Source organism: Macaca fascicularis, chromosome 11 (genome assembly GCF_037993035.2).
Source record: "Macaca fascicularis isolate 582-1 chromosome 11, T2T-MFA8v1.1".
Lineage (NCBI taxonomy): Eukaryota > Metazoa > Chordata > Mammalia > Primates > Cercopithecidae > Macaca > Macaca fascicularis.
In genome coordinates, this window is record NC_088385.1 from 58,766,336 (window position 1) to 58,905,712 (window position 139,377).

At 50.3% G+C, this 139,377-nt stretch overlaps 3 protein-coding genes, 5 long non-coding RNA genes and 1 other non-coding gene across 21 annotated transcripts; 4 read left to right on the forward strand and 5 right to left on the reverse strand.

Moving 5' to 3' along the window:
• Positions 1 to 13,214: 13,214 nt before the first annotated feature.
• On the reverse strand, positions 13,215 to 20,964 carry LOC102144270 (uncharacterized). The gene is made up of 3 exons (XR_281929.5): positions 20,734 to 20,964; positions 18,410 to 18,521; positions 13,215 to 13,329 (listed from the first exon to the last, which is right to left on the reverse strand). It is a non-coding gene; the product is annotated as an uncharacterized lncRNA (long non-coding RNA).
• Positions 20,965 to 21,314: 350 nt separating this feature from the next.
• Positions 21,315 to 67,174, forward strand: ACVR1B (activin A receptor type 1B). The gene is made up of 9 exons (XM_005570902.4): positions 21,315 to 21,462; positions 45,804 to 46,043; positions 46,841 to 47,089; positions 51,514 to 51,744; positions 54,349 to 54,516; positions 55,539 to 55,695; positions 57,159 to 57,283; positions 62,154 to 62,284; positions 64,084 to 67,174. Exons 1-9 carry the CDS (start codon positions 21,372 to 21,374, stop codon positions 64,207 to 64,209), a joined length of 1,518 nt encoding a protein of 505 aa, XP_005570959.1. The 5' UTR covers positions 21,315 to 21,371; the 3' UTR covers positions 64,210 to 67,174.
• Positions 58,003 to 58,109, forward strand: LOC123567849 (U6 spliceosomal RNA). Its single transcript, XR_006690940.2, has one exon. It is a non-coding gene; the product is annotated as a U6 spliceosomal RNA (small nuclear RNA).
• A 7,603-nt stretch (positions 67,175 to 74,777) lies between the features above and the next one.
• On the reverse strand, positions 74,778 to 77,951 carry LOC123567517 (uncharacterized). The gene is made up of 3 exons (XR_010579401.2): positions 77,812 to 77,951; positions 75,640 to 76,204; positions 74,778 to 75,003 (listed from the first exon to the last, which is right to left on the reverse strand). It is a non-coding gene; the product is annotated as an uncharacterized lncRNA (long non-coding RNA).
• On the forward strand, positions 77,057 to 85,610 carry TAMALIN (trafficking regulator and scaffold protein tamalin). Of its 3 annotated transcripts, none has more exons than XR_012420264.1 (8): positions 77,057 to 77,356; positions 79,282 to 79,331; positions 80,965 to 81,019; positions 81,122 to 81,224; positions 83,414 to 83,502; positions 83,601 to 83,672; positions 83,819 to 83,930; positions 84,416 to 85,610. XR_012420264.1 is itself a non-coding variant. In XM_065524229.1 (8 exons), exons 1-8 carry the CDS (start codon positions 77,111 to 77,113, stop codon positions 84,919 to 84,921), a joined length of 1,188 nt encoding a protein of 395 aa, XP_065380301.1. In that variant the 5' UTR covers positions 77,057 to 77,110; the 3' UTR covers positions 84,922 to 85,610. The 3 variants fall into 3 exon arrangements, 2 of the variants coding, with proteins under 2 accessions (XP_065380301.1, XP_065380302.1); XM_065524229.1 differs by having other exon boundaries at positions 83,864 to 83,930; XM_065524230.1 differs by lacking the exons at positions 77,057 to 77,356; positions 79,282 to 79,331 and adding an exon at positions 80,576 to 80,646 and having other exon boundaries at positions 83,864 to 83,930.
• Positions 85,611 to 90,791: 5,181 nt separating this feature from the next.
• On the reverse strand, positions 90,792 to 91,861 carry LOC141408061 (uncharacterized). Its single transcript, XR_012420266.1, has 2 exons — positions 91,733 to 91,861; positions 90,792 to 90,975 (listed from the first exon to the last, which is right to left on the reverse strand). It is a non-coding gene; the product is annotated as an uncharacterized lncRNA (long non-coding RNA).
• A 481-nt stretch (positions 91,862 to 92,342) lies between these two features.
• Positions 92,343 to 93,545, reverse strand: LOC107126823 (uncharacterized). Of its 2 annotated transcripts, none has more exons than XR_012420265.1 (2): positions 93,492 to 93,545; positions 92,343 to 93,129 (listed from the first exon to the last, which is right to left on the reverse strand). It is a non-coding gene; the product is annotated as an uncharacterized lncRNA (long non-coding RNA). The 2 variants fall into 2 exon arrangements; XR_010579399.1 differs by having other exon boundaries at positions 93,358 to 93,545.
• Positions 93,546 to 107,130: 13,585 nt separating this feature from the next.
• On the forward strand, positions 107,131 to 131,771 carry NR4A1 (nuclear receptor subfamily 4 group A member 1). Of its 10 annotated transcripts, none has more exons than XR_012420262.1 (9): positions 107,131 to 107,431; positions 112,066 to 112,185; positions 113,915 to 114,163; positions 126,284 to 127,161; positions 127,982 to 128,111; positions 128,446 to 128,597; positions 128,918 to 129,211; positions 129,304 to 129,482; positions 130,958 to 131,771. XR_012420262.1 is itself a non-coding variant. In XM_074006923.1 (9 exons), the coding sequence occupies exons 4-9, from the start codon at positions 126,286 to 126,288 to the stop codon at positions 131,212 to 131,214; spliced, it is 1,797 nt and encodes a 598-aa protein (XP_073863024.1). In that variant the 5' UTR covers positions 107,131 to 107,431; positions 112,066 to 112,185; positions 113,915 to 114,163; positions 126,284 to 126,285; the 3' UTR covers positions 131,215 to 131,771. The 10 variants fall into 10 exon arrangements, 5 of the variants coding, with proteins under 5 accessions (XP_073863024.1, XP_073863023.1, XP_073863025.1 ...); XR_012420261.1 differs by having other exon boundaries at positions 113,946 to 114,163; XR_012420263.1 differs by having other exon boundaries at positions 114,054 to 114,163.
• Positions 114,910 to 123,228, reverse strand: LOC102115350 (uncharacterized). The gene is made up of 3 exons (XR_281930.5): positions 122,257 to 123,228; positions 116,524 to 116,595; positions 114,910 to 115,221 (listed from the first exon to the last, which is right to left on the reverse strand). It is a non-coding gene; the product is annotated as an uncharacterized lncRNA (long non-coding RNA).
• Positions 131,772 to 139,377: the final 7,606 nt, after the last annotated feature.

Consider the following 139,377-nt stretch of genomic DNA (forward strand, 5'->3'; position numbering starts at 1 on the left):
GGTTGCAGTGAGCCGAGATGGCGCCACTGCACTCCAGCCTGGGAGACACAGCGGGACTCTGTCTCAAAAAAAAAAAAGACCCTTGAAGTGCAAACTGTAAAACAAAATATGAATATTACTATATCAGTTCACTCTTCAATTATACACTATACATATATTTAACATTGAAAAATTAATAAAACTCATAGATAGATGGTAGACTGGAAGGAGATATTTACAGTCCTTAAAACTGTTGAGGCATTAATATCTACAATATATAAAAAAACTCCTGCAAATCAGTAAGACCCAAGAGAAAAACGGGCGAAAGACATGCAGGGTTAATTTACAAAAGAGGAAGCCCAAATGGCTAACTAGTATAGAAAGGAATGTTCAAACTCGCTAGTAATCAGAGAAATGTACATATAAATGACATACCAACTAACATCCATCAAAATGGCAAAATGAGAAAAGTGGATAACGCTAAGAGTTGTCAAGGGTGTGGGGGAATAAGAACTCTTGTGCAGTTCTTGTAGAAGTATAAACTGGCATAGACTTTTTAGCATTACTTAGTAAAAATGGTATTCCTATGCCATTTGACCTCATGATACCATTCCTGGGTATACAGTAGACCCTTGAACAACACAAGTTTGAACTACATGCATCCACTTACATGCAGATTTCCATCCTCCTTTGCCACTACTGAGACAGCAAGACTAACCCCTTCTCCTCTTCTTTCTTCTCAGCTTACTCAACATGAAGACAAGGATGAAGATTATTATAATCCACTTCCACTTACTGGATAGTAAATATATTTTCTCTTCTGGCCAGGCGTGGTGGCTCATGACTGTAATCCCAGTGCTTTGGGAGGCCGAGGCGGGTGGATTGCTTGAGGTCAGGAGTTCGAGACCAGTCTGGCCAACATGGTGAAAACCCGTCTCTACTAAAAATACAAAAAAAATTAGCCAGGCGTGGTGGCATGTGCCTGTAATCCTGGCTACTCGGGAAGCTGAGGCAGGGGAATTGCTTGAACCAGGGAAGTGGAGGTTGCAATTAGCCGAGATTGTGCCACTGCACTCCAGCCTGGGTGACAGAGCAAGACTCCATCTCAAAAAAAAAAAAAAAAATATATATATATATATATATATATTCTCTTCCTTATGATTTTCTTAACATTTTGTTTTCTCCAGTTTAAGAATACAGTACATAATGCATATAACATACATATGTGTTAATTGACTGTTCGTTATCAGTAAGACTTCCAGCCAACAATAGACTATTATTAGTTAAATTGTGGGGGAGTCAAAAGTCATACACAGATTTTTGATCACATGGGAGATCAGCACCCCAAACCTCACCTTGTTCAAGGGTCAACCATATATCTCCTAGAAATTCTCATACAAGTCCACAAGTAGAGACACATGAGGAAGTTCAACACACTGTTGCTTGTGGTAGCAGGGAACTGGAACCAACCTTGGTGTCCATCCCCAGGGGAACAGAGAAGCAAAATGTTTAGAATACGATGTCATCCACTGGAAACAATTAACCAGACATATATGCAGCAACATAGATAGACCTTAAAAACATGGAATTGATTGGCAAATAAAGAGAATGAGGGTTATAACACAATGCCTTTTATATAAGTTTAGGATGCATACATATTCAAAACAACATTATATCCTTAGCAAGGATATGCATACATTTTAGGACATGGAGCAAGCTCACTAGAGTGCCTGGGGATGAGGGAAGCAAGATAGATGGAGATGGAAAGGGGGATTGGAGAAGGAGCTGGAAAATAAAATCTAAGAGAGGCCTTGCTACCTTGCACAGGATAAGGATGATAACATGTTACCCCACGATTAACCTGAAGACCATAGAGGGAGAAGGAAAAAAAAAAAAGAATTAACAACTGCAGAGCCCGAGATCCTGGGCATGAAACATAACAGAACCTCCAGGGACTCAGTTTCCTCCTATTCAGAATGGGGATAATATGTAAGGTGGTTGTGAGGACTGTGATCATGTTGGGCAAGAGGCCTGGCCAGAATTGTTGTTCAATAATAAAAATAATGCTGATGATAGTACTCTATCCTTGCCGATAGTGTTCGCAGGTTCAGTTCTGCAGAGCTGCAGACCAGCTTGGTGTCAACACCTCTTGGTTTGCTCCCCAGCTCCTGGCTCTCTTATCTCCCTGGCCTCCTCATCTGGGCTGCAGCTAAATAGGAGAGATTTGCAAGGCAAGGTGAAAAGGTGAAAACCTGTGATTACATATATGTATATTTCTATGTTTATATTTATTTATTTCAATTAGAAAAAGGCTCTTCATCCTGTATTCACTGGCTGCTCCCTTTGGATCAATACTTTAGTTAGGTCTTTAGAGAAATGAAATTTATATTCATGCCCCGCTGTTCCCTTAGTAACAATCTCCGGCAATCAGATCTGCTCTCTGGTGGAAATGGCCTTTGGAAAGCGCTTATGCAGTGTGCAGTTGCACAATCTTACCTTTGCCAGAAACTGTTTTCTGATGTAGCCAGTATCTTTTCCAGAAAAAAAAATTAACTACATTTAAGCAGACTTAACAAGGTCTTAAAATAGATATAAAGTGGTTTCACCCCACAAGGGGAATTCTTAAAATACTAAAGTACTGTTTTTAAGCATAGTCAAGTACTTCAGAAACACTCATTTACATTGCAAACAATTTCTATGCTAATTACAAATGATTCTTTCCCAACCACTAGGTAATATTTTGTGTTACTGTATGTACCTGAAACGAATAATATTACTTCTCTTTCTTCTTCTTTTATTTTTTTGATCAATATTCATTATTCAAACTGGTATTTCCACAATTCTTCCAGATTTGCACTTTTATTGTATTTCAGGTGTGAATTTGAGAATCTAATCCCCATAGTATTGAGGTAAAACCACAAAAACAGATTTATCACAATCACTCCTCTAAAAAGAGACTTATTGGAGAATCAGAGAGTCTCAACCCTCTTTGTGGCTCTCAGATCCTCCAATAAGTCTCTTTCAAACATTCTATACTTCTCCAACAACTGAAACTCCCCATGCTGACTTTGCTTCTTTATGAAGAAAATGGAAGCCCTAGGCTGGGCGCGGTAGCTCACACCTGTAATCCCAGCACTTTGGGAGGCTGAGGCAGGCGGGTCACCTGAGGCCAGGAGTTCAAGACCAGCCTGGACAACATTGTGAAACCCTGTCTCTACTAAAAATAGAAAAATTAGCCAGGTGTGGTGGCGGGTGCCTATAATCCTAGCTACTTGGGAGGCTGAGGCATGAGAATCGCTTGAACCCGGGAGGTGGAGGCTGCAGTGAGCCGAGATCGTGCCATTGCACTCCAGCCTGGGTGACAGAGCAAGACTCCACCAGAAAAGAAAAAAAGAAAAGAGAAGAGAAGCCCTAAGATGCCCTCAATGGCAGACACCAAACTTATGAACTCATCTGCGTCTCTATTGCTTCCTCCTTCTACCTTTCCAGCCCCTTACCTTTCCAGCCCCCCACCTTTCCAGCCCCCCTTTCAAGTTCCTCACCCTTTTTTTTTTTTTTTTTTTTTTTTTTTTTTGAGATGGAGTTTCGCTCTTATTGCCCAGGCTAGAGTGCAATGGTGCAATCTCAGCTCACTGCAACCTCTGCCCCCCAGGTTCAAGCAATTCTCCTACCTCAGCCTCCCGAGTAGCTGGGATTACAGGCATGTGCCACCACACCTGGCTAATTTTGTATTTTTTTAGTAGAGCTGGCGTTTCTCCATGTTGGTCAGGCTGGTCTTGAACTCCTGACCTCAGGTGATCCACCCATGTTGGCCTCCCAAAGTGCTGGGATTACAGGCGTGAGCCACCATGCCCAGCCTCAGTTTCTTCACTCTTAATGACCTTTCACTCTTCTGAATGAATTCTCAACTTACTCTTCTCCATCAGGTCCTTCCCACAAGGCATCAATTGGCTGCCAAGAGAAACCCTCAAGTCCACACCCCTCCAGCCACTCTAGACTCCCTCCTCCTCCCCTTCTTGCTCACATTTATTGGAAAAGCCAGCTTCTCATCTCCCACTCACTCCTTAGCCCACGCCCCCTGACTTTGCCATGGAAACGGATCATTTGGAGGTCACCACTGGTCTTGTTGCTAAATCCAGTGGACCCTCCCAGTCATTCCTTATTCCAGTGACCACTCTGCCTCTTGGTTTTCCTACCCTACTCAGCTCATCTCCCTCCTACCTCTCTGCAGGATTCCTCAGATTTCTTTGTAGGTTTCTCTTTGCTTCTCCTTTAAATGCTGGTGTTCCTAGGGCCCAGGTCCTCTGCTCCCTCTGCTTACATCTCCTGGGTGAGCACATCATGCCTTACCTTTAGTGCTCATTGATCACTTTGAGATCTGTGTCTGCAGCTCATGCCTCCCTCCTGAGCTCCAGACCTCAAGGCCCAGCTCCTTCTGGATGGCTCCTTGGATGGCTCCCAGGCCTCTCAAACTCATCATGTCTGAAACAGAACTCCCCAAACCTGCTCTGTCCTCAATATTCCGAGACTCGTATAACTAGCCAATAAACACATGAGATTTGTTAGGGCTTCCTTCTCTCTTATCACCAAAGGCCCCATCCCCAGTCAATCAATGAACACAAAGTCTTGTCCATCCTACCTTCTGTTATATCTTAACTCTGTCCACCTCTCTTCATCCTTACCCTGGTCCTAGCTACCATCATTCTCACCTAGGGTGGGGGGACCTCCTTCTGGTTTCCTGCATCCATCCTGACCCCTCCAGTCCGTCTTTCACACTGTAGCTGGAGAAGTTCCTCTAAAATACACATTGTTGGCCAGGCGTGGTGGCTCACGCCTGCAATCCCAGAATTTTGGGAGCCTGAGGCAGGTGGATTGCCTGAGCTCAGGAGTTCGAGACCAGCCTGAGCAACATGGTGAAACCCCATCTCTACTAAAATACAAAAAATTAGATGGGCATGGTGGTGCATGCCTGAGGTCCCAGCTACTCAGGAGGCCGAGGCATGAGAATTGCTTGAACCAGGGAGGCAGAGGTTGAAGTGAGACAAGATCGTGCCACTGCACTCCAGCCTGGACAACAGAGTGAGACTCTGTCTCCAAAATAAATAAAATAAAATAAAATAAAATAAAATGCAAAATGTTATTCCATAATGCTCTCTGCTGAGTGTCACTGCCTTCGGGTTAAAGTGCAAACTCCTTATTAATAGGCCCTTATTGCTCGATCTGACCTGGCCTACAGCTCTGGCCACATCTCCCTGCATAGTCCTCCTCTCTCTTCATGTCCCTTTCAGTTCCTTAGACCTACAGTTCCTTTTTGCTATCAGGCCTCTACACATACTATCCCCTGTTGGACATTCTTAGCCTGGCCAACTTGCATTTATCAGCACGTGTGGGTGGTGTGATGGAGTGGACTGTGGAGAGAGGCAGGCATGGGTTTGAATTCTAGCTCTGTTCTTTTCAAGCTGTAAAAACTTAAGGATGTCAACCAACCTCTCGGAGCCTCAGAGTCCTCATCTGCAGATAGAGGCATCATAATATTCACCACGTCTCCATATGTTGATTTCTCTTTTCAATTATCTGACCCATCTCCACCCACCCACTCTCACCTGCTTTTTCTGGGAACTGACCCTTCTTCCCTATGCACACAGAGACCATGGTGGTTCCTGGCTGCCATGTTAGTCCAAAAGGACGCAGCCCACTCCCCACAGATGATTGGGCCAGAGGTTGGCACCATTAGCTGCTACATTCCCAATTAGGAATTGGAACCCAGAGAGAGTCACACTGGACTCTTTTCTCATACGGCTAGACTGTCTGTAGACCCAATGGCTCTATATCAGTAGCCATATGTTCCCGTGTGGCTGGGAAGCAGAAAAAGCTGGTCTGCATAAGAGTCTATGGAAGCCAATGCACAAAGGAAGCAAAGGCCCAGAGAGGAAGAGAGGGTGGAAACAGAGAAAGGGTCTTGTACATTTAATGTCCTGGTTTCATTGACCGATTGAGGCCAGCTGCCCTGAGCCTGTAAGAAATTCGCACCCGGCCGGGCGCGGTGGCTCAAGCCTGTAATCCCAGCACTTTGGGAGGCCGAGACGGGCGGATCACGAGGTCAGGAGATCGAGACCATCCTGGCTAACACGGTGAAACCCCGTCTCTACTAAAAAATACAAAAAACTAGCCGCGCGAGGTGGCGGGCGCCTGTAGTCCCAGCTACTCGGGAGGCTGAGGCAGGAGAATGGTCTAAACCCGGGAGGCGGAGCTTGCAGTGAGCTGAGATCCGGCCACTGCACCCCAGCCTGGGCGACAGAGCAAGACTCTGTCTCAAAAAAAAAAAAAAAAAAAGAAATTCGCACCCTTAAACCAAAAAAAAAAAATCTCCTTAAGGCCAGGTGTGGTGGCTCACTCCTGTAATCCCAGCACTTTGGGAGTTCAGAGACTGGCTAATCACTTGAGCCCAGCAGTTCAAGACCAGCCTGGGCAACATGGGAAACCCTGTCTCTACAAAAAATACAAAAAAGTAGCCAGGCGCAGTGGCTGATGCCTATAATCCCAGCACTTTGGGAGGTTCAGGTGGATGGATCACGAGGTCAGGAGTTCGAGACCAGCCTGACCAACATGGTGAAACCCCATCTCTACTAAAAATACAAAAATTAGCCAGGTGTGGTGGTGGGCGCCTGTAATCCCAGCTACTCAGGAGGCTGAGACAGGAGAATCTCTTGAACCCAGGAGACAGAGGTTGCAGTGAGCCCAGATGGTGCCACTGCACTCCAGCCTGGGCGACAGAGTGAGACTCCATCTCAAATAATAATAATACTAAAATAAAAATAAAAATAATTAGGAGGGTGTGGTGGAGCGTGGCTATAGTTCCAGATATCTGGAACTGAAGTGGGAGCCCAGGAGGCAGAGGTTGCAGCGAGCCAAGATCGCACCACTGCACTCTGCATCCAGCATGGGTAACAGAGTAAGACCCTGTATCAAAAAAAAAAAAAAAAAAAAAAAAAAACCCTTAAAATAGCTAGCATGGATTTTTATTACATGAAACCAACAAAGTCCTAATTTACCTATTTTGTGAAACAATTATTGTGAAAATTAGAAATGAGATATGTACACATATAGTAGATTTCAATAAAAATATTAGTCTTAATATGTACTCAATGCATGAATGAGGCAAGGACTGAGGGAGGGATGTTGGAACTCTCTGCACCCATTTCTTTACAATAGTTTCAGAAACAGGGGCAGGGGCCAGTGCTTATCATCCCATATCACCCCATGAGATTTTTGTTTTGTTTTGTTTTACTTTATTATATTTTGGTAACTTTGAAAAGAGGAAAAAATTACACATAATCTCACCCCATCAAATTGAAGCAGATATTTTTATTGCATACATACTTTGCATACTTATAATCATGGTGCACATTCCATTTTGTGTCTAGTATTTTTTACTTAATGTATAAACATTTTAATATCTCTACACAGACTTTGCAATCATTTTAATGACTGTATAATATTTAATAGTGTATTATCTAATTTATTAAGCCATCCCCTGTATAGATGTGATTTCTGGTTTTTTCTATTATAAATCATGCTGCAATGTACATCTCTGTGGATAGGTCATTTTTTTTTTTTTTTTTGAGGTGGAGATCCCAGGCATTTGGGGGTAATGATAAAGATCCAAACACTTGGGTTCCAGGTCTTGGTTCCACATTTCACCAGCTAAATGACTCAGGTGGTTACTTGGGTACCTGAGACCTCAGTGTCCCCATCTGTTAATGAAGCGAATTGTCTCTGCTCTGGAGATGCACATTTGTCTTGAAGGTGAAGAGGAGCAGTAAATCAATTCTAAAGCTCTATTCTAAGCCATGATTCTGTTTAGCCCTATAAGGAAACAATAGTGCTCAGTACCGGCTCCATTTTTGCAAAGGAGCTAGAGGAATGGTGGCGGAGAGTGTTGAATCATAGGGTCTTACCCACTCAGCCGGTGCTAAGTGATTAGGGACCCACTCAACAGCAGATGAGGCCAAGGCAGGAGTGAGCCTCCAGATAAAATCCCCTTCTGGCCCCCCACCATCTGGCTCTATTCTGGAGGGCTAGCATGGTGGCTATCCCGCTATTGCAGTGGCTGCAACAGCAGTGGCAGGATTCTTTGGCTTTAATCCACAACCCCTTTCTCCCCTAAACCCAGGCGGCCTCTGTAGGTTCCCATGACAACAGCATGCCTGGGAAGGACCAGCTTGAGGAAAAACCAGATTTTACTGTAAGAAAAAACTGGCCAGAAGCCACAGGCCGGGCAGGCTGGGACACGGGCTCTGCAGTGGGGCTGGGTCCTGGGACACGAACCAGAGAGAGGAGTGAGCACCAGCTCTGTGCTAGGAGCTGACACTTTTTGAGCACTTACAATAGCCAGATACTATTAAATGTGCTGTGTATGTATTGACTTATTTGATCCTCATGACAATGAAGTAGGCACCATAGGTGTTATCCCTGTTTTACAGGTGAGGTGACAGAGGTATGGTGAGGTTCAAACCTGGCAGTCTGACATCAGTGCCTGCATATGGACCCCTTGGAAATCAACTCTCATCTCTGCAGCCTCCAGCAATTGATAAATGACAGTTTCATTCTATCCTCACAACATTTTTCCAAGATTAAAGATTATTATTCCCATGAGGAACCCATCTGTCAGAGAGGTTAAGCAATGTGTCCCAAATCACACAGCTAGCAAGTAATAGAGCTGGGATTTGAACTCAGATGTGTCTGAACCCAAAGCCCATGGTTGCTACTAAGATGCCAGGAAATAGATCTGAGCCTTCCTATCCTCCCATAAGCCTGGGAAAAGGGTCACGTAGCGTAGGCTAGCTTTAGAGATATGAGTGGGGTACATTTCTGTGTCCTCAGTGCCGTGCCAACCCTCTCCCAACACATACACACTCACACATGCACACACACATGCACGCACGCATGGGCGTGAACACAGGCCCTGGCAGGCAGACGCTGCCCTCCTCTCAGCCAGGAATGGGCCCGCCTACTCACAACAGGCTTCCCAGGCTGGTGAGCCTGCCCACACCTGATTGCCTCACCTGGGAGAGGCTGCTAGAAGGCATGGAAGGCGTATCTCCCCACCCCAACTCATTCTGTGTAACCAGGCTGGGGCTTCCCAAGGAAGTGAGAGAATTCCTGAAGTCTGTGAGACCCCTGGGATGTTTTGGGTTTTTTATTTCTAAACCAAGTGGGAGCCTAAACTTCAGAGCCTGGAGGACTCTTCCTATTGTTCTTCCAGTGTTGTTTTTTTTTTTTTTTTTTTTTTTTTTTTTTTGAGAGAATCCCGCTCTGTCACCCAGGCTGGAGTGCAGTGACGTGATCACAGCTCACTGCAGCCTCAAATTCCTTGGCTCAAGTGATCCTCCTGCCTCAGCCTCCCGAGTAGCTGGGACTACAGGCACACAGCACCATGCCCGGCTAAGTTTTCAATGCTTTTTGGTAGGGTCAGGGTCTCACTATGTTGCTCAGGCTCCAGTGTTAATTTTTTACTTAATGTATTGCATTACCTTTCTACTGACTTGATTATTTTCTAGACGGTGGCCTTTGATTTTTTTTTTTTTTTTTTTTTTTTGAGATGGAGTCTTGCTCTGTCGCCTAGGCTGGAGTGCAGTGGAGCGATCTCGGCTCACTGCCACCTCTGCCTCCTGAGGTTCAAGTGATTCTCCTGCCTCAGCCTCCCAAGTAGCTGGGATTACAGGTGCCCGCCACCACGCCCGGCTAATTTTTGTATTTTTAGTACAGATGGGGTTTCACCATGTTGGCCAGGCTGGTCTCAAACCCCTGACCTCAAGTGATCTGCCCACCTCGGCCTCCCAAAGTGTTAGGATTACAGATGTGAGCCACTGCGCCCAGCCACCTTTGATTTTTAAAAGTTCCCCATTTCCTGTGGTAAGTGCAGTGGCCCTCTGTCTATGTCTTTCTATCTTATCTCTGATAGACTAGTCCATATTTTCCACTGGGAGCTTACCTCTAAAATCACATTTGCATAAGATCAGTCATTCCACAGATATTGATCATATGGCTTCCCCTCAAAGGCAGGATGTACATGGGAAACTAAAGACACATTCAGACCCACCCCTTCCCACCCCTACTGAATTAAAGAGAGGCAACAGAAGCCTCAGGTTCTGCCAGGTTCTCCTGGAGATGGTGGGTTAGATAAGGGGAAGAGACCTGTTGACCTGTCTTGCTGCAGAAAGCTCTACACATTTGATTCCTGGAAGCAGAGCAAAGGTTCTATCCCCAACATCATCAGTCTGACCAGACTGGGGACCATCTAGTTTCCAGTGAAGCATCCACCTAAAGTCCTTGGGGGAGGAAATGGAAATTATCTTAAGAGGCTTGGACACCCCAGCTTTCTCCAGCCTCTGCAGACCCTGCCACGCCTGCACATAAACCCCATTTCTTCTCCATGCCAGACTGCAAAGAATTGGAGTAGCATACTGAGCACACTACAGTTTCTCCCTGGTGTAGATGTTACCCTTGAAACCCTTCTTTGGAAGACCCACACATCCATCCACAGGACAGCATGGACTCCAACGTGGGGTGGGTAAGAGAGAGAGAGGCTGCAGACTCAGAGAGAAGGAGAGCAAGGAAGTGAGGAGATGGGGCTGCTGGGAGAGAGAGCAGGGAGGTCAGAGTTGGGGACCATGCCCAAAATATGTCAATACCGTGTCTGGTTTTTTCACTCTGGGGAGAGGAGACATCCCTGCTGCCTGCAGTACTGAGCACCTGTGCTCCCCACAAGCCCCCTCCACCTGGCCCGGGCACGCAGTGGGCATTTAGTAAGTGCACACTAGAGCTGGTGGTTATGTTGATAAGATGACGGCACACCACTCAGTCTGCAAAGTCCAGACTTCTGTCTCTCTCACCCCCTGGGAATTTCATAAATAAATCCCTGGAGCTGTTCCAAGAAGAATTTCAAGGCTTCTCTGTGTGTGTATGTGTTTCCAGAAACACAACAATTTTACATGATGCCTGGTGTGCAAACTCCTAAGCAAACCATGGAGAGGAATGAGGACTTGGGCATGGCAAAGAGGAGGTGGACAGACCGGGTCAGGCTGGGCTGGCGCAGGCCAGGAAACCAGCAGTCGACGGCGGCGGTTTGAGCCCAGGCTTTGCAGCTGGCAGCTGCTAACCTGGCTCCCCAGACGCCCAGTCTGCCCCAGGCTCAGATTGCCCAGCCTCCCCTCCCCCACCCTTGGGCTTTGGCAGGATTCTCCATCAGGTTTTTGCAAAGTGCTGGGGTCTTAAAATAGCATAAAGGCCCGCACAAGCACACACACACACATGCATGCACACGCACACACACATTTAGACTATAGTGTCAATTCCCATACCACAGAATGAGGATCAAAAAGGAGGGAGAGTAGAGGGTGGAGCGAGGACTTCAGGGCATCTTCCAGAGCTGAGAGCAGTGAGAGACCAGGCAGGAAACAGGGGTGGCACTCAGTGTGAAGAAGGGGAATGGGGAGGAGAAAACAAGATAGAGCCTGTTTTTGGGTGTGTGTGACAACGTGACAGGGCTAATAGTCATGTCTGGAGTGTGTGTTTATGTGTAGCTGGGATCATGAAAGCAAAGGCTATGTTGGTGTGACCAGTTTGGCAAGGGGAAGCTGGATTTCCCTCCTGGACTGTGAACTCCTATGGGCCAAGAACTAAGAACTTTATCCTCATCATTCCCAGGGCCTAGCCCACTGCCTGACACAGACACTAAATACGTGTTCCAAGAATAAATAGATGATGGATGGATACATGGATTTGCTAGAACATTAAGTGGTAACCATAAGGACAGTACAATTTCAAAGGGCAAAATTGGAAACGGGCACTGCAAAGTTAGAAGATGTGGCCAATCCACAAGTACGTACTGGATGTTGAGAAGGAAAGGGAAGTGACCGCCACTGTGGTAGGGTTTGGGATCTCTCTGGGGAAGATGAGACGAACACAGAGAGGTAGGCAGAAGGCTTCCCAGAGGAGTCAGGCCCTGAGCTGGTCGAATTACTTGAGCTGATGTTGTAGCCAGGGCTCACAGGCTATGAGGACAAACATGCTCAAACCAGTGGAAGCGAAAAGAGAATTTCCTGGGAAGATAGATGGGAATCTCAGAGAACTCAGCAGTGGAAAATACAGTCAGATCTCATGGGATCTGAGAAGACGCTGGGCTGGTTGTATGTTGGGGACTCTGTTAGAGTGGGTGAAGCCAGAGGGTGTGTGTGCATGGACACATTCCCAGCACACCTGGGGTAAACAATGGGGGTCTCTGGTCTCTCCTTTCCCTGGGCCTCTGCTCCACTCTCCTCTCCTGGCTCACCCTGGCCCAGGGTAGCTTCCAGCTAGTCTCCATTGCCCGCCCCCACCTAAGTAACTCGGTTTTCATAACTCCTTAATTCAAATGCTCATGAGAAAGGACTTGCATGGCTCAGCCAGTTTATTTCTTGCTTTCCCTTGGTTCAATGCCCAGCCCTGGTGCAATCACCTATGGCCAGAGGGCAGACCATGCAAACTCCCCTAGGAGAAGTGGGTGTAGCAGGTGACAGCGACAGACTCTGGTGATCCAGATAGGAGGAAAACTACATGAGGCACTTGGTTGTGTAGTGTGTGTGTGTGAAGGGGTGGATGGAGGAAGCCAGGGCAAAAGAGGAGCTGTCAGGACAGGGGTGAGCCAGGTGACCTCTATGCCTCAGTTCCTTGTTTCTACTATGGGGTGAATACTACTACTCTCATGTGGTTGCTGTGAATATTGAGTAAATAATCTGCGTCAAGTTCTCAGGAGTCAATGTTCTCTACAGCCTTTAGCAATTGATAAACAACAGTTTCATTCTATCCTCACAACATTTTCCCCAAATTAAAGATTATTATTCCCATGTTACAAAGGTCAGAGAAGTTAAGCATGTATATGCAGTCTCTGCATGTATTGTGATGTGCAAGAGAGTTAGGATGGATAGTAAGTTCTCATCACGTAGAGGCCTCACTACAGTTTTGGCTCCACCCTGGGCAAGTCACGCATCTTTTCTGAGCGTCAGATTCTTCATCTGTGAAACAAGGGAGTCCAGCTGAATCATTTCTCAAATCCCCTCTTAGTTTAGAAAGCCATGCTTTTGGCATGGCCATAGGGAGCCTGTGGATTCTGAAGAAGGCAGATGACAGACAAAATGAAGGAGGCTTTCTTAGAATACAGTTATGTCGCAGGGTGCCTTGTAGACTGGAAGGAGGGTGACCAGGAGGCAGGGAGGTTACAGCACCAGTAGTCCCAGAGATGTGTTGTGTAAGGTTCTGGACTGTAGCATCGCAGGAGGGGACTGGCCAGATAGGCAAAAGCTGTGAGGTCTACAACAAAAGGAAAATGATCAGGAGAGCAATCCTGTTTGGCCACTGGGCATCCCAGATAGATAGAAACTGATGTATTAATCATCAAGGCTGAGGGCACAGGGCCTATTTCCAAGGAGGCACTGGGGGATGGATGGGGTAGGGGGAGGATGAGGTCAGTGTGAGGGTTAAAAGAACGAAAGAAGGCTTGCTTCTAAAAATCATGCAGTTGCCTCTGGAGTAGAAAGTGAGCAATAAAAGCCTGAGAGGGTTTTCTCCAAGTACATCACAGCTCCGCATCATCCCATGGGACTGCTAAGCACAGACTACAGGCTGCTGACCACAGCAAGACCCTAACACTGACTCTGGCCTCTGGGCTTCTCGGGCCCAGAGCAATCCCTCTAATTAGCCCCCATTCTCAGCCACCAGGCATATCCCATCCAAGTTCTTTCCATTGCCTAACCTGCCCTCCCTCTGCTTCCCTCACCACCCTGGCTCATTTGTCCCTTCACCAGCTGCTATGGCCCCACCCCTACACCTTCAACCTCCAAATGGTCCCTCTTCTGCTCCCAGCCTGGACTGCTAAGCATTTCCCAAAGAAATGGTAGAGGCTTGTTATGACCTCAACTTTATGTTCTGTAATCCTGCCTGGGCCCCAGTACCACTCTGACAATCCCTTTCTGCTTTTCTATGTTCCTGGACACCACACCCATTCTCCACAGTGGCTTTTTACAAATCCTTACCACCTTCCTCAAGCACACCTACCATCATATACCACCATGCGCCCTGAGCATACTGTACCAAAACAGAGGGCCTGACTGAGAACATCAGGATGACCCTTCATGCCTATAAACTTTCTCTTGGTTTACCTCATTCCTTCAGCTCTAGCAATCTCCTCCAGGCCAAGGCTAATCATTGTACCTCTGGATCTTTATCCTGTGCTTCTCATTTACCCTGGGTACTGGCTCAATTACTTACTACTTCTTCCTGTATCTTTGAACTCTTCTTGGCTCTTTTACTGCAGTCTAAGCTACAGTCTTTCTGTTCTTATTAAAGCAACAAAAGGGAGTAAACACTCCCTTCACCTTGTGTATCCTTCTGAAATCCCCTTTTCTTTTTCTCTTGTCCAGTCTGGAAATCTTTATTTTTAAATTGGATTATTTAGTTCATTTACATTTATTGTAATCACATATATATTTGGATTTATTTTTACCATCTTATTTTCTTCTTTCTATTTATCCCACTTTACCATAGATTCAGTATCACTTGTCTTGAGACCAGAGTGTTTTGGATTTCAGAGTTTTTAAGATTTTGAAATATTTGCATGGTACTCACCTGTTAAGCATTCATAATCCAAAAATAAAAAATCTGAAATGCTGCAATGAGCATTTCCTTTGAGCATCATGTCAGTGCTCAGAAGGTTTCAGATTTTGGAGCATTTTGGATTGTGGATTTTTGGATTAGGAATGCTCAACCTATATTGTCCTTTTCATTTCCTTTATCAGTTCCTTTTGGATTATTTTGTATAATTCTATTTCTTCATTCTCTTAACCTATAAGTTATACACTCTGTTTCTCTTCTATTAGTGAATACCTGTTAGTAAAGTATGCATGAATTCATACATAACATATATTTTTTATTTAGCCCTTGATCTTTAAAGCCATTTCTTTGAGTATACAATTTTAAGTTGACTGTTATTTTTCTCTTGGGCCTATTTTGGATTTTTGTCTATGTAGATTATTTTTCTTAAAATTTGGTCTGTGAGAATTCCCTGTAGCCTGAATTGAATTTGGGTTCCTCTACAGATGATTTGCTCTTATTTCTTCCACGTACTACCAGGAAGTACAACGGGCCTCAGACCACTTGAATCTAAATAGTGTGTAGTTTTTCAGACCGCCTAGATTGGGTGAATTTTGAATAAAATCACATCATGGAGGCCAGCTTGCCGTTATGAATTCTCAGGGGATATTTTCTCCCATTCTCACTCGGAGCCAAGGTTTTGTTTTTTGTTTTCTTTTGAGACAGAGTCTCACTCTGTCGCCCAGGCTGGAGTGCAGTGGTGCGATCTCAAGAGCCAAGGTTTGAGTCAGACAGTTTTCCTTGCAGTCTCCTGGAAGAGTGAATTATTTATTTTTCTTTTTTCTTTTTCTTTTCTTTTTGAGACAGAGTTGTGCTCTTGTTGCCCAGGCTGGAGTGCAATGGTGTGATTCCGGCTCACTGAAACTTCCACCTCCCAGGTTCAAGTGATTCTCCTGCCTCAGCTTCCCCAGCAGCTGGGACTACAGGCACACGCCACCACGCCTGGTCAATTTTTGTATTTTTTCTTTTTAGTAGAGACGGGGTTTCGTCATGTTGGCCAGGCTGGTGTCGAACTCCTGACCTCAGGTGATCCACCTGCCTTGGCCTCCCACAGTGCTGAGATTGCAGGTGTGAGCCACCGTGCCCAGTCTGAGGAGTGAATTATTTCTAGTACTTCCTTAGATGAAGTGTATTACCCTTTGTGGGTCACAGCTTGTGCAGAGGATCTGTTATTAGATACCCCACTTTGGATGAGCTTGAGCTCTGTTTCCTATCCCCTATATCCTGCTTGCCTGTGAAAATCAAAGTTCAAGCTCGCCGGTATGCAAAGGCTCTGAACAGAAAAGCCAGCTTTGGTGATCAGCTTTCCTCTTTGATTTTTAGTTTTTTACTTGAGTATTCACTTTCTTGCTAGTTTACTGAGCATTTTGAGTTGTTTTCAGCAGATTTGCTCAAGGAACCTGGTTTACCATTCCAAAGGAAATCCAAATTTCCCCCTCCCATCATAGCCAAGTTATTTGAAATAATAGGTGATACTCAGTGTTTCTAAGCCTTCACTCCCATTTGTAGCCTCCTGAAGTTAGGCCTTCACCCCATCCTCCACTGAGCCTGCTCAGGCAAACGTCACCAATCAGAAGTTACCAAAATCCTAAAAGACTTGTTCCTCATCTTACTTGACCTCTTCTCAACATTACAAACTACGGACCTCTTGAAAGCCTCTCTTGCCTTGGTTTCTATTATTCTATTTTTCCCAGGTTCTCTTCCTACTTCCATCACTGTTCCTTCTCTCTTCCTTTTTCCTGGTATTGCTGTATTTCCAGATTCTCTTTGCTCCCTTGAGCTGTTTGAATAACTATGATATGCTGCTAACTTCCAAATCCACATCTCTGTGGCTCCAGGTACCTTCAAACTCAGTATGCCTGACAAGGAACTCATTTTTTAATTTTTTGGAGATGGAGTCTTTGTTGCCTAGGCTGGAGTGCAGTGGTACAATCTCGGCTCACTGCAATCTCTGCCTCCTGAGTTCAAGTGATTCTCCCGCCTCAGCCTCCCGAGTAGCTGGGATTATAGGTGCCCACGACCATGCCCAGCTAATTTTTGTATTTTTAGGGGTTTCGCCATGTTGGCCAGGCTGGTCTTGGACTCCTGACCTCAGATGATCCACCTGCCTTGGCCTCCCAAAGTGCTGGGATTACAGGTGCAAGTCACCGTGCCCAGCCAAGGAACTCATTTTCTTTTTCCCAAACCTGCCCATTCTAGTCTGCTGAATGAAACTGCCAGGCAGCTAGTCACCTAAGATTATCCTGGAGTCATATGGGGCCATCCCCTTTCCTCATGTCCTGTATCTAATCAATCTTGTCATTTCTACCTCTTTGAACTCTTGAATCTGTTTCTCTTTTCCACCTTCACATTGCGGCTGCCTGGGGTCGGGTCCACCTCCTATCTTGCCCGGGCTACGGGCTTTGCCTCCTCTTTGGTTTCCTTACAACCATTCTTGTCCTCCTCCAGCCAGCCTCTGTAAAAAGTTCAAATTCACTTGGTTCAGCAAAGTGATCTTCCTAAAACACAATATGATCAGATTACAAATATGATCAGTTTAGCCTTTCCTAAAACACAAACATTATCAATTTACACTTAGAGGTCCAAGTGTACTGAAGAGGGTCTCTTATTAGACTCCCGATCCAGTGTGCTCCATTTCCACGTAGACTTCCACGTCTGCCTAGCTCACCAACATTACCTTTCCACTCTCCACCATCTTCAACCTGTATCTTCCTGGGTGTGCCGCTAGGCTGCTCACGGTTCTAAACGCCAGGCAAAACAGTCTCCTGCCATCTCCTGCCCTCCCGACACAGGCCTATCTGGGGAGGACTCTTTGATCTTCCAAGAATCAGCGTAGCCTATCTCTTTGTGAAACCTTTCCCAGCTCCTCAGCCTGTCCCCTCACAGCTGAATCACTCATGTCCCCTGAGTGGCCTCCATTGGCTCTTTACAGGCTTGTGTCCTCGCAGAGATAACCTGTTGCTGCTCTTTTTCTCATGCTTTTCTCTATTAGATTTTAAGTTCCATGAAGGCAAGGACTATGACTTATTCACATCTATATGTCGTGACTGGTATACTGTAGGTACTCAGTAAGTGCTTGTGGCATGGATGAGTGAAGATGAGCTATTGCCTTCTTGGAATGAATGACCCTGCTGCTCAGCAAGGCAAATGATCCCCTAGGTAGTGGTGCTTCTGTGCGTTGTGACCAACATGGCAGCTGTCACACTGACTTGTCACTCTAGTCAGTGGGACTAAGGTGTAAGACTTTCTCCTAGAGAAGTGGCTCCTGCTAGCTCTAGGGACTCTCATGACAAAGAGAGCAGAGGGGAAAAGCAGTTCATAGACTATGATGTGGGTCCAGCCCTAAGATTAAGAAGGTTTACAAGGCCGGGCACGGTGACTTATGCCTGTAATCCCAACACTTTGGGAGGCCAAGGCAGGCGGATCACAAGATCAGGAGTTCGAGAGCAGCCTGGCCAATGTGGTGAAACCCTGTCTCTACTAAAAATACAAAAATTAGCCAGGCACGGTGGCATGTGCCTGTAGTCCCAGCTACTTGGGAGGCTGAGGCAGAAGAATTGCTTGAGCCCAGGAGGCGGAGGTTGCGGTGAGCCAAGATCATGCCGCTATACTCCAGCCTGGGTGACACAGCAAGACTCCATCTCAAAAAAAAAAAAAAAAAGAAAAGAAAAGAAAAGAAATTTAAAAAAAGAAAAAGAAAAAGAAAAAAAAAGAAAGAAGGCTTATGAAAATGGACACTTACTGAGGCCTTCAGGGAGGGTGAGGAGAGCTAGGAGGAAGCATCCTTGGGCCAGGCTGTGGGAAGGAGCGAAGGGCACAGGTAGGAATTAGGCAGTCCCTATGTAGTGCAGGACCTAAAAGGAAGGTAGACACATCACCTAGGAAAGCTCTAGTTTGGAGATGCCCCAAACTCTCACAAATGGGGTGTGAGGCATATGATTCACCCCTCCCCCGCTCCACCTCATGTCCCACCTTCAGCTGGGTCCTGAAGACTAGTCCCCAGAAAAGCAGGAGATGCTATGGTGTTGAAGAAAGCACAGGACCAGTAGGCCGTGGCTTTAATGATGGATTGTATGTGAGCCTGGGTAAATCGCTTACCTTCTCTAAGTCTCAGTTGCTTCATCAGGGCACACTCTGACATGCCTCAACCACTTCCTAGGATTGTAGTGAAGGTCAACTCATAATGATGATGATAGCTATTCTTTTTAGATCACTTCCTATGTGTCAGAGATTATGCTAAACACTTTACCATATTTTATCAATACTAACAACATCTCTATGACATAGAACTATTATTAGCTGCATTTTACAAGATGAGTAAATTGAGGTTTAGCGAGGTAAAGTATCTGCCCAAAGTCCAATGCTATCAAGTGAGCTGATGGAGCTGACAGAGGCGGCATTTCGTCTGTGGAGCCAGCATTCTGGTTCCCTGATCTGTATATTTAGCTGTGTGGCTGACTTTACTGTCTAGGAGTGAAGCAACCACAGGTCCCCTCTGGGACCCCTGGCCTCACAGCCACAGTGGCAGCACTTAGCGAAGAATAAGGAAAGACACCTCTTTCCCCCTTGGCTTCAGAGATGTGCTCCTGAGGAGTTGGCTTTCCCTTCCTAACTGCAGGGGTTGGTGACTGTACTGGGTTGAATAGTGTCCACCCAAAATTCGTATCTACCAGGAACCTGTGAATGTAATCTTACTTGGAAGGAGGATCTTAGCAGATGTAACCAATTAAGATCATTTGCACTCATACTGGATTAGGGCGGGCCCTAATCCAACGACTGGTATCCTTATAAGAAGAGAGAAACGTGGACTGAGATGTAGACGTAGAGGGAAGATAACCATGTGAAGACATGGGGTTATGCTTCCGCAAACCAAACAACACCAAGGATCCTGGGAACCACCAGAAGCTAGAAGAGGCAAGGAAGGATTCTTCCTAGAGCATTCAGAGAGCACATGGCCCTGCCAACACCATGGTTTCAGATTTCTAGCCTCCAGAACAGTGAGAGAATACATTTGTTATTTTAAGCTACCCAGTTTGGTAGTAGGAAACTAACACAGTAACCTAGCACTGTGTGCACCACAGCTGGGTGGACAGAGCATGGATTGGAAATCACCTAGATGGACTAGGTGGGGTGAGCCTATTTGTGGCAGATGAGGGAGAGGAGAATAAGTTATTTACTCATTCAGCTACACTGACCAACTTGTAGACAATGCCTCCCCATGACTTTATGTGATTGTGTGTACACTGTGTCTGGCGAGTGTGTTTTCAGCTTTATCTTTTCCGGATATGATAATGGGAGTTCTTCACGTTGGTGAAACTTAGAAGGTGAGAATTCCATATAATAAATTGTTCCCCCTACCTCTAGCTGTCCTTATCACCCCTAGATCTCAGATGGTGAAACTGTGCTTAAAGAGGTTCAAACCTTGCCCAAGTTTTCAGTTAGTAAGAAGCAGAATTCAGATCCAGAATTATCTGACTGCAAAAATTCTGCCCTTTCCATTATATCAAGTTCTTTCTCAAGCTAAAGAAACTGACCTCTTTTCGGAAAGATATGGAGTGATTTGTTTACTTTCTTAAGCATTTTTTCTAGATTTGAAAGTAACATTTATTTGAAAAATATTTAAAAATTATTGAAATGGTAAAATAAAAAGTTAAAAAAAAATGGCAATAACTACTGTTACTATTGGGTAAATATCCTTCCAGTCTTTTTTTCCTATAAATACATATTATCAATACAATTTGAATAATGCTGTGAACAGTTTTGCATTTTGTTTTAATTTAACATTATCTTGTAAGCATTTTCTCATGTCATAAGTTTTTGTAGACAGGATTTTAAATTACTAAATAATGTTTCATCATATGGATGGGCCATAATTTAACATTTTCTATTATTGTCTACTTAGTTTCCACCTTTTTACAATAATAAATATACAAGTTAACATTTTTAATAAACATCTGTCCTCTTATTATTTCTTGAAGACAGGGGATCATACTGGGTAAATGGATATGAATATTCTAAGGCATTTGATGCATAATGACAATTGTTTACCAAAAGGGTTCTACCTACCCGCCCAGTCAGAGTGCCTGACACGGCACCCTTACCCATACTGTCATCAGTAAAGATCTTTGCTGTGTTCTGAAAAGGAGCATGCTGCAATTCCATCACACAGGCTACCGCGTCCAGAGGATAGCAGGGGGCAAAACCAAGCAGGGAAACCAGTTAGGAGACCGTGGCGATTATCCCAGGGGACGCGCTGGGTGCTTGCGGCTAGGCGCAGGGATGGAGGAACTGGAACACGCACGGGATTCGTAGAATATTCGACAGGGGCGGGGGATCGACTCTGATAAGATAATTCTGCGTTGCGTGGGGTGCAGGAGAGGGAGGAGACTGCACGTTCGGCTCCGGCCTCCTCCGCGCCGGGCTCGGCACCGATCCGCGAGGTTGGCCGAGGCGTGAGCCCCGCCCACCCCTTTAACAGGGACACTCCCCTTTAAGGCGGGCGCCCGCGCGCGCCCCGGCCCCGCCCTTCGGGGGCGCGCGCGGCGGCCGCGGCGCCGGCTCCGCCGGGAGTGCACGTGCCGGCGCCGGGCGGAGGAGAGGGAGGCGGGAGCCGGGCAGCGGGAGGAGGGGAGGCGCCGGGGGCGCGCGCGCGCGCTGGGCGCTGCTGGGCTGCGGCGGCGGCGGCGGCGGCGGCGGCGGTTACTATGGCGGAGTCGGCCAGAGCCTCCTCCTTCTTCCCCCTTGTTGTCCTCCTGCTCGCCGGCAGCGGCGGGTCCGGGCCCCGGGGGATCCAGGGTGAGTCCTGGGGCGGGGGGCGGGGGCCGGGATGGAGAGGGCTGGGCGAGGGCGAGGCCTCGAGCCGCGGCCGCTGGGCTACAGCGCGCCCCCTCCCCACGCGCACAATATGGCCGGGTGGGGGGCGCGGAGGAGTCGGGGTGACCCCCAGTCAGCTTCCCAGACCTCGGAGGCGCGGCTGCCCTTCGGCGGCGGAGCTCACGCCGGGCCCCTTGGGACCCGAGCCCTGTTCCAGGCGGAACTGGATTCGGGCAGCTCTCGGGGGTCGCGCTCCCAGCGCCCTCATGTTCCATAGAGGGGAGCCCGAGCTTCCAGCCTCAAGATTTGGAGGTCCATGGTTTCTGTCCTTCACCGTGTCCAGGGGCGGGGGGCTTTCTTCCCTCCCTCCAGATGCTCCTGGGGGGCATCTTTCTCCCGCCAAGATTGTGGGGTTCGGGCGGTGGGGTCTTAGCCTCTCCGAGGGATCCTGATGTTGAGAGCCCGCGCACCTCGAGACTGTAGGGGAAGGGGTCTCTAACCTTTCCTTCAGGTCCTGCACTTGGCGTGTTTCTTCCCCTCCCTCCCCTGCCTCCCTAATGTTCTGGGAAAGGGAGTCACATTTCCCCTTCACTCAATCCCTTGAGTTCAGTGGGGCAATCCCCCCCTCCGCCCTCCGGCACACATGCCCCGTGGAGGCTATTTGGAGGAAGTGGGACGAACAGGCCCCTAAACCTTTTTGGAGCCTAGCTTTGGAATCCCTAACCCTATGGAACCGAGTTCCCCAAGGGTTGATCTGAATCTAGGTGTATTTGCTTTCCTCCTCGCTTCCCCTACCCTACCCCGGGGGGCCCATTCAGTTAATCACTTTGTGGATGCCTTTCAGGTGAAATCTTAGAACGTGTCTCCAACCCCCCAAGATTATTTAAAGATCCCACCACCGGACTGTATCCCCGGCCCTTGGTCAGTACTTATTTACCTTCCTACACGATGCCTCTTCCCAGCCCGCCCACCCTCACACACCCCTTACCTTCCAATCCCCACAGTCTGCGGCTCGCCTTATACCACCCCCACTCTCCCCTCTGTAGAAGCGGGTACCTTTTTGCGGGACACTCCGCTGGCTGTGTTGTTTTTGAGGCTTTGGGGGCTGAGAAGAGCAGATGAAACCCTAAAATATTTCATTTAAGAGAGTCCTGGCGAATGTGTTTTGGTCTTGAGGTAGTAGATGAAGGTTATATTTGGCAGTTATATTGAAGCGATTATTGACCCACAGATGGATCTGGGAGAGATGATCAGGATTGTATTCGCTCCCAATGTACAAAGCCTGCTGCTTTGACTTCTCAGCAGCCCCTAACCTTCCAGCAATGGGAGATCAAGTGTGTTCTGTGGCTCTCTTCTCCCCTAAAAATAATGATTCTCAGGTGGGTTCAGTCGTCTTTAATAAACCAGACAGTCAAGAAAAGACACCATGCCACTTTGGAGTCTCAAAAACAAGTTCATTATCTCCGGCTTTGATATTTGTTCCCAGTGGTGGAGCCTGTGCAGCGGGGTCTTTGTTCACGGGCTAATGCTTCTGCTAAGCACCTCGTGTGTGTTCTTCGGCCTCACTGCTCTGTGGCTGAGGGGTTTGAGAAACATGGTGAAGGTGTATGAACCGAGCTTGACATTTGTGGTGAGATAATGATTTGCATGAATAAGGATGTTCATCGGGCCTTATTAAGGACCGTTTTTTGGAATGTGTAACATAATGTTCTCTACTGGGGTAGAAAAAAAAAGGGGGAGATTGAACCTCTAGGTTTGCCATGTTATTTGTGTATGTATAAATCTTTAAATTCCTCGTATAGGAATTTTTATCCTGCCCCTTATCCAGGATTTTTAACAGTCATTTCCCTGCTGATTTGATGTAGTGTTTGTGGGGTTTTTCTGGTTGTGAGCCTAGTTAAGAATGTTTGATAATCCAATTGGTTCTGATTGGGGCAGAGTTCATTTTTTTGTAATCTTCCTAAAATGGATGTTTGTGGGGGTTAAGGTGGGTGGGTAAAATAGGGAGTTCGTTTCTTTTTTTGGTAAATTGGAAATTAGGTTGTGTGTCCAGCAAACATTCTCCAGGGCCTTTAAACTTCTTGGCCAGACACTACAGTTTTTTCCGGGACACGTCTAGTTGCCAGTAGTGCATGCTATGGAGACCACTGCTGCAAAAGGCTTAAAGTAAAACGTCAGTTCTGGGAAAATAGAGGCTGTGGGATAACAAGAAGTTGATTTTTTTCCCCTCCCCTGCATTTCCTATATAGTGCTCCCCTATGTGGGCTGGAGGAGTGACAGAGCCAGGCAGCTCTGATGCCTGAAGATGCCTGGTACTTGGACATGATGTGAGGGCAGTAAGGGATAGGCATTTCTATTAATGAATTAACTAGGACTTAGTAAAAGGCCAGTGATAAGGAGAATGAGTTTCAGTTAGAAATAGCATCCGTTTGATAGGTGTACATGTTTTAAGGCCTGGCTTTGGAATTTTCACATTTAAAAATGTAAAATTGAGTTAGTAGCAGGAGAACATGACATTCATTTCTTAAGACAAAAGCAACAAGAGAGATATTTGACATTCTCATAGGAACATTTTGAAATTTTGTGAGCGGACTGAAAATCTAATTTCAAGCCAACCCTTGTAATTTTGTTGAGTGGACATGGATTTTAAGTACAGTGGAAGTGCAGTCTTGTAGAGGACCTCTGATTAGTTTTGTTTAAACAGCTCCTGGAACAGATGTGATAAAACATATTAAAATGGCTACTCTGGTTAAAGGTTAAAGCCAGATGGAGGGAGGAGGCTGGTTTTCAGCCCTAGAACTTAGCTCTCTTACAAGTTGTCCTTGAACAAGTAACTTAACCTTTCTGTGACTGGCTCAGTTTTCCCTCTGTAAAATAAGGAAATATTTTGTGTCACTCTTATTGGGACATTTGTGAGTCTGACTTACTGATAGCCAGTTGGCGGGGAGGTATTTTTAGACACGTTTCTGACTTCAGTGAATAAGCAATGCTGGGTTACTTTTTTATCTTATGGAGCAGAAAAACATACTCTGTGATTGATAGACGTACAGCATGTCACAGTGTGGTTAATTTCTTTTTGTGCTTTTTTGTAGACCCCTTTCAGATTTCCTCAAGTTAATTTCTGTCTCTGGCAGGCTCTTACATCGTTGACTAGGCAGCATACCTGTGCTAATCAAAGACAGTCTGGAGGGAGTGACCTGCTTTAGGCTTTATTGGTTTGGCAATGTTTTAATTCTTACGCAACTCTGGGTATGTTTATGGCACTATGTAAATGTTACATAAGAACATGGAGGCTGAGAAGTGGCCAGAATGGTGACTGTGAACACAGGAAGGTTAGACTGAGGACTTTATCCAAAAGGACCTTGGGAATCTGCAATCAGTACAGGAAGAACCTGCACTTTATTTTCCTCTAAGAACCTTTTTAGATGATTATGTCTTTCAGGTGGACTGCTGTGTTATAAATAGGTTTATTCTCCACCGGTGAGCTAATTGTAACCTTGCTACCAAAATATGAATCAGTAAACGATGAGACGTGCTGCTTCTTCCAGCATGTCCTGTTGAAGCTGCTTGTTGCATTTTGGAACATGAGTTGAATTGGGTTGCAGTCTGTTCTCATAATAACTGAGGAGCACAGGGTGTTGAGGTGGAATGGAATTCTCAGTTCGTGGTGCTTTAGGTCATCTTAATTTTTGAAGGTTAAATACAGAATACTGAAGTGGCTCTTTATAATTTTGAAATCTTTATTGTTTACTGTTCAATTTTTGCTCAGAGTAGCAGTGAACATTAATTCTGGGATTTCGCCTCTTTGTCTTCAGTTCTTGTAAGAGGGTCTTAATCTCGTTTTCCTCTCTGTATTCATAAAAAGGGAATTCTAGAGTCCTTTCTCACCAGTGCTTCTGATGCTGGACATACTGCAGGCAGCCACAGCCCATCAGTTCCACCTGGACTGGGAATGCGGGAACCTTTTAAGTCCAACTTGCATTTCTTTCACTCTGCAGGCACTGCCTCATGGCCAGGTTCAGATACCTGCTCTGAGTTTCTGTTCTTCTCAGTTTTTCACTCTCGTGCATGGTTTAACTTGAGCTTTGGCTTCAGAGGCATCATTTTTGTCCATGTCTGTTCTCTCTCCTCTGTTATGGAGAAATGGTATGCTAAGCAAAAATACCATTTCAGAGAGTATCTTTCTTTCCTTTACTCTGTAGAGTTGCCAGAGTTTGGTTTAGCTGTGACGTTTCCATCCCCGGCAATCTTTATCTGCTCTCTAGGGTTCAGAGACAGTGCCACTTTACGCAACTCTGGGCTTTTTGGTTTTCTTTAGTCTCCACCCAATCTTAAGCCTGCATTTGTCTCCCTAAATATTTTGAATTTAGCATAATGAAAGTAACTGCCTTTCCCTTTAAACCATCACATCACCCCTAATATTTACACAGTTAACATATAGGAGATTTCTTTATTCATTGGGTTGGGTATGTGCCTGGAACAGTTTTTAGCATGGGGATTTAAATAACAACAAGATGAACAAAAGTCCCTAAATCTCTGCTACTATGGAACTTGCAATGGCTTAGACTGAAAATAAATAAGTAAACTCAATTAATCAGTCCATGAGTACTGTGAAGAAAATAAAACAGGATGCTTTGCCATAGTGTGCCTGGAGCTGCCATTTCACCTGTCTCTCAGCTTCATTGTTTTATCTGTAAAATGGGGCTAATACAGTCTTGTTACTCGTGGTAGTTCTATAAAGTTGAATTGTAGAACTGAATTACCAAATCTTCAACCATTGCTCCTAGGGGAAATACAGGGTTAGGTTCCTGCAAGCCTCTGGTCACTTTTTCAACTTGTCAATACATAACCTTATTTTATGTGTTTCTTTTTTTTTTTTTTTTTTCTTTTTTTGAGACAGGGTCTCGCTCTGTTGCCCAGGTTAGAGTGCAGTGATATGATCTCACTCACTGCAGTTTCTGCCTCCTGGGCTCAAGCAATCCTTCCACCTCAGCCTCCTGAGTAGCTGGGACCTCAAGTGTACACCACCTCACCTGGCTAATTTGTGTATTTATTTACTTTTTGGTAGAGACAGGGTTTCAACATGTTGCCCAGGCTGGTCTTGAACTCCTGGGCTCAAGCAGTCCACTCACCTGGGCCTCGCCTGCTGAGAATGCAGGTATGAGCCACTGAACCTGGCCTGTTTTATGTGTTTCTGTTTAATTTTAATTTTTATTTTTTTGAGACAGTGTCCTGCTCTGTCACCCAGGCTGTATAGTACAACAGTGCATCACAGGTTGGGCACAGTGGCTCATGCCTGTAATGCCAACACTTTGGGAGGCCGAGGCAGGTGGATCATGAGGTCAGGAGTTTGAGACCAGCCTAACATGGTGAAACCCCGTCTCTATTAAAAATACAAAAATTAGCCAGGCATGGTAGTGTGTATATGTAATCCCAGCTACTCAGGAGGCTGAGGCAGGAAAATCGCTTGAACCCGGTAGGCAGAGGTTGCAGTGAGCCGAGACTGCGCCACTACACTCCAGCCTGGGCGACAGAGTGAGACTCCATCTCAAAAAAAAAAAAAAAATGCATCATAGTTCACTGCAGCCTGGAACTCCTGGGCTCAAGCAGCCCTCCTATGTCAGCCTCCCAAGTGGCTAGGATCACACGCACATGCCACCATACCTGGCCAATTTTTAAATTTTTTGTAGAGATAGGGTCTCACTCATTGCCCAGGCTGGTCTCTTTAATTCCTGGGCTCAAATGATCCTCCTGCCTTGGCCTCCCAAAGGGCTGGGATTACCGACGTGAGATACCATGCCTGGCTTTGTTTCTGTTTAAAGACATCTTATTTAATACATATTGTTGGTTCATTAACATTGAACTTTACTGACAATAGCACTATTAACTCATGCCTGAACCAAGCTTCTCTAACATGTATTTTCTCCACGAGGCATATCACTATCTTCTTGCGCCTAGGAACACTAGACAGCACTTCAGCACTTCTTGTGGGGGACCATTTTATACAGCAAAATCATCAATGAAAAGCATGACACTAAATATGCTCTAGAAAGGATAACTTGTTTACAGTATGCCAGCTGAAACAAGAAGGCAGGGTTGCCTTGTTTGACCTCAGTTGGGAATGCATGTGGTGGGTGTTTCAAATGTTTCACTATTCTGTGTGTGGCTGTCAGTGAGCAGGAAGGTACCATAAATGTTGATATTAGGGTTACACATAAATTTGCGTTAACTGTATTTTGTTAGAACTGTATACAAAAGTGGTAGAAATAAAATTGTAGAATTTCACTGAACCAGAATTTTAATTTTAATACATATAGTTAGAAGTCCCATTTCCAGACTGCAAACTAAACATATGCATGTTGAGTACCTACCATGGTGATCTAGCACGGTGGTCCCCAACCTTTTTGACATCAGGGACTGGTTTCGTGGAAAATAATTTTTCCGCATGGGAAGTGGGGGAGATACGGTTTCAGAATGAAACTATTCCACCTTAGATCATCAGGCACATCAAGCCGAGGTGGGTGGATCACCTGATCAGGAGTTCAAGACCAGCCTGGCCAACATGGTGAAACCCCATCTCTACTGGAAATACAAAACTAGCCAGGCATAGTGGTGGCAGCATATGCCTGTAATCCCAGCTACTCGGGAGGCTGAGGCAGGAGAATCGCTTGAATCCGGAAGGTGGAGGTTGCAGTCAGCTGAGATCACGCCACTGCACTCCAGCCTGGGGAACAGAGTGAGACTCCTCAAAAAAAAGAAAAAAAAAAAAGGATCATCAGGCATGTCAAGCGTGTTAGATTCTCATAAGGTGCATGCGAGCTAGATGGCTCGCATGTGTGGTTCACAGTAGGTTTCCCACTTCTATGAGAATCTAATGCTGCCGCTGATGTGACAGCAGGCAGAGCTCAAATACGTGCCTGCCACTTACCTCTTGCTCTGTGGCCTGGTTCCTAACAGGCTGTGGACCAGTACCAGTCTGTGGTCCCAGGGGTTGCGGACCCCTGATCCAAAGGGTCCCTTGACACGTATTAGCACTTGTCATATACTAGGCATTATCACAGGTGTTAGGAATACAGCAGTAAACCAAAGGAGACAAAATTGCCTTCTCTCAGCTTACCTTCGGCCAGGTGAGGTGAACAATAAACAAAAGCATGAAATGTAAGGCAATTGTGCCTACCACAGTGCACCTTCTGCTCCTCCCTCCCCCAAGATTCCCCATCTTTGGTGTCCACACACCTGCTTCAGGTATTCAGTCAAATGCTAGTCTTTGTCGATAGAATTAAGGTCTTAGTCGGTTGACCTTTAGCCGTCTAAAGGAGGTTATCATGGTGGGTCTGTCCTGATTGAACTAGCCCTTTCAAAGCAGAGAGATTTCTCAGCTGATTGCACAAGAGGAAATCAGATGTTCCAGCTGGCTTGGAAGCAAGCAGACATCCATGTTGTGAACTGCCGATCCCAATAGCCACATGGCAAGGAACTGCAGGCAAACTCTAGCAGCTGAGAGTGGTTCCCAGCTGACAGCTAGGAGGAACATGGGGACCTCAGTCCTTCATCTGCAAGGCTATGGATCTTGCCAACAACCAGTAGGCTTGGGAGAGGACCCAATCATAGATGAGAAGGCAGCCCTAACTGGCACTGTCCATGCTGTGCCTGGACTTCTGACCTGTAGGAACTGTGAAATAGTAACTAGGTGGTGGTTTAAAAAATGTATGCATTGGGTGGGGGTGAGTCACATGGTGATGGTGAAAATAGGTAAAGCAAGAGAGGGGAATGATGAGAAATACCCCAAAACAGTCATGGGAGTACTTGAGACCTGGTGCCCAGCCATCCCATCGCTCACATATAAAAACAAATCCTTTGACCACAGGTGGCTTTCATCTGCCTATAACTTTTTTCTAGATATTTGTGAGTGGAGGGGAGAGGAATTGTGGATGCTTTGGAAATGTTTTTTAGGTGCTTGGGATGTTTGAAGTGAGGAATCTGGGAATTGAAGTATTTTCTGGGTTTGGTTTTTTTTTTTTTTTTGGGTAGTAGAGGACTCACCTTGCCCCACATCCTCATATATTGTCTTGGTATATGTTTGCATGTTAACTTTTATACCTGTAGAAGATAAGATTGAGTTGTAATCAGTCAGTGTTCATTTCTGATATCCAGGATGTGCCTAGCATCAAGCTGAATGCTGAGAGGGGTCCTGAGGAAAGAGTCTGTCCTTGCCCTTTACAAGTTTAGACACACAGACTGACCGCAGTGGCTCACGCCTATAATCCCAACACTTTGGAGACTGAGGTGTGGGGGATCACTTCAGTCCAGAAGTTTGAGACTAGCCTGGGCAACATAGCGAGACCTCGTCTCTACAAAACATTTTTAAAAATTACACGGGCGGGGTGGCACGTGCCTGTGGTCCCAGCTACTTGGGAGGCTGAGGTGGGAGGATAGCTTGAGCCCAGGAAATTGAGGCTACAGCAAACCATGATTGCACTACTGCACTTCAGCCTGGGTGACAGAGTGAGATCCTGTCTCAAAAAAAAGTTTACACACAAATGGACTTTTTTCCTGCTTGTTGGAACTACCACAAACTATGAGGAGTTCAGGTGACAATTGTAATAAAAGCATCTGATTTGCTGAATGTTTACTATATACTAAAGTATTATGCTAAGCACTTGTGTTGTATCATTTACTCTATGTAGTTATTCTTTGAGGGGCTGGGGCTCTTATTCCCAATTTACAGATGAGAAAACTAGGGCATAGAGAAGTTAAGCAGTGGGTCCAAAGTCTATCCAAGTCCAAAACATGTGGTCTAAATATTGTACTGTACTATAAACTGTGAGTACTGTAAAAGTAACCTTCTAACCAGGCTCTCTGCCTTCAATCTCCTATTGGTTTTCCATCCTACTGCTGGATTTAACTTTGGAAATGCACCCTATCTGTCTGACCTATAGGTTTTATGGCTTCTAGGATCAACTCTAGACCTCTTAGCTTAGCATTGCAATCAGTTTCATCTGGTCTTAGTCTTCCTGACTGTTCTTGTCTTTGGCTGGAACCTTGGCATTGTTGTAACTGTCAATTTACTGTGAACCCAATATAGCTAATATTTTTTCACAGCCCTTTGACTTCCCCTTTCTTTTTCTCTGGAATGCTTCTCCTCACTTCTCCTCCTGGCCAAACCCAGTGTCCTCCAGTGTGGACCTTCATCCTCTTGTGTTCTCCGGGTCAGTGATTCCATCCTCTCTGCTTTTCCCCTTGGCCTGTATTGGTAGTTGGAGTTGCACTGTTTATAGTTGTCTTCTCCTCCCACTCTCTATGCCCAAAGAGTTGGTGCGAGGAGCTGGCTTATTCATTATATGGCTTTGGCCTACACAGAGCCTTGCATGTTTTAAGTACTTAATAAGTTTGTTTAATTTAATTCATTCATTTCTTTTCCATCCTCTCAGTAAAATCCTAGGCAAATAATTCCAATTCTGTTTTGCTCTAATTTTATTATCATCTTGTGTATATAGAATTTTAATCCTACTCAAAAAATGCCATGAACATTTGTGAGTTACTTGGAACATCATAATCTCTCTATCTCACCTCTTTCATCTCTATTTATCCTACGCCTACCCATTTTATTCCAGCCAAATGAACTTGATCTCTCAACCTCATTAGTTTTATTCTCAGTTTGTCTGATTTCTTTTTTCCTTTTTCGTTGTCCCAGTTGCCTGAAACAATCATTCCTATCCCTCTTCTCACTCAAAACTGTGACATACACTGTCTCCTCTCCATTCGTCCATATTATAATAAATAGGTCAGGAAGAAAATACCAGAGATAAATATCCTTCCCTGCTCTATTGAGCCAGAAGTATGTTTATTCAGACTCAACAAAGAAAACAGTGGTTTTACATGTTCATCATAAACTGAAATCAAAGGAGAAATGCAATTTCCTGATTGTCTAAATATGACAACTGAGTCTGTACACATAGGTCCCAGGAACATTGGACATACTCCCTCATAATGATGCTCGCTCATTTCAGTTTTACCTTGACATTCTCCTGAGCAGCAGGTGGGCCCTTGCTAGATGTTCAGGTATTTACAGTCAGCCATAAATTAAGTTGCAATGACAGGTCTCCTTAGGATAAACATCAAACGTCTCTTTTGAGTGAGAACAAAGCTTTCATTCTCTAACAGAGACTTAAGGTTGAACTTGTTTAAACAGCTCTCTAGGGCTGGGTTTGTCTCCAAGTAGAATGTCAGAAAGGCAGCTTGTAGAATGGATATAGTGTGGAGCTGGCTTTCCAAACACCTTTCTCTTATGCAAACCCATTCCAAGACTTTTTCCCAGATTGGAATTAAATACCAAGCTTATCAAGTGTCTTATTGTTAAATCTGTGGTTCTCCCCACACCCCACCATACAAATAGCTTCCTTTATTAAGTCAGTTATATTTTTTTTGTAAGTGCTTTTTACCAGTACATTTTGTTTTTGTGTTTTTCTATATACCACCATTGGCACCTGTAAAATTTGACTTTATTATGGCTCTTGGGTACTTGAAAGCTTTTTGTTTTAATGTATTTTTAAAATCTAATTCTGATAATTGTAAAAGGTGAAAATGTAACTTGGGTCTTGTTTTCTTTTAACCAAATAGCATGTGATTGCTTTACTGCTGCAAGATTTTTCTATTTAGGCTAGTTAGAACCTTGCTAGTACACTATCAGTTCCTAGTTATTGCCTTCCCGCCCCCCAAGAAAGCCAAACATTGCCTCTATTTTGTGAACAGTTTAGTGCCAGACATTTTTTAACCTGATTCAGATTTTCATAAACATTTTGGCAGTTGTCTAGATCAGTAGCTATCAACAGTTGTCTTTCTTTTTAAGACAGTGGAACTCTTAAAAATGAAAACGTAGAAATGTATATAAAGTTATAAAGTGAGTAAAAGCTGAGCAACTCTGGCAGAGGCCCCCTCTGCCCCTGAAATTATTAGGCTGAGATCTGTTGAGTGACATTTATTGGGCACAGTGCTATTTGCCAGGTGCTGTACTAGACACTGGTGAGAAACTGGTGAAAAGGACACTGGTTTCCTCTTTGTGAGTTCAGAGATTCCTGGACATGGTGGAGAGTCTAGAGATTCAGGAAGAAGACAGTTTGAAAAACACTGTAAGGTTTTTGTTTTTGTTATTGAGATTATATTGTGTATGTTGTTTGGCAAATAGGGATATATGATAGTAGTTTTAAATTGTGGCAAAATACGTAACAGAAAATGTACTATTTTAATTGTACAATTCAGTAGTGTTAAGTACCTTCATAATGTCGTGCAAACCATCACCCCTAATTTTAAAGTTTAATATTTATTTAATTTTTATTTATTTATTTATTTTTGAGATGAAGTCTTGCTCTGTCACCCAGGCTGGAGTGCCATAGCATGATCTCGGCTCACTGCAACCTCTGCCTCCCAGGTTCAAGCAATTCTCCTGTCTCAGCCTTCTGAGTAGCTGGGATTACAGACATGCACCACCACGCCCAGTTAATTTTTTGTATTTTTAGTAGAGATGGGGTTTCACCATATTGGCCAGACTGGTCTCAAACTCCCGACTATAAGTAATCCACCCACCTCAGCCTCCCTATGTGCTGGGATTATAGGCATGAGCCACCACGCCCGGCCAACATTTCATATATATAGAGAATCTTAATATGTGGCTTCTTTCATGTAATATAATGCTTTCAAGTTTCATCTATATTATAGCATGTATCAATAGTTTCTTTTTATGGCTGAATAATATTCCATAATAAATATACCACATTTTGTTCATTCATCGTTTGATGGACATGTGGATGGTTTCCACCTTTTGGCTATTGTGAATAGTACTGTTGAGAATAATTCATGTACAAGTTTGTGTTTAAACATTTGTTTCAGTTATTTTGTGCGTATGCCTTAGAGTAGAATTGCTGGGTTATAGGGTAGTTCTAGGTTTAACTTAATAAGGAAACATCAAACTGTTTTCCACAGCAGTTGTACCCTTTTATGTCCCAGCAATGCACGAAGGGTTCCAGTTTCTCTAAATCTTCACCAACACTTATTAAATTTCTTTTTCATATTCTTATGGCCTTCCTAGTGGGTATGAAGTGGTGTCTCATTATGGTTTTGGTTTTCATTTGAATTTGCAATACATTAGAGTCGATGTTGAACATCTTTTCATGTGTTTGCAGGCCATTTGTATATCTTCGGAGAAATGTCTGGTTCAGGTCTTTTGTCCAGTTTTGTTGGTTTTTTAAAAATTATTATGTTTTTTAGAGAACGGGTCTTTCTCTGTCACCCAGGCTGGAGTGCAATGGTGTATTCATAGCTCATCGCAGCCTTGAACTCCTGGGCTTAAATGATCTTCTTGCCTCAGACTCCTAAATAGTTGGGACCTCAGGCATGCACCACCATGCATGGCTCCTGTTCAGTTTTTAATCTGGTTGTTGTTGAGTTTGAAAAGTTCTTTATATATTCTGGATTCTAGGCCATTTTCAGATATAAGATTTGCATATATTTTCTCCTGTCCATTTTCTTTTTACTCTTTTGATATTGCCCTTTATACACAAAGGTTTTTAATTTTGATGAAGTCCAGTTTATCCATTTTACTTTTGTTGCTTGTGCTTTGATGTCATATCTGACAGACCATTGCCAAATCCAAGGTCATGATGTTTTACCCCTCTTCCGAGTTTTAGATATTTTAAGTTTTAGCTGATACATTTAGGTCTTTGATCTATTTTGAGTTAATTTTTGCACGTGGTGTTAGGTAAGGGTCTGACTTCATTCTTTTGCATGTGGTTATCCATTTGTTCATCACCATTTTTTGAAGAGACTTTTCCTTTCCCCTGTATGTTCTAAGCACTCTTGTTGAAAATCAGTTAACCATAGATGTATGGGTTTATTTCTGGATTCTCAATTCTGTTCTGTTGATTTGTGTGTCTATACTTAGCACCATTCTGTTTGATAACTGTAGCTTTGTTGTAAGCTTGAAATCAAGAAGTATGAGTTCTCCAACTTTGTTATTTTTTTTCTCCCAAGATTGAACTATTCAGGGTCACTTGCAATTCCATATGAATTTTGGGATCGGCTGTTTCATTTCCGGAAAAAAAAAAAAAAAAAAAAGGCCACTGAGATTCTGAAAGGGATTGCATTGAGTCTCATCTGATGTATATAATTTACATATAGGCCACTGAGATTCTGATAGGGATTGTATTGACTCTCATCTGATGTATATAATTTACATATAATATGTGATCATATATTCACATTTTTAGTGTAATTTAATTTATGTTGGTGGACAAGTTCAGTTCTCAGTTTTTCAGTATCAATTTGCAAAAAAAAATTCCTCTTGAAAAATAGTATGCCTAAGAAACCCTGAAGGAATATACATCAAACATGTAGTAGTAATTGTCTCTGGGGCAGGAATTAAAGGGGCGCTCAACCTCTACATTATATATTTCTGTGGTGGTTGAAATTCTTGTTAAACAAGGAAACACGGGTTAGTTACTTTGGCAAGCAGGGAAAAAAAGGTAGTAAAAATAAAATATATTTTTTAAAAACCTGATATATGATATTCATAATAGCACAACTAACATTTATAGTTTTGGACCCCCCTACCAAGTAGAATTCCTCAAAATGAAATATTGGAATTGAAATGCTTAGTAGCAAGTAAGAGCTTTTGATGTATTTGATTCAGTGTCAGCACCTGGGTGGGAGGACAACCAGTAGGTTGGAGATACTAGAGTACAGACCTGTGGGGAGGATGCGGCCACATTAAAGCACAATGGGAGGTAGAAGCTTTACTAGATAAAAACAGTACCATGTGACATCACTCAGGGTCCTTTCCTTATGTGGATGGTATAGCTGGGCTAGGAGAGATATGATGCAGACCACCTGACTGGGATAATGAGCTTGGAGAAACCACAGAATTAGGCGACGTCAGTGATTACAGACTGGTTATCCAAACACGAACAAGAGAGGGATATAGCAGTTTTGGTTAAGAACCCATCCTTAGGATAGGCAGTCTTAGAACTACTTAAGGAAATACACTGAATTTAATCTTGAGTATTGGATGAAATCGATTACAGAGTAAATTTCAAGTAGTCTGGAACGTAGTCTTTTCTAGACTAAAAATGTGTGTATGCCAAAATCTGTGTAGCTGATATTGTTGGGGTTGGAGGAGGGGAGTGTGGAGGTAGGGGAATGCCTACACAGGACCTGGAAAAGTAGAAGAGGAAAACACTACTAAAAAAAAAAAAAGAAATCATTAACATCACAAAAAGACAACTGGAAGTTCTGTGCCTTGCGAGGTATGGTAGGGATGGTATTCATCACTTGTTAGTATTCTAGCCAGAAATTTGCACCTGAATCAGATCAAACCTCTACATCTAGCTAATAGCTTATAGAAAATACAGAGGAGAGAGGAACATGTTAAATGACACCTTGGAGAGTCAACCCAAAAAATCCAGAATGTGGGAAACTACAGGACAAATGGCCTAGATTCTTCAGCAGATAACTTGCAAGGAAAAATAACAGCACCTATAATCTAAGGGGGAACCTATAGATTAAAAAAGGTTTTAGGAGATCTCTCAGCCAAGTGCAGTGAAAGAACCTCATTTAGATCTGGATTTTCATTTTATTTTATTTTATTTTTGAGGCAGAGTCTAGCTCTGTCACCCAGGCTGGAGTGCAGTGATGCAGTCACAGCTCACTTCAGCTTCAATCTCCTGGGCTCAAGCAATCCTTCCACCTCAGCCTCCTGAATAGCTGGGATGACAGGCACGTGCCATCACACCTAGCTGATTTTTTTACTTTTTGTAGAGATGGTCTCACTATGTTGCCCAGGCTGATCTTGAACTCCTGAGTTTAAGAGATCCTCCCACTTCAGCCTCCCAAAGTGCTGGGATTACAGGTGTGAGCCAGCGTTCCCTTCCTGGATCTGGATTTGAGCCAGCTGTTAATTTTTTCAAGATAATAAAGGATTTTTGAACACTGGATATTTGATTACATTAAGGCTATTGTCAGTTATTTTAGGTATGATAATGATATTGTGGGAAACTGCAATTTAAAATGTAACTTGCAGAAGATTCCAATATCAATGACAAAAAATTAAAGGCACTTAAAAACATTAAAGGTGGCCAGGCATGGTGGCTCATGCCTGTAATCCCCGCACTTTTGGGAGGCTGAGGCCAGTGGATCACCTGAGGTCAGGAGTTTGAGACTAGCCTGGCCGATGTGGTGAAACCCTGTCTCTACTAAAAATACAAAAATTAGCTGGGTGTGGTGGTGGGCACCTGTAATCCCAGCTACTCGGGAGGCTGAGACAGGAGAATATCTTGAACCTAGGAGGCAACGGTTGCAGTGAGCCGAAGTCGTGCCATTGCACTCCAGCCTGGGTGACAAGAGCAAGACTCCATCCTAAAAACTAAAACCCAGCACTTTGAGGGGCCGAGGCGGGCCGATCACGAGGTCAGGAGATCGAGACCATCCTGGCTAACACAGTGAAACCCCATCTCTACTGAAAATACAAAAAATTAGCCGGGTGTGGTGGCGGGCGCCTGTAGTCCCAGCTACTTGGGAGGCTGAGGCAGGAGAATGGTGTGAACCTGGGAGGTGGAGCTTGCAGTGAGCCGAGATCTCGCCACTGTACTCCAGCCTGGGCGACAGAGCAAGACGCTGTCTCAAAAACAAACAAACGCCGGGCGCGGTGGCTCAAGCCTGTAATCCCAGCACTTTGGGAAGCCGAGGCGGGTGGATCATGAGGTCAGGAGATCGAGACCATCCTAGCTAACATGGTGAAACCCCGTCTCTAGTAAAAATACAAAAAACTAGCCGGGCGTGGTGGCGGGCGCCTGTAGTCCCAACTACTCAGGAGGCTGAGGCGGGAGAATGGCGTGAACCCGGGAGGCGGAGCTTGCAGTGAGCCGAGATCGCCCCACTGCACTCCAGCCTGGGCGACACAGCAAGACTCCGTCTCAAACAAACAAACAAACAAACAAAAAAAATTAAAGGTTGGGGGAAACCTGCTAGAGAATCGGTGGCTGGTGCTAGTGGGAATGTCTAGCATTTGCTTGTACTCTTAACTGTATAGGCACTTGGCTAAGAGCTTTATATACTGATTATCTTATTCTGCAGAGCTATCCTATGAAGTTGATTCTCTTAGTTTTCTTCATTTTCTAATTGGGCAGCCCGAGTCCTGTGAGCCTAAGAAACTTGCCTCATGTTGCTCAGCTAACAAGTGAACCAGGATTTAAGCTTAGGCTGTCGGACCTCAGAGCCCAGGCTGTTAATCCCTATGTAATTATATCTCCCTGAAGGTGCTCTCAGTGATAGAGGAGGTAGCAGAGAAACTAAAAGAATTATTTCTGGCTGGGCATGGTGGCTTACGTCTGTAATCCCAGCACTTTGGGAGGCCAAGTTGGGTGGATCACCTGAGGTCAGGAGTTCGAGACCAGCCTGGCCAACGTGGCGAAACCCCGTCTCTACTACAAATACAAAAAATTAGCCAGACGCCGTGGCAGGCGCCTGTAATCCCAGCAACTTGGGAGGTTGAGGCAGGAGAATTGCTTGAACCCAGGAAGCAAAGGTTGCAGTGAGCCGAGATTGCACCATTGCTTTCCAGCCTGGGCAACAAGAGCAAAACTCCATCTCAAAAAAAGAGAATGATTTCTTCCATTTGTACTGAGAAGCATGCTATGGAAACACACAAGCCCAAATTATTTCGAAGTGGACAAGTTGTAGGTGTTAGATACCTCTCAAGGTAAAGGTATAAAACCAATCTTACATTCATAGTTGGTTTGTAATAAATGTTATTTTATTCTGAATTTAAGTAGTGATAAATATATGGGATGTTTTAGACCTAAAGAAGTGGGTCTAGGCCGGGCGCGGTGGCTCAAGCCTGTAATCCCAGCACTTTGGGAGGCCGAGACGGGCGGATCACGAGGTCAGGAGATCGAGACCATCCTGGCTAACACGGTGAAACCCCGTCTCTACTAAAAAAATACAAAAAACTAGCCGGGCGCAGTGGCGGGCGCCTGTAGTCCCAGGTACTCGGGAGGCTGAGGCAGGAGAATGGCGTGAACCCGGGAGGCGGAGCTTGCAGTGAGCTGAGATCCGGCCACTGCACTCCAGCCTGCGCGGCAGAGCGAGACTCCGTCTCAAAAAAAAAAAAAAGAAAAAAAAAGAAAAAGAAGTGGGTCTTTGTGGCAAATTGTATTTCCTAAATGACTGCAACTATATTTCCCATCCCACATATTTTTCTTACAATGTGACTTTGATACTCCTTCCAACAGGCAGGGTCTACCCATGTCCCTTCCTTGAATTTGGGCGGAGGTTTGACTGCTTTGATCTATGGTCTATGGTGGATGTGATGCTCTGTGGTATCTAAGGCTAGGCTGCTAGAATAATATAGTTTCTGCCAGGTTCATTTCCTTTTGGTGTCTTGCTCTGGGGAAGGGCAGCTGTCATGCTTTGAGGAGCCTAAGCTAACCCACACAAAGGGACTACAGGTTGAACATCCCTAATCTAAAATGCTCCAAAATCCAAAAATTTTTGAGCACCAACGTGCTCAAAGGAAATGCTCGTTGGAGCATGTTGGATTTCAGATTTTCAGATTAGGGATGCCCAGTCAGATGTATATGAAAATATTCTAAAATCCCCCAAAATCAGAAATCTGCAATACTTTCCGGTCCGAACATTTTGGATAAAGGATGCTCATCCTGTAGTTGAAGAGGACCACATCAAGAAGAATAAAGGCCCCTACCCAACAGCCAGCATCATGCGCCAGATGTAAGCGTGAATAAACCTTCGGATGGTTCTAGCCCCCGGCCTTGGAGTCTTCCACCTGAAGCCCCAGATACTGTGGAGTAGAGATAAGCTGTTCCTGCTGCCCTGCCCACGTTGCTGGCTTATAGAATCCATGCATAGATTAAATGGTTGTTTGATGCCACAAGTTTTTGGGGTAATTTGTTATATGGCCATAGTAACTGGGACAATATTATTTTTCCTCCCATCTCAAAGGACTTTAATGTTGTCTTCATAAATGGCCATTTTTGAGCAGATGTTTAGTGTGGACCTACTAGAATTCAGCCCTGGAGATGCAAAGGTGAATGGAACATAATCTGTTTCTTTAAATGGCACCACAGCCAGAAGACTGTTAAATTGACCTGTTACTCTTATATGTGTAAAGATATTTCCAGAGAGACCCTCGTTGCTATGCTGGTGAGACCTAATAAAAGTTAGGGCCACTGAATCTAAGAAAACATTATATTACGCACTCGAGAGAAGGTGGCAGTATGGTTTCTCTAAAGCCCAGGCAGGCTAATAATTTGAAATTTTTTTATAGAGGTAAGCATGCATGTGAATAAAGAGAAAGACTTTATCTGGACTTTCAACGACCCTAATAAAGTCTGTACAGGTAGTTATTTTAAAGTCACAAAGGAATTAAAGGAATTTACACTGTGTATAAAGAACTATCTTAGCCAGTGTGGTGGAGTACACTTGTAGTCCTAACTACTAAGGAGGCTGAGGCGGAAGGGATCGTGTGTGGCCATGAATTTGAGGCTACAGTGAGCTATGACTACACCTGTAAATAGCCACTGCACTTCCAGCCTGGACGACATAGCGAGACCCTGTCTCTAAGAAAATTAAAAAAAAAAAAAAAAAAAAAAAACTGTCTTAAAAAATAAAGTAGGGATAAAGCACCACTTCTATAATATTGGTAGAGTCACCAATAAGAAGTAAGGAATTCATGGTGAAACCTTGAGGTTTCCAGTGGCATTGTTACCCCAGGCTGTAACACACTAAATCCCTGGAGATGAACTGCAGGAAGACATGGTGTGGCTCTTTGGTCAGAAAACCAACAGTGCATTTGATACGGGGAGGGTAAGAATGTGTTCAGAGTGATGTGAATGATATTTGCAGGGTGCTGAATCTGATCACATGAAGGTGTTCCTAGTGTGGCCATGGCCCTGCCGACTCTGTGTGCCGAGTGTTGTCAGAAAGAGTGTGGTAGAATGCTGTGTGGTGTTGTGGGGAAAAGATGGGACTTAGACCCTAGAGACCTGAGTTGGAGATGTGCCCCATCGTTTTACTGGTTTACCACTTGTGAGCCCCTTAACTTCTCCGAGGCTTTACTATCCATAAAGTGAGGCAGCTATACCTGCCTCAGCTCCTGAGTTCCTGTGGGGATCACAGGAGAGGATGAAAGTGAAAACTCTTGATACAATAACACAGCGTAGCTCTACACAGTGTTTTCTTACGGGAAACAAACTGAAAACACCCTACCTGAATGTAAAACTGGTGTCTCTGATCCTGCAATCATAGTTCGGTAGAGTTGTGGTCTTTGTTCTATCCCAAAGAAACTGAAGGGGATTGGGATAAGGGCCAGGGAAGAATAATTAAAGTAATCATGGTTGTATTAGGCTATTCTTATCGCTTTGGCCTATCTGGTGAATTTCTCATCCGGAAAGAGTGCTGAGAATCAGTTTATGATCAAGTCATAAAATCACGAAGTGAAAGGGCAGAACTAGAAGGTTGCCTGGTGAAATTTGGAAGAGTCAAGTCTAGGGTACCTAAACAGGACAGTGCTCCACAACCAGTACTAAATGTATGAAATTAATTATCCACAAGTAGTAATTAAGTTAAAATTCATAATTACTGTAGCTTCAAAAGAGTTTTAGGTGCACTCCTGGACCTTCATCTGTTAGGACAAACTTAGATGTTGTGTGCCGTGCCTCTTCCTTTCACAGGGGGCGCCATCGCACTGCACTCTCCCACACTGCTCCTGGTGAGGGTCTGAGGCGGGATGTTGGGCTGAATGGCTGTGAGTCTGACCCTGTGTGGCAGTTTTTGAGAATTCTTAGCTGGGCTATGGTGTCACTGAGTGGCCTGTATTTTCTGAGGCCCAGCTGTGTTAGGCGCCTCTGTAACACGGAGCTAGACAGTCTGCCCAGGTTGGAACTTGTCAGCCTTACTCGAAACACAGCCTGTCTCATGAATCAAATTTGCATTTACATCCTACCACAAACCACCTTCCAATCATACTTTGGAACCATGTTCAAACCCTGCCAAGGTGGTTTTGTCTTTAGTTTAAATTTGACTAACTTGTTAATGACAAAAGTCTATGCTAGTCGGGCTTTTGTTCTGACCACTTCCTAACTGGTTTATGTGTAGAGTGATTTTGTTACTCCTGTGATTTGGTTTTCTGATTTGTGTTATTTCTACTACGTAATTCTTCCGTCTTGGAATAAGGAGAGTTTTAGGTATGTATTGTTTACATACACGGTGTGTAAAATTTTTAACCTGATGAGTCACTATGAAACAGATTCTAAGGGGCTGTTATCATTAGTCCAGATTTAGCTTTTCAGAGAGAATTTAATTTAGTGTGTGTGATTTAATGAACTGAGATTTACAGTAAATTTAGATGCTTTTATAATTGTCACTTTTGTTTCAGTGGAAAATGAATGTTAACAGAAGGCTAGCCAAAATGTCTGTATTTAAAAGATGTTTAGGAAAAGGCATATAAAACAAAACAATTGTCCAGTGTTGGGTCAGTGATCAAACAATGTAAACTTAAAAACAAAACTAGATTCAAACATAGCTGGAAAGGATTTTAAAGGTCATATAGTTCAGTCCCTTCTTTCTGGTTAATCATGAGAAAAATGAGGTTCAAAGAGGTTAAATTACTTGCCCAAAGCCAGGCAGCTAGTTCCTGACAGAGCTGAAACTTGAACAGCAGTTTCTTACTGAAACTTGCCACTTCCTAATTAGTGGTTAAGGAGACACATTTTCACTTGGGTGGTGGTTTTTTGTTTTGTTTTTAGGTTTTACATTGAGGGGGGGATTAATATTTATTGAATCTCTACTAGTTGTTAAGTACTTTAAAAAATACATTAGCTGGGCGTGGTGGCACATGCTTGTAGTTCCATCTCCTTAGGAAACTGAGGCTGGAGGTTCCCTTGAGCCCAGGAGTTCAAGTCCAACTTGGGCAACATAGCAAAACCTTGTCTCTAAAAAACAGATATATATTTCTTCATGTAATTCTTACGTAGCCCTATGAAATACAGTCATGTGCCGCATAACAGCATTTTGGTCAGTGATGGACCACACTGTTGTTATATGATGGTAGTCCCATAAGATAATACTGTATTTTTACTTCACCTTTTCTATGATAGCTACAAATACTTATTGTGTTACAATTGCCTACAGTATCCAGTAAAGTTACATACTGTATAGTTTTCTAGCCTAGGAGCAAGAGGCTACACCACTTAGACTATGCCTTCTAGGTTTGTGTAAGTACATGCTGTGAGGTTCACACAGCAACAAAATTGCCTAACACTGCATATTAACAGCCCCACTTTACAGATTAGGAAACAGAGTGCAAGAAGGTTAATACCTTGCTCAAGGTCATGTGGTTAATATTAAAGCTGGCATTTGAGCCTTTCTGACCTGTTCCCGCTATGATTCCCACTGTGACTCCTAGTGATGGTAATTCTGATCTTTTCAGGGGTATGGGCAGTGGTGGTAGTTATCTTTGAAATGTATCTTTTTCAGACTTCTCACTCTGTAAAATATGTAATTAGACACAGATATGTGTAGAGTGGCCTTTCTCAGAAGACCCATAGCTCTTAGCAGTTGCTTGGCTAATCTTCATACCATCTCTGTGAGATAAACAGTGTTTTCTGGTTGGGTAGTTGAGGCCCAGATAGGCTCAGGGACTCACTCAGCGCCTTATCACAAACCCACATGGCCCAGCCCCCAGTTCCGTTCTTCGTCCTGTCTAGCATAGATTTCACCACTTTTGTTCTTTCCTGTCTTACACCAAGATTGTTTAAGTACTTCCCAAAAATAATGAGCCACGTGTGGGTGTGTTCGTTCTCCAGAATGAATCACTGTGAAAGAGGTTGTGAACTAAGGAAAGGAGCATAAGTATCTGGAAGCAGAGGCTCCTGACTCTTCAGTCCCTCTAATTGGTGGGCTCTGGAGTGAGTGCTTTTCTAAAAGGCAACTGTGGGTTTGGGCTTGTGTCTCACTGTGCTCAGAATAGTCCTCTCTTGAAGTTGTTACTTTTCCCTTCTTGCTTCCCAAAATAGAACCAATGTTGTTCTCTTTGTTGGACACCACAACACAAATATTGAGAGGTGTGCTTTCCATAGGGAACCCCTTTTAAAGTGCCTGAATGTCCCCACTGCCACAAAGGGGAATGGGAGTTAGCTTTCTTGAGTTAACAAGATTCCAGCGTGAGTAAAAGAGGTTTGGATCAAGTATTCTGAGACTTTCAGAAGTAAATGTAAAAGCAGAAAGAATAAGAGAGGGAGCAAACAAAGGTATTTGGAAGAGAAAATGAAGAGATTCCTTAGTCTTTTTTGTGTCTAAACGGGTTAGAATAAAAATTCAGGAGAAATTTACTTTTTAAAATCCCTTTTATGATTTTTTTTTTTTTTTTTTGAGACGGAGTCTCGCTCTGTCACCCAGGCTGGAGTGCAGTGGCCGGATCTCAGCTCACTGCAAGCTCCGCCTCCCGGGTTCACGCCATTCTCCTGCCTCAGCCTCCCGAGTAGCTGGGACTACAGGCGCCTGCCACCTCGCCCGGCTAAGTTTTTGTATTTTTAGTAGAGACGGGGTTTCACTGTGTTAGCCAGGATGGTCTCCATCTCCTGACCTCGTGATCCGCCCGTCTCGTCCTCCCAAAGTGCTGGGATTACAGGCTTGAGCCACCGCGCCCGGCCAAAAATCCCTTATATGATTTAGATCCTAGTCTAATGGGCACCTACTTTAAATGTTCTGACTTTAAGAAATACCACTACCCAAACTCTTAAGCAAGAGGCTGCATGTTTTGGAATTTCTCCCAGAAGAAAGGGATCTGATGAAACGTGAAAAAATACAACAGGCCATAAGTGAAGATCTGCACTGTCTACACTGTCTGTCCACCTGCCAGGACTGCCTCCTTGGTTTCCTTGGGTGGGACTAGCAAGGAATCGGCTCATTTATAGAAAGCCTGAGGAAGGAGGGGTTGGGCACTGAGATATTTAGAATCTGTCTTTGGATTTGAAAAGCCAAGAGATGACTTTCAGAATATTGGAGGAAGAGACAAAGATAGACTATGTATAGCCTAAATCAGTGAGTTATGACAGGGTAGCTTTTCATGGGACTGCCCATAAGTGTCTCATCTCCAGAGGCCACAGTGTGAATGCATTGCCACTTGTTATCCAGATAGTATTGACTGAGTGTGTGATCTGGGACTCGCTTGGGCCCCCACCACCTTCACCCCTCAATGTGTGAGTGCCTCCTTCAGCACTTCCGAGCCCCGACCTCAGTGTTCTAGTGGGCAAAGCAACACTCCTGCCCATGCCAAGAGGTCAGAGCTAGGTTAGTCTCTTGGAAGACAGTGTTGGGGAGAACCAACTGCTGCTGTCTGTGCTATTCTTGTTAGTTGAATAAATAAAGGACTTCAGATTCCAGGGCTGCTGAAGAGGCTTTCAGAGGCGCCAAATTCATTTGCAGTAATTTCCTGTCAAATGGGACACACTTATGTATGATACTTACCCAGCAAAACTCATTAATCCCAGAGGTGATTGTGTACACTGCCTGTTTGAAAAAAATTGTGTGTGCACACACTGGCATACATGAACGCATGTGCATGCTATCCAGGGGCCTTTCAGGATGGGTTAAATGTATTGAGCACTTTTAATGCATTATCTCACTTAGTTGTCACAATAACTTCACAAGGGAGGCACTCAAGTTCTCCTCTTTGGAGGATATCCTTTGTGCCCTCGTGAATGAGGGACACCTGACTTGGACTACTAAAGGCAGGAGGACGATAATGGAGTGGTCAGGGAAAGCTTTTCAAAAGAAGTGACATTTGAGTTGAATTTTGAAGGATATGTAAGAATTAGGCAGGAAAAAAGCATTGCAGCAAAAGAATGTGTGAGAGCATGCATGCTGCAGGAAGCCGTGGGCGTGCTTGGTTCCTGCTGGGGGAGATAGGGCTGGTGATAGCTCCAGGAACCCTAGGTGGCTCTGCATGAAGTGGGGGGCAGCCCCACATTCTCCAAAAGGAAGATGCTTTCCTCTTGTCAGGCATCTCAATTTGAAGAAAAGGTAGTTCCTCTGTCTCTCACAGGCATAAAGTAGAGCACTTAGAGGATAATAGCGGAGCCTCAAAAGCTCAATAAACAGGTGAAGTTGTGCTCAGTTAAGGGTATCTGTTTGGCCCCATCTCTATAAAAACTGTTTTGGAACATCAAGTATGCTAACGGATTATATTCTAAGTTTGGAAAAGGACCTGCAAAGGATCTCACCATTGATGTCAATGTCTGCTCCCCAATTTCCTGCAGCTCTGCTGTGTGCGTGCACCAGCTGCCTCCAGGCCAACTACACGTGTGAGACAGATGGGGCCTGCATGGTTTCCATTTTCAATCTGGATGGGATGGAGCACCATGTGCGCACCTGCATCCCCAAAGTGGAGCTGGTCCCTGCCGGGAAGCCCTTCTACTGCCTGAGCTCAGAGGACCTGCGCAACACCCACTGCTGCTACACTGACTACTGCAACAGGATCGACTTGAGGGTGCCCAGTGGTGAGTGCATGCCCTTGTTGGACTAGTGGCTCAGCTTGGAGGTAGGGCACCCCGTCGCTTCATTTTTTTCTACCATTGCCCACTTGCTTGGTTTGACGATAAAGATGCCTTTCGGATGCTCCTGAAGGTGACAAAGGCTGGGGTTTCTCAGGAGTTGCTTTTGTAGATTAGAGGGGGAGGAAGCAGATTTTCAAGTTAGTCCCAGAGGTGCCAGCAGTGTTTTGAGTAGTGGCTGAGCAGCCATAGGCAGTGGTGAGGAGTGGAAGAACCAGGCAGGGATCCCTGCGGGAGGATGTGGGACTGATCCAGAAAGAGATGGCCCTAGAGCTGAGCAAAGGTGACTCCTCAAGAGAGGATGGTGGTCAGATGTGAGAAGGGACCAGAATAGAAAAAGGCCAGTAACCAAAGCTGAGAAGCACCACATACCACCCTTTTGCAAGTCTTCCATTCAGGAGGAGGAGAGAAACTAGAGTGGAGCTTAGGGGAGCTGTGGAAAGTTAAAGAGCAGAAACAGGCATCTGTGTAGGGGCCTGAGGCGGGGATAGTATCATGAAATGCGTGAGATTACAAAGTGGGTTGTGGCTTTGACTGGAAAGAGGTGCCTTAACTAAAGAAGTTGGGCATTTGAGAGCATCTAGGCAGACAGACTAGCCCAGGAAGATCAGAGAGATCAAGGGAGCCTGAACATGTCAACAGGGAAAGGGTTCTTTTTCACTCTTCACTTTGAGGGAGGTGTTTTTACTCTTTCCCTTGTTTTTACTTCTCATTCTTTCCCTCTCCTCTCTCACTTGACCCAGGTCACCTCAAGGAGCCTGAGCACCCGTCCATGTGGGGCCCAGTGGAGCTGGTAGGCATCATCGCCGGCCCGGTGTTCCTCCTGTTCCTCATCATCATCATTGTTTTCCTTGTCATTAACTATCATCAGCGTGTCTATCACAACCGCCAGAGACTGGACATGGAAGATCCCTCATGTGAGATGTGTCTCTCCAAAGACAAGACGCTCCAGGATCTTGTCTACGATCTCTCCACCTCAGGGTCTGGCTCAGGTACTGAGTTCTCCAGGGCATAGTGTCTGTGGTTGACTTTAATCAGTTTCCCAGAAGGATAGAGTGCTTATAGAGAAGGCTGGGGGCACTGCATTTGTTTCTGCCAGCATTGAGTCATTTGGTTTCCTAGTTCCCCTTCTTTTGGAGTCTGACGTGTAATAAGATAAGATAATGGGTTCACAGAAAATCTCTCATTCCCTGGGATTCCCAAGTTCTAGTACACAATTATCCACTACAGAAGTTCTGCCTCTCTAAGCTTTGCAACTGTACGTACATCTATTAAAATTTAGCTGGTTCCACCTGAGCAGTGGAGTGCTCAATTTCAGGGCCCCTTTTGAGAAACAGGAGTGTGCCAGATTCCTGTGAGGTGGTGACAGCTAATCATTGATCTCTGAGCAACCACAAGGGGAGTTTAAGGACATCCAGTAAAGCTTAGAGTTGGGATTTGGTGAATCATTGACTTGTACCAGTTGCCCAAGGGTTTTTGGTGGGGGTGAAAATAAAGGCAGTGTGGGCCTCCAGCATAGCATCAGCACTATTTCCTGTACTGCCTTTTGTTGACCAAGTCTTTCTCAGATGTGGAAAATGAACCAAACACTAGACCTTGGCATAAGACGAGAATTTAGGATAAAAGGGCTTGGGGTTGTTTAGGTCTCAGGGTATATAGCTCAGCTAGTTGTTAAATGTGAACATGAATGCAGAAGAATTTTTTTACTTATTTATTTATTTAGAAACAGAGTCTTGCTCTGTTTCTCAGGCAGCAGTGCAGTGGCACAGTCCCTGCTAACTGAAACCTCCGCCTGCCAGGTTCAAGTGATTCTCCTGCCTCAGCCTCCTGAGTAGCTGGGATTACAGCCATGCGCCACTACAGCAGCTAATTTTTGTATTTTTAGTAGAGACAAGGTTTCGCCACGTTGGCCAGGCTGGTCATATGTTCTTGACCTCAAGTGATCCACCCACCTCGCAAATAATTTTTTTAATGAAGATAAACCATTATTTTTGTGACAGTGGTATTGCGTTCCTTTTTTTTATTTTTTATTTTTTAGATATGGTCTCACTCTGTTGTTGCCCAGGCTGCAGTGCCATGGTGCAATCACAGCTCACTGCAGCCTCAACCTCCTGGGCTCAAGAGATCCTCCACCTTAGTCTCCTAAGTAGCTGAGATGTCAGGCATGTGCCACCAAGCCTGGCAATTTTTTTTTTTTTAATTTTTGTGGAAGGTCTCACTTTGTTGCCCAGGCTAGTCTCAAATTCTTGACTTCAAGTCCGTTCTTATCAAAGAAAAAACATCCACAAACATCACTGTTGCCATTCTAGCTACAACACAGAGGATCTTATTTGTGAGAACTTTTGCATGTTTTTATATGTTTCCTTGACGTGGGACAAGACTGTTGTTCTGTGGGGAAATTATGCCGTCAGTCATGCCCAGACATTCTGCTTGACACGGGAGTACTTTGAGCTGTGACATCTCCTGAATTTCAGTGGCTTTGCTTTTATTAAGCTCTGCAGTAGAGAGCACCAAAATGATGGATGTATTTAAAAGCTGCATATTTTTAGAAACAGTAGAAATCTAGGGCTCGTTCCTTGTTGAAAGAGGTAGGGCAGTGGTTAGAACCTCCTGGCTGACTGTGGGAATTGATTTGCTGCTAGAGGAGGGTAAATTGGGTTTTCCAAAGTATTTTTAAGACCCAGACCAGCTGAAACAAGGGAAGGGCCATGGTAGTTGTTTAGTCATCTGTAGCAAAATGTTTAATAACTATTTCTCTCTGAGTGGTTTAGTATATTCTTCATTCAGAATATGCAGAGCTTCCAAGGTGTTAGGTTTCTAATGATGTGGTTTTTAAAGTAGTAAGTCCATGCTGCTCATATGACTTTCAATTCATTTAAATAAGTATATACTGAATACCTTCTGGGTGATATAGTTTTAGACAGATTAGAAAGAGGCTGACCTGGCTGGGCGCAGTGGCTCACATCTGTAATCCCAACACTTTGGGAGGCCGAGGCAGGCGGATCATGAGGTCTGGAGATCCAGACCATCCTGGCTAACACGGTGAAACCCCGTCTCTACTAAAAATACAAAAAATTAGCCGGGCGTGGTGACGGGCGCCTGTAGTCCCAGCTACTCGGGAGGCTGAGGAGAATGGTGTGAACCTCGGAGGCGGAGCTTGCAGTGAGCCGAAATCACGCCACTACACTCCAGCCTGGGTGACAGAGGCGAGACTCTGTCTCAAAAAAAAAAAAAAAAAGTCTGACTCCGGGATTGGATCAGAGAGACAGGAATTGTTGGGAAGAGTCTCACAGAGGAGGGCACATTTAAAGGTGTCTTGAGGCTGGGCAGCCACACCTATAATCCCAGCACTTTGGGAGGCCGGGGTGGGCAAATCACATGAGGTCAAAAGTTCGAGACCAGCCTGACTAACATGGTGAAACCTCGTCTCTACTAAATACAAAATATTAACCGGGTGTAGTGGCGCATGCCTGTAATTCCAGCTACTCGGGAAACTGAGGCAGGAGAATTGCTTGAACCTGGGAGGCAGAGGCTTCAGTGAGCCCAGATCATGCCATTGCACTCCAGCCTGGGCAACAAGAGCAAAGCTCCGTCTCAAAAAACAAAACAAAACAAAACAAAAGGCCGGTCACGGTGACTCACACCTGTAATCCCAGCACTTTGGGAGGCCGAGGTGGGTAGATCACCTCAGGTCAGGAGTTCGAGACCAGCCTGAGCAACATGATGAAACCCCCATCTCTACTAAAAATACAAAAATTAGCTGGGTGTGGCGGCGGGCACCTGTAATCCCAGCTACTTGGAAGGCTGAGGCAGGAGAATTGCATGAACCTAGGAGGTGGAGGTTGCAGTGAGCCGAAATCATACCATTGCATTCCAGCCTGAGTGACAGAGCGAGATTCCATCTCAAAAAAAATAAAATAAAAAAGGAGTCTTAAAGAATGAGTTGGAATTTTAAATTTAAGAGAGGCAAGAGGGCAAAGAACATTCCAGGCCAATGAAAATATCTTCAGTAAAAAGACAAAGACATGAAAGTCCACTGTATGTTTAAAGAACCTTTATGATAAGGAGACCAGCATGATGTGCTTGTGCTAGGGAAGCAGGGGGAAGTCAGGCTGGCCCGGGTGTAGAGGACCTTGAGGGCTGACCTTTATCTTATAGGTAAGGGGCTTCTACTGAAAGTTTCCATGTGGGAAACGAATGTTCATTTTTTCCTTTGGAAGGAATTCTGGCAGTGGTGTGGAGGATGAATTCATTCACTACCAGCCTTCTTTTGGGAAGGGTGCGGTGAGGCGGGTTGTGTGTGGGTGCGCAGGGCAAGAGCAGGCTGAGATGGGAGGCAAAAGACCTGTTGGAAGTCTTTTAGAGAAGGTCCAAAAGTAGGACAGGCGGACAGAGATGGAGAGGCGGGGGCTAATTTGAGAAACGTTTTGGTGGTTCTATACTGTTGTCATTAAAAGCATAGATTATAGAGTCAGACAGTCCTAGATTTTAAGCCCTGCTTTGCCACTTAACTGTTTGTATGAATTTGAATATTACGTAACCTCCTCTTTGAGCCTTAGTTTTCTTGTTTATAAAATGGGGATGATAACAGTGCCTTACCTTCCAGGTGGTTTGGGGAAGTGAGATAATTTATGTAAAGCCCTTAGCATGGAGCCTAATGCATAGTAAGCATGCAGTAAATGGTAGTTCCCATCTACCAGACCTAGGAATTAATAATATATTTATTAATTTGGGGGTGGGAGTAAGAGAGTTAAAGAGTCAGTTGTGATGGTAAGGGTGATTAGATACATAGAGACACATTGAATGAGTCACATGAAGTAATGTTGAGTTTTATAAAGACAGTAAAATTAATCTTAGACTAAACATAGATAGTCCTCCATTCTACCTCTGGAGTTGTGCTTGGGAGCAGAGCTTTGCTCTCTTTGGAGGTGGGAACCCGTGGGCCTCACAGCACTGCCCTCTAGTGGCTAATAAGCAGAACAGCCAGAAGGTGGCCCCCAGCACATGAGCCTCCAGTTTCATGTTCTCTGCCCTCTTTCCTTCCTGCACCAAAATAAAGCAGATGTGGGTAGATCGGCCCACAGGTGGCTGGCTGAAGAGTCGGTAAATCTGGTCAAACATTTACGTTCAAATCTATCATCTATGCTTACTGAGAGGAGAAATTGCGTAGATAAGGAGTAGCTAATCATACACGTTTCCCATTTGTGTTCACTCTTTGCCCATCTCTCCGCCTGGCTCAGCCCTCTGGTAGATTACCTGGAAACGTGCAGGAGCAGCAGCAGCTCTCCCTGGTTAATGCACCAGTGTAGGATGAAGACACCATGTTAAGGGTCTTTCCATTGTGCCAATTAGTGTGGGAGTTGGAAAATTTGTCAAATTTGCAGTGTCAGGTTTCTTCCCATTCTTTGGTCCACAGGGTTACCTCTCTTTGTCCAGCGCACCGTGGCCCGAACCATCGTTTTACAAGAGATTATTGGCAAGGGTCGGTTTGGGGAAGTATGGCGCGGCCGCTGGAGGGGTGGTGATGTGGCTGTGAAAATATTCTCTTCTCGTGAAGAACGGTCTTGGTTCCGGGAAGCGGAGATATACCAGACGGTCATGCTGCGCCATGAAAACATCCTTGGATTTATTGCCGCTGACAATAAAGGTAAGGGCTGGGCTTGGATACAGCATTCCCAGATGGAGGATGCCAGAGAAAGTGCATAGCTATGGGATGCACAGCTCTGTTTGCCTTCATCATTGTAACCCGTAGAAAGAGAACTTGAATAAGGTCAAGGTTTCCACGCTTTTCTTAAGGCGTGGAGCCTTTTATTCCATGAAAAGCTTATACAGAAATCCAGGTTATCAAGCAAATAAACAAGGAGTTCTTACTCAGATAAACAAGATACATCCCCTCACCCTACCTGCTTAATTTCTCTTTCTCCACTCTCCCAAACCCACCTCCAGTGTAGTTCCTGCAGGGGGGTTCCGTAAGCTTATTTTGAAAATCACTGTGATGGGCTGGGCACGGTGGTTCACGCATGTAATCCCAGCACTGTGGGAGGCCGAGGCAGGCAGATCTCTTGAGGTCAGGAGTTCGTGACCAGCCTGGCCAACGTGTTGAAACCCCATCTCTACTAAAAATACAAAAATGAGCTGGGCATGGTGACACGCACCTGTAATCCCAGCTACTCAGGAGGCTGAGGCAGGCCAATTGCTTGAACCCAGGAGGCGGAGGTTGCAGTGAGCTGGAGGTTGCAGTGAGCTGAGGTCGCGCCACTGCACTCCAGCCTGCGTGACAGAGTGAGACTCTGTCTCAAAAAAAAAGAAAAAAGAAAAAAAATCACTAGGATGAGGAATTGTGGCCTCAACCCTGGCAGGGAAGGATAACGACAGAAAAGCCTGTAGTCCACAAAGTGTCGCCTAGTGGCCTTCAGACTCCGCTCTTGGTCAGTCCTGTCCCTGAGGATTCTTCTTTCCTTCTTCCTATCCCTTTTATTGCTTTAGTTTTTGAGTCTTTTATGTGCCAGGCACCTCCCTATGTTTGAGGACATCATCGACTAGCAAAGCACGACAAGTAAGGGTGATTAGAGGAGGTAAACATGAGTTGTTCTGTTGAGCACAAATTGGGGCTGACTCACACCTGAGCCCGATGGAGACAAAGGTGGCAAGAGTTCAGGAAGAAAAACCTTCCTTGCAGGGAAGGGCACTGCAGACCTGTGCGAAGTTGAGGTGTTTGGGGCCCTGCAAGTAACTTGGATGGCTGTGGGTGGAGAGACAGGCAGAGGCCAGATTGTGAGGGGCCTTTCTGAGAGGATTGTATTCCGTTCTGAAGATAGTGGGTAGTAATTATAATTTCTTTCATTAATTCTATAACATTTATTGATTGCTGTGGGCCAGACCTCTGCTGGCTGCTTGGACCATCACGCATAAGAGCAAGACACAGTCCCTCCCCTCACAGAGCTCCCAGGAAGAAGGGGAAGTGGCACCCAGAGTGCAGAGAGGATGCCGTGAATGGCTGGTTCACATTGTGGAAGGGTCTCTCTAGCAGTTGTGACATGGCTTGCTCCTGTGGCACAGTGCAATTTAGAAGTTAGTGTCTAAAACACTATCACCTTTTGGTAAAGTTTAAATCTTACATGTTTTAAAAGGATCAAATCATGTCTTCAAACGTATCGGGAGGGCGCTCAGGATTTTGGGACTGGTTAGAGTGCGAGAAGCAGTGTGTTGGGCGGGCCCCTTGTTTGTGATAAGAGAAGCGAAGATGTGTGTGTTTCCAGGATCCATTCCCTTTATTGATTCTGGCAGCTTGTGTGGGTAGGGATCTGGCTTTCAAAACCCACATTAAGGCCAGGGAAGGGGAACAATCGGACTCCCTCGTTCTTGCCTTTTTAACATGGTGTATATATAGTATGGTGCCCTGGAATCAGCGCCAGCCTGGAATTTTGGAGATTTCAACTCAATTTCCAATCTTCCTATTGACAATGGTGTGGCTTAATTCGATTCCTGGCTTTGGTGTTTCTTTTTCTCCCTCCTCCTGCTCTCCTCCTCCTTGCTGTCCCTAGTGTAAAAGAGAAAATAAAGTGTATGCACTCTACCTTCCATTGCTCCTCTGAAGGATGAGATGCCTCTCTGGGAATACTTGGAAGTGGGCTGTTCATGCACTGAAAAGCATTTTTTGGCCTGGAATCCAGTAATGCATAAAGGAGATCTTTCCTTCTCACAGAAATACCATAGCCTGGTAAGAACAACAGACTGAAAAGAAACATTACAGATGAGACAGGTGCTGTGTTTGGGCTGTGTTCAGAGGATCGCTGGGACACAGGAGGCCCTCCAAGGCTTTCCTGCTTGGTGGTGGTAGATCCAGCTCATTGTGGTTCTCCTGTGCCCATGAGCAAGTCTTGGTCAGGATCAAAGCAGTGCTGCAGACAAAGCTGGTGATAGCTGTTACTTTCCCTAGGCATATGCCTCCTCTTTCCTGAGTATTTCATACTTCTAATTTGACATAATGTTCAGAATCCTACAGCTCACCTAAAAGAAATCAGGAGCCGTCCTAAGAAAGAAATGGTGTCCCCTGTCCTTACTGAGGTCCCAAACTGGTAGACCACTATAAATGAAAGGACGCTAGATGGGGCGTTAGGGGGCGTGGAGGTGGGAAATGTGAATTTGGGAGTCTAACTGGATTTTGTATTGTACACACTCATCCTTACCAACTTTCACCGTTTCGCTGATAGTTACGCATTTTCTGGAACTCATGTGTGGTTCTCTGCAGATAATGGCACCTGGACACAGCTGTGGCTCGTTTCTGACTATCATGAGCACGGGTCCCTGTTTGATTATCTGAACCGGTACACAGTGACAATTGAGGGGATGATTAAGCTGGCCTTGTCTGCTGCTAGTGGGCTGGCACACCTGCACATGGAGATTGTGGGCACCCAAGGTGAGTGGACTAGCGCAGGAGCGGCAAAGTGACATAGGCATGAAAGGTCCGCATCATCCTGATTTAGTTCCTAGAATTTCTTTTCACTGAGGAAGTTGGGGCTGGACCTCAGGAACTCTAGTTTAATTTAAAGGAAAGGAGGTTTGAGCTTCACTTAAGTGAGGTATCTACAGGGTGTTCCCTTCACCTCTGTCTTTAGAACTCCCTCAGGAATCCTATGATATCAATATTCAGCTACTTGTCAATCAATGGCTTGACGTAGTCATTTGTTATGAAGGAGTAATCATCTTAGAATCCCACAGTAGACATGAGAAAAAATGGAAGTAAAAAGATAAACCAGTGTACTGGGAACATCAGTTTAGTGATTTCCATGTTCATAGATGGGGACAGCTGGCTTAAAGGCCACTTGGTGGATTAGATGCTGGGCCTTACTAATCTGGGAAGGTTTTCCTGGAGGAAGAAGACCTGAAGCTCTGCTGCCTGTTGACTGTCATGTCAGCTCTTTGAGACATCCTGGATCTTGTCCAAAGGCAGGTGTGATCCCTGATGCCTGGTTGACCAGTGCCACAATGGAAAATCACCCATGAAAGTTGGGTCCTATTCCTATAGCCTGTGCAATGCCAGTTCTCATCATCGGACCTGTTTCCTTCTGAGAACTAGGAGGCATTGTAGCAACTTGCCTTCAGTCCCTCAGCACTTCTATACCTGAGCATATTTGCTCAGGGAAGACGAGTAGTAGTAGTAAATATTAATACAAATATTAGCTAAATACACATGTCCTTCTGTGGTCTCAGCTACATGAATGCATTTAATCCTCACAACAGTCCCATGAAATAAGTTCTGTCATTCTGATTTTATGGATGAGAAGACTGAGGTACAGAGGGGTAAAGTCACTTTTCCAGGGTCACTGGATTAGCAGGAGGCAAAGCCAGGACTCAAAACTATACAGTCTGGCTGGAGAGTCTATGCTTTTAACATTTATATCATCTCTCTGTAAAGATCCCTGTTTTTTTCTCTGCCAGGGAAGCCTGGAATTGCTCATCGAGACTTAAAGTCAAAGAACATTCTGGTGAAGAAAAATGGCATGTGTGCCATAGCAGACCTGGGCCTGGCTGTCCGTCACGATGCAGTCACTGACACCATCGACATTGCCCCAAATCAGAGGGTGGGGACCAAACGGTAGGAGAGCCTGGGCCTCTGGCCTTGCTAAGCAGCTTCTACTGAGTATCCCATGTGTGCCGTTTCCCCATATGCACAGGAGAAGGAGGTGTCGAAAAAGGAGGCGAGGACCTTGTTCTCAGCCCACTGAAAGTTGAATTGAACATGCACTCCCCACATTGGAAAGTTACACCACTGCATCTAACAGATACAAGTGCTGAGAGCTCAGCTCCATGAACTGTATGCACATTGGTGTTGGTGGTATTAAGGTCAGAGAGAAGGACAATCGAGCAGGATTTAGAAGGATAGCAGGCAACAGGTGTGGCTAGGGAAAGAGGGAAAACACTGCCATCTCCTGTGCAGAGAGCCGTGAAGGAGGCAGGGAGCATGTTGTGCTTAGGGACTGGAGAGCAGATTTGCCAAACTATAGCAGAGGTAACCTAGGGTGGAGATTTGGGACACCCTTCAAGATTATGGGCTTGCTTCCCACTTCATGCAGAAGTGAGGTAAGGAGTAAGGAGCTGTGATTGCAAATTGACTTCATGAGTTGGAAATGGGACCGCCTTTTAATAGAGTGGAAGAGGTGGAAATCTGTTTGCTGAATCTAAATGAATTTCATTAAGATGATCCCCTGATTTATTGTGGGGGCTGGGGTGGCTGGAATCCTAGTAATTACTCATAATTACTACTGAGAGTCATTAAGGGTGCCGCTGACCACCTCTAGAATTAATTTTGACGTATCTATAGTCAGGTAAGATAACAAAAGAAGTTCAGAATGAAACTTAAGCTCAACCCATCACTGTGACTGCATTCAATAAAGTGAAAGACTCTGGTATTAACCAAATATTATGTACTGTTACTGCCTCTCTGACCCACATTACAAGTTCTGCCAAGAAGTCAGAACATGCTTCAAATAAACAAATCTTTTCTCTCTGTTTTTTTGAAACGGAGTTTCACTCTTGTTGCCCAAGCTGGAGTGCAGTGGCACAATTGCAGCTCACTGCAGCCTGCACCTCCTGGGTCCAAGTGATTCTCCTGCCTCAGCCTCCCGAGTAGCTGGGATTACAGGTGCCCGCCACCATGCCTGGCTAATTTTTTGTATTTTTAATAGAGATGGGATTTCGCGATGTTGGCCAGGCTGGTCTCCAACTCCTGCCCTCAGGTGATCCACCCACCTCAGCCTCCCAAAGTGCTGGAATTACAGGCGTGAGCCACTGCACCTGGCCAAATAAACAAACCTTAATAGTTAAAAATAGAGATACACATCAGAGTAGCCTGGTATTGCCAAATCTGTGCTGAAGTGTTTAGAATCAAATCTAAAACCTGGGAGTTTGCAATGAAGATATGTGTATACTTCTTCTGCCCCAAGGGACTTTATCAGGATGATATTCTTCCACATTCAGAGGGCCCCTGAATCAATACTTTGATTTAAAGAGAGCAGTCGTCATTTTCTGTGCGTGACCATGTTTGTTTTGCTATTGCAGATATATGGCCCCTGAAGTACTTGATGAAACCATTAATATGAAACACTTTGACTCCTTTAAATGTGCTGATATTTATGCCCTCGGGCTTGTATATTGGGAGATTGCTCGAAGATGCAATTCTGGAGGTACCTTTCTTTTTTGCCTTTGCTCCTACCTCCCATTCCAGGACACTAGATCACCCAAAGCTGTTTTACTGCCCCCTTTCTTTTTACAACCTGTTGGATGCCTGTTGCCAGAGCCTGAATCATCGTTTAAAGTTGCCATCAAAGGTGTGGAACCTTGGAGGCAGCTGTGCTTAGGGTGTGTTTATTCTTCGGGGATCAGCTTGTTGAATAGTGTTGTGTGTTAGGGTAACCATTTCTGAAGTCTCGTTTGGCTTTATAAACAAACAAACATTGTTTTATTAGTCTGTGGCAGGGAGTGCCCCAGGTGCAAATAGCACAGGATTCATGCAGGGGTCTCTCACGTCAGAAGCAGTATGTTCTAATGCATTGGCTCCCAAGCCACATTCATGGGAAACCTTGCTGTTTCGTTGTTAAAATAATAGTGCTAGTTTCTAAATTTGTAAAAGTGCATAGATTTTTCTTAAAGTGAGTGTTTTCTCCCATGGTTAAAAATCGTTGGCATTTACAACTTCTTATTCATGACAGAATCCAGTAAGAAATAGTATCAGATTTAGCAGAAACACTTATTATTGTCAACTTAGTATATCAGTATTGTATGATAATTTCCACATACTCTGCCACATGATCAAGTTCCAGGACCTCTAGAGCCCTACCTTCAGCCATTTATCTGTGATATAAGAGATTCCAGGGCAGTGAAAGTGGTTGGAAAAAAACTGGTAGTGCTCATGTCGCCAGCACAGATACTAAAATTGGAACGATACAGAGAAGGTTAGCATGGCCCCTGCGCAAGGATGACATGCAAATTCCTGAAGTGTTCCATATTTTTTAAAGACCTACTATTTGATAGCACCACAGGGTGACTATAGTCAATAATGTAATTGTACATTTTAAATAACTGAAAGAATATAATTGGATTGTTTGTAACACAAAGTGTGAATGCTTGAAGGGATGGATATCCCATTTTCCATTATGTGATTATTATGCATTGCATGCCTGTATCAAAACATCTCATGTTGTACCCCATAAGTATATACATCTACTGTGTACCCACAAAAATTAAAAAAATCTAATCTAGAAAACATCTGGCAAGTCTTCCAGCAGAACTGTTTTGTATATTAATACCCTTTTCCAGCTTCCGTTTATGACATGTTTGGTAAAATCCAAATTATGGAAATAGTGCTCAGGTAGTATTAATGGAATTGGATCTCTTAAATTTTGATCAGTATATGCAGATAAAACAGACTAAGAGACCAGGCACAGTGGCTCACGCTTGTAATCCCCAGCACTTTGGGAGGCCAAGGTGGTCAGATCATGAGGTCAAGAGATCGAGACCATCCTGGCCAACATGGTGAAACCCTGTCTGTACTAAAAATACAAAAATTAGCAGGGCGTGGTGGCACACGCCTGTAGTCCCAGCTACTCAGGAGGCTGAGGCAGGAGAACTCTTAAACCCTGGAGGTGGAGGTTGCAGTGAGCCGAGATCGAGCCACTGCACTCCACCTTTGCAACAGAGCGAGACTCCATCTCAAAATAAAAAAAAAAAACAACAAATAAAACAGACTAAGAAAAATCTGGTCACACAGGTCTTAAACTGTTAATAAGTTTATTTCTTCTTATGACATCCAGAGATTGAGGCTAAATATATAATACTAACATTTATTCACCACTTGCTATGTATAAGCTCATTTAATCTTTACTACTACAAGTAAGTAATAAGTAGGTGCTATTATCATCACCATTTTACAAATGAAGAAAATGAGTCACAGAGAAATTAGGAAATTTGTCCAAGGTCACATAACTATTTTAGTATCTCGGACTTAAGCCTGTAACTACCCCTTAGATAATTACCAAGTCCAATTCTCTATTTAAAAATATTTCCCAGGCTGGGCACTGTGTCACACCTGTAATCCCAGCACTTTGGGAGACCAAGGTGGGCAGATTGTCTGAGGCCAGGAGTTCGAGACCTGCTTGGGCTACGTGGCGAAACTCTATCTCTACAAAAATAAAAAAATTAGCCAGACATAAAAGCCAGGCATGGTGGCTCACGCCTGTAATCCCAGCACTTTGGGAGGCCAAGGTGGGTGGATCACCTGAGGTCAGGAGTTCGAGGCCAGGCTGGCCAATGTGGTGAAACCCTGTCTCTACTAAAAATACAAAAATTAGCTGGGTGTAATGGCAGGCACCTGTAATCTCAGCTACTCAGGAGGCTGAGGCAAGAGAGACTCCCATCTCTACTTAAAAAAAAAAAATCTTATTAGCTCAAGCAGGTTTTGTTTGTTTGCTTGCTTGCTTTTCTTTTTCTGGAAAAGGGCTTGAGAAAAATTAATTGGCTTTTTATTTTTATTTTTTTGACACAGGGTCTCTCTTTGTCACCCAGGCTGTAGTGCTATGGCACAATCTTAGATCACTGCAACCTCCACCTCCTGGGTTCAAGCCAGTTTCCTGCCTCAGTCTCCCGAGTTGCTGGGATTACAGGCGCCCACCACCACTCCCAGCTGATTTTTATATTTTTAGTAGAGATGGGGTTTCACTGTGTTGGCCAGGCTGGTCTCGAACTCCTGACCTCAGGTGGTCCACCTGCCTTAGCCTCCCAAAGTGCTAGGTTTGTAGGCGTGAGCCACTGTGCCTGGCCTAAATTGGCTTTTTAAAATTATCTTTTTATTATGGAAAATCTTTTAAGTTTGTAGCTTTAAAAGATGAGGACTTTAAAAAATGCAATGCTATTACCACACTTTTAAAAAATGAACATTAGGCCAGGCACAGTGGCTCATGCCTGTAATCCCAGCACTTTGGGAGGCCAAGGTGGGCGGATCACGAGGTCAGGAGTTTGCCACCAGTCTAGCCAACATAATGAAACCCCGTCTCTACTAAAAATACAAAAAAATTGCCAGGTGTGGTAGTGTGTACCTGTAGTCCCAGCTACGTGGGAGGCTGAGGAAGGAGAATCGCGTGAACCCAGGAAGTGGAGGCTGCAGCAAGCCGAGATCACGCCACTGCACTCCAGCCTGTGCAATAGTGGAGACTCTGTCTTAAAAAAAAAAAAAAAGAACATTAGGGGCCAGGTGCCATGGCTCACGCCTGTAATCCCAGCACTTTGGGAGGCTGAGGTGGGCAGATCACCTGAGGTCAGAAGTTCAAGACCAGCCTGGCTGACATGGTGAAACCCCGTCTCTACTAAAAATACAAAAATTAACCGGGCGTGATGGTGAGCACCTGTAATCCCAGCTACTCAGAGGCTGAGGCAGAAGAATCACTTGAACCTGGGAGGTGGAAGTTGCATTGAGCTGAGATCGTGCCACTGCACTCCAGCCTGGGTGATGAGTGAAACCCTCAAATTCTTTTTTTTTTTGAGACAAGAGTCTTACTCTGTCATCCAGACTGGAGTGCAGTGGCACAATCTCAGCTCACTGTAGCCTCCACCTCTCCAGGCTCAGGTGAACCTGCCACTCCAGCCTCCCGAGTAGCCTGGGACTACAGGTGCACCACCCTGCCCTGCTAATTTTTGTATTTTTTGTGGAGACAGGGTTTTGCCATGTTGCTCAGGCTGGTCTTGAACTCCTGTGTTCAAGCAGTCCTTCCACCTCGGCCTCCCAGAGTGCTAGGATTACAGGCGTGAGCCGTCGTGCCTGGCAAACATTAATATCACTTAACATCTAGTCAGTGTTGAGATTTCCCCCGTCTCCTAATTTTTTAAAGCAGTTTGTTCAAATCAGGGTTCCAGTAAGTTTTTCCCCTGCAGTTGATGAATACAGCTCTTACATCCCTTCTTGTCTACATGTTCCCCCTCATTTTTTCTTCCCACTCTGTTTTTTTTGGAGAATCCAGGTCATTTGTCCTGTAGAGTTTCCCAGGCTAGATTTTGCAGATTGCCTAGGTAGAATTCACATATTCTACTCTTCCTGGTATTTCTTATGAATTGGTAGTTAGTTCTGGCAGCTAGAATCATTTCTGGGGGTTTGGGGACACAGGGTTCCCTCTGTCCTTCCGTCCGTGACAAGTTGCGTAGTATTGGTTCTCTATTTTTGTGTTGTTAACGTGCCATGGTGATATTGTCCAAAACTAAGAGAATGATTACTTCCCCTGCATATCTATTTGGTTCCCATGATATATAGTTGGAATAGGAGACACAGAAAAAATACTTGATTCTTTCCACTTATTTACCATTTTTCAAAATGAGGTGGTTCTTAGCCTCCCACAGAGGTGACTGAGGTTTCCTTTTTTAGACTTTAAACATGTTTGTTTCCATTGAAGTTATTCATCTTATTGTCACTTAAAGGTCCCCATCTTTGGCCAGTTGGGAGCTTATCAAGTTGGTGCCTTTTGTTGTGACCCCAGTAGTCTTTGATAGATTCCTTGCTTTGGCTATGAAAGAAATGTTCCTGGCTACTCTTGTGTATTTCTTTTTGTTAGTTGTTTTGTTTTGTTTGTGACAGAGTCTTGCACTGTTGCCCAGGCTAGAGTGCAATGGCACGATCTCTGCTTACTGCAACCTCTGCCTCCAGGGTTCAAGTGATTCTCCTGCCTCAGCCTCCTTAGTAGCTGGGACTACAGGTGTTCGCCACCATGCTTGGTTAATTTTTGTGTTTTTAGTAGAGACGGGATTTTACCGTGTTGGCGAGGCTGGTCTCAAACTCCTGACCTCAGGTGATCCGCTTGCCTCAGCCTCCCAAAGTGCTGGGATTATAGGCATGAGCCACCACGCCCGGCCCCTCTTGTATGTTTATTTTTCCATACTTAGAATTAACTAACTTTTCTAAGGAACCTTAGGGGGTAGTGGTATTTACAGAGCACAATGTAGGTTTTGTCACTGGCTTCTGAGTAATCTCTTCCTGCTGTTGATAACTCAGGTAGATATTTTCTTTTCTCCCAGGAGTCCATGAAGAATATCAGCTGCCATATTACGACTTAGTGCCCTCTGACCCTTCCATTGAGGAAATGCGAAAGGTCGTATGTGATCAGAAGCTGCGTCCCAACATCCCCAACTGGTGGCAGAGTTATGAGGTAAGCAGCTGGCCTCCTGTGGCTTTCCCATCAGCCTGATTTCTCCACCTTAGAAAAGGGTTTCTTGACAATGGGGTCAGGCTCCAGAGGGGCCCCCTGAGAGTGTCAGTTATTATTTACTATTAGGTGCTGTTATATATATACCAAGCCCTTTGGAGCTACAGTCTCTTTCCCTGGACCCTGTAGGATGCCATTTGGAGTTCACAGCCTAGTAGAAGAAAAGGCTTTGGGCCTGGTGTGGTGGCATAGGCCTGTAATCCTAGCACTTTGAGAGGCTGAGGCAGGAAGGTAGCTTGAGCTCAGGAGTTCGAGACAAACCTGGGCAATGTGGGGAGACCCCGCCCCTACAAGAAATAAAAAATTAGGCTTGGCACACCACCTGTAGTCCCAGGTACTTGGGAAGCTGCGGTGGGAAGATTGCTTGAGCCCAGGAGGTCAAGGCTGCAGTGAGCCATGATTGGGCCACGGCATTTCAGCCTGGGCAACAGAGCAAGACCCTGTCTCATAAAAGAAAAAGGAAAAGGCTTTGTCCCCAAGACACAGATGAGGGAGGTGGTCAACAAGTGACAGCTGAACCCAGAGCTGTTAGACACCAGGCTAGGAAAGCAGTGCTGGAGCCCAGGCTGAGCTGAGCTGCGTGGAAGAGTGAGGAGGAGGTGTCCATAAGAGAAGCCCTGAGACCAGACGGAGGAGGGCATGCCTGTGAGGAAAGTGGTCTTTCCAGAAACTCAGAAGGGAGGAGGTGATGTGTTTGACAGGGTTGGGATTGGGATGGAGAATGTGAATTTGGAAGAGCTGGCAGATGAAATCCGGGGTGTGGGGGAAACAACATTTGGTGGGAATAATTGGTATAAGGACATGTTTGTGACATACGTCCTAATAAACATGGAATTCTAGGGTCTTAGGAGTGTTCAGGGGAACAGGCTTTGCCTAGCTGAGTGCTCATGGACCTCCTTTTCATTTGTGGCTCTGCATTTCCTTTTATTTTTTCCCCAACTTTATTGAGGTGTGATTGACAAATGAAATTGTAATGAAGGTGCTGAATTGATACATGTAGAGCCCCAGAACTTACCTAGTGAAGTAGAGGTTGGCCCTGCCTTTAAAGGGTCTAACCACTAGAGGGCATTTCTGCATTTCAGAACAGAATTGCATCTTAGCTGATGCATTCGTGTTGCATCATAGAGCAGCATTTCTCACCGCACTCCTTGGAACCTTCAGGGCAGGGTTTGCTTCAGAGGACAGGTGAGACCAGAAGAGCTGGCCTTTAGCTGCAGCGTTTGCCTTTCACTTGTGCAAGCTGTCCCTTAAAAAGGAAGAGCTGCCGGGCGCGGTGGCTCATGCCTGTAATCCTAGCACTTTGGGAGGCCGAGGCGGGTGGATCACAAGGTCAAGAGAGCGAGACCATCCTGGTCAGCCAACATGGTGAAACCCCGTCTCTACTAAAAATACAAAAATTCGCTGGGTGTGGTGGCCCGTGCCTGTAGTCCCAGCTACTGGGGAGACTCAGGCAGGAGAATCACTTGAACCTGGGAGGCGGAGGTTGCAATGAACCAAAATCGCACCACTGCACTCCAGCCCAGGCGACAGAGCGAGACTCCTCCAAAAAAAAAAAAAAGGAAGAGCCAAGGAGACAAGGGAGCCTTGCAGAGCATTTCCCTAAGGTCAGCCAGCGGGTGGAGGTGGATCTGCCAGACTCTGCACTGAGCGGGAGGTGGCAGGGAAATGAATGAGAGCCTAGGGACCAGAAAGGCTTCTCCAGGGCATGGCCGAGCTGATGGCTCCTGGGTCTTTCTGCACAGGCGCTGCGGGTGATGGGGAAGATGATGCGAGAGTGTTGGTATGCCAACGGCGCGGCCCGCCTGACGGCCCTGCGCATCAAGAAGACACTCTCCCAGCTCAGCGTGCAGGAAGACGTGAAGATCTAACTGCTCCCTCTCTCCACACGGAGCTCCTGGCAGCGAGAACTACGTACAGCTGCCGCGTCGAGCGTACGATGGAGGCCTACCTCTCGTTTCTGCCCAGCCCTCTGTGGCCAGGAGCCCTGGCCCGCAAGAGGGACAGAGCCCGGGAGACTCGCTCACTCCCATGTTGGGTTTGAGACAGACACCTTTTCTATTTACCTCCTAATGGCATGGAGACTCTTGAGAGCGAATTGTGTGGAGAACTCAATGCCACAACTCGAACTGGTTGTAGTGGGAAGTCCCGCAAAACCCGGTGCATCTGGCACATGGCCAGGAGCAGTGACAGGGGCCTGAGAGGGGCCGGAGGAGCCGAGGTGTTGCCAGTGCTAAACTACGCTGAGGGTTTCCTTCGGGGATTAGCCCACAGCACACCAACGTGGCCCGGAAGAACCAGAAGTGCAGCCCCTCTCACAGGCAGCTCTGAGCCGCGCGTTCCTCTCCTCCCTGGGATGGACGCTGGGGGGGACTGCCAGTGGAGACGGAATCTGCCGCTTGTCTGTCCAGCCGTGTGTGCATGTGCCGAGGTGCGTCCCCCGTTGTGCCTGGTTCGTGCCATGCCCTTACACGTGCGCGTGAGTGTGTGTGTGTGTCTGTAGGTGCGCACTTACCTGCTTGAGCTTTCTGTGCATGTGCAGGTCGGGGGTGTGGTCGTCATGCTGTCCGTGCGTGCTGGTGCCTCTTTTCAGTAGTGAGCAGCATCTAGTTTCCCTGGTGCCCTTCCCTGGAGGTCTCTCCCTCCCCCAGAGCCCCTCATGCCACAGTGGTACTGTGTTCAGCAGGCTGCTCTGCCCACCCCAGCGTCAGCACAGCTCTCCTCCTCCATCTCAGACTGTGGAACCAAAGCTGGTCCAGTTGTCCATGACAAAAGAGGCTTTTGGGCCAAAATATGAGGGAGGTGGGTGGGATGGGCAGGGAAGGAATCCTGGCAGAAGTCTTGGGTGTTAGTGTCAGCCGTGGGAAATGAGCCAGCCCAAGGGCATCATCCTCAGCAGCATCGAGGAAGGGCCGAGGAATGTGAAGCCAGATCTCGGGACTCAGATTGGAATGTCACATCTGTCTTTCATCTCCCAGATCCTGGAAACAGCAGTGTATATTTTTGGTGGTGCTGGGTTTGGGGAGGGGAAGGGAAGGGTGGGCAAGGAGTGGGGAGGGAGTCCGGGGTGGGAGGGAGGCATCTGCATGGGTCTTCTTTTACTGGACTGTCTGATCAGGGTGGAGGGAAGGTGAGAGGTTTGCATCCACTTCAGGAGCCCTACTGAAGGGAACAGCCTGAGCCAAACATGTTATTTAATCTGAGTATAGTATTTAACGAAGCCTGGAAGCACGGCTGTGGGTGGTGATTTGGTCAGCATATCTTAGGTATATAATAACTTTGAAGCCATAACTTTTAACTGGAGTGGTTTGATTTCTTTTTTTAATTTTATTGGGAGGGTTTGGATTTTAACTTTTTTTAATGTTGTTAAATATTAAGTTTTTGTAAAAGGAAAACCATCTCTGTGATTACCTCTCAATCTATTTGTTTTTAAAGAAATCCCTAAAAAAAAAAAAAAAAAAAAAAAATTCTCCAATTGAACGCACATAGCTCAATCACACTGGAAATGTTTGTCCTTGCACCTGAGCCTGTTCCACTCAGCAGTGAGAGTTCCTCTGCCCTGGGGCTCAGTCTCTCTCACATTTTGTCCCCATCCTCAATTCCATGAGTGGTTTTTGCTCTAAGGCCCTTTCGTGCACTGTCCAGCTGGTTGCACCCTCTCCAGGCATTTATTCGACAAATGTGTATGAAGTGCCTGCTGGGTGCCAGGTGCTGGGAATACATCTGTGAGCAAGACATGCTTGGGTCCTACTCCTGGAGCACTGTAAAAAGAACTGATTCAAGTAAGTAGATGCCTGTTGTGAGACCAGAGGGTTTCATAATTGGTTCTACGACCCTTTTGAGCCTAGAATTACTGTTCTTAACAGAAGATCACTGAAGAAAGAGGAACCCCCACAACCCCCTCCACAAAGAGACCAGAGGGTGATGAGACCTGGGGTTTAGAATCCCAGGTGAGACCCCAAATCACTGCATTCATTCTGAGCCCCCTTCCTGTCCCCAGGGGAGGTGTATTGTGTATGCAGCCTTGGAGCATCTCTGCCTCCAACCCAGCAGTTCTCTGCCAAAGCCTGTGGAGGAAGGAGAGCCCTATCCCTGCCCTCAGGCTCCCCAGTGCTCCTGGCCCTTCTATTTATTTGCCTGATTATTGCTTCTGTCCTTGCATTAAAGGAGATCTTCCCCTAACATTTGGGCCAATTTACTGGCCACTAATTTCGTTTAAATACCATGGTGTCATTGGGGGGACCGTCTTTACCCCTGCTGACCTCCCACCTACCCCGCCTGCAGCAGAACCTTGGCGGTTTGTAGGTGATGATGGAACTTAGACTCCTCTGCCCAGAGTCACAGGTAGCCTCTGGGATCTGCCAACACATGTCCACTCCCAAGCCACTAGCCCACTCCCCAGGTGGCCCTTCTGCCCTGACCCCACACACAGTCCAACTCTTCACCTCTGGGGAAGACGGAGCAGGTCTTTGTGAAGCTCCCACACCCACTCCTGCCACTTTTAACACTAAGCGAGAATTGGGGAGAAACCGAAGCTGTGTTTTTGGCCCCCGAGACTGACCCTGATCCATAGTGCTACCTGCACCTCTGGATTCCAGATTCACAGACCAAGTCCAAGCCCGTTCTCACGTCGCCGTAAAGGCCCCCGAACGGCATTCTCGGTACTTCTGTTTGTTTTTGTACATTTTATTAGAAAGGACTGTAAAATAGCCACTTAGACACTTTACCTCTTCAGTATGCAAATGTAAATAAATTGTAATATAGGAAATCTTTTGTTTTAATATAAGAATGAGCCTGTCCAATTTCTGCTGTACATTATTAAAAGTTTTATTCACAGAGCTTCTCTGGTGCCATCTGTCCCACATACGTAGTGCGGCCACCCAGCTTTAGTCAGGGGAGTTGGGAATGGGGTGGATGTTCTAAGGTCGGGGTCTGGTGCTCACACCAGCTGTAGCAGACCCCAGCAAGAGGAATGCTGATCCCAACATCCTGGGTCTTCCTGAGATTGTTGCTTTGGGTTCCTAGAGGGTGGGTCTGGCATGTAAGGGACAGAAGACACCAAGCACCCTTTTATTGGGCTTTGTGTGAATTTGTCTTCTCACGTTTTTTCCTGTTTACAAAAGAGGGTCATGCTCCTGGTTAGTCACACTCTCTCATGTCTCAGAGGCATGAGTCCTCCTCCTAAGCTGAAGTGAAATTCTGGGATACTTAGGTGACTTTGAAGAGGAAGTCTTCAGTGGTTACTCCTCTGGTATTCTCAGCGTGTGGTGGGTGTGAATGTCCTCTCTCTCTAGGCTGAGGGGATCTAAAATAACAAATCCTAGAATCATAGTCTCCAGTTTAGATGAGACCCACAAGATCCCCTGGTTCACCATCAGGCACTCAGCTTCCCTGCTATGTCCCTGTCAGGTGCCTGTGTGGCCTCCTGCTAATGCTGGACCACAGCTCCCTCTGTAGGCTCCATGGCTCAGTGGAAAACCCTTCCTTCTGTAGAGCTGGGCAACTTCCATGAGACTTCTACAGGGTTTTCAAAGCAGTTACTCTCTCTTCCCTTATAAGGTCCCTTAAAATATGTAAAGGCAGCTGTCATGAATCTTCTGGCAAAGCTTCGAGTTTCTTCAGTTAATATTAGCGAATACTTACTGAAAACTCACCACGTGCTAAGCAATGTGCCAAAATTTGCTTTATATATATTAACTGTTTTAATCCTCAGAGCAACCATATGAGATGGGCACTATTATCTTCTCTTTATGGATTAGGAAACAGGATAGGAGAAGTCAAATAAGTGGCCCAAGATCACGTAGCTCACGGGTGGAAAGACCTTGGGTCCAGGATGTTGACCACAGAGCACAGCCCTTCCCCCACTGCACTGTCCTGCTCTGGTTCCATGTTCCTCACCCAGGCTGGCCGCTCTCTTCTGAACCTAGCTAGAGTCTGGGGCCACAAAGGATCTGTACATGTTGCATCCAGGTATTAACAGATATCACAGACTAGAATAAGAACCCCACAGACTGTGTGCTTGATGCCGCAGATCACATCCCAGGACTGCATCTCATCTCTTGATTGAGTAAAATCCAGCTACCCTCTCCTTCCTGTATAAGGGAAGTTGGTGTTCTGAACTCAAGTGCAGGACCTTATAGTTTTATTAAGTTTCACTATAGACCATGCCCATTGCTCCAGCCTGTCACTACTTTTAAATCCTGATTATTACCCAGAGTTTTCCATTGTCCTGAGTTTTCCCAGTCTGAGACTCTGCTGGGCTGAGAAAATCAAGTAACTTACTCCTAAAAGTTTGCTTTAAGTTTGGCATCTATGCCAATAACCTAATCAGCTGCTAATTAAATTGTCCTTGTGTCCTGGCCATAATTTTTTATTTTTTGTTCATTTATTTATTGGGACAGAGTCTCTGTCGCCCTGGCTGGAGTACAGTGGCGCGATCTTGGCTCACTGCAACCTCCAGGGTTAAAGTGATTCTCCTGCCTCAGCCTCCCAAAAAGCTGAGATTATAGGCACCCGCCACCACGCCCAGCTAATTTTTATATTTTTAGTAGAGATGGGGTTTCACCATGTTGGCCAGGCAGGTCTTGAACTCCTGACCTCAGGTGATCTGCCCGCCTCCTCCTGACCTCAGGTGATCTGCCCACCTCCTCCTGACCTCAGGTGGTGATCTGCCCACCTCAGCCTCCCAAAGTGTTGGGATGACAGGCGTGAGCCACTGCTCCCTGCCTATTTATTATTTTAAATAGAGACAGGGTCTCCCTTTGTTGCCCAGGCTGGTTTTGAACTCTTGGCTTCAGGGAATACCTCCTCCTCAGCCTGCCAAGTTGCTGGGATTACAGTCATGAACCACTTCACTTGGCCCATAATTTTTAGATGGACAGAGATAGCAGAAGAAGCCCAAGTACTTTGTTAAAGTATCATTGTGGCCCTTTTTGATCGATCTACCTGTTCATTGGAAGGAAAGACAGTGGTTTGTGGTGAATCTCGGCCTGGTTCAAATGAGTCTCCTTACAGGCCATCCTGTGAATAGTCAGTCATCTTGCCAGGCATGGACCTAAAATTCACTAGGCTGTGATTGCAGGTTCAACTCTTACCATTTTGAAAATCAGAATGGCAACCATTCTAGTGCCTCTTCCTGTGCCTTTGAAGGTTGCCAACAATGTTTCATCTTAGTGAGGCCTGTGACACAGGAGGCTTGACTTCATTTGAATGTTGTGTCACTTGGGTTATTGTTTCACATAGCTTAAATTTCTGTCCCCCAGCCCATATGTCTTCGGACCTCTACAGGCCTTAGAATGTGCTTGCTAAACACAACCAAACGAGAATGAGGAGTGGTGGAGTTCAAGAGACTCAGGAACATAAGAGAAATGCACAGCACAGGTGAGGGAAGTAGGAGAAGCCCTGGCTCAGGCCAGGAACGGCGTTACCAGTCGGGGTTCTCCAGAGAAACAGAATCGATAGGATGGATGGACAGATAGACTAGAAAGAGAGATGACTCATGGTTGTGTGGGCTGCAAGTCAGGGTAGCAGGCTCAAGAGACCCAGGGAAGAACTGATGTTGCAGTCCTGAGGGCAGAATCCTTTCTCAGAACACCTCAGCCTTTTCTCTTAAGGCCTTCAATTGGTTGGATGAAATCCACCCACATTATGGAGGGTAATACGCTTTACTCAAAGTCTACTGATTTAAATGTTAATCACATCTAAAATACCTTCACAGCAACATCTGGAATGGCATATGACGAAACTGGACAACTGTGGCATGCAAGTTATTGGGGATTCCATGGTCAGAGGATGGGATTTAAGGAATATGGAAGATATCCCTGGGTCCTTCTGAGAATTCTCCTTGGAAGCCAAAATGGGGATTAATGGGGGCTTAGGGTGGTTTAAGGAACAATTGGTTAGCTTGGGCTCTTGTAAGAAGTATTTGTCAAGCAACCTTAATGAATGGAGTGGTAGGTAGAATAGAAAGCTATGGCGAAACCCCATCTCTACTGAAAATACAAAAATTAGGTGTGGTGGCACACACCTGTAATCCCAGTTACTCAGGAGGCTGAGGCATGAGAACCACTTGAACCTGGGAGGTGGAGGTTGCAGGTTGTGGTGAGCCAAGATTGCACCACTGCACTCCAGCCTGGGCAACAGAGGGAGAATTTGTCTTAAGAAAGAAAAGAAAAAGAAAAAAGAAAATAAAGCTAAACAATCCATGGTCCCTGCCTTTCAAGGAGTTTATAATCTAGACAGATAGGATTTGTACAGGCAACAATAAGGCAGATTTGGGCAAATCTCATTACAGAGCAGTATGCAAAGTACCATGGGATCACAGATGAGGTGTCTCGGGAAAGAAGTAACATATCCCTGGCCTCCAGCAGCTCCCTACCTGGTGGAATGGGTGAGTTAACGGCTGGGATGGAATGAGATCAGTACTACCATAGGGATAGAATACTGTGGGAACGCAAGAGAGTCAGGAGGTTGGGGTCAAGAGAGAGACATCTATTTTGGCCTGCTGACTGAGGAGAGGAGGGGGTTTTAGTCAAAAATAATTGCCATTCAAGAACCACACATGTTCAGTATGGCTGCAGAACCGGAGGCGGGGGTGTGATGAGGGAGCCTGCTGGAGCTGTTCCCATTGCTGAGTTCTGAAAGGTCAGGAATTCATCCTGGGGCCAGAAATGGCAAATAGGTAGCACCAGTGCCATCACTTGCCCTGTGACAGGTACCTCAGACTGTACTAATCTATCAGTAATTTGTCCTCTTGAGTTGGTCTCTCTCCACATTTTTCTCAACAGCGTGCTTACTGTCCCATAAGTTAAAACACATTTGTCATTCTTGATGTAGGGAATAGGCCATTGGAGGGTGTCTTGGTCAGCTCTGGCTGCTGCTGCTAAGTACCTTAGATTGATGGCCAGGCATGGTGGCTCCTGCCTGTAATCCCAGCACTTTGGGAGGCCAAGGTGGGCAGATCACTTGAGGTCAGGAGTTCGAGACCAGCCTGGCCAACATGGCCAAACCCCATTGCTACTAAAAATACAAAAATTAGCCAGGCACGGTGGTGCACACCTGTAATCCCAGTTGCTCCAGAGGCTGAGGCAGGAGAATTGATTGAACCCGGGAGGTGGAGGTTGCAGTGACCCAAGATCATGCCACTGCACTCTAGCCTGGGTTACAGAGTGAGACACAATCTCAAAAAAAAAAAAAAAAAAAAAAAAAAATTCCTTGGATTGGGTAATTTATAAACAATATAAATGTAATGCTCCTAGTTCTTGAGGCTAGGAAGTCCCAGATCGAGGGATCAACAGGTTCAGTGAGTGTCTGGTGAGGGCCTGTTCTCCTAGATGGCGCTTTCTGTGTCCTCACATAGTGGAAGGGGGAAACAGGCTCCCTCAAGCCTCTTTTATTAGGGCATTAATTCCATTCATGAGGGCAGAGCCCTCATGACCTAATCAGCCCCAAAAGATCCCATGTCTCAATACTATATCACATTGGGTATTAGGTTCCAACATAGGAATTTTGGAAGGACACCATCATTCAGACCATGATAGAGGGTTTTAAGAAAGGGAGTGATGTGATCCTGTTTGTCTTTTGGGAAAATCACAGTGCTGACTTGAGAAAGGAATTGCAGTGGTGGCAGAGTAAGAAAAGCTGGGAAGGGGCCGGGCGCAGTGGCTCACGCCTGTAATCCCAGCACTGTCAGAGGCAGAGGCGGGCGGATCACCCAAGGTCGAGAGTTCGAGACCAGCCTGACCAACATAGTGAAACCTCGTCTCAACTAAAAATACAAAATTAGCCGGGCACATGCCTGTAATCCCAGCTACGCGAGAGGCTGAGGCAGGAGAATCGCTTGAAACCAGGAGGTGGAGGTTGCAGTGAGCCAAGATGACGCCATTACACTCCAGCCTGGGCAACAAGAGCAAAACTCCGTCTCAAAAAAAAAAAAAAAAGAAAGAAAGAAAGAAAAGCTGGGAAGAACAGCAGGAGAGACAGTGGGTAGAATACTCAGGTTTGTATTGAATAATCAGATATGAATGGTGAGGGAAACGAAAGCTGACTTCAGTTTGGAGTAAAAGAGAGAATCTGGCCGGGCACGGTGGCTCAAGCCTGTAATCCCAGCACTTTGGGAGGCCGAGACGGGCGGATCACGAGGTCAGGAAATCGAGACCATCTTGGCTAACATGGTGAAACCCCGTCTCTACTAAAAAATACAAAAAACTAGCCGGGCGAGGTGGCGGGCGCCTGTAGTCCCAGCTACTCGGGAGGCTGAGGCAGGAGAATGGCATGAACCCGGGAGGCGGAGCTTGCAGCGAGCTGAGATCCGGCCACTGCACTCCAGCCTGGGCAACAGAGCAAGACTCCATCTCAAAAAAAAAAAAAAAAAGAGAGAATCTTAGCCTGGCAGTTTTGCATATGTGTTTGGGGGTTAGGGAAGTTGGTACACAACACTGTCCCCTGGGAGAGGGAACCAGGGATGAAACAGCTGAGCAAGTGGTTTGCCAAGTGGAAAGAGATGTGGGCAGTCTGGGGCCCTAAGAACTGCCATTTTCTTTCTTCACTATGTGCACCTGTTCTGAAACAAGGCGGGGTAAGATAACACATACCCTATGTCTTAGGAGTTGCGTGCAGATGCTATAGGAAACCTGGAGACTTAACCTTCCTTCCTTCTGCCACTCCAACCCGTTCATGCCAGAGATGCCCTGCCATTTTCATCCAAGAGGCCAGATGGTCCCTGGCCTTTGAACAGGACTAGACCCAGAGACCACCTACATTCAATGCAAATAAACTACCTTGATCCTACTGCAAGACCCCCCAGGATCAGATCTTTGGACTGTGCCAGATGAACCATACTGCTAGATTCTCTCTTCTAGGCCCCCGAACACACACAGACACTGTCCCATGGAAATGGTCCGGCAATAGGAGCCACGAAGAAAAACAGCGACTCCCTGCCCAGTCAGCTGCCCACCAGCTGTCCACCGCCCACAAGAGGTGATGTCATGCAACTGGGGGCCCAGCCCCTCATTCCTGACAGACCAGAGAGCCAGGGCCCCAGGCCCTCTCCCTCCCACCTCCCCAGCTTAGAAGCAGTGACAGTAGCCAGTGAGGAACTCCCAGTGAATTATTCATTTCTGACAGTTCTGGGCCCTACTGATGGACAAGGCCCATGTTAGAGCTCTAAGACTCAGAGGGGCCAGCACTAACCCCAGGTGCTCTGACTTCCTCATGGTACCCTAGAGCTTAAGCTGCTCAGTGGAAGACTCAGCTCTCCCAATTTCCTCCACAGGGGGGCCGCTGACTGTTACATAGCCAGGCGAGGGGTTGTCCTGAAGAGAAGGGACGTTACCTAGGCCTTGTCCATTAGCTGGGCCCCCGCTGTCTAAGCCCCCACCCCAGGCCAGCCAGGAGTGTCAGGAGCCAGGGCAGGCAGAGCAAAGGGAGGGATACTGAGAGCTCATTCTGAGAGAGCCTGGCTTGGGAAGAAGGTCCAGATTGAGTACAGATGTCTGAGGAGCCAGAGCGGTGGAGGTTTTGTGGGGAGGCTTCCTGGAGGGAGGAGGAGGGGATGTGTCCTGGTATGAAGCTGCAGGTGGTGTGCAGAACGCTTCCCCCACCGCCCAAGCTTTAAAGGGCTGCAGAAGATAGGATGAGAACAGATGCTAGCCAAGAGACTTAGGCTTAGGAGAAAGCTGTGGAGAGTTGGAGAAGGCAAAGCTTTAGAGGCCTCACATATACTGCCTGGCATGCAAAGGTTAGTACACCAAGAACGCCTGCCAGCAGTCTGCCTTCTCCCTGCTGAATTTCACCTGCAGCAGAAGCAGCTTTGATGCAAAAAACTTCCTAACTGACGCTGTGAGATTCCAGAACTCAGTGACCAAAGTGGAGCTTGGCATCCCAGATGGCCCAGATCCTCTTGGGAGGAAGAAGAGCCGTGGGGGATCCTGAAACAGGGCTGGGATTCCAGGTGGAGTCTTCCAGCCTTTCCGCCTGGCTTGAAGATTTTCCGCCAAGAGACTCATGGCCACCAGAGGGCATCACCACTCCACAGTGTGGCATCCTGGGCTGCGGGGGCCCCTCCTTGGAGAAACTGGGGAGATTGGGAGGGGGAAGCAAGCAGGGACCTCTGAGCTCTCAGGGAGCTACCAGCAGCTGAATTAAACAGTCTTTGGAGTCAAGAGACCTGGGTTCTAGTGGGTTCTAGTCCCTGTTATGATTCTTTCTCTCCCTGGCTTCAGTTCCTCTGTTAAATGAGGGCTTGGACCATACGGTATCCTTTCCAGACCATAAGGCCATTTCTGGCTCTGAAATCCCAGGATTTAAGGAATCACACAAAGGACTTGGTAAAAATTGCACTTCCTGGGTCCACCTTTACTCTGGGGTTCTCTAGGGCTTTCTGCCTAGCAAGAGGAGGAAACAAGGCGTAAATTTCAGTCCTCTGGTGGTGTTTGCTCACTTGGAGGCCCGGAGGTGGACTGTCCTGCATAAACTGGGGAAGTCTGCCTCCGCCTCAGCTGAAGGATGACTGGCTCCACAGGCTGTTAGACACAGGGGCTGGGCCACACCTGTGGCATCCACTTCTCCAGGTTTCAGGCAAGATGTGTCTAGTAGGTAACCCTCTGTGATAGCTGGAGTGGCTCCTTCACAGAGGAGGTTGTGCAAGATGCCCTTTTGCTGGGTCCCTTTGGGGATAAGCAATGGAATGAATGGAATACATATCATTGCCTTTCCACTTTGCGCCTCCCCCCTCCCACCCCCCACAGATGCCGTCTGTCAGGAGCAGGCAACAGACGGTCCCGGGGTCCATCTGTGCTAATGCTTCACAATAGAGTCCCATGTTTCCCCACCGACACCCCCTCGGCCCCTCAGCTGATGGCCACTTGGTGGTGCCAAGGCGGGAGGTGGGAGGAGGGAGAAGAAGGCACTAAGAGAGCTACCTCTTAGCTCCTGGCAGTCCTCAATCCACCCCGGCCCCCCACCCAACAAGCATCCTGCCATCTGGACTTGTGCAATCACTAAGGGGCGGAAAAGCACCCTCTTCCACCCACACCTCTTGTAGGGGATGGGGGCCTAGAGGACTGGGGGTGGGGAGGAGAACACAGAGTCAAGGAGACTAGAGAAGAAGGAAGAAGAAAGAAGACTGAGCCAGGCACGAGAACTGAGACAGGCAGGAGGCAGAAAGCCTTTCCTGGCCTCGCAGGTGGACGTGGCCATTGCCCCTCTGTGCTCCTTATGCCACGTGTCTAACGCAGCACATGTGCAAGGTACCACTCCCTACCAGGCCAAGAGCCTCTGTAACCCCAGGGCCCAGCCAGTACCTGGCACAGAGCAGGGCTTAAATGTTGGATAACAGCACAGAGTGGTTAGATTGCAGGCTCTGCAACCAGGCTGTCTGGCTTTGAATCTCAGCTCTGCCGCTGAGTGACTTAGGGCAAGTTACTTATCTTCTCCGGGCCTCAGTTTCCTCATCTGTAAGGGAGGATAATGGTGCTTATTTCGTAGGGTTGTTATGAAGACCAAGTGAGTTAATGCATGTATGTAAAAGGACACACAGAACAAACAGTGTGCATTGCACATGGTAAGTGCTCAATAAATGTTAACTGTGAAGGCATAACAGATTTGGGAAGACTGGGGGAGGAGGGGACAGACAGGGGCACCGCATTGCCGCCTCTGCTTCTTGGTCGATGGGTGCTGGGACATGGAGTCCCCAGCTTGTGCTGCTGACGCCCTGTGGTGGCTAGCCGCTCTTTAGACACCAGACGCTGCCTTCCACTTCCTCCTCTCACTTCTTATTCGGGCACCACTGACGACAGAGACTTCGGCTGGGCCATTCCCGCCTCTCCTACCGCCTGGCAGCCATGGTAACAGCCTGGGGGATGGTCCCTACGATGGGGTCAGAGAACGGCTGAGCATGGCCATCCCCCCCGCAGCCCTGAACTCCGATTCGGCCTGGGCTCATCCCAACCTCCTGAGTCAAGTCCATAGTAAGCGTCTGTCTGCTGGGAAGGGGGATCTGGGCCTGGCATCAGGAGCTGAGGAAAGGTGTGTTCAGCAGGGATCACTCAAGCCCCTCGGAGGGGATAGGCCAGAATTAAGCCTACTGCTTTCAGGGTTTCCATCTCTTCCCTTTCTCCTAGACGTGGGAACAGGGGGCAGCCTCTTTCAGCTCTTCTGGGGCAGCTGTGTCAAGGGAAAATCCTGGGCCCTCTCACTCCCTGGGGGCTTCTGTGCAGAGTTCAGGGAGTCTCCTCCCTCCTCTGTCCGGCCTCCACCCCTACTGCTGCGCAGCCCCGCTGCCTCTCTCCCTGCCCTAGAGTCTCCTGCAGCCCCCTGGATCTCCTTGACTCTCCCCACCTCCCTGACTCCCCAGGCTTCCTACAGTGACCTCTTACCGTGCCCCGCTCCATGAATCGCCAGAGCTATCCTTACCTAAATGTCAAACCTTGCTCAACGTCCCTTCACAGACCCCTCCAGGTATCACGCAGCCCCGAGCCCCGCCCTGGGGGCCTCATCCCGCCCCCTCGCGTCCGCTGCTCGGTTTCCCCCACCGAGCGCCCAGCTCCCGCAGTTTCCCGGGCCGTCGAGCGCCGTGGGCGGGGCTCCAGGGCGGCTGCGCCCCGTGGGGAGGGTCCTGCGTGCTGGGGGCGAGGCCACCCGAGGCCGCTCCCCGCCCGCCCCCAACCCCGCCCCCCTCTCAGAGCCTATAAAGGGAGGTGACGGAAGGCTCGCCCGGCTGGCATCCCCGAGCGGAGCCACCGCCGTCTCCACCCGGCGCCCGGCGCCGAAGCCATGACCCTCCGCCGACTCAGGAAGCTGCAGCAGAAGGAGGAGGCGGCGGCCACCCCGGACCCCGCCGCCCGGGCTCCCGACTCGGAAGTCGCGCCCGCAGCTCCGGCCCCGACCCCGGGACCCCCTGCAGCAGCCGCCACCCCTGGGCCCCCAGCGGACGAGCTGTACGCGGCGCTGGAGGACTATCACCCTGCCGAGCTGTACCGCGCGCTCGCCGTGTCCGGGGGCACCCTGCCTCGCCGAAAGGTGCGTCCCCCGCCCGCCTTCAGGACCTGCTTAGCCCCACTCCGTCCCCCTACAGGGCCTGCTGACCCCGCAGTGCCCTCTCCTCGGCGTCCGCGGAGTCCCCCACCCACCTTCTTCCCCGCTGGGTGCCTCGACTCCCCCGCGTTCCCCGCTGCTCCGAAGACTGTGGCCCTCGCCTGCACACCGTGCCCAGGCTCGGTGGCTCTCAACTCCTCGCCCTATACGCGCCGCCCCATCGCGCCCCCTCTCTCCCTCCTTGACTCCTCCCGGCACCCCCCTTATCCTACTCGCTCCATCTGGCTTTCTGCTCCCCATGCCCCGCCTCCTCGTGGCCAGGTGTCCTGAATCCCCAGGATCCCCTCGCCCCAGGGGCAGAGACGGCCCTAGACAAGTTGAAGGTCTGAGAGCCCCCGGTGGGAGAGGTGGGCCGGTGGCCGTGCCGCGTGCGTTCTCACCCTGAGGAAGTGCGTGGGGCGCCGCTGACTCCGGAGAGCACACCCTTCCGAGGGGACTCCCCGATTCCTGGGCTCGGGGCCTGCCGCCTGGCCCCACGTCTGATGTTCGGGGCGCGAGGGCCACAGCTCCCTGGACTTCTGCCGGAACCGGACGTAGTGGGAGGGGTCGCAGGGAGCCCACGGGGCAGGAAGGATGCGGGCCGCGCCTACCTCGGAGTCTCCCCTCCGCCAGCCTCTTCCTCTGGCCCCAGGGGACCTGAGGCTCAGAACCTACACACCACCAGGTTAAGGAGAGGGGCCTGGTGGCCTTTCCTCACCCAGCCACCCTCCTTTGCCCCTGGCCCCCAGCTAGCCCCCACACAATGAACAGCTTGTTGAGAATTTGCATTTTATGAAAATCATGTTGAAAGACAAAGGGGTCTCTCTGTGCTGCCCAGTCCTTCCTCCCTGGCCATTTGGGAACTGTCCCCACCCCTGAGGCCAATCTGGTTCTGACCCTTCCCTTCCTTGCCTTGGGCAGCTTGGGGGGAGGGTTAGCAAAGGCACAGACCAGAAAGGCCCTGGGCTGTGCAGGCTCCAAAGGAAAGGGCTGCTCTGGGACTGGACCTCCTCCAAGGACCAAAAAGTTAGGGAGGGTAAGAGACTAGTTTATCAAGGACCCTGAAGAGACAGGAACCTTCATCTCTCATCCTTCCCCCACCCCCCTGCCCCAAAAGAACTCCCGATCTCGCTCCTTTAGTGAGACTTACTGACAAGTTTGACATCTAAGATGTTTTGTCCCAGAAAGCACAAAATGTATGACAATGGAGAGAGACCCAGGTGTAGCTGGGCACAGCTGGTCACCTGCAGCTGGGATCCACAACTGGTCCCTGAAACGGGCTGTACCTTAGGAGACCTGGCACCTATGTCCCCACATTCTGGCTGGGATTGCCAGCCCTTCAGGCCGGGGTCCCTGACCCTAGCCCTCCCAAGCCACTGTCTGTAGCTGAGAAATTAGATGGAGAGACCCAACTGGCAGAAGGTCCTCGGAGCACCTTGATAGGTGAGCCCAGGGGACACCTATCCTCTGAATCCCACTGGGGAAGAGCCCCTGCCTCAGCTTTGGGAGTCTGGATGGCCTGAGCCTCTACAGACATGGGCCCTCGGGATGGAGACCATTCTAGAATAATGATCTCCCCACCCACTGCCAGTGTGGAAACCAACAAGGGCTTAGAGGTTCATGGATCTGGAACCCAGGAGGATGGTTGTGTCCCTGCAATCTCAGGTATGAAGGTAAGGCCGTAGAGAAAGTTGGGGAGTGGTGCCAGTAGTGACACTTGGCAAATAGTTGTACCAGCACCAAAGCAGGTGTGGATGTGGAGTTGCAAGAGGCAAACAGGAAGTGGGTCGCTGTGTCCAGGGTAGCACTCTCAGCATCTGCTCAAGGACAGTCCTGCCTCACCTGCTCCTTCTGACCATCTTCCTGCCCAGGGCTCAGGATTCCGCTGGAAGAATCTCAGCCAGAGTCCTGAACAGCAGCGGTGAGTCACCAGCACCCAGCCCCTGCCATGGTCCAAAGGGGTGAGGTGCTGGGTTGGGCGGTGCCAGGACAGCATCTCAGCCTAGCAAGGGTAGTCATTCTCCTAGCCTTTAAGCATGGCTCCCCCGCTGAGAGTGAGGGGCAGGTGGGGGTGTGGGCTGTGTGAAGGGGGTGGCAGAGAAAGGAGGTAGGGACTTTTGAGTCATTAGGTGCTCTTCAACCCACCCCCAGTCCCTGCCAGTTACCCCTCCCTGGGGAGATCTGGATGAACGGATGTGGGAGGTGGGAGGGGGTGTAGGCAAAGCCTATGGGGAATGTCCTAACCCAGGCCTCCTGGGCTCCCCTGAGCCCTCCCAACCTTGGCAAACCCCATGGGCCCAGACCTTAGCCAGGCTGTGTCCAGCTGCTTGGGGCTGGCTACCCCTGCCTCCAGAATGTCAGTCCTCTTCTGGTCCCAGCCTGTGGCAGCCCTCTAAGGAGGGATCTGAGTGTGGGCAGAAGTTTCCCTTCTCTACTCAGTTTCCCTTCTCGAGTATACTCATGTCCCATCCCTGATTTGGGCTTGACTTTCTCTAAAATGGATCAGCAACTGGCCTGCTGGCCAGATTGGCCTGTTTGGCCCTTGAGCTAATAATTTTTAAAGAGTTATAAAAATAAAAACAAAGAACAATATATGACAGAGATCATAAGGGGCCTGCAAAGAAAGCCTAAAGCATTTACCATCTGGCCCTTTGCAGAAAAAGTTTGCTGACCCTTCCAAAAAACCCTAGAACATTGGGGTAGACGCCGAACTCCCAGCCACCCTGCTCCCTGCCCCAGTAGTACAGAGAGAGGGGAAAGGCCTGCTGTTCAGAGCGAGAGGGGCTCGAGTTGGAGTCGGGAGGTGCTGCTCAGCATTTGGGGGAATATCTGGGTCAGGCTGGGAGTGGAGGAGCCTGGTCTCCAGGGCCTTTCCGAGGCTGAGCTACTTGAAGGGGCCTTTGGAGGCTGCTTTAACTGTGCCTCTGGCTGGGCAGGAAGGAAGGGGGTGGGAGTGGGCAGAGGAAACTCTGGGCTCCCCCAGCAGGCGAGGATCTGGAGCGGCTCCAGACCATTGTGTCCAGCGGGCAGGCCTTCAGTGCGGGAAGGGGCGGCCTCGAGGCTCCCCTCCCCCAGCCCCCACATCTGGTGGGCTGGCCCCAGCACAGCTGGGAGGAGCAGCTGTGGTCTTGCTGAGCCTCGTGACTGGCCTCTGGGGGTGGGGCCAGTCCTCTCCCCAAAGCTGTGGAACAGAGGAGGCTCCAGGCTGTGGCTGAATTTGGGGCCTTAGCTAGTCAGTAAGTGGTACTGTAGGGCTCACTGGAAAGCTGGGGTGTGGCTAAAAAACTCAGCCGGCCCGTCCTTCAGGGGACCGGCCCTTCTCTGTGCTTCCCTCCCACCACTAGAGGCTGGATTGGTTCTCTGTGGCTCCACGAGGCTGATTTCAGTTGGGTATGGGAAAGACATTCCAATAATCTGTGAGGAGACTGAGCTGTCACTGGAGACTGAGTCCTGCTGGAATGTTCTAGACCAGTGGCCAATATCCAGGGAGGCCCAAGCTATGGGACTGCTACACCTTTTAATCCTGATTGTCTTGACCCCTGTGTTTCTTGCAGGAAAGTGCTGACGTTGGAGAAGGAGGATAACCAGACCTTCGGCTTTGAGATCCAGGTGGGAGAAGCTGCACACAGGGGTCGGGGGGTTGAACGGCCAGCCTGAGGGATGCATGGACTTGTCCCAACCCTGAGCTGAGGGTCCCCTTGTCCATTACAGACTTATGGCCTTCACCACCGGGAGGAGCAGCGTGTGGAAATGGTGACCTTTGTCTGCCGAGTTCATGAGTCTAGCCCTGCCCAGCTGGCTGGGCTCACACCAGGTGGGGCCTGAGCCCAGGACACCCAGGTCTGGGAAGGGGATATGACCTTACTCCCAAGCAGAGGGGGTGAGAAATCTCTCCTGAAATCAATTCCTCTTCCTTTTCCTTCTTTGAGAAGGCCAGAGAGAAGAAAGATAGAATCAGGGCTTTGGATCTAGGCAAATTTGCCATGTACTGTGTGATCTTATATACAGCTCCATCTACAAAATGAGGGTAATAATGCATCCAAACATCACAGTGCGGCAAGGGGATTCCCTGGGCACAGAGCCAGGGCCTAACTAATGGTGGATGCTGCTGCTGCTGCTCTGATTCCTCCCAGCAACCTGGCAGTCAGCATGGGCAGGAGCTGGGGAAGAAGGAACATTCCATTAGGTCTGCTTGATATTGGGGATCAGGCCAATCCTGCCCCCAAATGGACCCGACGCTGAGGAACTGATGTTACTCCCTTTAAAACAATTAACAACTTTTTTTTTTTTTTAAGAGACAGGGCCTCACTCTGTCACCCAGGCTGGAGTGCAGTGGCATGATCATAACTCACTATAACCTTGACCTCCTGGGCTCAAGCAATCCTCCTCTTGCCTCTGCCTCCCAAAGCAATATGTTACTTCCTCTAACAAGGAAATTATGCCTCAATAGGAGACCCCTGGATTGAGCAGATCTAGAGTCCCCAGGTTCCAGGAAGGGCAGCCTGAAACTGTATGAATCAATCCCCCCTCCACCATCCTTGCCCCTAAGCTCCTACCTCCTTCCCACTTACCAGCAGCCCGTGCTAGCTATCATAGTCCATTTTCTGTTACTATAACAGAATACCTGAAATTGGGTAATTATAAAGAAAACAGGTTATTTAGCTCATGATTCTGGAGGCTGGGAAGTTCAAGACTGAGTGGCTGCATCAGGCGAGGGCCTCATGCTGCATTCTGACATGATGGATGGCATCTAATGGCAGGAACGCCTGCAAGAGTGGCGAGTAGGCACATGCAAAAGAGACAAAACATGGGTGATCTTGCTTTATAGCAACCCACTCACCAGGTAGCTAAACCAGTCCTGCCAGAGCAAGAACTCACTCCCCAAAAACAGCATGAATCCCTTGATTGGGTGGATCCTTCATGGTCCAAATGCTGGAGTACAATGGCGTGATCTCAGCTCACTGCAACCTCCGCCTCCCGGATTCAAGCAATTCTCCTGCCTTAGCCTCCCGAGTAGCTGGGATTACAGGCACCGGCCACCACACCCAGCTCATTTTTGTATTTTTAGTAGAGATGGGGTTTTGCCGTGTTGGCCAGGCTGGTCTCGAACTCCTGACCTCAGGTGATCCACCCGCCTCAGCCTCCCAAATTGCTGGGATTACAGGAATGAGCCACCGCGCCCGGCCCCAAATGCCTCTTAAAGGTCCTACTGTCTCTCAACACTGTTACATTGGGGATGAAGCCTCAACATGAGTTTTGGGGACAAACCATATTTAAATGGTAGCAGTAGCCAAGTAGTATACTACAACTTCTCAAGGTAGTTTCACATCCACTCTCCTTCCCCATCATCCCTGAAGCAGCCACAGCAGGGATCCATACCCCTTTTTACAGATGGGAATGGAGCCCTCAGATGGAGCACACCACGCTTGAGGTCAGGAGGCTCTGCAGTGGTGCAGGGTAGCAGAACTATCCCTCTAGGGGCCAGTCATTCCCTGTGCTTCTCTCCCACCACCAGAGGCTGGACTGATTCTCTGTGGATCCATGAGGCCCTGCCATGCCTGGGGCCAGGGTTGGTTCCCAGCTGGATGCTGCTCACCTGCCCTTCCCTAAATTGACTGGGTCTTATGGCCAGCGTGGACTAGACAGAAATAACCAACTCTGAGGGCAGCCCAGGGTCCTGGGTTGGCTTAGCCTTGGGACAGAGCTTGAGGGTAGAGTGAGGGTGTTGGGTGTGTGAGGTCCCCGCCCTTTGGCTGGGGTGCTGGGCCTGGACAACCTGGTAGTCACTACAGGCCCAGAAGAATGGCTGTGGTTCTGTGTGTTTGGATCTAGTATGAGAGATGTCAGAGGAAGTCTACCGAGAACCATGAGAAGTTGGAGGAGGGAGTTCGGGAGTTTTCCTTGGAGTTACTACCCACTCCTCTCCCCTTTCTGGCTAAGGTAGGATGCTGGAATTCTAGCATGCCCCATGGAGCAAATCTAACCCCCTTGTCTGCCTGGCAGGGGACACCATCGCCAGCGTCAATGGCCTGAACGTAGAAGGCATCCGGCATCGAGAGATTGTGGACATCATAAAGGCGTCGGGCAACGTTCTCAGGTATGTCTGGGAGCCGAGGTGCCTGAGAACTCCTGAGCTCAGCCTCTTGGTATTTCCTCAGCCTGTGGCTCACTCAGCCTTTGATTCCCCAACCTCAGACTGGAAACTCTATATGGGACATCAATCCGGAAGGCGGAACTGGAGGCTCGTCTGCAGTACCTGAAGGTAGGGAAACCCAGATAATGTCCAGCCTCCACCCTCCTCTTCCCAAGCCTCTGCCCTGTGGGGGGTCATTTATATCTGAATCTCCTTTAACTGAAGGTTTCTTCTGTCTACTCCCTGACCCCTTGTCTGTACCCACGTCCTGCTAGTTTCCTGCTAGCTTGTGACAGTGGGGTGGGGACTGTCTCTTGCAGCAAACCCTGTATGAGAAGTGGGGAGAGTACAGGTCCCTAATGGTGCAGGAGCAGCGGCTGGTGCATGGTAAGTAGATCCCGGGGTGTGAAGGGCCACTTGTTCTGCTCCAGATCCCCCATCTGTGCTACCCCCTCAGAACTGGCGGGTTCTAGTAAAGAAAGGTTTACTAGTAAACCTCCACAGTAAAGCAAGGTTTGTTGAGCTACTACTTCTTTGGGTACTGCCGCACCCACATTTCTGGTTATTCTCACACTAGCCCTCTGCAGGTAGTGTCATCTTCACTGTACAGAGGGGAACACCAGGGCTCAAAGAGTGTGTGTCAATTCTTCCCGAGGCCCTTTTGTGCTAAGCGGCCCCCATAAGGATCTAAGTGATAATTCCTGATTTGCGGGTGAGGGAAGTAGGGTCTCAGGGTTGTGCCTGGCCAGGGCCACAGAGATAGATGGTCAGCAGGACGGAGTGGGGATGCCCCATCCATGCCCTCCGATCCTTTGCGGAGGACACTACGGCCCAGGCCTGACCCACCCCCCACCTCTCCCGTCTCTGCGCAGGCCTGGTGGTGAAGGACCCCAGCATCTATGACACGCTGGAGTCGGTGCGCTCCTGCCTCTACGGTGCGGGCCTGCTCCCGGGCTCGCTGCCCTTCGGGCCTCTGCTCGCCGTGCCCGGGCGTCCCCGCGGAGGCGCCCGACGGGCCAGGGGCGACGCCGACGACGCCGTCTACCATACGTGCTTCTTCGGGGACTCCGAGCCGCCGGCGCTGCCGCCCCCGCCGCCCCCGGTCCGCGTCCTGGGTCCGGGCCCCGCTGAGACCCCTGCAGTGGGGCCGGGCCCTGGGCCGCGGGCCGCATTAAGCCGCAGCGCCAGTGTGCGGTGCGCAGGCCCTGGCGGGGGCGGAGGTGGGGGCGCGCCGGGCGCGCTCTGGACTGAGGCCCGCGAGCAGGCCCTGTGCGGCCCCGGCCTGCGCAAAACTAAGTACCGCAGCTTCCGCCGGCGGCTGCTCAAGTTCATCCCCGGACTCAACCGCTCCCTGGAGGAGGAGGAGAGCCAGCTGTAGGGGCGGGGGCGGGCAGGGAGGTATTTATTTATTTATTCGCAACAGACAGCGCTAAAAGAGGGGGAGGCCGAGCCAAGAGGACCCCAGGAGCCCAGAGCAGCGGGAGAAGGTCGTTGCTAGCCTCAGCCCACCGGGTCGATTCCTGGCTGGTGTCTGCTGAGGGAGTGGGGGGCCCAGACCCTTCTCTTCTCCTCCGCCAAACCACAGTGGGAGCTGGGGCAGGGGGAGAGCCAGGAAATCGGGGGCCAAAGATGGGGGTGCTTGCCTACAGTCTGCATCTGTAGTGCCTTGTGGGGTATCCAGGAACACCCTCCCAGCAGGGGATGGGGACCTTGTCCCATGAAGCCCTCTCCTTAGCTTTACTTGCTCCCCCGCCCTTAGCCTTGGGGAGAAATGGCCCGTGGTGGGCTGACCCCCCACCCTCCACACACAGTTCCATGACCCAGCGGGCCTCCAGGGGCATCGGGTGCTGGTCCTCCTCCCTCCTGGCCTCGACCCCTAAGGGCTTCGCCCCTCCCAGGGGCCTGTAACTAAGTCGGGTCCTGCCAGGCAGGGGGCCTGTGTTCTGTGCCCCTTGGGGGACAGGAACCGGCAAGTTCAGGTGGGGTGGGGACAGCACAGACTGTTCCACCGTTCTGCATATTGTTGCTTCTGAACCACAAACTGTATAAAATGGATGGTTTTTTGCATCTGTGTCAGTGTGGTGACTGCCTGAGGGGGAGGATTGGGCTGGGGCAAGCTCTGACTCCACCATCCCAACCCCCGCCCAACGCACACACGTCTTGTTTTCTTGCAGCCTGAAGCCAGGGAAATAGGCTGGGAGATTTAAACTTACATGTATGGGCCTGAGCTGGAGGCCCCACACTTCTTCACAGCTTGAGCCTCCCTCCCCAGATACCCAAGCAGGTGGTGGCCAAGGCTTACCTCAAGTCCTCAGCCATCCCTGTAGAAATACGTGTGCTTGGCACGCCTTCCCAGCTTCTGAGGTCTCCCTTGAGGGGCACAAGCCAGATCTGCAGGGACTTGAGGCATTACCACCTGGCCTGTGACGGGCCCAATCACGGATCACCCTGTTGTTCTAGCAGTCTTCAGCGGTTTCCCATAATCCCAGGATGAGATTGATTTTTTTTTTTTTTTTTTGAGGTGGAGTCTCCCTCTGTCACCCAGACTGGAGTGCAGTGGCCCCATCTTGGTTCATTATAACCTCTGTCTCCCGAGTTCAAGTGATTCTCCTGCCTCAGCCTCCCGAGTAGCTGAGATTACAGGCAGGCGCCACCACACCCAGCTAATTGTATTTTTAGTAGAGACGGGGGTTTCACCATGTTGGCCAGGCTGGTCTCGAACTCCTGACCTCAGGTGATCTGCCCGCCTTGGCCTCCCAAAGTGCTGAGATTACATGCATGAGCCACCGCGCCCGGCCTCCCGGGATGATATTCTGACCCCTGCTGGCCTCTGCTTCTCACTCCCTGCTCTGGCTGCGCTGCTGGCTGTACTTGGCACACTTCAGACCCCTTCTATCAGGGTCTCTGCACTTGCCCCTCCCACAGATGGCTCCTTCAGTCCTCAGCCCTGCCTCCTGAAGACCTTCCCACCCAGTGGGAAATACAGTCATACCCTCCTCTGTGACAGCTCTGTTTTATTCCCATCAGATTATGCATCGCCATCCGGGACTGTCTTGACTTTTATGGGTTTATCTTTGCCTGCCCTCCCCACCCAGGAGGATGCACGCTTCTTGCAGCAGTGCTCAGGAGCCTTTTCTGTCTTCACTGCTTTATTCTTGCCTGATGCTAGCACATGGTAGACCCTCAATACAGCGTGTGCCGACATAGTATGTGCTCAAACATCTCCAAGTGGTGGTCACGACCTCTTTGAAGTGACCTGTCTGGGGTCATACAGCAAACTAGTGGCAGAGCTGGGCCTGGGACTTGAGGCCCCTGCTCCAGTGCTCCTCCCCGGGAGTAACCAGTGTGCAAGGGGTGGCTTTGAGTGAGGTCTGAGCAGACCCTCCCCGCCTGTCCTGCACCATGGTTCTTGCTTTTTGAGTGGGTCCCGTTTCTGTTTCTTCTTTTGCTCCTTGAGCATCCCTTCTGCACACAGCAGTCAGCGTGATCTTTTCAAAAAGGAAACTGGATCACAACCCTCCTCTGCTTAAACCCATTATGCCTTCCCCTGGAATAAAAGAATAAGGTCCAAACTCTTTACCATGGCCTATCCATAACACATCCCTCTGGGGAGACAACACCACAGCATCCCTTTCTCCAGGCTGACAGCAACCACACAGGCCCAACAGTTTGGTAACTGGGAGTCTTTTGTGCAGTATCTAACCTCTGCAACTATATCCTGATGCCCTGCATGAATTTCTCTAGAATTTGGTCTGTGCCTCTCCCTCTGATCTCAAATTGTTTCTCCTTCCAGGTCACTTGTTACATCTAAGCCACACTATCCTTTCTGCTCCTATTCCTCAAATATGCCAAGCTCTCTCCTGCCTCTGGCCTTCGCCCATGCTGTCTTCTCTGCCTGGAACACTCTTCTTTGCAAGAATGATTTCTCTATCCTCAAGCCTCAGCTGAAACATCACCTCCTCAGAGAGGTTTGCCTGATTGAATAGGAAGTAGTTCCCTGACCCCATTATTCTTTATTTTGAGTCATCTGGGGTTTTTGTTTGTTTGTTTGTCTGTTTTTTGAGACAGAGTTTCACTCTTGTCATCCAGGCTGGAGTGCAACCTCAGCCTCCTGAGTAGTTGGGATTACAGGCGCCCACCACCACACCCAGCTAATTTTTGTATTTTTAGTAGAAATAGGGTTTCACCATGTTGGCCAGGCTGGTCTCGAACTCCTGACCTCAGGTGATCCACCTGCCTCAGTCTCCCAAAGTGCTAGGATTACAGGCATGAGCCACCACGCCCGTCTATTTTCTTTTTTACTTCATAGCACTTTCTCCCAATTGGGAATCGCACTGACTTCTTTTGTTTCTGTCTTGCCTTTGTGAGGGCAGGAACCCAGCCTTGTTTGAAGTTGCACCTCCAGGGCCTAACAGAGCCTGGCACACAGGAGGGGCTCGGAGGGGCTCTATTAACTCATGCCGATGAGTGAATGCCTCCTTCGGGCCAACCCTGCCTGGGGTAACCACCACCTCCCCACCTCTGAGCCCCAGGAGCTGGGTGAGATGTCCCCTCTTCTGCTCCATCTGTAGCTGGCATCTGTAGGCCCTTCTCTCAAAATCCCTTTGGGGCTGGGTGGCAGCCCCAGCAAGAGCGCCTGCACCTGGCCACCCTGTCCTCCCCAGTCCCAGGAAGGGAGGACATTTGATTAAGAAAATGGAGCTGCCCCAAACTCCCTGTTTGAACAGCTGCTCTGTGGCGATGACAAACATTGGCTCCCAGAGGCTCAGGTCTAGGGGAGGGGCCCCCTGACACCTTTGTTCCCAGATCCCAAGGCTGCCAGGATACCAACTGCCTGGGCATAGCCTGGCACCTTACAGGGGGTGGAAGGCTGCAGGGGCCTCCCTAGACTCTCCCCCGAGTAGATTCCAAGTCCCTTGGCCATCAGTCTGTCCCTACCCCCTGCCATGTAGCTAGTCCCAGGAGTGATGTCGGTGCCCCCTCACCCAGGCTGATGGGGACTCCTGGCCAGCCGTGAGTTCGTAGGGGAGGGTGAGGGGTGCCCAGGGCGGGGCTAGATCCCACCTCTCAGCTGATGGGATGACGGCACCAGCACAGCAGCCTCCTGCCGTGTAGGTGGGTGACAGGGAGTGACTAATGTGCGAGCTGCGATGCTAAAAATTAACCCAGGGATCGTGTTTGGCGGAGGGGGTGGGGGTGGATGGGAAAAGGAGCAGGGACTCAGAATACTGTGTGGTCGGTATTCCCCCTGCCCTGCCACCCCTCCTTCACCTCCCACCAGCCTTCTGCTCCTTTAAGCCTCAGGGAACTCTGTGGGAGCCCCTCCCCCATGCTAGGCCAGAAGGGGCTCCCAACAATTCCAGGGGAGGACAGAGGCCTCCACTCCAGGCTTCATGCATGGTCAGGGGAGGGACATGGCCCTGCTGATAGGGTTCTGGTCTGAGGTCCCCACAGAGCCCTGCAGAAGCAGCCAGTGCACCTAGCAAGGGCAGGTTCCCATCATCAGGCTGGGGGTGGGCAGTGGGGGTGGCAGCTGCACTACAAGAAAAGAATAGGTGGCCGGGTGCAGTGGTTCATGCCTGTAATCCCAGCACTTTGGGAGGCTGAGGCAGGTGGATCACCTGAGGTCAAGAGTTCAAGACCAGCCTGGCCAACATGGCGAAACACCATCTCTTCTAAAAATACAAAAATTAGCCAGGCATGGTGGTGGGTGCCTGTAATCCCAGCTACTCGGGAGGCTGAGGCAAAAGAATTGTGTGAACCTGGGAGGCGTAGGTTGCAGTGAACCAAGATAGCACCGCTGCACTCCAGCCTGGGCAACAGAGAGAGACTCCGTCTCAAAAGAGAAAAAAAAAGAAAAGGATAGGTGACTTCTGTGTCGCTATGTGCTGGGCTAACACTTCCACATCCATTACCTTACTGAGACCTCACAGTACATCTGAAAGCTGTGTATCACTCTATTTGACAGATAAAGAGACTGAGAATTAGGTGAAGGCAGCATAGCTGGCGCCTGGCAAGGCCAGGATGCTCTCATGCCTGTTTGTCTCTACAGCTTAGGGTGGTGAGAAGGAAGTCTTCCTGGAGGAAGAGGTGTGAGGACAGGGTGGAAGAGATGGTGCAGAATGAGCTGAGCCTCTCAGGCTAGGGGCCTCACCTGTGGAAAAAGAGGTGTTGGTGTGGTGGGTATATGAGAGGTAGGACCTGAAAGAGTAGGTCCGAGGTTTGCCAGGGAGCAGTAAGAGGAGGGGCCAGCCCAGAGAGCTCTCGGTTCCATGCATGCGGGTGTTGTGCTGAAGGGAGGAAGAGCAGTCCCGCCTAAGGGGAGCAGAGCGGGGCTCTGGAGACTTGGTGGGGTCCACAAAACAGGGGAGGAGGGCTTGAAGAAGAGCTTTGCTAACACATGTGGGAAAACTTATTAGAAGGAGTGAACCTCCGAACCCTCCCATTTCCCCTGGAAACCAAACCAGAGACCTTGCGCTGAATGGCAGCAGAAGGACAGCAGGAGGCCCTTTCTGCTGCCCAGCCGGAGCTCATGCGGCTGGGAAGTGAGGGAGGCTGTGGGATTCCCCAGCTCAGGAGAGACGTCAGGCTGGCGGGCTGGGAGGCTGCCTGGTCCTGCACTGACGGGTGGATGAAATGACCGTAACTGGGGAGTGATGGGCTCAGAGAAGTGAGACAGAAAGGAAGCCGGGGGCTGTGGAGGGGCCAGGGGAACCCAGGAGAGTTCCTCAAGAGAGTAAAACAGCCAGAGTGCAGCGGTGTGCTGACCCCTGGTGGGGACCCCGGAACACTGCGCCTCTCGGAGCCCGGACCATACCAGGTGGAGAGGGAGACAGAGCAGGGCTCTCCCATCAGCCAACCGCTGGGAGCAGCCTCCCTCCCTCCTTAGAGCCCACCTCTTCAGCCCTTCCTCAGCCTGCTGCAGGCTCGTACAAAGTGGAGCCTCCCCTGAACCCCACAACCATTTATCTGAAGTGTTCAGACACCCTCCCAACGCTTCTGGTCCCCAGGGCCTCTCCTCACCCCACCACCCAGATTGTGGGCTCCCAAGGGAGTGAACCCCATCTCACGCCAGCACTGATCGAAGGCAGGTACGTCTGCATGAATGAATGAGCAGTTGAGTTCAGAACATCTACCTAAATAACTAAATGACTCCAACCAACAGATCTTCTCTGCACAGAGAACCCTGTGTGGTATGAAAGCTCATGGACTGGGGTTGATGCGGAGAGGAAATATACTTTTCAACTGTAGGATGCAAGAGTGTTTTTATTATTTATTTATATTTTATTTTTATTTTTAGAGATGGGTCTTGCATGCAATCAATATGGGGACTTCCCAGGAGCAGGAGACCACCAGGTTGCCTAAGACACATGAATTTTTGCTTTCAGGGACACCTCCTAAGCTTCAGTGATCCTTCCATCTTGCAGTTTGCCTTTGTGGGGAGAACACACAAATTTATGCAAAAAGTAAAAATGCAAATACTGCCTCTGGGTCTCTTTCCCAGTTACTCCCCTACAAAATCACTTAGCCTTTGGTGTCTCACAGTTGATCTGGTCCACTCAGCAACCCACAGAGTGACAGCCCACCCAGGTCCCAGCATACATAGCTTCTTCTGGAGCCCCCCAAATCTCACTCTAATTGAGGGCTTGGCACGAGCCACTGTCTCTGAGGAGTGTGGTCTCTGGGCAAATAAGGCAAGACCAGTGGTTGGCAGCTACAGCAGTCAGTAGGGTGGGGAACATTTAACAGCAGATAGGGCTGTACTCCTACCCTTGCCATTCTTTTTTCCCTTTCCCTCCCCCTTGCAATTCTTTTCTGTTTTTTGTTTCTTGAAACAGGGTCAGCTGGGTGCGGTGGCTCACGCCTGTAATCCCAGCACTCTGGGAGGCTGGGATCACTTGAGGTCAGGAGTTCAAGACCAGCCTGACCAACACGGTGAAACCCAGTCTCTACTAAAAATATATAAATTAGCCAGGTGTGGTGGCACATGCCTGTAAACCCAGCTACTGGGAAGGCTGAGACAGGAGAATCGCTTGAACCTGGGAGGTGGAGGTAGCAGCAAGCAGAGACTGGGACACTGCACTCCAGCCTGGGCAACAGAGGGAGACTCTGTCTCAAGAAAAAAAAAAAAGAAACAGGGTCTTGATGTGTGGTCCAACCTGGAGTGCAGTGGTGTAATCATAGCTCACCGAAGCCTCAATCTCCTGGGTTTAAGCGATCCTCCCACCTCAGCGTTCAGAGTAGCTGGGACTACAGGCCTGTGCCACCACGCCAGGCTAATTTTTGTATTTTTTGTAGAAAGAGGTTTTGCCATGTTGTCCAGGCTGGTCTCAAACTCCTGGGCTCAAGCAATTCTCCTAACTCGACCTCCCAAAGTGCTGGGATTACAGGTGTGAGGCACTGCTCCTGGTTCCCTTGAGATTCTGATCCAGGAGTTCTAGGGTGGGCTGGGGCATTGGTATTTTTATTTTATTTATTTATTATTTTTTTTTCTTTTTTTTTTTTTTGAGACGGAGTCTCGCTCTGTCGCCCAGGCTGGAGTGCAGTGGCCGGATCTCAGCTCACTGCAAGCTCCGCCTCCCGGGTTCACGCCATTCTCCGGCCTCAGCCTCCCGAGTAGCTGGGACTACAGGCGCCCGCCACCTCGCCCGGCTAGTTTTTTGTATTTCTTAATAGAGACGGGGTTTCACCGTGTTAGCCAGGATGGTTTCGATCTCCTGACCTCGTGATCCGCCCGTCTCGGCCTCCCAAAGTGCTGGGATTACAGGCTTGAGCCACCGCGCCCGGCCGGCATTGGTATTTTTAAAGCACCCTAGGTGCTCAGTGAGTCTTTATTGAAAGGATGCTGACTCAAGATGATTCTGGAGACCTCTGAGCTTCCTCCCACACAGATCCTTAGGGCTCTAAATACTGGCCGAACTCGGCCCCCTGAGGCTGTGTCTTCTTGGGGAGTTAAGGACCTGTGCCTCCCACTGGCCCGGAACCACTTTCTGCTTCCTGGTGTAAGCTTTGGTATGGATGGTGGCCGTATCCCTAGAGACTGGGAGCTGTTAGAGGGCAGGGATCCTAGCTGACACATCTGCGTCCTCGCCTTGGTTGGAGGGGGTATGGGTGGGGGCGAGGGAGGAGATGGGGGCGGGGCTCATCACAGTGTCCAGCCCCTGCCGGCTGGCTGGGTGTCGCCAGTACTCAGGGGCGAGGTGGGGGGAGAGGAGGCGGGGCTGGGGCGCACAGCCGGAGGGGGATCCCTGCCGGAGGCTGCTCTTTACGGGTTCCCGTCTATACCAGAGTTGGGGCTCAGCTCGGAGACATGGGACAGGTGGAGGTGCTAGGGGTTGGAGCCCCACGCGCTGCTCAAGAGGCTGCAGGCTGGCCTTCAAGGCCTGGGCTAGACTGCAGCGGTTGGGGGCTGGCGGTGCTGCTCGGGTGGAGTCCGCCGGGCGCCGCCCTCCCTCTCCACCCTCTCCCGCCCCGGGGCCGGGAGGCTATGGGTTGAGCTGCAGAGGCCAGCTCCCTCCTGGGCGTGCCGCCGCCGCGATTCGGGTGGGAGCGCAGAGGGGGCCTCGGGGTTGTGCTTTGCTGGGATCTGGGAAGGAAGTAAGCGGCAGCGCCGGAGTGAGTAACCGCCTTCCGAGGCAGCTAGTCCCGCCGCCTCAGGAAGTCCCGGCGCCATAGCGCACCGCCGCCCGCCACGCCGGGACCTTCCCCTCGCACTAGCCCGCCCCCACCCCGCCTCCATCTCGCGCTCCCAGCCGCAGACGCGGGCGCTTCTGCACGCTCAACCCCTCACCCACGGAGACGCTCAACCTCTTACCCACGCAAACCCCGGCCCGCCGGTGACCTCCCTTGAGGCTCCTCCTTCTGCTCTGGCCCAGCCCATCCCCTGCTGCTGCTCCTCCTGCCCCGGCCCAGCCAGTCCACCGCCCTCCCATCCCCAAGGCCTCGAACCCCAGCCCGCCGAGCCGCTCCTCACTGGGTGCTGTGGTTCCCCGCTGCAAAGGGGCGGGTCCCGGTAGGGGGCGTGGCCCGGCCGACTTGCGGGGCGGCGGCGCCCTCTGTCGGCAGACTCGGGAACTGCCACACTCGTCACCCCGCCCCCGGCCCTGCTCCCAGACCCGCCTGGACCTCTCTGCCAGCTCCCCTCTCTCCAGGACATGCGCCTGCAGGAACGTGCAGAGGTCCGTCCTGGCCCCAGCCATGCCACGGGCTGTCTGAGAGAGAGTCGCAGCCTCTCTGAGGCTTGGCTTCCTTTCCTGTGAAATGGCTGTGGTGAGGAGCAAACGCTCAGCAGTGAAGAAGGACACTTTGTAACCGCAAAGGAGCCTGTGAGTGTGAGGTATGGTTGTTATCAACGCTAAGGGTAGTCTCTTGCCTTCTGCGGGGGTGACGACCATCCTTCTCTCTGCTCCAGCCCCACAGTGGAAGGAGAGCATAAGTCACCTCCAGAGATTATCACATGTGGTGGATTGCCTTCAGTCGGCCAGACAGGTGGCTCACCAACACTTTGGGAGGCCAAGGCCAGAGGATCTCTTGAGCAGAAGTTCAAGACCATCCTAAGCAACATAGCCACACCTCGTCTCTACAAAAAATTTTTTTTAATGATTTGAGTGTCGGTCGGGCGCAGTGGCTCACACCTGTAATCCCAGCACTTTGGGAGTCGGAGGCGGTCAGATCACGAGGTCAGAAGATAAAGACCATCCTGGCTAACACGGTGAAACCCCGTCTCTACTAAAAATACAAAAAATTAGCCGGGCGCGGTGGCGGGCGCCTGTAGTCCCAGCCACTCGGGAGGCTGAGGCAGGAGAATGGTGTGAAACCGGTAGGCAGAGCTTGCTGTGAGCCGAGATCTCACCACTGCACTCCAGCCTGGGGGACAGAGCGAGACTCCCTCTCAACAACAACAACAACAACAAAAATGATCTGATGTCTCTAGTCACAGCTACTCGAGAGGCTGAGATGGGAGGCTCACTTGAATCCTGGAGTTCCAGGCTGCAGTGAGCCGTGATTGTGCCACTGGCCACTGCACTCCAGCCTGGGTGACAGAGTGAGATCCTGTCACAAGAAAGAAAGAAAAAAAGAAAGAAAGAGAGAAAAAAAAGAAACAACCAAAAAACTAGAAACAGACAAACCTGGATTTAGGGCCTTGCTCTGTGACTTTGTATTTCCACCCTTGAGCAAACCACACAAGCTCTACCTTTCTCAGCCTCAGTTTTCTCTTCTGCAAAATGGTGGTAATGACAGGAATACCCACTTCACAGGCAGCGGTGAGGCCCTGCACACAGCCCAGTGCATGCTGGTTAGGCCTCTCCTTTTGCTTCCTGAGCCTGCAGGAGCTCTGCCTTCTTCATGCACCACGTGGTAAGGAAGGAGCTGGAGGCCTCCGCCTCTCGGACCTTGCTCACTGCTCGCTGCTTTTTTTTTTTTTTTTTTTTTTTTTTTGACAGAGCCTTGCTCTGCCCAGGCTGGAGTGCAATGGCACAACCTCGCCTCTCTGCAACTTCCGCCCCACGTTCAAATGATTCTCCTGCCTCAGCCTCCCGAGTAGCTGGGATTACAGGCGCCTGCCACCACGCCCGGCTAATTTGTTATATTTTTAGTAGAAATGGGGTTTCGCCATGTTAGCCAGGCTGGTCTCGAACCCCTGATCTCAGGTGATCCACCTGCCTCGGTCTCCCAAATTGCTGGGATTACAGGTGTGAGCCACTGCACCCGGCCTTTTTCGGCACTGCCCTTAACCACATGGGCCTCATTGTTCTTCCGGCATACCCAGACTTTCCCCATCTCAGCGCCCTCCCACTCGTCCTGTGTTTCCATGGGCTTTCCCCGGGTAGGGGCCTTTCTTTCTCTAGCTTTGCTGAGGTCCCTGCTAATTTGTCGCCTCCTCGGAGAAGCCCTGTCTGGCCGTTCCGTATCGCTAGCGCCCTCTATCGTTCTCTAGCAGCTCACCCGGTTCTGTTTTTCTTCATTTTACTTCTCGTTGTGTGCCGTTCTCTTACATATGTTTTTGTCTTTATCCCTCCCATGGAAGTCACCTCCATGAAAGGACGGGGCTTTCCGAGGTTCTTTTCCTCTGTGGTTCCTAGAAGAGGGCCTGGCACATAGCCTGCCTTGGCTAGCTTTTTGCGTGAATATGAAGGGATCCACCTTCCTCCCTTATAAGAGGTAGCAGTACCTCCTGTTACCAGCAGAGGGCACCACCGCACAGCACTTGGGGGCCGCAGGGGCTCCTGCTGGGACGGGAAATATTTATAAAGCCCATAGGCCTCTCCTCCCATAATGTGGGCGCTCCACAGCTGGGACCGGAAGCAGGAGGGCCCCCTGCGCTAATCTGCCCTGGCAGCACTGAGCTGGCACGCCCTGGGTGCATCACCCGGTGTACTCTGGTGCCCAAGGTCGGAATACCCTCACTGGTGGCTTGGACACACCCCTGAGCAGCTGATGCTTCTGTACAGATCACACCCCGTCCCGGGCTCTCAAAATGAGGGCAATGACATGAGCCACACTGCTCGCTCACGGGTTTGCTGTGAGGTCGGGACAGGAGTGCAAATGTTTTATGAATGTAAACATGGGACAAATATAATTTATTGGTAGTACAGCAGATTGACAACAAAAGAGGAGAGAAGATAAAGTATTTAAAGGGAATTGCAAGGCTAAATGAAGGTGGGAATTAAGACAGTGAAGGAGAACGAAGAAGTTAAAAATAACAATTACCTTTCACCAAGAGCTTATTAGGAGCCAAGGCAGAGGAAAGTGATCTCCAAACATTGTCTAATTATAGCCAACACTTACATGGTGCTGACCTCATGCCAGGAACTCTTTAAGTGCTTTATGCATAAAAACTCACTGGATCCTCACAACAACTCAGGGAGGTAGGTCATATCGCTGTCCCGTTCTACACGAGGAAACTGAGGCCCAGACAGCTTAAGTGACTGGCCCAAGGCCACGTAGATAGACAGGGCTGGGCAATCTGCCTCCTGGAATGTGCTCTTAAAGCCCCACGGTCACAGCCACACCAAAAGGGAGATATTATTATTTTCATCCCATTTCCCAAGCAATAAACTGAGCTCAGCAGATGTACAAAGCCTGCGTCAAGCCACACTGAGAATATGTGTATTTGAGCCCAGCTTTACCACCCACCAGACTAGGCCTGCAGGAGCTAGGAGAGGGCTTCAGGAATGTGCATAGGTTCTCTCAGAGGGGCAGCAGCAGACATACCCACTCTGCCTCTGAGGGTGGAAGAGAGGGTGAGAGCACAGAGGCTGGGCAGGGCTGATGGGGTTGAGGAAGAGGCTGCTTGGTGGCCTCAACTCCATGGAAGGAAGGTGGCCAGGCATCTTCTGGACAGGAAGTGAGGGGTGTGTTGACAGGCACAGTGGCTGTCCACAGGGATTCTAGCCAGAGCTGTGGGCTCCCCACAAATCTCCACAGGGAGACTAGGGACTGAGGGGCAGGCCTTACAGTGGGAGGTAGGAGCAGCCCCATCCCTACCACAAGTGCCCCTAAGCCCCGCCCCGACTTCCAGCCAGTTACATAAGCTGCTGCATACCCAGGCCTGGAAATAGCTGAGGCTGTACTGGCTGGGCTAGGAGACGTGATGAATGGTCCCCAGGAGCATCAGCTGACCACTCTGTGCTCCTGAAGTGACCTGAGGGCCTGCCAGCAGCTCGGGTTACCCAGCTCTCCCTGGGAGGCAGCCCTGCCTGGTCTGCTGAGGATGGCTCTCATGTGATTCTGTGTCTGGACATTTATGGTTCGAGCGCCTGTGGAATGGTCCCTCTCCCAAGCCGGAGCAGCTAAGGCAGCTCCCAGCCACGCCGTGCCCACTGGCAGCCTCCAGATGCTGGCAGCCAGGGCATTGCCCAGAGCAAGTACTTGGATCTCTGCAGACAGTCAGCACTGGGAGGGCTGAGAGCTTTGCTGCTCTGGGTCCTGTGCTAAGGGCCTCCAAGAAAAGAGGAAGAGGAGCCTGAGAAACTCGGGGTGCACGTGGGGACTGCAGGTGTCATTACAGGGCTGCATTCCACCCACATCCCCATGCCTCCTGTTTCACAGCCCACTCTGTCACTGAACTCGTGGCCCTGGACACAGGGGGGCACCCACATACTCTGATGCCCACTGCAGAGGGCAGAGCCACACACCCCCCCAGGGACTAGGAATATGCACCCTTACTTCTGAGAGTACCATGGCTAGGCTCAGGAGTATAGGAGGGCATTCTCCCAGCATATGGTGACCATATGTTAAGAATTACGATTGTGTTGATCAGGTGCAATGGCTCACACCTATAATTCTAGCACTTTTAGAGGCTGAGGTGGGAGGATCGCTTAAGTCCAGGAGTTTGAGACCAGCCTGGGCAATATGATGAAATCCTGTCTCTACAAAAAATACGAAAATTAGCCAGGCGTGGTGGCATGTGCCTTTAGTCCCAGCTACTCGGGAGTCTGATGTGGGAGGATCACTTGAGCCCAAGAGGTTGAGGCTGCAGTGAGCCAAGATTGTGCCACTACACTCCAGCCTGGGTAACAAAGTGAGACCCTGTCTCAAAGAAAAAAAAAAGAGAGAGAGAGAGAGAAGTATGAATGATTATGGCTATGCCAACTCGACACCTGCTTGAGGGGCCGGGCACGGTGGCTCACGCCTGTAATCCCAGCACTTTGGGAGGCTGATGCAGGTGGATCATGAGGTCAAGAGATCAAGACCATCCTGGCCAACATGGTGAAACCCTGTCTTTACTAAAAATACAAAAATTAGCTGGGCATGGTGGTGCCTGTAGTCACAGCAACTCGGGAGGTTGAGGCAGAAGAATTGCTTGAACCCCGGAGGCGGAGGTTGCAGTGAGCTGAGATCAAGCCACTGCACTCCAGCCTGGTGACAGAGCAAGACTCCGTCTCAAAAAAAAAAAAAAAAAAAAAAAAGATACCTGCTTAAAAAACAAAAAGACCAGGCCGGTTGCAGTGGCTCATGCATGTAATCCCAGCACTTTGGGAGGCCGAGGTGAGTGGATCACGAGGTCAGGAGTTCAAGACCAGCCTGGCCAAGATGGTGAAACCCCATCTGTACTAAAAATACAAAAATTAGCTGGGTGTGGTGGTGGTGGTGGTGGGCACTTGTAATCCCAGCTACTTGGGAGGCTGAGGCAGAGAATCGCTCATACCTGGGAGGCGGAGGTTGCAGTGGAGCCGAGATCATGGCACTGCACTCCAGCCTGGGCGACAGAGCAAGACTCCATCTCAAAAAAAAAAAAAAGACCAAAAATCAAGTTCTCCCTAAAAAGATTAATGCTTTAAGTGAAATTATCTCTCTATTATTCCCCAAATCCTTTAGTGGAATAGGCACAATAGGCACTCCCAGGGAGCTAGGACCTGTTTATTTTGATTCCAGGACCCTCTGACAGGTTGGAAGTCCCCAGCTGGAGAAGTGTGGGACATTTTCTAAAAGAGCAATGGAAAGTGAGTGAGTTGCCCCACCTGCCTGACCACTGATTGCCTGTCCGATGACGGGAGGGACACACACATGCACACACGCTCCACCTCTCTCCTTGGTGCTCAGATGTGGGGGCAGAACTCCTCCGCAAACTCCTGCAGCAGCATTCCCGGCAGACCCCTTGCCTTTGCCTTTGCACCCTCCTTGTGGGCCTGTGGGTCCTGGAATTCTGACCCCATGTCCAAGGCACAAGGGAAACAGGCTCCTAACGTACTCCAAAGATGGCCAGTGTGGTGGCCCACACCTGGAATCCAACATTCTGGGAGGCCGAGGCGGGCGGATCGCTTGAGCTCAGGAGTTTGAGACCAGTCTGGGTAACATAGTGAAACCCCGTCTCTACAAAACATACAAAAATTAGCCAGGCATGGTGGCGTACGCCTGTAGTCAGAGCTACTTGGGAGGCAAAAGTGGGAAGATCACTTGAGCCGGGGAGGCTGAGGCTGCAATTAGCTATGATTGCATCACTGCATTCAAGCCTGGGCAACAGAATGAGACCCTGTCTCAAAAAACAAAAACAAAAACCACATACACACACACACACACACAACAGAACACCAGAGAGCTAAGGAATACCTACCCCTCTGCCAGATAAACCTGTGTGGGGAAGGGCTTGGCTTCCTTCAGTTCCCTCCTGCCTGCCTCATGTCTCTCCAGGCACTCTCCCTCGAGGGTTGTCACCGGTAACCAGAGCTGGCTCCGCTGGTGAAAGCAGGAGCAGCGTTACTTAGCAACAGGCACAGCACACAAAATCCAGCTAATCTGGGCTGCCCCAGTGGCCAGCCCTCCCACAGTCTTCAGGGCGGTGGCTGCTGGCCATCAGCACACCCCTAGAAGTGGACACTTATAAACTGCTGCATCTTTCTACCCCAGCAAACCCTAAGTTCCAGCTTGGGCAAGAAGGACTCTTCTTTTCTCCACCCTCCCAGTCCCTCTCCCCTTTCTTAGGCCCTGTCTCCCTTCACAGTATCTGCAGACCTCTCTGAGGCAGAGGTCCCAGCTCTGCAGCAAGCCACGAAATGAAGGGCAAATCCCTTCACCTCTGGGAAGCTCAACTTCTTCTCTGGGAGGCAACAACATAGCAGCTCAGTGTAAGGACTTTGAAGCCACACTGGTCTGGATGCAAATCCATGCTCTGTTGCTTCTTAGCTGTGTGGCACTGGACGTGTTTACTTAGCCTTTTATTTATTTTTTATTTTGTATTATTTTTTGAGATAGAGTCTTGCTCTGCTGCCCAGGTTGGAGTGTAGTGGTGCCACCTTGGCTAACTGGAACCTCCACCTCTCAGGTTCAAGTGATTCTCCTGCCTTAGCCTCCCAAGGAGCTGGGATTACAGGCATGGGCCACCATGCTGGGCTCATTTTTGTATTTTTAGTAGAGACGGGGTTTCATTATGTTGGCCAGTCTGGTCTCGAACTCCTGACCTCATGTGATCCGCCTGCCTTGGCCTCCCAAAGTGCTGGGATTACAGGCACGAGCCACCACCCCTGGCCTACTAACCTTTTATAGCCTCAGTTTCCTCAATGCTAAAATAGTGGCCACCTTACATGGCGCTGAAAGCAGAGACAAAGGAAAGAAGTCGTCAGCACAGAGCCCGGCACAAGGGCCTGTGGAATGGGCTGAGTGCTCCTCTCGCCACACCCCCAGCTCTGTCCCCCTTAGTCACTGGGCTCCAGCCACTTGCTTTACTCTGTTGCTCTAACAAGCCAGTACTCTTTCATTACTGTTTCATCTCCCTGCGACTTATCACTTTCCCCTAACTCTCCACTGACAAACTCCCCTCAGTTTATTTATTTTGAGACAGGGTCTCACTCTGTTGCCCAGGCTGGAGTGCAGTGGTGCCGTCACAGCTCGCTATAGCCTCAGCCTCCTGGGCTCAAGTGATTCTTTCACCTCAGCCCTAAAGTAGCTGGGACCACCGTAACACCAAGCAGGCTACAGTGGCAAGATCTCGGCTCACTGCAAGCTCCGCCTCCCGGGTTCACACCATTCTCCTGCCTCACCCTCCCGAGTAGCTGGGACTACAGGCGCCTGCCACTACGCCCGGCTAATTTTTTGTATTTTTAGTAGACACGGGATTTCACCGTGTTAGCCAGATGGTCTCGATCTCCTGACCCTGTGATCTGCCTGCCTCGGCCTCCTGTGCTGGGAATACAGGCGTGAGCCACCGCACCCGGCCAAGCGGGCTATTTTTTAATTATTATTATTTTTAGTAGAAACAAAGTCTCTCTATGTTGCCCGGGCTGATCTCAAACTCCTGAGCTCAAATGATCCTCCCATCTCGGCCTCCCAAAGTGCTGAGATTACAGGCATGAGCCTCCAGTGGTGCCCAGCCTTCCCTCAGTTTAAAAGCTACTTCCTGGCAGGCACAGTGGCTCACGCCTATAATCTCAACACTTTGGGAGGCCGAGGCAGGCAGATCACATGAGGTCAGGAGTGTGAGACCACACTGGCCAACATGGTGAAACCCCGTCTCTACTAAAAATACAAAAATTAGCCAGATTTGGTGGCATGCGCCTGTAATCCTAGCTACTCAAGAGGCTGAGGTAGAAGAATGGCTTGAACCCGTGAGGCAGAGGTTGCAGTGAACCCAGATCGTGCCACTGCACTCCAGCCTGGGTGACAGAGTGAGATTCCGTCTCAAAACAGAAAACAAACAAAAAAGCTACTTCCTTGGAGAAGCTTTCTCTTATCCATCCCTTGCCAAAATTATAGCTACCTGTTAAATATCTCACCGACATCCTCCATTTCATTTTCTGTTTATGGTTGTGATGGTTAATTTTTTTTTTTTTTTTTTTGAGACAGCGTCTCGCTCTGTTGCCCAGGTTGGAGCGCAGTGGCGCAATCTCTGCTCACTGCAACCTCCATCTTCTGGGTTCAAGCAATTCTCCTACCTCAGCCTCCAGAGTAGCTGGGTTTACAGGCACCCGCCACCACGCCCAGATAATTTTGTATTTTTAGTAGAGATGGGGTTTCACCATGTTGGTCAGGCAGGTCTGGAACTCCCGACCTCCAGTGATCTGCCCGCTTCTACCTCCCAAAGTGCTGGGATTACAGGCGTGAGCCACCGTGATGGTTAATTTTAAGTGTCAACTTGACTGGGCTAAGGGATGCTCAAATAGCTGGTAAAATGTTATTTCTAGGTGTATTTGTGAGGCTGTTTCTGGAAGAGATTAGCATTTGAATCCGTAGACTGAGTGAAGAAGATCGCCCTCACCACTATGGGCGGGCATAATTTAATCTGTTAAGGACCTGAATAGAACAAAAAGGCAGAGGAAGGGCGAATTTGCTCTTCTTTGAGGTGGGACATCATATTTTCCCTCCTTCAGACATCCATGCTCTGATTCTTGCACCTTCAGAAGCGAACTGGAACTACTCCAGCTTGCGGAGGGCAGGTCCTGGGACTTCTCAGCGTCCATAATCATGGGAGCCAATGCCTCATCGTAAATCTTTTTCTATATCTCTGTATATCCATCCTATTGGTTCTGTTTCTCTGGAGAACGCTGACTAACACCATGGCACTTATTACTTATGTGCAAGATTGTTGAACATTCATCTCTCCTACTTGGCTGTCAGCCCGGGGACAGGAGCTGTGTCTGTTTTGTTCTGTGCTGTGTTTCCAGTGAAAGGGCTGGCCTAGGTGTTTCTCCGAAGTATGTTCCAGCTTTCCGTACCTCTTTATTTCTTATTTCTTCCTTCCCCTGCTCTCCAAGTTGACCTAAATAGTTTTTGCACCTTTTCTTAGGTTCACTGAATCTCTAAGCAGCGAGGTGTATCTGGAAAGACAGCTCAAGAATTAAGGGGGCTCACCCTTAATTACATTCCATTTTCCTCAGGACAGGCTGGAATAGATTTGGGATAGCGAGCCCCCAAACCAGCACCCTACAGATTTCAGGACCCTTTTTAACTCATTTTCCCCATCCTTCCAATGACGTCTATTTGCCTACAACGGACCCGAAGGAAGCGTCGGCTCAATGGGTCATTTGCATGCGCCCGTGCTATTGGCCGGAGGGGCGGCATGGTAGCCAATGGTGTGCAGGGGTGTTGACCGAGCCGCCGCTCCGCGCTGCCGGGTGAGGTAATGGAATCCTGGCTGGACCTGCTGCGGCTCCCTCCGGACTGGCTAGTGACGTGGCGGCTTCCCCGGCCCCACCCCGCCCAGCCGGGCCTGGCGCAGCGCAGCGCGGCCGCCCCCGGGAGCGCAGCGGGGGCTCGGCCCTGTTCCTTCCGGCCCGGCGTTCCGGTCGCGGGCCCCTCAGGGAGGAGCCGCTGGGCCAGATCCCATCTCTGGCGACGCGGAGAGAAATATGGAAGCCAGCGTCGGAGGATGACCAAATCCTCGCTCCTCTGGGAGTGCGATTACGGGCCTCTCACTTCGTAAATCACTCAGGGTCGAAACGCTCACATTTGTTTACCACGAGCATGTTTGATTTTGTAATTTAACAAATAAAATTGCAGAGGATTTTTAAGAGCCCTGGCGTCGATTAGGGGAAATCTCGCATTAATTCTAGCTCTGCCATTTCCGGTCTGGAGACCTCTGCCACCTTCTTTTGGGGCCCTGACGCCTTCCATGGCAACTAAGTAGAGCAAATGTGGCAGTGCTTCGAAAACACAAAGTGGGGTCTCCTCGTCCTTATGCAGTCTGGAGAGTGTAACCCCATCTGGGCGGTGTCTGGACAGCCCTTGAACCCTGAGACAGCCCCAGGAAAACACGTTTCTGTGTCTATTTTTTTGGCCCTTGAATTGCTCTTAAGCATGGGGAGAGGTCGGAGGACCCCGGCCAGGTAGTTCTTGATCCTCAAGAAGAGGAAGGAAACCATGAAGGGAATCCCTTCCATAGCCCCTCTCCTTATTCAGGGCTAGGACCTGAGCAGGGGAGCCCCTTCTTGGTCTAAATGCCCTAGGGACATCCTTTTACCCCCGCCTCAGAGGGCCAGGGTGGAGGTAGAGTGGAAGGGTGTCTCCTAGGTGGGGTGGGATTTCAGATGCTGTGAGATGGAAGGGCACCTGGGGAGGGCCACTGAGAGTCTGGCTGATGGTCCTGCGTCCTGTGACTCACCTTGGCCCACTGCTTCCCACCCTCAGGATCTCAGCCGTGCCCTGCTGCATACCTAAGCTTTGGGGGCAGCCTCTGTCCTCCATGGAGTGCCTTTTCCCTATACCCTGCCTGGTCCTGTCTCTTCTTTCACACTGGGCCCTACATTCTCTTCCTCCAGGGAGGCCTCTGAGATTAGTCCTCTAGATTCCACTCCAATGCCAGCTCAAGGCTTCTTGGAGGCCACTTCTTGGATGTCCTGGCAATGTTTCCATACCTATTCTTGTGTCCTGCCACCCCATCAGACTAGGAGTCAGCTTTCTGCGTAGGAGCTTGTCCTCTAGGAACCTCCCACAATGTGGGGCGTCACTGGCCGTGGGGCCTGTCTCCCCTCTGCTCCAACTCCCTGGGCCATGCACGTTGTTCACCTTTTCTCTCCTCACCTTTCCTATCTGCAATAGGGGCTGTGAAGCAGTGCCTGTAGAAAAAAGAGGAATCAGATATGAAGGAACAAGAGGCTGGGTAGAAAGAGCACTGGCCTGGGAGTCAGAAGACCTGGGCTATGGAGACAGAAGACCAGGGCTATGGTTCTGGCTGGGCCACTCCTTAGCCAAGTGACCTGGATCAGGGAGACAACAATGGGGCTGATGTTTACTGGACACTTGTAATGACTAAGAGGTGACATTGCTCCTATCTGTGCAACCCCCAAGACCCCCAGTATTCCCAATAAACATACCAGCTGAGCAAAGCTAGGGTAAGCACCTTGGATGTACAGCTTTAAGACAAGGTCCCAAGTCCTCCAAGTCCTCCTGTATGGAAATGGTAGATCTGCCACGATGTGCCAGACTCCATGCTTTATGTCTGCTATCAAAGAGACACTCTCATGGCAACCCTGTGAGATAGGTTTCTTATCTTTGTGTTTGAGGTGAGAAAACTGAAGCCCAGAGAGGGCAAGTAACTTCCCTGAAGCCACACAGCTGCTAAGAGATAGAGCCTCTTGTGGGAAATCACATTCCTAGGGCAGAGCAGGGAGGAGAACTAACTCTGAGTGCCTGCTGTGTACGAGGCACCTCCACAGCTGTTCAGTTCTCTGACAACCAGTGTCCATCCCAGACCTCTAGAGACTGCTTCTTCCACCATCTCACGCCGCCTCCACATGCCACCCTAAGTGTGCGTGTTCTGGCATTCCACATTTTAGAATATGTTTTATTTGATTATAAATAGGAGAATATATAATAAAGACAAGTTATGCTGAAAGTATTTATGGAAAGGAGAGACCTCTGTGGGCTGGAAGCCTTCATGGAAAAACTGGTAACTGAGCCCTTTTTTTCCCTTCCTGTCTAAATAAATGTATTTCTCCCACACAGGCAAATATTTTAAAATGTATTTCAAAAGTTAGACTTCTGGAAAAAGAAAGGAAAAGAGGGGGTGGGGTAGCTGCTCCTCTAAGAAGCCCATCGGAAAGGAGCTGCTGGGGTAGGAAAGAGGAGGACACAGGGTGAGTGAGGAAAAGCCTGTCCCTTTCCCCCACCCTGACACCTTGCCATTTTTGAAGCCTCAGTTTCTTTATCTGTAAATTGACCTAATACTTGAACCTGGGAGAGAAATGTACAGGTTCTTGGGAGGTGATTTTGAGACAAACCAGAGGTTCTTGGGATCATTATGAAGAATGAGAGAAAGGGAATTCCGAGTTTCACCAAGAGTTTAGGATTGGTCCAGCAAAGGATTTCTGGGGGTGGGCAGCGGGGTGGAGAGAGGAATGCAGCCCCTGGAATGAGGGCTGAGTGGAGGTGTGGGGCCTCTTTTGGAGAATTTTGAGCACAGAAGAGATTCTTTGCTGCGTGGGGCCTGGCCTGGGTGCTGGAGATTGTATAGCATGCTCATAATTTAAGGTGGCTCCAAAAGGGAGCAGTGACTAGTGGCTGGCACAGCAGAGCACATGACTGCATCCTCCCTAATGGGTGTTCCCCAGTGACCTTGCCTGTATGGAGGTATAGGAACAGAGATGGTAACCCCAAACCCCACCCACCCAGCCAGCCCCAACACCATTGCTCCAACCTTGAGCTGGCCTTCCTGACCAGCCTTTCCTGAGTGGGCAGCTGATGGGGGAGAAGGATTTGCTCAGGACAGGATGATTCTCCCATTTCCAAAGAAGGCTCCAGTCACATGGGAGAGAGAAACCTTCCAAGTGCCTGCACCCCCAGGAAGATTCTTACCGTGGAAGCCTGGGCCTGGAGACTCCGGTCAGAGGAGGGTGGGCCTTCCAGGGCTTCCTGGCCACGGTGGTGGGTCTCTGAATGCATTAAACACTCCTGTGGATTGGGGAGAGCAGGGAGAACTAACCCTCAGGGTCTACTGTGTACAAGGCACCTCCACAGCTGTTATCATCCTGACAGCCAGATAGGGTGGATAATCTGATCATATCATCTTTGTTTTAGAGATGATGAAGCTGAGGCTCAGAGAGGTCAAGTGATTGCCCTAGGTCACACAGCGGTATGGGAGCAGCCAGGTCAGTGAATCCATCATCTGGGCTTTGCCGGGGCCTGCACCACCACCTCGGGCAGTGCCCTCTTCAGGAGGAAGTCCTATTTTTCTGTAAGCTGCCTTCTCGTGTGGAAGCTGGGTACTCTACTACCTGGGTTCGTTGCCCTTGGGATGGCATGAATGCCAAGCGATGCAGGCAGGGCGCCCGCAGACTCAAAAGGCCAGGCCCTGCCTTCGCCAGTAGCCGAATCGCTGTGTGACTTTCGGCCGCCACCGAGTCTCTCTGGGCCTCTCTCTTTCCACCTCTTCCTGGGGAAGCCCCGGGTAAGTTTATTTATAACCTAGCCCCAGGTGCGCCGCCTCGGGAGGTGTGAGCGAGGCCTCGGCACCCTCACCTGAGAACCAGCTCCCCGGCTCTGGCCGCTGGTTATGTAACCGGGTGTGCGGAGTAGGGGGAGCCGCGGGGCGGGGCGCTCGCGGCTATTCCGGGCGCAGCTATTTTTAGCCCCATTGATGAGGCTGCGTCGGCCGCCGCCGCCGGGATTCCGGAGACGTCAATGGGCACGCGTCACGGTCCCCGCCCCGCCCGCCGGGGGAGGCGCGCCGGGGCTGGGACAGCGCGCGGGCGGCCGCGGGCGCGGGGGAGGGGGGCGCGGCGAGGCCGGAACTGCGGGCGGGGGGCTTCCTGGGGGCGGGGGGCGCCGAGCGGCGGCGGCGCGGCTGCAAGAGCGCGAGGCGGCGGCGGCGGCGGAACTGGCGGGGTCCCAGCGCGGCGCCCGCGACCCCCGGCCTCCAGGCATGGGCGCCCCTGCGGCGCAGAGCAGCTCAGGGCCTGCTGGTGCGCGACCCCGGAAAGCAGGAGTGGAGAGGCTAGAGGAGCCCGCGGGGCCAGGTGAGGGGCTGCCGGTGTGGCGGGAGGTGGGCCCCAGAAAGGCTGGGCAATCTCGGGTCTTTAGTGGATGCCTTGGGGCGGGCTCAGGGCCACGCCGGAGTCCCGCTTGGAAACTGGGGAGTCGGGGGAGGGACTGGATTCCCAGCGGAACTTGCTGGCTCAGAGTCAGTCCCCAAGGGCGACGGCCAAGGCTTTCTCTCCCCAGCCCGCCAAGGGTGGGGTTTGGCCCACGAGGGGCGCTGGAGGTGGCCAGGCCAGAGAAATTCCTTCCATTTCCCCGCCGGCTGCGGGAACCGGTTCCAGGAGCGCGGGAGCTTCCAGGAGTCTACCAGGAGACCCAGCCGGGAGGGACGGATGCTGCGCGATGCAACCCCTTCACGGGACTGAGTCAAGAAACCAAAGCTAGGGGTCTCGTGGAATCAGGCGGAGCTGGGGATTAGGACTTGGGGCTTGTGTCTCCCAGGCGTGTTTTTTTGGTGGTTGTTTTGTTTTTTTGCCGCAACATCTTCCCTCCTTGTATTGGGAGGGGTGGGGGCGCGGTATTTCCAGACCTCCTTACCATGGTGGTCTGTGTTGAGGACAGGACACAGTTCCCTGACTTGGCTCATTCCCCTCCACAACCTACCTCCCCCCTTTTTTTTTTTGAAATGAAGTCTCGCTCTGTTGCCCAGGCTGGAGTGCAGTGGCGTGATCTCGGCTCACTGCAACCTCCATCTCCCGGGTTCAAGTGAGTCTCCTGCCTCAGCCTCCCCAGTAGCTGGGACTACAGGCGCCCGCCACCACGCCTGGCTAATTTTTGTATTTTTAGTAGAGACAGGGTTTCACCATATTGGCTAGACTGGTCTCGAACTGCTGACCTTGTGATCCGCCCGCCTCGGCCTCCCAAAGTGCTGAGATTACAGGCGTGAGCCACCGCGCCTGGCAGGCTCATATCGTTTTTATGCCTTCGTTTTTGATAGATGACCTGGTGGATAGGGGAAACGCTACAGAGGTGGTTTACAGTGAATTGTTAATTTGGATGTGGGGCTAGTATTAGCGGCACATTGGGAAAACGCAGGCTGAGCAGAGGTCGGTTTCACAACAGTTATGCCCAGTGGGTGCTGATGGATTTGGGGGCTGTTGTCAGCCTGGCCTGGAGCCCTAGTGGTGGGGCTACAAGACTTGCTCCTAGACCTACTCCAAGTGAACGTTTAAGATCGGTGACTTGGATGAAGACTTAAAAAGGAAGTCAGCCGACTCCTTGTAGTCATGCAGAGCTGTGAGGAATGACAAGTGCACAGTATAAAATCAAGATTCTAATTGAAGGCAACTGGGCAGAAGGATGGGCTGAGATTAACAATGTGAATGTGACTGACGAGGCCTGTGCTGAGGCCTCTGCTGGACTTAAGAAAGTCAGCTGAGGAGTTCAGGCCCTGTGCCTGGCTCAAAGGCCCAGGAACCCAGGCCCTTAGCTTCTGAGCTGTTCCCTGGACGGAGGCTGTGGGACTGCTCTGTGCAGTGTGAAGCCTCCATCCACTACACAGGTCCAAGTGGGCGGTAGGGGGAGCAAGAATGCCTGATTCTGGACTCCTTGGTTAGGCTCCCTGGGTTCTAATCTCAGTTTTGCCAATTCCTAGCTGTGTGACCTTCGGCAAGTTGCTTAACATTTCTTTCTGGGCCTTAGTTTCCTCATTGGTAAAATGTTTATAATAATAATCCCTTCTTCATAGCATTGTGAGGCTGAAATGAGAAAATGCATGTAAAGTGCTTAATGTATCTGGCACATGTTGTTTAACAAATATTAGCGGCTGTTGTTATTGCTAATAGTAATAATATTCCCATTTCTGGGTAGGGATATTGGCCAATGTAGAACTTGTACTCAGGAGGCCACCAGGGCCTGTCAGGCAGAGGGCCTGTCAGTGGTGTCCTGTTGCAAGGAGCAGTTTAGTTAAGAAAAGACTAAAATACTTGCTAGGAAGGACTAGAATGAGGCTTCCTGTGGGCCAGTGCAGGGGACAGAGCAGGGATCCAGGGACTTTTAGAGTCAGGGATGTGATTCAACATAAGGAAGAACGCTCTGGCTCTTGGATCTGCCCCCAAATGGAAGGGACAGCTCTTGAGCTGGAATGCTGTCCCCACCTAGCTGACCTTCCTCCCAGCACAGCTCCAATGCAGGCATGTGCACCCCCCACCTTTCCACGCACACTTACTGAGCACCTGCCAGTGCTGAGCAGAGTTTAGAGACTGCAGATTCTGCAGTGATTCTGATGGACAGCATCCTTACATTCTGGTTGGGTAGACAGGTAATAAACCAGTGAACAGATGTGAACATTAGACCTCTGATGAATAAAAATCAGGCTAGTGTGGTGGGGTGGGGGTACAAGCTGTTCAGGGAGGTGACATGGGAATGGAAACCTGGTTGATCAGGAAGAGCCAGTTCTGGGCAGAGGGAACGGTGGATGCAGAGGCCCTGAGTGGGGAGAGAAGGCCCATGTGACGGGACCACAGCGAGTGGCTGGGAAATGAGGTTGGTGGGGAGCAGGAACTGGGGACTGAAATCTGGCCTGATGGTCCACCCCATTTTGGGGGTCACTTTCTCCGCCAAGCCCACTCAGCCTTTGGTTTGCCCTCTGCCCAGTGCAGATTGTCCTTGACCTTGGTTCATCCCTTATCAGATCCTGGGGCTCTGGGATCTTGGTGTGCTCATTCTTGGCTCTCCTGTGGTTCGGGGCACGCTGCCTAGCTTCCAGGGGGTCCTCAGTAAATGCTTGTGGTGTGACTATTGAGGGGGGCATTTTGATCTGGAGCAGGCAGGGAAACAGATACCTGCTTGAAGATGCTAAAATCATTTGTGGGCACCACCAGGTGCCAGACTCTGGCCCCTGTTCTGAGAACCAGATGGGGAAGAGCTGGGTGCTCAGGTTGGGCCTGATTATGGTAGGTGGTATTTGGCCCTCCCTACCCTTCCTTCTCAGCAGTGGGCTGGTAGGGAGAAAAGACAAGGCTGGGGGAAATTATAGACCAGTTTCCAGGGGATGGGAGGATGACACTGTCATCCTGGAAAGCAGGTGTAGTCCATGGGCTGGGGCAGATTGGAAGCCTCGTCTTGCTTTCTGTTTAGGGTTAAAGATGCTCCAGATGTTCCAGTCTGCCCTCCCTTCCCTCCTCTCCTGTGGCCTTTTCCTGCTCCCCATCATACCCACAGGATCGGGAGGGAGGGGTGCTGGTAATGTCGTAAGGGGAGAGCCTGGGTACTGTGGGCCAGAGGTCCTCCCCTTGGCCTGTAGACCTTGGGCAGAGGTCAGGAGGACGAGGAAGCCCATTGCCCACCCTCTGGGGTCCTCCTCCTCTTTGTCCCTCCTAGCTCCCATCATCTCCTTCTCTTTTCCCAGACCTCATCGGTCTTAAGGGCAGTCCAATAGCCAGTGAAGGCCTGGTCCTGCCCTCACTCTGGAGCGTAGTCGAGAGGAGAGAGCACTGGAGTGGGTGGAGGAAGAGAAGGAGAGATGTGGGTCAAGGTACCCTAGCTGAACGGGGTTAGGGGAGAGCTGAAGAGGCTGGGGTGTGGGGTGAGGCACATAGTTGGCTTCCACCCTGGAAGGAGAGGCCAGGTGCCCAGGGTGCCTTGGACTAGGAACCAGGGTCTGTGGCTAGCTTTTATGTGTGTGTCCTCATTGAACTTCTCCTAATAATGACATGTAGCAGATATGTGTATCTAGCACTGTCCTAAGTCTTTTACACATTAACTTTTTTTAGCCGGGCGCAGTGGCTCACGCCTGTAATCCCAGCACTTTGGGAGGCCGAGGTGGGCAGATCACGAGGTCAGGAGATTGAGACCATCCTGGCTAATACGGTGAAACCCCATCTCTACTAAAAATACAAAAAATTAGCCGGGCGAGGTGGCGGGCGCCTGTAGTCCCAGCTACTCGGAGGCTGAGGCAGGAGAATGGTGTGAACCCGGGAGGCGGAGCTTGCAGTGAGCCAAGATGGTGCCACCGCACTCCAGCCTGGGCGACAAAGCGAGACTCCGTCTCAAAAAAAAAAAAAAAAAACTGTTTTAAAAGCCTGCTGATAACCCTGTGATTGTTAATTTTAGAGATGTCATCATTTTTACAGATGAGGAGCATGAGGTACAAAGAGATTATGTAATTTGCCCAAGGTGATAAGCAGTGGAACTAGGATTTGAACCCAGACAGTCTGGGATCCCACATCCACTCTACTCTGAGTGGAACCCTTGCCTTTTGGGGGCCTCTGAGGCTTTAGGGGCCAAACTAGAGCCTCTTAAGGAGAGAGGGGTATTCCGCTCTATCCTCACAATAGCTCCCTTCCTGTGCCTGCAACATGCCCTTTTGTGCACGTCAGAGAAGGGTATGAGGTGGAGGGACTAGATGCTGATGTGTTTATATGGCTCTGAAATGCCCCAGATGCTGTCAGCAGCTCCTGGCCACACCCTACACCCCTGGAAGCAGATTGCCTGGGGCTTGGGCCCCCAGGCTCTGATGCCTAACCCAGGGAGGTCCTTGGGATGGCTTGTCCCCCTCTTGCGGCCTGGATCCTGCCACTGCTCCCATTCCTGTGTGTCCTGGCCATGCTATCTCCAGGGAATGTGCTTGCTGGCTGGTTTCTCTTCACTCACATCGACTCTCCCTCTGTAGGCCTCCACCATGGACAGAGGCCAGGCCCTGCCCCTCCCAGGCAGCCTGGTGCCTTCTCCTGGGCCCTGACGGCTGACAGGATAATGTGGTTGGCCAAGGCCTGTTGGTCCATCCAGAGTGGTAAGTGTTCTGTTATTGTCCTTTGTACACCCCTCCAGCAGGTGGGGTTGGGGGGCAGAGGTGGGGGTGGAGCTGCCCAAAGCGGATGTGGTTAGGGGGATGGAGGGGAAACCCCACGGAGGTGGCAGCCGAGGTGCTGTTCAGTGTGGGGGATCTGATTTCTTCAGAGGTGGGGGTAATGTGGGTGTGGGGACTGGGGAAGCCTTATTTTCTTGGCAGGATAGGCTGGAGGGCTCTGGGCCCAGGTGACATGGGCTGGTAGGAATAGGGGATGACAGCTGCTCCCAAGGCAGCATGTGCCTGGTTCCAGGAAGCAGATAGGGTGGAATAGGGTATCTGGGGACTGGGCTGGGAGCATCATGGAGCAGACATGGCAGTGGGGAACTGGCCTGTCTCCCGGGTGTAGACACTTCTCCAGGTGAGTGCATGAAGGGAAGGCCGGGACCTCCACTCCCTCATGGAAAGCACGGTGCCTGCCCCTCCTTACTGCGGCAGGCCTGAGGGCCTATGGAGTCTGTGGTGTAGGGGGTGGCCTCTGTGAATGGGAAGGCAGGGACAGCCCTTCCACTACTTGTGATCTAGCACATCTCCTCCACTTACAGAAGAGGAGACTGAGGTACAGAAGGGAGAAATGACTTTTCCAGGGGTCCTGCAGTAAGGATGTGTAGAGCCAAGCCCAGAACCATGCCTCCTGGGTAGCTGGCAAGCACTGGCACCTGGTCTGATGGTGGAGGACATAACTTCCTTGACTGAGGGTGCTTCCAGAGAAGGCCCACACTGATCTGGGACTGAGAGGTGGACGACGGGAATGGGATTTCCAGCAGGCCTTTCCTGGGGACATGAGATGGGGCCAAGGGCACTGTAGTCCTGGTTCTGTGCTTAAAGGAGCTGGAGCTCTGCCTTACACCCCAGACAGACAGGGGCCATGAGATTCCCTTCCTCCTTCCCTGGAAGAGGGCCATCTCTGAGCAGCAGCCCTCCCAGGCCTTGAGAGATCCCGGATGAAGCAGGCGCTGGCTCAATATCTCCCTCAGCTTCCCAAACACTGTTGCCTCAGAGGGGGTCAGCGTTCAGGGTGCAGAGAGCCTTGGAGAGGTGGCTGGGGTGGGGAGGATGGGATGTCTGGTCCCAGCCTGGAGGGAAGGGGGAAGCCCTGGGAAGCAGGGCCTCCTGTTCTAGGGGTGGGGCTGGGTGTGCGCCTGGCCTCCCAATGGCAGCAGGCGCTGTACCACCAACCTCGGGCCGAAGACAGGGAGAGGAATTACTGTAAGAGGCAGGTGTTCTCTTGTCAGCTGGAGATCTGGACTTGGGAGGCACGTGAATGTAGATGACAGCAGTGGCCAGGTGTCCCTCCCTCAACTTGGCCCCCACATCCACCCCCAGTCCAGACCCAGCTTCCTAAGCACCCAGCTCTCCCTCTGGGTACACAGCAGCCTTGGTGGGCAGAATTCCTTGTGTTTACCTCGTCGTCTGGGTGATGGTGGTGAGTGGGTGGAACTCCCATGCCAGATACACTGCCAAGGCCACCCTGAGGGGCTGCCAACCGGGGCCCCATGAGTGCTAGAGCTGCTGGTCTTGTGACGTGGGCACCTGTCTGCCAGGCCCGGGCACGGGCCCAGGGTCACGCTCATGCCGGGGCTCCCGTCAGCTGACTATTTTGGGCTCTTGCTGACCTGGGCCAAAGTCAGGCCCAGCCAAGAGGGCCCAAAGTGGCTCCCCCCATCCCCAGAGGCCGGCTCTGGTTTCTGCTATATAAACAGAGGAGGACACGCCGGCTTGGAGGCAGCACCACATCCAGAGCCTGCTCAGCTGCTGCCCGGCCTCGGCTGCGAGGATAGGCTGGCTGGGCAGCACGTCTCTCCCCACAGGGCTCCCTGAGGCTGCCAGAAAGAGCCCCCAACCAATCTTGGGATTCTCCCTTCGTGCGGTTGTCCAGGACCTTTGTCCAGGGTCAAAGCAGATCGTGAGGAGGAAGCTGGTGAGTCTTGGGACGGGGACATTGAGGAATGGGAGCTGGGCTGTTTGGATTTTTTCCCATTGCGACTGTCATGCCAAACCCTTTGGCCTTGGGCTGCGGGGAGGAAGCAAGGGTGGCCAACAGTTGGAGGCATGAGTGTGCAGCTTGACCACAGCTGGATGACGATAGTTGGACTTGTGAACGCTGTGACTGAGAACTGGGAGAGGTGGACAGAGACAGGTGATGCGGTCTAGCTCCTTCCTCAGAGCTTCCCCACAGGGTCCGTCTTCCTCTCCTGTCTGCCCCATCTGGATGAGGCACTGGTCACTGCGGCAAGTTTGGTGTCCATTGGGGTATCTCAGGATTGGCTTCTGAGTGGGGGCCCCTGAGCCCCCACTAGTTGGGACTGAGTGGCTGGGCCAGGGGCTTGGTGCCCTGCTGAGCCCTCAGCCCCTGGCCTGTCCCCCTTGCCGGGCCCTTGCCGGGCCTCCCAGCTGCTTTGGGTGCCTGAGAAGCAGAGCTGGAGAGAGGTCTGGCAAGTCTGCCAACCAGCTTGCCACAAACACGCTCCGGGACCTGGGCCAGGGACTCTGGCCCAGCATGGAACAGGCAGCAGCTCCTTACGTGGGAGGCTCCTGTGCTCTCCTTCCCAGTTCTCAAAAAAAATTTTTCCCCTTTCTGAACGTGAGTCTCTAAACGAATCCAGAGCCTGTGACTAAAAATACTTTAACAATAGGAAAGTGCATCAGTCTTTCCGGCTGGGACTCGTTATCAGAGGGTTTTTATTTTGGAATTTGAAATTCTGCCCGCATGGGCTGGGTGGAGACCTTGGACAGAGGCAAGGGAATTTGGTGGATGTTGATGTTCTGCAAGGTGGTGGGAGACCCTCCAAGGTGAGAGGAGAAGAGAGCTGGCCAGGAGCTGAACAGACTGAGGGGGAAACCGAGGGAGGTTCAAGGCGTGGGCCAACCTTTCCCAAAGGAACTCCGTGATCTTGTCAGTGTTTTCCAGCCCCGTCTGGCTGTTGTTCCTGAAGCCTGATCTTAATTCTTTTGTGCTGTATGTTAATTTCTTCTGGCCTGAGAGGGAGGGAGGAAGGGGTAGAGAAATCACTGGACTGAAGATAGCCTCTGTGGCCATACCCTGACCTCCTTAATTAACTGGCTCTCTCCAGAGTATTAATTGACCACTTGCTGCATACAGAGTCTGGAATTCTCCCAGTGCCGGGTAGAGCCACATCGCTGGGCACACTCTCATTTCCTCTCACTCAGCCCAGGAATGGGAGAAGTAGAGATGGGGTTACTGTTTGTAGTTCCTGGAGCAGGAGGGCTGCTGGCTCCCCCGTCCAGCTGAGGACCTTGCTATCTCCTGCCCCTGCCAGTCCCAGGATTCTGCTGCAGGCCGCTGTGGTTGTCCCACTGCAGACACGAGTTCCACAGGGCCGAGTGCGGGACTTGAGTATGCATGGATTTTGGTATATGTCGGGGTCCTGGAACCCACCCCCCTGTAGCACTTCCCTGTGACTTGGAGGTACTGCCTGCCTCCCGACTTCCACCCTCACTTGCCATTACAAGTTTCCCACGACAGTGGGGGAGCCCAGGCCCCAGGCAGTGCTACATTTGGATGTTGAACCTCTCTCTCCATTGTGAACTGAATTCTACCAGCACTGGGACTGGTGATGTCTGCATTAGGCAGATGAGGAAGCAGTCTTGGAGAGGACAAGGGACTGGCCTCAGGTCACACATCAGGCTTGCTAGCTCCTGGACAAAGATGCCTCTGAAAGCTCTTCCATCTTTGGCCCCTGCTGAGAGCTGAGGGGAGGGGTGCAGGCCTGCCTGGGTCCCTGGGAGGCTGGTTTTGGGGAGATAATGATACATGTGCTCATGGTAGGGCTTGGGCAAGGGCCAGGAGAGCAGAGCCAGGGGTCTGGGCCTTACCCTTCCCCCCTGGTTCCCAGAGCTGCCCATGGGAAGCCCCCGGGGCAGTAGGCAGTGCTTCCCTGCCCACAGTGCAAATCCCCCTGCCCACTGCCAGAGCAGGAAGAGGAAGTGGCCAGGTCAGGGCTGGCGATAGACCCTGGGGCCGAGGGGAAGCTCCCAGGGCCACTTCTGAGCTGGAGAAGGCGAAGCTCCTTTTGCCCACCCCAGGGGAAGGGTGTGGAGGCCCATGGGTGGGGACAGTCTCAGTGAAAGTAGGGCAAGTTCCTGACCTCTACTTAGTAGGGGCGGGGCCCAGCCCAAGGTGGAGGAGTAGCGTGGGAAAAGGGCTGTGTAATTCCACTTCCTTCATCTCCTGTTTACCCATCTCTACCCCCACCCTCTGGGCTGGGGAATGGTGATGGACATTGGCTGCTCATCTGGGGCCTGCCCTGGGCTACTTACCACTGAGGATGTATAAAGGATCTTCCCAGCATGGGGTAGCAGACAGTGCCCTTGTCCTCATGGTGTTCACATCTGGTGGGTGAGAGATGGGTCTAAGTACATGATAAATCCCTGGGCCCCATAAAATTTGACTAGGAGGGGTAAGGGCCTGGTGAACTGCTCAGAAAATAAACTGTGTTGTCAGCAGGAGGACCCCTTTCTACTATGAGATGCTGCATTCCCTGCTAACCGTACTTGTACTCTATCTATTGATAGAAATAATACATAATAAGAAACAGCCACTGTGGTTTCAGAAGCACACACTTGAAAGAATTGTTCTCAATAAATTCCATCTGCATCTGGATCCATATGAAGAAATATGTCTCTCTCATTCAGGCGTGGCTATTTAAAAATAAAATTTGGGCAGGGCGCGGTGGCTCACGCCTGTAATCCCAGCACTTTGGGAGGCCAAGGCGGGCAGATCACAAGGTCAGGAGATCGAGACCATCCTGGCTAACACCGTGAAACCCCGTCTCTACGAAAAATGCAAAAAATTAACTGGGCGTGGCGGCAGGCACATGTAGTCCCAGCTACTCGGGAGACTGAGGCAGGAGAATGGCGTGAACCCGGGAGGTGGAGCTTGCAGTGAGCCGAGATCACACCACTGCACTCCAGCCTGGGTGACAGATACCATCTCAAAAACAAACAAAAAACTTTGGGGGGAATATAAATAATACAGAAAAGTGCACACATCATAGGTGTACAATTTTTTTTTTTTTTTTTTGAGACAAGGTCTCACTCTGTTGCCCAGACTGGAGTATAATGGCATGATTATGGCTCATTGCAGCCTCAGACTTCTGGGCTCAAGCAATCTTCCCACCTCAGTCTCCCAAGTAGCTGGGACTACAAGTGTGCACCACCACATCCTGGCTAATTTTTAAAATTTTATTGTAAGGAACGGGTCTCACTGTGTTGCTCAGCCTGGTTTCAAACTCTGGGCTCAAGCAGTCCTCTAGCCTCGGCCTCCCAAAGTGCTGGGATTTCAGGCATGAGCCACAGTGCCTGGAGTACAGTCTTTTTTTTTTTTTTTTTTTTTTTTGAGACAGAATCTCACTGTGTCGCCCAGGCTGGACTGCAGTGGCGCGATCTCGGCTCACTGCAAACTCCGCCTCCCAGGTTCACGCCATTCTCCCGCCTCAGCCTCCGAGTAGCTGGGACTACAGGCGCCCGCCACCACGCCCGGCTAGTTTTTTGTATTTTTAGTAGAGACGGGGTTTCACCATGTAAGCCAGGATGGTCTCGATCTCCTGACCTCGTGATCCACCCGCCTCGGCCTCCCAAAGTGCTGGGATTACAGGCTTGAGCCACTGCGCCCAGCCTTCAGTACAGTCTTAAGAGTATAGGTTGGCCAGGCGTGGTGGCTCGTAATCCCAGCACTTTGGGAGGCCAAGGCAGGTAAATCACGAGGTCAGGAGTTCAAGACCAGCCCGGCCAACATGGTGAAACCCCGTCTCTACTAAAAATACAAAAATTAGCTGGGCGTGTTGGCGGGCACCTGTAATCCCAGCTACTCGGGAGGCTGAGGCAGAGAATTGCTTGAACGCAGGAGGCAGAGGTTGGAGTGAGCTGAGATTGTGCCATTGCACTCCAGCCTGGGTGACAGAGCAAGACTCTGTCTCAAAAAAAAAAAAAAAAAAGTACAATTTGATGACTTTTCCAGAGTGAACATGCTTGGGTGATTATCGTCCAGATGGGGAACTAGAATGTGTCCATTTCCACAAAGGCCCCCATTGTAGGCACCTCCATTTTCAGTTTATAGGTTGTGTGTGTACCTGGTTTTGTGGTTCACTTACAAGACTCAAGGCCCATGGGGCCAGAAGCCACAGCCTCTGGAGGTGAGAGTCTAGGGCCAATGGGTCCTGCACAAAACTGGGAGTTAGGGGACCTGAGTTTCAATCCTGCCCCTGAGCCTCTGTTTTTGTCTTTACACAATGCAGATTGTAATTCCAAACCTGGAAGGGTTGGGGAGAGGGTTAAATGGAAGAATCCATGTGAAGTGCCCTGGCCAAGGTCTGACCCACTCCCAGTGAGAAGGAGCTTATTATAAATGAGTTAGTTGGATATAGTGACTTAGGAAAAAAAAAAAGAGTTGGGCTGGTCCAGACTCTAAGCTGAGGTCTTGGAGGATCAGCAGGATTATAATAGAAAGGAGGAAGGGAAACAGTGTGCCCAGTGGGTCAAACAGTATGTGCAAAGTGGGTGATGGGAAGGTTTAGCTCAAGGTCCTTATATGGGGTCGGTGGGGAACTGGGGTGATGAGGGCAGATGGATAGGCTGGGCTGTGGTGCGGGGGCCTGACTACTGGGTGGGGTTGTCTCTTGTTTCCAGCATGACATCTTCTCTACCTACCCTTCTGTGTTGTCATGGCCTTGCCTTACCTTCAGGTCCCTGTCTCTAGTTTTGGATACCTCTCTCATTATTACCTGTTCCCTCCTACCCCATCTCCCTGACAATTAGCTGTTCACTCTGACCTTGTTCTTGAAGGTTGACTTGGGGGGGTGTCTGCTGGGAGTCTCTGGCCAGTCTGGGACCAGCATTTGCTTTAGGCCTCCCAAAGTCCACATCAATTGTGCCTTTCTCCAAAGTTCCACTAGCTGGACTCCACTCTCTCAGAGGCCCAGGCCATCCTCCCTGGAGGGGCCCACAAGGCCTGGGATCCCCAAGCCCCTTTCACCTCTCTCACCTTTATCTTAGGCTAGGTGCTCCACATGGGAACCTGCATCGGTGGCCCCAGCTGTGTTTCCACAGAGGGACTTTGCCTTTTTCTCCTTATTTACTTATTTTCAGAATGTGGTGTGTTGAGCACCCCCACCATTCCCCACCCCTGCAAGCATGGCCAGGTGGCAGCTGTAGTTTCTTATCCTCCTCCAGGCTTTGGGGCAGCAGGACTGCAGCCTTCATGACCTGCAGCGGCTTGGGGAGGTGGGGCCTGGGCTGCAGGCCCAGATCTGGAGGCTAGATGCTGAGATTCAGACCAGGGACCGGGACAGCTCCTCACCATACTCAGTTTTCCTTAGGCTTATGGGTGGGCCTACCTCACGGGATGGTCTGTGCCACTTTTTACAAATGCCAAGTTGTTAGGAGGAGAGGAGGGTGCCTGAGCTTGAGGCTGGTTCAACTCTCAAAGAGCTAGCAAGGCTGGGTGGGGGGTGGTGGCTCACGCCTGTAATCCCAGCACTTTGGGAGGCTGAGGCAGGCGGATCACGAGGTCAGGAGATTGAGACCATCCTGGTTAACACAGTGAAACACCGTCTCTATTAAAAATACAAAAAATTAGCTGGGCTTGGTCGGGGGCGGGCACCTGTAGTCCTAGCTACTCGGGAGGCTGAGGCAGGAGAATGGCAGGAACCCGGGAGGCGGAGCTTGCATTGAGCCGAGATCGCGCCACTGCACTCCAGCTTGGGCAGCAGAGGGAGACTCCATCTCAAAAAAACAAAACAAGAGCTAGCAAGGGTGGAGATTGAGCACAGACTGGTCAAGCCATAGACAACACACCTGTTCTTGCTGGTTAGCAGAAAGAACATTGGCTTGACTGATTATCTTTTGCTACCTATTAAAATTGGTTTTATTTTGGCCAGGCGCAGTGGCTCATGCCTGTAATCCCAGCACTTTGTGAGGCCGAGGCAGGCGGATCACGAGGTCAGATCAAGACCATCTGGCTAACACAATGAAACCCCATCTCTACTAAAAATACAAAAAAATTAGCCGGCATGGTGGCGGGCACCTGTAGTCCTAGCTACTTGGGAGGCTGAGGCAGAAGAATGGTGTGAACCCGGGAGGCAGAGCTTGCAGTGAACTGAGATTGTGCCACTGCACTCCAACCTGGGCGACAGAGCGAGACTCTGTCTCAAAAAAAAAAGTTAGTTTTATTTTCTAGGGAAGGCCCTGCTGGGGTGGAGGGAGACATCCTGGGGCAAAGCAGGTGCTAGGTGAGGAAGCCAGCCTGTGACACAGCTGGGATCGGTTCCACCCAGCAAGACACTGTGTGCTCCTGAGCAAGGTGCAGCTCCTCTTGGAACCCTTGTCTCCTAATCTGCAAAATGGGAGGACTTGAATTCTATACGTGGTTTTAAACCTTTTTTTTTTTTTTTTTTAAAGCTGTGGAGTCATTTTCCACAAAAGGATTCTGTAAAATCCAAGCAAAATCTTATGGAAAAGCCTAAGAGAAAGAAAAGCAAAACTTTGGCTGAAATGAGGTAGGGATCCTGGATGGGTCCAATTGGCAGCATCCTGCCCACACTTCACGCTCAACCAGTGGCCTTGAAGGAAGATGGTTTGGGGCAACCCAGAGCTCTCTGCAGACACATTCACGTTGAGACTGTATGCTGGGATGGAGGGTTCTGGCAGGTTCTGACCAGATCACTGGCCATCAGCATTACAGTCACCCCTCAGTATATGAAGGGAGTTGGCTCCAGGACCCCAACTTGTACTGTGAATACTCAAGTCCCACTGTTGGCCCTGTGGAACCTGCAGATACTAAAAGTCGGCCCTCTGTATATGTGGGTTTTTGGATCCATGTTGGATTGAAAAAATCCCCAAATCCCCATATAAGTGGACCTACACAATTCAAACGTGTTGTTCAAGGGTCAACTGTATGAAGACTGCTCCATCTGTGGTGGACAGTGAGGCTTTAGAAAGAGAAGATAGGCAGGCTACTGGATAGTCTTCATGGGTGTGGGCAAGGAGTGGTCACTGCGCGCAGGCAGTTGGTCTGTGGGACCAGTGAGGCATGGGCTGTGGCTGGCAGTAGGAAAGTGGGAGAGGCTGAGTGCAGTGGCTTATGCCTGTAATCCCAGCACTTTGGGAAGCCAAGGCAAGAGGCTTGAGCCTGGGAGGTCGAGGCTGCAGTAAGCCATAATCGTGCCACTGCACTCCAGGCTGGGCGACAGAACAAGACCTTATCTCAAAAACAACAAAACAAAAATGGGGAGAGGAAAGGACCCAAGAGATGTTCCAAAAAAGAATTTCAGGAAACAATGAAGAGTTGCAAATGGGGCATCAGGAGCAGAGATTAGGTGGCAGGCAGGGGGTGCAGAAATGACAGGCTCTGTCTGGAACAGCTTAATTTTGAGGTGCTTGTGGGACCTTTGAGTGGGCAGAAGCGGGGGCTGGAGACGAGGGTGTGGGAAACCTGTGATGGGGGTTGAGGGCGGAAATCAGGAGCAGGCAGAGCCTCGGGGCAGAGGAAGTCCTATGGGGTGACCAGATGAGGTGAGAACAGGGTGGGTGGGTGCAGGCTCAGTGGAAGCAGAAACTCATGGATATTGACTTACATGGGAAGAAGGGGAATGGTTGGGGGTCGCAGTGGGGTGGCAGGGCTCTCTTTTCCTTGTGGGTTTTTTTTTTTTTTTTTGAGACGGAGTCTCGCTCTGTCGCCCAGGCTGGAGTGCAGTGGCCGGATCTCAGCTCACTGCAAGCTCCGCCCCCCGGGTTTACGCCATTCTCCTGCCTCAGCCTCCCGAGTAGCTGGGACTACAGGCGCCCGCCACCTTGCCAGGCTAGTTTTTTGTATTTTTTAGTAGAGGCGGGGTTTCACTGTGTTAGCCAGGATGGTCTCGATCTCCTGACCTCGTGATCCGCCCGTCTCGGCCTCCCAAAGTGCTGGGATTACAGGCTTGAGCCACCGCGCCCGGCCCCTTGTGGGTTTTTTGTTTTTTGTTTTTTGTTTTTTTTTTATTCCCTTCCCTCTCTTACCTTGCCATGAGGGCTCCCCAGGCTCAGGAGAGATCAGGGTGGACGGGTGACGGCCAAACCAGGGAAAGCTCCTGGTGACTGAAGCCTGGTCTGTGCCCAGCAGGGCCCTGGCGGGCTGTTCCGCACTCCACCGGGCAGATGATGACTGGTCAGAGCTGCCGGTGCTCTCTGATGTGGACAGGGGGAGGGGGATTGATAAGAGGCGTGGAGAGATCCCTAGAGATGCAGTCTGTGGCCCTGGGTTCCACCCGTGTGCCACCACTTGGCTGTGTGACCTTCAGCAAGTGCCATTATTTCTCTGAGCCTGTTTATTTATAAAATGGGGAAGAGTTCGCACAAGTTTGAAAAGATTTCTCAGGCTCCACCCGGTTCTGAAATTCGGTAATTTCCCAAGTAGGGTGCACTCCCCCTGTAAGGGGCTGGGGAAGGGACGGTGCGAAACCAAGTTCAGCTTGTGGAGTGGAGCCGGAGCTGTTGGCCCGAGCTTGGGCCTGGCCAACCAGTGCCCTCCGGAAGGTCCTGTGTAGGGAGACTGCCTGGGGGGACTAAGAGGGGGCTCTGACGTCTCAGGGGCAGCCTCTCAGCCTGAGATCCTGCTGGGGAAGCCGCGTCCTGTGCACTAGCTGCGCCTAGGGCTGAGGTGAGGGCGCAGACTCCCCAGGGTGTGTCCAAGTTGCCTGTCCCAGCCCACGGCCTGTCCTGACCAGCAGCGGCAGCAGCGACACCCTAGGGCTCCAGAAAGGTGCAAAGGCGGGGCTGGGCTCGGAGGGAGCCAGAGGGACCGGGCGCGGTTGGCTCCCAGGAGCAGCTGGAGGGTGAGGAGATCCTCGTCCAGGGAAGCCCCAGGGCCGCGTCTCTACAGCGCCCCTCGGCGCTGGCCCTCCCGCTGGTTATTTTGGACCTGGGGGCCCCCAGCTGGGACCCGGGTCCGGTGCGGGGAGCCTAGTGGGCCTAGGAGTTGCTATTTTTAGCGGGCGCGGCGGGCGCGAGGAGCCTATTTATAGATCAAACAATCCGCGCTCCCTGCGTCAATGGAACCCCGCGTGCGTCACGCGCGCAGACATTCCAGGCCCCCCCTCCTCGCCCCGCCCCCTCGGGCTCCCCGGGCCGCGCCTCCCCCTGGCCGCCTCCCGCCGGAACCGCACCGCCCCCCGCGCCCTTGTATGGCCAAAGCTCGCCGGGCGGCCTGCGTCAGTGGCGCCCCCGCCCCTCCCCGTGCGTCACGGAGCGCTTAAGAGGAGGGTCGGGCTCGCCCGGGGAGTCCCAGTGGCTGAGGCTGCGAAAGTTGGGGGAGTGCACAGAAGAACTTCGGGAGCGCACACGGGACCAGGGACCAGGCTGCGACTCGGGGCGCCGGTCCGGGCAGGGGCAGCGGGAGCCGGCCGGGTAGGTTCCCTTCGGGGAATGTGCATCTGTTTTTAGGGGTGGTGCATGAGGGAGATGGGTGTACACGCGGGCAGAAAGGATGTTGTAGGGCCAGCATGCAGGAGGGCGGGTGTAGTGTGCAGCTGTAGTGCAACGGGATAAGAACCCAGGTCAAACTGGAAACTACGGGGTGCGGAGTAGGAGGTAGGGGAGGTTGACTACCTGCAAGGTGGAAGCCACAGGGAGTTGGGGTTGGCGCCGGGAGTAGGGACTTGTCCAGCAGGCGGCTGGCCTTAGTTCAGTCTCCTAGGGTGCCCAACTGGGCGCATGGTGCTCTGAACTTGGGTGGGTGTGGATGGGGATCACAACACCGTGGGGGAACAGGTACACAGAGCTTTGGTGCTGCTGGGGATCCATACGACTCCAACTGGGATTGGGTTTCCAAAAGGCTCTTCTTCCTCCCAGCCTGTCAGCCCCCTCCCAGTGCCCCAGTTGTTTTCAGCTGTGGCTGAGTTGGCAGGAGTTCCCCACCCTGAACTTTCTGTCTGAGGTGCGTTAGGAAGCCTCCGGATCACTGAAGGAAGTGACTGGCTTGGTGACTGAGCTGTGGAGGGCTGCTTGCTCTGTATTGAATAAAGGAGACTTCTTGGGATCAGGGGCAGGGTCTCTGGAAGCACAGGGAGGATTGATTTCGCTGGGGCTTGGATCGTGTGTGTGTGTGTGTGTGTGTGTAAGAGACAGACAGACAGAGGTGGAAACCCTTGTCCTTGGGGATCCTGGATAGAAGTTGCCAGTGTTGGAGTCTTGGGGCGGTGCTGCCTAGAGGATACCTTCCAACCATTCCAGCTCCAGATGCGGATCATCGCTATGCCCCCTCCCTCAGTAGTCCCTGTTGGATCTTATAGGTAGGGTGCAGCCTGAGGCTTGTTCAGCAGAACAGGTGCAAGCCACATTGTTGCCAGGACCTGCCTGAAGCCGGATTCTCCCCACTCCCTCCTTCAACCCCGCCTCTTCCTCCTCCTGTGGGACTGCTCCCCCTTCCCATGAGGCTAGATGTAGGTCGTATCTTGTGTTGTTAAGAACCTGCATGAAGGGGGAGGGATTGATGGGGGTTGATCCGGATGTGGGACGTCCAGGTGGAGAAACAGGATTTGAATAAGGCAGGAACGAACGCCCAGTTCTGCCCAACTGCTGTCTTTCCTCCTTCACCCCCAGCCCATCCCTGCCCAGGCTGTCCTAGTGCAGGCAGATGTGGCCACCCTCACCTCTTGCAGGGTGCTGCATGCCTGTGGACTGGTGCCACTGGGTGGATGGGGCCCGAGCTACGAGGGTCTCTGTTGTCTTGGTTGGTTATGTGAATGTCAGGCTAGGGGTGGAGGTGCCCTGTTCAGGGCCCGTGGAGTTAGAAGAAAGGCTAGAACCAGAGAGGACTTCCTGGGTTCTTGGCCAGGAGGTGGTGACAGGCTTTACCCCCATCCCTGCACCCCTTGATTATGGTACTCTCTGTTCCTGCTTGATTTCTTCTCCAGCTTCCCTCCTTGACTGGTGAGGCCAGAGTTATGCAGACCCCAGACATGGAGGTTGGGAGGGAGACTGTCCTGGAGCCGCCTTTGCATTATTTTTTGACCATTCTGTGAATATGAGGATCTACCTGAATGATGCTATCTCTGTTCAGGCTCTCTTCAGGCTCCTTGGGACTGGGGGTGTGTAACCCCCTTCGCCTGAGCCCCTGGATTCTTCAGGGCACAGACCCCGATTTAGTGGAGGGGCAGAATGTCTTCCACCCACCCACCAGCAGGCTTCTCCTTCCTGCATAGCCACCTTAAGTCTTCTGCTGGACTCTCACAGTTCTCTTATTAAAATAACTGAGGGCAGCAGAACATTCTTTTAAGGTACTGTTGTCCATTCTCCTGGGAGTCCAGGGGGCTGTGGTCTCCTTCCTCCCCCTTCCCCTGTCCCCAGCAAATGGCCTTTAAAGGTCTGGAGCCAGGTTACCGATGAGGAGGCCTAGACTGCCTTCCTCTTTGCTTCTGGAGCATCTTGGGCAGTGCAGAGTGGCTTCCCTTCTTAGGCAGCTGGGCTTTCACTCCCAGCTCCTCTTCCATTTCCACGATGTCTTTCTTCCTAGGCACTGCGAGGGGAGGAGAAAAGGGGCTTTGCAGAGGCTGGGATGTGCCTGGGAGTATTCCCAGGAAGTGCCTGGTTGGCGAAACAACCCAGGGAGCTGCTGCTGGGAGCTGGGCTGAGGCTTTGCTGAGCTGCCTCTCCCACTCACCCTTTTCCCAGCCCCCACCACGCCTTCCCCGGGCGGGGGGGCGGGAGGGTCAGGGGGCTAGAGGAACACAGCTTCCCCCTGTTCCAGCAGAGAAATGCTGGCTGGATGCCTCCCCTAGGGTTCCCAGGCTGACTAGGGTGTGGCTGGCCTTCTGACGGAGCCCACTCATGCTGGGCCGCTGCCCAGGGGCTTTGTGGCATCTAAGTCGAGACGGTACTCAGGCCAGGGGTCAGGATTCCTGGGTGCTCTGGTCTTGATGCCTCTGTCCCATCTTTAGGCTGGGATTCCTGCCACCTTGCTACTCTGGGGCCCAAATACTTTGAGACCAGGCTATAGGCTTCTCTCACTGACTCTCCTTTCCCTCCCTGGGGTCTCCTCTCTCTCCAGAGATGCCCTGTATCCAAGCCCAATATGGGACACCAGCACCGAGTCCAGGACCCCGTGACCACCTGGCAAGCGACCCCCTGACCCCTGAGTTCATCAAGCCCACCATGGACCTGGCCAGCCCTGAGGCGGCCCCCGCTGCCCCCACTGCCCTGCCCAGCTTCAGCACCTTCATGGACGGCTACACAGGAGAGTTTGACACCTTCCTCTACCAGCTGCCGGGAACAGTCCAGCCATGCTCCTCAGCCTCCTCCTCAGCCTCCTCCACATCCTCGTCCTCAGCCACCTCCCCTGCCTCTGCCTCCTTCAAATTCGAGGACTTCCAGGTGTACGGCTGCTACCCCGGCCCCCTGAGCGGCCCAGTGGATGAGGCCCTGTCCTCCAGTGGCTCTGACTACTATGGCAGCCCCTGCTCGGCCCCATCACCGTCCACGCCCAGCTTCCAGCCGCCCCAGCTCTCTCCCTGGGATGGCTCATTCGGCCACTTCTCGCCCAGCCAGACTTACGAAGGCCTGCGGGCATGGACAGAGCAGCTGCCCAAAGCGTCTGGGCCCCCACAGCCTCCAGCCTTCTTTTCCTTCAGTCCTCCCACCGGTCCCAGCCCCAGCCTGGCCCAGAGCCCCCTGAAGTTGTTCCCCTCACAGGCCACCCACCAGCTGGGGGAGGGAGAGAGCTATTCCATGCCAACAGCCTTCCCAGGTTTGGCACCCACTTCTCCACACCTTGAGGGCTCGGGGATACTGGATGCACCCGTGACCTCAACCAAGACCCGGAGCGGGGCCCCAGGTGGAACTGAAGGCCGCTGTGCTGTGTGTGGGGACAACGCGTCATGCCAGCATTATGGTGTCCGCACCTGCGAGGGCTGCAAGGGCTTCTTCAAGGTACTGCGCGGCCCCAGGTGGGGCTTTTTGTTGGAAATGAAGAGAGGCTGGCCTCTCATCCCATTGGGACCTGTGGTCACCCCCTGGATTCTCCTCCCAGCTAAGTTCTGTCCTGCAGGATGGGGTCAGCCCTGCCAGGTGGGCCGCCTTCCTGGAGACCCATAGATGCCAGGGCTGGAAGCTTTCATTCGACAGGACACTCAGGGGCCCATGGGATTGCACAGAGCTGGAGGGAGGGGTGAGATATGGGCAGATATGGGCTGCAGGGGTGCCTGGCCAGCCTCTGGTTTTTCTCTGCCTGTCCTCCCCCAACTCAAGGTTCTAGTGGGAAGGGGTGCCCTCACGCTCTCATGTTCCTGGCGTGAGATGAAAGGATCCTGGTGGAGGGTTTGGTTCCTGAGGACTAGGGGTGGACTTGGGAACAGGCTGTGTGTTTATCCCAGCGATGGTGCCTGCTTAACTTCCCATCCCCGCCCCCAGCCCTTTGGCCCTCTCCTATCTGCCCTAGGGAGAGGGCAGGCGGACAAGAGCCCATGAAAAAATACAGGTGTCTGGACTGCCAGAGAGACCCTGGTCCCCGATATTGTGTCCTGGGGTCTTCCTCAGAGGGAGAAACCTCCCCCAATGTCTTCAAGACTTTTCTCTCCCCCCCAACCCCCTAGCTCTCCCTCCCTTGCCACCCAAATGTTAGAAAAATAGCTGTGAACAGAGAGTGCTTTTGTCTGCAATGGCAGCAGGATCTGGACGGTCCTCTCCCCTAGGCTCCCCCCTCCCCACCCCACACTCTTGACAGCCTGTTCCGTGTTGCCCCCCCACCCAGCGCACAGTGCAGAAAAACGCCAAGTACATCTGCCTGGCTAACAAGGACTGCCCTGTGGACAAGAGGCGGCGAAACCGCTGCCAGTTCTGCCGCTTCCAGAAGTGCCTGGCGGTGGGCATGGTGAAGGAAGGTATGTGGCTGGGGTGCAGCCCAGCGGGGCAAGGGTAGGCTTAATTGGAGTGGGACCAGCAGGGTCCCCAGGCTTCTGCCCTGGATGACCCAGGGGAGGGCACGTCTTATTTCCACCCCATCTCTGAACCCCAGGCCTTGGAGGGAGGCAGCCTACACCTGCCTGGATTGTGAGGGTGGTGGCAGGGGGAGGTCCCTGTAGGGTACCTTGGATCTCAGGGGCTTTGGGTCCTAGGGACTCGGTGGGGCGCATCTCAGCAGTGGTGTGCGCGGCTTGGGCTGAGAGGCCCTTCCTCAGATCCCTTCCTTCCTCACCCCTACCCGTTCCTTTGCAGTTGTCCGAACAGACAGCCTGAAGGGGCGGCGGGGCCGGCTACCTTCAAAACCCAAGCAGCCTCCAGATGCCTCCCCTGCCAATCTCCTCACTTCCCTGGTCCGTGCACACCTGGACTCAGGGCCCAGCACTGCCAAACTGGACTACTCCAAGGTGAGGTCCCACCCCATGCCTGCCTCGGGGAGGGCTATGAGCACATGCAGTGCCTTTGTGCATGTTAGGAGAGCTGTCCCCTCCAGAAGGATAGAATGAGAAAGGAAGTTTAAAAAAGAAAGAAAGAAAAGCTACCCCCTCCGGTTTGATAGATCAAAGAGAGGAGCCCCCTCTGGGCTGACCAGATGGGAAAATGCAACCCCTCAGGCAGGTGGCCAATTAGAAAAATGTGTCCTGTTGGCAGCTGCAGCCCTGGGTTAATATGTGAGACTTGGCAAGCGAGAGCCTGGGCAGGATCTCACATCCACTCCCACCCCCAGGATCTGGCATCCAAGTGTCTGACACAGCCGTGTGTGGCAGTGGGTGCAGGACCCTGCCTGGGGTGCTGACCCCACTGGACCATCCTCCTAGTTTCAGGAGCTGGTGCTGCCCCGCTTTGGGAAGGAAGATGCTGGGGATGTACAGCAGTTCTACGACCTGCTCTCCGGTTCTCTGGAGGTCATCCGCAAGTGGGCGGAGAAGATCCCTGGCTTTGCTGAGCTGTCACCAGCTGACCAGGACCTGTTGCTGGAGTCAGCCTTCCTGGAGCTCTTCATCCTCCGCCTGGCATACAGGTGAGAGCTGCCGACTGTCTGCCCAGCCCCTTTCCCTGATACACCTGCCTGTGAACCACCCTGATCGCTCTTCGTGCCCATCTGCCTGCCAGGTCTAAGCCAGGAGAGGGCAAGCTCATCTTCTGCTCAGGCCTGGTGCTACACCGGCTGCAGTGTGCCCGTGGCTTCGGCGACTGGATTGACAGCATCCTGGCCTTCTCAAGGTCCCTGCACAGCTTGGTTGTCGATGTCCCTGCCTTCGCCTGCCTCTCTGCTCTTGTCCTCATCACCGGTGAGTGACCAGCACCACACCAGGTCCAAGGGAGTGGGTGTCAGGGAGTTGACTGGTTCTCAGGAGGGCACTGTCCCAGGGAGTTTGGTGAGCTGGGATCTAGCACTTTCTGGGCCCCTGCACTGCCCCGGGCTCATACCAACAGTAAAGTAGGGACCATAGGAATTGGAGATGGGCTCAGCTGCATCCAGCTCTAAAGCCCAAGACAGCCTTTGGTCCCAGACTGCCAGGATCTAGACTGCAGGTGTCATGTATGTGGCCTAGGGTATTGGCTTGTTTTTGTTGTTGTTGTTGTTGTTGTTTTGAGATGGAGTCTCACTCTGTCGCCCAGGCTGGAGTGCAGTGGCGTGATCTCGGCTCACTGCAAGCTCTGCCTCCCAGGTTCACACCATTCTCCTGCCTCAGCCTCCCGAGTAGCTGAGACTACAGGCGCCCGCCACCTCGCCCGGCTAGTTTTTTGTATTTTTAGTAGAGATGGGGTTTCACCATATTGGCCAGGATGGTCTCGATCTCCTGACCTCATGATCCTCCCACCTCTGCCTCCCAAGGTGCTGGGATTACAGTTGTAAGCCACCACGCCCGGCCAAGGGTATTGGCTTGTTTTGAAAACCTTCCTGTCAATTTTGCTGCATATAGAAAAGTACACAAATGGTAAATTTTTATAAACCACACTTACCCAACCAGCGCCTTGGTCAACAAAGAGCACATAACTGCCCCCCAGAACCCATTATTATGCCCCTTCCAGTCATTTGCCTTCCCCAAGGGTAACCACTACTTTTTATTTAAAAATTTAAAAAAATAAGATGGTACCTCACTATGATGCCCAGGTTGGTCTCAAACTCCTGGGCTCAAGTTATTCTCCTGCCTCAGCCTCCTAAAGTGCTGGGATTACAGGCATAAGCCACCACGCCCAGCCCTTCACTGTGACTTCTGACAGTGCAGATCAGATTGGCTGTGCCTGTTTTGGACTTTATGTAAATGTAGTTCTGCAGGATGGAATCTGGTGTTGAATGCAGAGGTTTTCAAATCTCTGTTTTTTAAAGGAAAGAATCCACCCTCGTTCCTTTTTTCACTTCAATTGCACAGGGGACCCCACTATATAGAACACAATCAGAGGTACTCTGGGCTGAGGGGTGTTGAGTTCTGAGGCTGAGTTTCTCAGAACAGTCTAGATTTTAAAAACCCAATGATCTAGCCGGAAAACCTCGGTTAGGATTTTATTTCCCATCTGTGACCCTGGGCAAGTCATTAGCCTCCTGGGCCTTGGGTTCTCACTTGGAGTATGAGGATAATGAGGGTTACTGCCTCTCAGACTTGTGATGATGCTTACTAATGGCCAACATGTGAACGCGCTTTTGTGAAGTGCCAGCAGAGCCTGAGGGGTGGTCGGGGCAGCAGTTTTAGGGGCCTGGGGAGGCTGGGGCTTTGGGGGCCTGGTTGTCAGATGTGCGGCTAATCCTGTACACTCCCCGCAGACCGGCATGGGCTGCAGGAGCCGCGGCGGGTGGAGGAGCTGCAGAACCGCATCGCCAGCTGCTTGAAGGAGCACGTGGCAGCTGTGGCGGGCGAGCCCCAGCCGGCCAGCTGCCTGTCACGTCTGTTGGGCAAACTGCCCGAGCTCCGGACCCTGTGCACCCAGGGCCTGCAGCGTATATTCTACCTCAAGTTGGAGGACTTGGTGCCCCCTCCACCCATCATCGACAAGATCTTCATGGACACGCTGCCCTTCTGACCCCCGCCTGGGAACACGTGTGCACATGTGCACTCTCATACGCCACCCCACGTGCCTTTAGTCCACGGACCCCCAGAGCACCCCCAAGCCTGGGCCTGCGCTGCAGAATGACTCCACCTTCTCACCTGCTCCAGGAGGTTGGCAGGGAGCTCAAGCCCTTGGGGAGGGGATGCATTCATGGGGGTGACCCCATGATTTGTCTTATTCCCCCAGCCTGGCCCTGGCCTTTATGTTTTTTGTAAGATAAACCGTTTTTAACACATAGCGCCGTGCTGTAAATAAGCCCAGTGCTGCTGTAAATACAGGAAGAAAGAGCTTGAGGTGGGAGTGGGGTTGGGAGGAAGGGATGGGCCCCACCCACCTGGGCAGCCTTTCCAGCCTCTTGCTGGCTCTCTCTTCCTACCCTCCTTCCACATGTACATAAACTGTCACTCTAGGAAGAAGACAAATGACAGATTCTGACATTTATATTTGTGTATTTTCCTGGATTTATAGTATGTGACTTTTCTGATTAATATATTTAATATATTGAATAAAAAATAGACATGTAGCTGGAACTGGGATTCAGTCTGTCTCTGATGCCCGCTCCCCACTCCCCCACCAGACACACCTCATCATTACATAAGAGATGGGTCGCTCAAGATGAAACTTGGATGTTACCAGTCTGAGCTGTCAGGCCTCAGTGTACTTATTTGTAAAAGGTGGATAATAATGACACCTGCTCCACGAGGTTGTTATGCAAAGCACTTAGACTAATTTCTAACACATGGGAAGCCTCCACTAGACATGCCTGGCTCATTGCAGGGGCCTGCAGTGACCGACTAGCCCAGGGGTTACTGCAGGACCCTAGCAATATACTTAGCCGCAGATCTCAGGGTTGTCACAGTTCCTAATCTGGACACATTATTCTCTGATTATTGATTTCCACATCCATAAAACAGGAATAGACCCAGCCTCACAGAGCTTTTAGGATCAGAGGAGTGTGTGTGTAATGTTTAGCATGGGCTGGGTTTAAGTAAGCCCAAATTGGTAGTAGCTGTTGTATTCAGTGTTTTTTTTTTTTTTTTTTGAGACGGAGTCTTGCTCTGTCACCCAGGCTGGAGTGCAGTGGTGTGATCTCGGCTCACTGCAAGCCCCGCCTCCCAGGTTCACGCCATTCTCCTGCCTCAGCCTCTGGAGTAGCTGGGACTACAGGCGCCCGGCTAATTTTTTGTATTTTTAATAGAGAGGGGGTTTCACCGTGTTAGCCAGGATGGTCTCGATCTCCTGACCTCATGATCCGCCTGCCTCGGCCTCCCAAAGTGCTGGGGTTACAGGCGTGAGCCACCGGACTGGCCTGTATTCAGTGTTTTAACATTCTCAACATTCTCAACATTCCTCCCCACTCTCCTGCCACCCCAGCAAGAGGATCCAGGGATCTGGTGGCCCTCACCTTCTTGGCAAGAAGTCCCTACCTGTGCCCGTGTCCCCACGTAGGCCCTCCAACCCCCCGGGCTCATCAGTTGTTTAGTCAGCTGGCTTAAAATGCAGATTCCTGGGATCTACCCCCAAAGACAGATTTGGGGAGGCGAGGGGGCCCACGAAACTTCAGTCTTTTTTTTTTTTTTTTTTTTGAGACGGAGTCTCGCTCTGTCGCCCAGGCTGGAGTGCAGTGGCCAGATCTCAGCTCACTGCAAGCTCCGCCTCCCGGGTTCCCGCCATTCTCCTGCCTCAGCCTCCCAAGTAGCTGGGACCACAGGCGCCGCCACCTCGCCCGGCTAATTTTTTGTGTTTTTAGTAGAGACGGGGTTTTGCCGTGTTAGCCAGGATGGTCTCGATCTCCTGACCTTGTGATCCGCCCGTCTCGGCCTCCCAAAGTGCTGGGATTACAGGCTTGAGCCACCGCGCCCGGCCAGAAACTTCAGTCTTAGAAAGTACCCAGGTGCTTGTAATGCAGGTAGCCTGGGGCCACCCTTTTAAGAAACAGACCCAGACGGACCTAACCTGAGGCCCACGGGAGTTGGTCACCATGCAGGGCATGGCACCCTTCCTGTGCTCAGTGCTCGCCCAGCCTCACTTTCCTTCTCTAGGACCCAGTAGGAGGCCTGAAGGCAGTGCCCTCACACATGTTCCTCATAGCCCTTGGCCCAGGACCCCCAAGTCTCCACCTCCATGGCCCCTGGGAACTGGCTGGCTGAGGGGCAGTTCCTACTGGATGGGGCCAGACAGAATAGGGCTCTCGACTGGATAGGGGTGAGAAGGGCCTTCCCCAGTGCTCCAGCCACAGCTTGCGTGGAGCGCCCATCCACATGCCCTCACTCGGGTTCTGGGAGCACAGTCCAGCCTCAGGCCTGCTGAAGAGTCCACATGAGGCTGGGGTAGGGAGACCATGGCCCCGACCCTGGGACATGCTCCCAGCAGTGCTGTGGACTTCCAAACATGTATCCCTGGCATCGCCCCACCCAGCCCCAGACCCTTGAGCGAGGCTTTGTCAACTGCGCCCGCACCTGATGACACGAGGCTATCAGTAGGTAGGCTTCTGTTTGCAGCCTGCCTCCAACTCCATGCTGCTCTCTGAGAAGGCCCTCCTCCTCACCGAGCCTCGGTTTCCCATCTGTTCAGTGGGGAGGTGAGGCTGGTTAGGAGCAGAGCTTGCTAGGAAATCTCCCGCCGGCCGGCTGGACCAAGTCCTCCTTTGTGTCACTTGACTCCAGCTCCCTGCCTTTAGCACAGACAGATGTAGGGACAGGACAGGACAGGCCGCTGGGGAAGGCAAGAGGGCTGCTCAGATGCTCAGGGAGGGGCCAGGGCTGGGGGTGGAGTGGGGCCGAGGGAGCATCTCCATATCTATGGATGAGGTTAGCAGGTATTAGGGTCCACGCTGGCAGATTCTTTTCATCAGATGCTTGTGATTTCCAGCCCTAGCTGCCATCCCATAAGGACAGCCTGGCTATTCCCACTTCATAGGGGCACCATGGGAGAGTGGCGAAAGCAAGGACCCTGGAGCCCGAGGCCTGGGTTTACATCTTGGCTCCAGCTTTTACTAGCTGTGTGATTTGGGGCAAGTTTGTTAACCTTTCTGTGCCTCAGTGTTTTCACCTAGAAATAAGAAAACAAATTGAATCTATTTTACAAAGTTGCTATAAGGATTACAGAAGTGAATACATACAAAGTGTTTTTTACAGTGCCTGGCACACAGCAAGCACCAAATAAATATTAGCTATTGTTTTTACAAAAGAGGAGAATTCATTTCAGAGAAAGGATATGACTTTCCCAAGGTCACCTGGCTTGTGAGTAGCCGAGCCGGGTGCGTCTGGCTACTTAGCCACTAGGTATCCCTGCCCAGGGCCTCGAAAATAAGAAGCTCCATTGATGGTCGTTCCTTTTCAGGACCCTGGCAATTAGGGTACAGGGTTGGGGGCTGGTTCCTCCAGCCCCACCCTGCCCCACCCTGCCCCGCCCAAGGGCTGGAGCCCGGAGGCAGGCCCTTTCTTTCCACTCAGCAACTGGAAGAACTGGCCTCCAACTCTTGCTATGGGATGGGAGGGCAAACAAGGGGGCATTGAGCCTGATGGGGCCTCACAATGGCTGCTCTGTCCAGGCTGGCCGGGGGCTGGGCCCATTTCCGACGGGGACAATAGTCAAAAGGCAGTGACGCCGGCAGGGCCTGGAATCCCAGGCGGGATTTTCCGAGGCCTCAAAGTCTGCTGTTTGTCCTCACGCGGAGACCCAGGAAGCCTGCCTCTCTGTCTCCCCCACCCCACCCACGCTGGGCCCAGTGCCCAGAGGTCCCTGGCCCCCTCCCCAGCCCTGAGGTGCCACTGTGACTGTGGAGGGGTGGCTTTGAGGTCTAGGGACTGAGGGGGAGCTCTGCACTCCGGCGGGGGGGTCTCTGCCTGTAGCCCTTCCCTGAGGCCAGTGTGGGGGAAGCTGCCCCACACCTGGGTTCCAGCCACCTGGTCTTGGTTATGGAGGGGTGTGGCAAGGATCAGCCTCCAGGGGGTGAGAAGCTCCTGAAGGTCATGGGTGACTGTGCTGTAATGGGGTGTCCTGTCCACATGGCCCGCTCTGAGCACCCAGCATGTTCAGTTGTGTGGCGGCAGCTCTGCTGCTGCAGAGGGCAGCCTGAGAGAGACTCATCAGAGGCAGGTGGCCGCTGTGTTGTCCCTGGACAATCAGCAGTGACATCCTTTTGCAGCCATGAGGCAGTTGTGCCAGGCACATCAGAGTCATGCCCTGGTGAGGCAGTGCTGGGCAGCCTTGTGTGAGCTGGACCTGGGATCCTAAGAGAGCTTTAGTTTAGACATCTGGACAAGCCCCAGCCCCTCTCTCACAAGTCCCTGACTGCAGCAGAGCCCCAGGGCCATTGGGCCTCCTTGGAAGATGAGGTTGAAGCGGGGGACCTCTGTCTATCTGGCATCCAGCCCTGCAGGGGCCTGGCCTTGCAGCCTTATAGTTCAGGGGGCAGCTGTACCGTCTTACCTGGGGCAGCCAGTGCTCAGCTCTGGGTTGCAGTCTCTGCCCCAAACCTCTGCCTGCATCCCTGCTCCAGCTTCAGGCTCTCAGGCCTCTTCCTGGGCCCTAGGCTGGAGACTGTCTGGTTTGGCCTAGGCTGGCCAGTGGGACTTTGAAACCTCCAGCCTCCAATGGTGGGTACATGAAGGAGTCAGTGCAAAGCAGAGGAAAAGCCCTTTTCACTCCCCAATGTCTCCTTTTCCACACAAGCCAGGGACATTCTGAAGGCAGGAGGCACATTTCCAGGTCCCCGGCTGGACTCGGAGCCGGTGGGAAACCTATGGGTCCCTGGAGGCCCTGGCCTTGGTTTCCACCTCCCGCCTGCCACTCCTGGGCCCGTGCTGTGTTCATCCTCCCCAGCACTCTGGCTCCCCCTCATCTGCTCCTGGGCCCTGACCCTGCCAGGCCAAGGGTGCCACTTGAGGTCTCCTCAAGGTCTGACCCAGGCGCTGGCACTGTCCAGTCCCAACTCAGGACCATAAATCAGGCCTGGCGTGGCCACAGGGGCTGGGGGTGGCAGCTGGGACAGGGAGGGGAGTGCGGGGGGGCCTGTCCTGGTACATGCTGCGTTAGCAGGGAGCAGTGCCCAGCCGCAAGCCAGGCGGGCAGGGTGCTGACTGTCACTGCGCTCCTAGCCTGGAGAACATCAGAGGAAAGAGGCCTCCAACCAGGGAGCCCAGCCTTGGCATAGCCAAGCGGGAAGTCTGGACTCCACCCCAGGGCCCCAGGTAGCTGGGATACCATGAGGACAGATACAGAGATGCCCCCTGCCCCACAAGAAAGCAGGGACGGAAAAACAGCTTCCCAGAGGCAGATACAGGGACTGCCTTATCAGGGGCGGATAAACAGCCCCCTAACCTTTCGCAAGCACGGTCGTCCAGAATCCTCTTCCTTAAAGAATGACAGATGCTCAGAACGGCCTGCCAAAGGAACAGACCTTGCAGCAAGGAGAGACAGTCCCGCACCCCCGAGGGACGGAGGCACAGAAATAAAGCCCGGCTCCTACTCCAACTTGGCCAGACAAACACAGGCCTTTCTGGAAGAAAAAAAAACAAAAACAAAAACAAAAAGACACCACACAACCCTTCCCCAGCATGGACAGATCCCTGGGTCCTCAGGAGAACAGACAGCACACATGCTGCTCCCGGCCTGGTCCTGGTCTCCAGGCTGCCTGGTGAGGTTGGCAGGTTGGGGCTGGGAGGCGCCCCTTTCTCACGCTCTCTGCCACTCTTTCATCCGCTCAGACATTTTCCCTGTCAGGGAGGGTGGGGGCTGGAAGTGACATCCCAGAAAGGGTGGGAGGTGGAAGAGCTGCTGCCTGCGATCCAGAGGGCAGATGTCAGAGAGGGACAGCTGGTCCTCCTCACCCCCGCAGTCTGCCCAGGCTAGAGGGTCAGCAGGCAGGGTGCTGGCTTTCCAGCCAGCCTGGCCCCCAGCAGGAACCCTGGCCTACGTCAGTCCCACTCATTGTTGTTGCTGGGGCTTGAGTCACTCCCTGTGACGCCACTGGGGTCAGTGCTGGAGCAGCTGGGGTGGCTTGTAGGGGCAGCTTTGGGGCTCAGCTCTCCCCTGGGCACACACCAGGATGAGTTGGGGCCATCTGAGGCCACACTCACCAGGCGAAGCCAGCTGCCTACTCCCAAGGTCTTGGGTTGGCCTTCAAGGTCTCCCCACAGGCCTTTGCTGCAGGCATGGCTCGGAGAGTCTCAGCCAGTTGCCTGTCTGCTTGGCGGCTGTGGCTCTGGGCTCTGGCTGAAAAGTCTGCTCTCTCTATCCTTGCCTCTCTCACCCCAGAACCTTCAATTTCCACTCTCTGCCCCCGTGCCCCCTGGCTTTTTTCTTCCCTCTTCTCCAGGGAGCTTTCCTAGAATAATTCCCACTTCCTCCTGGAATCAGCCCCCTTCCCTGCCATCTCTTCAGGTTGCTGCCTGCTGCTCTCTCAGGCTGTCTTGGTTTTCTCCTGGTGCCTGGTCACTTCTCAACTTGATGAGAGCGGGGCTTGGGATTCCTCTTCACTCTGAATACGTCGCTTTCTGTTTTTTGTTTGTTTTTTTGTTTTTCGAGACAGAGTCTTTCTCTGTTGCCCAGACTGGACTGCAGTGGTATGATCTTGGCTCACTGCAACCTCCACCTCCCAGTTTCAAGTCGTTCTCCTGCCTCCGCCTCCTGAGTAGCTGGGATTACAGGCATGTGCCAGCAGGCCCACCTACTTTTTGTATTTTTAGTAGAGATGGGGTTTCACCATGTTGGCCAGGCTGGTCTCGAACTCCTGACCTCAGGTGATCCAACGCCTCAGACTCCCAAAGTGCTGGGATTACAGGTGTGAGTCACCGTGCCCAGCCTGAATGTGTCACTTTCTATTCCAGGCAACAAGCATCTCTCCATCCTGGCCCTCTTGGGTCCTCACAAAACCTGCTGCCATTTCTTTCATACCACTTGTTGGGTTTTCTTACCCACAGGTATCTCCTGGTCCACCTCATCTGAAGACTCTGAGCTCCCAGAGGGCTAGAACTATGACTTGTCTCCCTTGGCATCACAAGGTATTACAAGGGCCTGGCATGTGGACAGTTCCACATGTGTGGCATGAATGAATGAACAGACGATTATGTCTTGATCATCAGAGGTAGAGGCATAGAATGAGAGAATTCATCCCACACAGTCCCAGTTTTTTAACTACTCCCTCCCCTCCATGATGGGACTACTCAGAGGGGCTGAGACCCAGGGTTGCAATGAGAATTTCCCTGTAAGAATTCAGGGAGGTAAGAAGAGGCAAGTGTGGGTCAGCATGTGAGATAAAGAGGTGAGAAGATTCAGCCTCCCTTATGTTCCCCAGTCCAGCAGGCAAGGCTCCATGGAAAGGGTAAGTGCCGGAGTAGGTACATAAATGAGTGAAAAGACTGGTGGAAGGAGGAAAGAGCAGCTGCATGGCCTTGGGCATGTACTAGTCAGGGTTCTCCAGAGAAACAGAAGCAGTAGGACATAGACACAAACACATACTATATATAGTGAGAGTTTCTCCCCTATATATATGTGGCGGGAGAAAGAGAGGGATTTATTTATTTATTTATTTATTTATTTATTTATTTATTTATTGAGACAGAGTTTCGCTCTTGTTGCCCAGGCTGAAGTGCAATGGTGAGATTTTGGCTCACCGCAACCTCTGTCTCCCTGGTTCAAGTGATTCTCCTGCCTCAGCCTCCTGAGCAGCTGGGATTACAGACATGCGCCACCACACCTGGCTAATTTTGTATTTTTAGTAGAAACGGGGTTTCTCCATGTTGGTCAGGCTGGTCTCGAACTCCCGACCTCGGGTGATCCGCCTACCTCGGCCTCCCAAAGTGCTGGGATTACAGGCGTGAGCCACCGCGCCCGGCCGAGAGGGATTTATTATAAGTAACTAGCTGACAAGTCCTAAGATCTGAAGTCAGGAAAGCTGATGGTGTCATTTCAGTCTTGAGATGCAGGAGAAGCAGCTCTCTGAAGGCAGTTGGAGACTGAAAGCAGGAAAAGACTGATGTCCCAGTTCTAAGACAGTCAGGCAGGAATTCCCCTTACTCACTGAAGGGTCAACCTTTTGGTTCTACTAGGCCTTCAACTGATCGGATGAAGCCCCTCCACACGGGGAAGGGAAATTGGCTTCACTCAGTCTGCCAGTTCCAATGTTAGGCT

Coding starts and splice junctions, on each gene's coding strand:
- ACVR1B (XM_005570902.4), top strand. CDS start 21,372: ATGGCGGAGTCGGCCAGAGCCTCCTCCTTCTTCCCCCTTGTTGTCCTC. Junction 51,745..54,348: donor TATTGCCGCTGACAATAAAG/GTAAGGGCTGGG, acceptor GGTTCTCTGCAG/ATAATGGCACCTGGACACAG. Junction 57,284..62,153: donor TCGAAGATGCAATTCTGGAG/GTACCTTTCTTT, acceptor CTTTTCTCCCAG/GAGTCCATGAAGAATATCAG.
- TAMALIN (XM_065524229.1), top strand. CDS start 77,111: ATGACCCTCCGCCGACTCAGGAAGCTGCAGCAGAAGGAGGAGGCGGCG. Junction 81,225..83,413: donor GCTGGCTGGGCTCACACCAG/GTGGGGCCTGAG, acceptor TCTGCCTGGCAG/GGGACACCATCGCCAGCGTC. Junction 83,503..83,600: donor TAAAGGCGTCGGGCAACGTT/CTCAGGTATGTC, acceptor TGATTCCCCAAC/CTCAGACTGGAAACTCTATA.
- NR4A1 (XM_005570908.5), top strand. CDS start 107,338: ATGGGCGCCCCTGCGGCGCAGAGCAGCTCAGGGCCTGCTGGTGCGCGA. Junction 107,432..112,065: donor AGAGGAGCCCGCGGGGCCAG/GTGAGGGGCTGC, acceptor CTCCCTCTGTAG/GCCTCCACCATGGACAGAGG. Junction 112,186..126,283: donor CTGTTGGTCCATCCAGAGTG/GTAAGTGTTCTG, acceptor CTCTCTCTCCAG/AGATGCCCTGTATCCAAGCC.